The sequence below is a fragment of the Salmo salar genome, chromosome ssa13, assembly GCF_905237065.1.
Source record: "Salmo salar chromosome ssa13, Ssal_v3.1, whole genome shotgun sequence".
Lineage (NCBI taxonomy): Eukaryota > Metazoa > Chordata > Actinopteri > Salmoniformes > Salmonidae > Salmo > Salmo salar.
The window spans coordinates 94,299,970-94,444,148 of NC_059454.1; the positions used below are offsets into that span (position 1 = coordinate 94,299,970).

The 144,179-nt window shown below is 43.1% G+C and overlaps 2 protein-coding genes across 3 annotated transcripts; one reads left to right on the forward strand and one right to left on the reverse strand.

Annotated features, from left to right (window-relative positions):
- Positions 1 to 7,687: 7,687 nt before the first annotated feature.
- On the reverse strand, positions 7,688 to 9,017 carry LOC106568242 (relaxin-3 receptor 1-like). The gene has a single exon (XM_014138415.2). The coding sequence runs from the start codon at positions 9,015 to 9,017 to the stop codon at positions 7,746 to 7,748; it is 1,272 nt and encodes a 423-aa protein (XP_013993890.2). The 3' UTR covers positions 7,688 to 7,745.
- Positions 9,018 to 35,874: 26,857 nt separating this feature from the next.
- LOC106568157 (ankycorbin) lies at positions 35,875 to 113,747 on the forward strand. Of its 2 annotated transcripts, XM_014138236.2 has the most exons (18): positions 35,875 to 36,134; positions 36,687 to 36,766; positions 76,084 to 76,214; positions 81,302 to 81,390; positions 84,886 to 84,950; positions 86,163 to 86,220; positions 87,195 to 87,265; positions 104,114 to 104,220; positions 104,469 to 104,656; positions 105,056 to 105,084; positions 105,562 to 105,648; positions 106,154 to 106,243; positions 106,568 to 106,723; positions 107,062 to 107,163; positions 107,372 to 108,904; positions 109,568 to 109,729; positions 110,358 to 110,423; positions 110,523 to 113,747. In XM_014138236.2, the coding sequence occupies exons 2-18, from the start codon at positions 36,731 to 36,733 to the stop codon at positions 110,607 to 110,609; spliced, it is 3,057 nt and encodes a 1,018-aa protein (XP_013993711.2). In that variant the 5' UTR covers positions 35,875 to 36,134; positions 36,687 to 36,730; the 3' UTR covers positions 110,610 to 113,747. The 2 variants fall into 2 exon arrangements, with proteins under 2 accessions (XP_013993711.2, XP_013993710.2); XM_014138235.2 differs by lacking the exons at positions 35,875 to 36,134; positions 36,687 to 36,766 and adding an exon at positions 75,871 to 75,964.
- Positions 113,748 to 144,179: the final 30,432 nt, after the last annotated feature.

The window sequence follows — 144,179 nt, forward strand, 5'->3', positions numbered from 1 at the left end:
TTGCTGATGTCAAAGTTTTGAACAGAGTGCCCAATGGTGGTGGTGGTGGGGCTATGGTATGGGCAGGTATAAGCTACGGACAATGAACACAATTGCATTTTATCGATGGCAATTTGAATGCACAGAGATACCGTGACTAGATCCTGAGGCCCATTATCGTGCCATTCATCCACCACCATCACCTCATGTTCCAGCATGATAATGCATGGCCCCATGTTGCAAGGATCTGTACTCAATTCCTGGAAGCTAAAATGTCCCATTTCTTCCATGGCCTGCATACTCATTACACGTCACCCATTGAGTATGTTTGGATGCTCTGGATTGACGTGTACGGCAGCGTATTCCAGTGCCCCCCAATATCCAGAAACTTCACACAGCAATTGAAAAGGAGTGGGACAACATTCCACAGGACACAATCAACAGCCTGATCAACTATGCTGTGTGAAGTGTGTGTCGCGCTGCATGTGACAAATGGTGGTCATAGCAGATACTGACTGATTTGGGCCTAATGAATTTTGACGATTTCCTTATATGAACTCAGTCAAATCTTTTAAATGATTACATGTTGCGTTTATATTTTTGTTCAGTGTATATATACTTGTTGTTGGGGTGGGATTGGCATGCAGGGTCCGTGGATGGCTTTTCACCATTTCTTTAGATGCAATGTCTTACTCATTGTCAGAAAAAAGTTTGGCCCAATTCGGATGATAGGTACTATATTTATTGAATGTTATATGAATCCTATTAAAATGGCCAATTATATTTTATATTATATTTCAATAAAATAACATTGCAGAAATGCTAATCTTATCTGTTTCTAACTACAGAAACGATTTCAGAACAATCGGAAGTGGTGGGTGCCATGATTTTCTGAAATGACATGGAACTACCCAGATGTGAAACAGGCCTCGCTAAGACATAATGCTTTTCTATTAGTGTTTTGGTTTAGAAGTGAACACAGCCTTTCAGGATGTAAATAGGGAAAGGTTTGGCTTTGGATGGAAAAAGTGATTAATGAGATTAACTTTAGCCAATCTGCACTTTACTTTATGGTCAACCCTTCCTGTCACCTTCAGTAAGGACATCTCTGGACAGCACTTTTCACTGGTTAGTGAAAATATCTATAAACTTAGGACAGTTTTGATCCAAATCTGAATTTGATCTAAATCATTTAGATTGATTATGGTAATATATCTCAATAAAAAATCATACTTTCCATTTTCTTTTAAATTCAATTAGCATAATCTAAATTATTTGGATCAAATTCAAATTTGGAACAAAACTCTCCTGAGTTTAAAGATGTCTACTATTTTACCCATACTATCTCAAATTATCTGTATTATCCACCTGAGAACATAATGCACCGCAATAAAGTCCCAAATGACTAACTGTAGTCCAGTCTGCCGATGCACGAGGCTGATTAATTTCAGTAGAGATAATCCCTAAAGCACTGCTTTAACTATAAATTGGGGAAATACTAATACTGCATAATAAAACAGATGGAACGATTAAAAAAAAAGTCCATAAGTGACAAAGCAAAAGATTTTCCCACCCTTGTACAAAAGTTTTCCCACCCTTGCTCCCTGGTGGTCAGTGGTTTAAGGCACTGCAGCTCAGTGCAAGAGGCGTCGCTACAGTCCCTGGTTCAAATCCAGGCTGTATCACATCCGTCCGTGCTTGGGAGTCCCATAGTGCAGCGCACAATTGGCCCAGCGTTGTCCTGGTTTGGCCGGGGTAGGCCGTCATTGTAAATAAGAATTTGTTCTTAACTGACTTGCCTAGTTAAATAAAGGTTAAATAAATAAACACAAATCCTCAATTTCACTACCATAGAGCACACATTTGTTAATGTGCCTGTTTTCCACTCTCCCCTCTGATAGATTAGTCAATTACACTGATTTATTTCAAGCTAAACATCTCATCGTGTTTCAGCTCCATTGCCTAGTAATCTATTCTGTTATCAATCTATTTACTCCCTATTGTAATGATGGGGCGGTGAGTCGGAAGCAGGTGAAACATTTTAATAAAACAACAAAACCAAGAACACAACACTAACATAAGGCAGGACATCGATACACAAGAACAATACAAACTGGTAAGTGAAATGGGGACTGACATATAAAGAGGAGGAAATTATGAAGGTAATGGAGTCCAGGTGTGAATCATAATGATAATGATTCCCAGGTACACGTAATGATGAGTGCCAGGTGTGCGTAATGATGAATCCCAGGACCGGTGGTTAATATTCTGGCGACGCCGTACGCCGGAGGGGAGGAACAGGAGCAGATGTGACACCTACAGTATAGAGCAGGACATGAAGGGGATTTGTGTTAACTAGTTTATTGATTTGGAGATGAGGCATTGCTTCTAATTCTGCTTACCAGTCATATTCACAAGACTCTTCCCCAGCCACTCTTATTCAAGTATTGTGTCACCACATCTCCCATTCCCTTCAGTTTTACCACATGCTTTTCACTACATGTTTTATAGTGTGAACTGTGAATACGTTTGTCATGAATACATTTTGTTGAGTGTGCATGTGTGTGTGTGTGTGCATGCTCGCTCATGTGTGCATATGTGTGTGTGCATGTGCGTGTGTGCATATTTGTGTGCACACTTGAGTGTGAGAGTGTTTCTTATGGAATTTCTGAAATGAATTCTTTCCTCTTGTGACATTATACGTATACAAATGGCACGTCTTCCATCCTCCCACCAGGTGCAGAGGAACCTGGGGAAAGGTAATCCTGCTGGACAGGATCGAGGCACCGGCGTGGATTGTGCAGCTGGCTCAGACATCGTAGGGGCGGGACTGGGCTGTTGGTCAACATGGCAAGAAGTGTAATTGTGGTGGTCCTCTTCACATCAACAATGTCTCTACTTGGTTGTCTGTTCATCGCCCTCTTCATCAGATATGTAGAATAATCTCTTTTAATAAAGATATTTACGAAGACCCTTAAACCTGGTCTCCCTCTATTCTTTAAAGCCTTTGAAGGGTTTTGTGAATGGCTTCAAAAGCTGCATTATACAGTTGAAGTCGGAAGTTTATGTACACCTTAGCCAAATACATACATGAGTTTGAAGGTAGGCCTTGAAATACATTCACAGATACACCTCCAATTGACTCAAATGATGTCAATTAGCCTATCAGAAGCTTCTAAAGCCATGACATAATTTTCTGCAATTTTCCAAGCTGTCTAAAGGCACAGTCAACTTAGTGTATGTAAACTTCTGACCCACTGGAATTGTGATACAGTGAAATATAAGTGAAATAATCTGTCTGTAAACAAATGTTGAAAAAATTACTTGTGTCGTGAACAAAGTAGATGTCCTAACCGACTTGTCATAACTATAGTTTGTTAACAAGACATTTGTGGAGTGGTTGAAAAACGAGTTTTAATGACACCAGGGGCGAAAATCTGATATCAACTTTGGAGGGGACAATTACATGAAATTTTCTCAAGAGCAATTCCTGAGGGGGACACCAAAAGTAGTGCTGTAACACATAGCCTACATTGTAATATGGTAAATGTATATTGAGGAACCAAAGAAATAAGGTGTTTGCCGTACTCCTAACTACCGGTACCCAAAACTACCCAACTAATCACAACAGCAATACCATTGCCTTTAACAAATCTTAGTTCAGTCACCAGTTTAAGTTGAGAGTGGGGATATCCATGGCATTTTCCAATTATGTTCCTGTTTTACAAGTTAAAAAAATTGAGAACCTTTCATAATGTTGCCAAACAAAGACTCAACAAACTTACCTGAGACTCCCTGTCTCTGCCAGTCTGTCCCTGCATATCTGTCCCCAACTCTGCTGTCTGTGTGCCATCTGTTGCCTGCTCTGCCTAATGACATCATTGTGAAACATTTCCATTAGAATTTCATTTCGTTCTTATGAACATTTTATCAACTAGTCTTTGACATATTAGGCTACTAGGGTTCTTACTTTGCGTTTTGGTGTACTGAAAAATACTCTGATGTCCGTCTTTTATTTTTTCTGCCATTTTTCTACCTGGCTGGCTGGCTACACACACACACAGTGTGTAGGTTATTTACAGTAGGAGATGGGCTTCTATCATCTTATCTTTTATCATTCTATTTGGGCTTCGATCTAAAAGGTAGCTAGCAAATGTGAAACGGATTAAAATGACAAGAGTTGACAGCTGTATGAGTTCACCATTTACACAACATATGCTGCAACCTTTTGTAATTTTAATAGTTTGTTTCATATTGGCTGGCTTCCAACAATAGCTGAATTTGCAAAGCTAGCGAGCACCAATTCAGTTTCAGTGGTGTTTGCTATAATCTTTGCTACCCGGGTTAAATAAAGGTGAAATAAAATAAATAAATAAAAGTTCCCTTGCGACAATTTAGCTTTTGCAACGAGACCATTAAATATATTTAAGACAATGGTAGAAGAGAGTGTAGTTCTGTTCAGTTTGGATTTCAGTTTATCGCTAACCTTATCACAGGGACTTTGAAGCACTAACTTACATCATCTGCATGCTGATCTTGGAATAAATTGACGATAGCAAAGATTCCATCTTTGACGACGCTACATAAATGGAATAGGTACTAGCTAGCTTAATAGTTAATATTTGCGCGCTAGCTCTGCATATTCAGCTAGTGTGTGTGCGCGATTGACTGGATTAACCTCATGTCAGTTATGTGCATTGAGTACCTTTCAGACAGTAGATACGACCTCTCTGCTACCTAGCAAGCTAAGGAACTAGCAGTGGATCAAACCATTGTGAGGCAAAGAGTGGGGGGGTCGCAATCTTTTGAAACTTAAAAACGCGCTATTAAGTGTCTATAATCAGCACAATTGCTTTCATTGCGTATTATTAATATTATTTAAATTACATAGTTATGTTTCAGTGATATATTGGGGGGGACAAATCATATTTTTCCCAGGATGGGGGGGTCGTGTCCCCCCCGTCCCCCCCGGGATTTCCGCCCCTGAATGACACCATCCTAAGTGTATGCAGACATCCGACTTCAACTGTATATGTTACTGAGCAAGGCAGAACTAGCTGTGTGCAGATCAATGATTTCCATTCCACCTCCCTCTCTTCCGGTGTCGATGTTCTCAAAAAGGTCTTGATGAAAACATATGAGACATTCTAATGTTGTGCCCTCAGGCGAGGCTTTTAACCTGACTACTCTCCAACATCAATCCATCTATTAAAGACTAATCCGTGAACCAAGTGGCTCCAGATGAATTCTGCCAAGCACATAAATCGAAATGTAATTAATAAAAATTAAGAAGTTTAACACCTCTGAAAGAGATTTACACAGAAGCATGTATTGTGCAGTTTATTGCATGGTATGCATGCACAGAGATGCAGTATGTCATGCGGTCTGCCCTGAGGGTTATTGTCAATGATGTGCCCCTTGCAGTGCTCTTTATAGTTGGTGCAGAGTGAGTAGGTGTCTGTCAACCCCCCACCTTTTAGGGCTAGGGGGCAGCATTGACACGGCTGGATAAAAAACATACCCGATTTAATCTGGTTACCACTCCTACCCAGTAACTAGAATATGCATATACTTATTACATATGGATAGAAAACACCCTAAATTTTCTAAAACTGTTTGAATGGTGTCTGTGAGTATAACAGAACTCAAATGGCAGGTCAAAACCTGAGAGATTCCTTTACAGGAAGTGGCCTGTCTGACCATTTGTTGAACTTCTTTTCCATCTCTATCATTTACTAAGGATCTCTGCTCTAACGTGACACTTCCCACGTCGTCCATAGGCGCTCAGAGCCCGGGAAAAAACAGAATGTCGTCATTCCAGCCCCAGGCTGAAACACATTATCGCCTTTCTCAAGTGGCCGATCAAGGGACACTGGCTTATGCGCGTGACCCCGACCGCCCCCGCCTTTGGGATTTTTTTCCTCTGTTTGCCGAAAAGGAGATTCCCTGTCGGAATATTATCGCTTTTCTACGAGAAAAATTTCGTAAAAATTGATTTTACACAGCGGTTGACATGCTTCGAAGTACGGTAATGGAATACTTACAATTTTATTGTCACGAATTGCGCCATGCGCGTGACACTTCTTTACTATTTCGGATAGTGTCTGGAACGCACGAACAAAACGCCGCTATTCGGATATAACGATGGATTATTTTGGACCAAACCAACATTTGTTATTGAAGTAGCAGTCCTGGGTGTGTATTCTGAAGAAGACAACAAAAGGTAATGAAACTTTTATAATAGTAAATATGATTATGGTGAGTGCTAAACTTGCCGGGTGTCTAAATAGCGAGCCCGTGATGCCTGGGCTATGTACTTAGAATATTGCAAAATGTGCTTTCACCAAAAAGCTATTTTAAAATCGGACATATCGAGTGCATAGAGGAGGTCTGTATCTATAATTCTTAAAATAATTGTTATTCTTTTTGTGAACGTTTATCGTGAGTAATTTAGTAAAATGTTAGCGAATTCCCCGGAAGTTTGCGGGGGGTATGCTAGTTCTGAACGTCACATGCTAATGTAAAAAGCTGGTTTTTGATATAAATATGAACTTGATTGAACAAAACATGCATGTATTGTATAACATAATGTCCTAGGGTTGTCATCTGATGAAGATCATCAAAGGTGAGTGCTGCATTTAGCTGTCTTCTGGGTTTTGGTGACATTATATGCTGGCTTGAAAAATGGGTGTCTGATTATTTCTGGCTTGGTACTCTGCTGACATAATCTAATGTTTTGCTTTCGTTGTAAAGCCTTTTTGAAATCGGACAGTGTGGTTAGATTAACGAGAGTCTTGTCTTTAAATGGCTGTAAAATAGTCATATGTTTGAGAAATTGAAGTAATAGGATTTTTAAGGTTTTGAAAATCGCGCCACAGGATAGCAGTGGCTGTTACGTAGGTGGGACGAATTCGTCCCGCCTAGCCTAGAGAGGATAAGCAATTTTACAGGTCACTGCACACCTCTGGCATGCCAATTTTCCTAGAAACAATTAGCTCAGAATAAAGGACTAACTGCTGGTGTATGCTCTTATAATAGTGCTGATTACAAGTGATGTGAAATAACTATCTCACACACTGCACCTCTAAATTGAACTCTGAAAGACATTGAAGGACAGGACATTCAAATAAATGTGGGGGGAGAGAAAAGGCTAAGATAGCCCACTGTTTGTTTCCAGTTCAATTACTGACTTATAACATCTTTGCACAACTTAAATAGATTCTGCACAACTGAATACATTCCCTACCGGTTAGATATATCACAGTAATTGTAAAAAGGCAGTGCAAGTAATGTAAAACCAAGGAGCATGTGTAAGATTTATTTACCACATCACAGTTGTAATCTATCAAGCTGTGTATGTCAAGATGATCCAGGTCTTTATTTTGATGTGCCACACATATACATTAAAGCCCACAATTTACATAAAATTAACCGACTGATTGGTTTTACACATGAATGATGTGCATCTATGAAATACATTTCGAAGAGGGAAATGCCCTTTATTCAGTTGTAACACGATTGAGTGGCATTGGAAAAGGTCTCTACAACACATTTCTGAATCTGTCTAGGCAAGTTTTGGCTTCAATCAGTCCAGGGCATGTCACTTCTCACTGATGCGTAAAATTGACAAAAATAGTGTTGATAGAAATAAATAAATACATGTTTACATATTTAATTAATTAATAAATCGATCAACACATTAATACATGCAAACACGTCGACTTGGCACCGTTGACAGCTTGGTAGGCTACATGTATTAAGACAGGCTACGTACTGTTCGGGAGCATATTGTTTCTCACATTGTAAATGACAACACCAGGTGGATAGAAAACCAAAGCTGGCTCTGCCGGACTTAACGGTACCAACGGTACCAACGCGTGTCCATGCTCGTCTTGCTCTGGCTTGGTCGTCGCCGTAAATGGTCTCATGTTGGTCACGGATGGATAAGTTATTTGCCAAAAAAGTTTTTTCAAAGCCTTTCTGAACTCTCTTCTCATTAGACAATACAATATGGGGTTTAGACAGCTGTTAGAGTGCGCCAAACAGACAGACACTGGGAATACATATGCCTGCGTGGTGTAATATGCCCAACTGAAATGCACAACGTTGAGTTTTATGAGAATCCCCCACGCCGTTAGTGCCTGGTTCGGCAACCAACAGAGGAAGAATGACAGAACCACTATAGTCACAGATCTTGTCACTTTGGAGCGTCTCTTTGCGCTGGAGGTGTTCACATTCCTGGATGTGATGAAGCGCAAAAGCAGCAGGTAGCAGACGGAGATGATCCCCAGCGGGATTAGAAACCCGATCAGTACTTTTTGGCTATGGTAAAGTCCAAGCCAGAATTGTGCGTCAACAGTGTCTGGAAATTTAACAAGGCACAGTTCCTCGTTGGAGACAGTCGCCGTTGTGGAGAACACCGCATGGGGCAAAGCTGCGGAAATAGCAGCAACCCATATGACAATGCTCATAAAGCGCGCGGAGCAGCAGCGGTGACGGCGCCGCCTGCTCTTGAGAGCCGATGCAACCGACCAGTACCGTGCCACACTCATAGAAGTCAGGAAAAACACACTTGCGTACATATTCATCGCTGTCACGTAAGACACTATCTTGCACATGGCTTTTCCAAAAAGCCAGGTGAAGTCCAAAGCGTTCTCCACTGCCCAAAAAGGAAGAGTTAATACAAACTGGAAATCAGTCAACGCTAAACTCGTCACGAAAAGGTCAATGGACGATTTCTTCCATACTTGTTTAGACTTCATGAGGTATAAGACAAGGATGTTTCCTATCAACCCCAAGGTACAAACCACAGAGTAAATCACAGAGATGATTATTCTCAGGACGGCGGATCCATCCCCGAATAAATCACTTTTCTCCAAATCAGACAAGTGAGCGTACTCTCCAAAGGACTGGTTCGTTTCGTTAAGCATGAAAGAGAAGTTCAAGTCAGAAACAGGATATAATCCTGAACCTTCCTCGGTTTGTTCCCCATGCATCTCCGACCTCAGCCCCGCACTGCTGCCGCTCAGAAAATCCATCTCATGTCCTGACAGTTGCTTCGGATGTTATGGGTATCCCAAGTGTAGAGACGCACCTGCTGCAGCTTGGTCTCTCTCACAATGTTATGGGTAGTGTTCTTGTTGCGTCTTGCTGAAACACACACAACAACCTACGAGATGCCAAATCCGCTTTGAAATGGTCGAATCGCGATCCCAGATGGCAACTAACAAAAGTAAACATGTTTTCATACGTGTATCCATTATCAAGTTTTGAATAAAAAAACTAAATTATTCATGTTTTATCAACGAAACATAATGCGTAAAAGCATTAATATTGTGTGAACGGTTATATCATCATGAGGAAATGAAGGGACCCTTCCTCTGTGTGTTAAGTGGGGTATGACTTGAAAGGATCTACCTTGGACGTGTCTTATTTAAACATCTCCGCAGGGATTGGACAATCTGCCTTTTTACGCATGTGCACTTATGGCGCTGTCCGCAGTGCTGGTTTTAGGTAGTTTGCTTACATGAGCGACAATGGATCTATCCAAATCAAATGGATCTATCCAAATCTCTTCTCCCCGCTGCAGTACATCTTTAATGGAACGAAAATGGAGTCATAAACCATTTGAGTTCATGCATTATATCATAGACCCATAATTGTATTACTCTGTCGTTAATCCTGGAGAGCTCCATATCACCTGCAAAACGTTTGAGGTAAACTTAAGTTTGTGGCTTCAATTCCACTGCCACGTGATCTGCAGTTGTGTGAGAGCCATGCCTTCCAGTTAGGCTTTCCAGTACATTACATACATTTATTTTGATTATAAATAAAAATGTTATCTCAATCATCAACTGTAAACCACTTTTTGACAAATGTTGATGCAAAAGGGATTACTACATATAATGTAGTTGATTGATTTGATGAAGTGAGATAATAAAACAATAATTATCTTTATCCTCCTCATGTTTTACCAGGCACGTCGCCCTCCTCTACGTCTCCAACACGTGTCTCGGGACTCGTCTGAAGTCGGTAAAGCTGATATGGCAACTTCTGTCTGTAGCGTATGAACCGTTTGAGCTACAAACTAATATGACCCCACTATGGAAAGGGGAGATTCTCACGAACACGATGGTACAATCCTTCTGAAGGTAATCCATACAAACGAATGGAAATATGGAGGTAGTTTTGTGCCAACAAAATAAAGGGTTAAATATGTGTCCAAGAAAACCCAAACATTTCCTAGATATTGGACAGACACTTCAAAACCTATTTATTTATTTTTTGACTGTCTTTTTAGCCATTTATGAATGTGGTATTCAGGCGAAATTCAATATTTAATTTAATAATTTGTTTTAAAAACTGTTGATACCTGAAGGCTAAATTATCTATGGCATGTATTGAATTTCAGACATTTTGCGGTGGCGTATTCATTTTGACAATAGATATTGTGCCGGTTAAAGCAACTGTGATATTATTCCATCTACTGAGGTCCGATTGAATTGATTTGACTGTTCTGTTAATGTTTCTGGCGGTTTTATCTAAGGAAATCCCGTCCATCTGCGTCTTGAGAAGCAGTAGGGCTTACTTGTTAAGATTCCTTTTATAACTTTTCTTGAGATGAAGCAGCATTTATCTATGCTCTTTAAAGCGTTTGGGAGCGGTTAATATACATTGCCTAGATAGAGTAAAATATCGTCTGCATATAATGAGATAAAGTGATCAGTAGATTTTAAGAAAACTGGATGGCAAGGTTTTGAAAGGATTTAGAAATTTGATAGTAGTCGTACAGCCTTGAAAAGGGAAGATATCAAACGCTGACAACTATAAAATACCATCAAAGGACGTTTTAATCTTCTTTAAGATATTCCATGTTAAATGATTCAACGCTTTATAAAAATGTATCCATTATTTTTATATTGGTGGTTTCATAGCAGCAGGAAGTAGTTTAGAGTTGGGGGTGCTGCGATGCAGAAAACAAATATTTGCCCACGCTGAAGAAGTCTATTGGTCCACCAATATAGACTAGTAAAGGCCCAGTGCACTACTTTTGTGATTTAAAAAAATAAGACATCTATTTGAGTGTTTACCAGCATTTGTAACTTGAGTCTGATAATTATCTGTACAAAACAGTTAATCTGATAATATTTGTGGAATATAAAAATATTTGCTTGATATAGGTTTTCCAGTTTCTTGAAATACTATGCAAATGCAGCTTATTGAAAAATGAAGTGGTCTATTCATTCCTTTTACTAAATACTACTTACAGTAGTGAATGCATATATTTTCATCTTTTTTTGTACTGGCCCCCTGTGGGAATTATACCCACAACCTTAGCGTTGCAAGCACCATGCTCTACCAACTGAGCCACATCATCACATCACATCATCACAAACCACTTGATGTCTCATTGTAGCCCTACTCAATTACTGTATTGTGCATGTTTTTCTTTATGGTGATGGAAAGTCTACAGGTACCAAACCTAGATGACCAGCCAATGTACAATACAGTAATATACATTTACATTAAGTGGTTTGTAATGATGGTAAATTAATACTGCAGAAAAGGTGGTTGTTTTCAATGTTATTTGATCAAGAAAAATATTTAATTTGATGTGGATGTTTTGTGTCTTTGCCCATAACTTTGCACCTTTTGTTGTAAATGTTTGAGGAGAGAGTTTTGTTCATTATGGATTCCATTAGAATGACAATCGCAGAGAAAGTGACAAGACAATAACTCTTGCAATTCAAACTATTGCATCCTGCAAGATATTATTCTTAATTACACAACTACCGTTTTTGCCAAAGTAGAGATGCTGCACATTTTTGGGGGGCCTGCTACAAAGGTATAGCCATTAATACAAGTAAAGGCCCAGTGCACTACTTTTGTGAAAAAATATTTATAAAAAAAATAATTATATATATACACTGCATTCGGAAAGTATTCAGACCACTTGACTTTTTCACATTTTGTCACGTTACAGCTTTATTCTAAAATGGGCAAAAAAAACAAGTTAAAATCCTCAATCTAAACACAATACCCCATAAAGACAAAGCAAAAACAGGTTTTTAGACATTTTTGCAAATGTATGAAATATCACATTTACATAAGTATTCAGACTCTTTACTCAGTACTTTGTTGAAGTATCTTTGGCAGCGAATACAGCCTTGAGTCTTCTTGGGTATGACGTTACAAGCTTGGCACAACTGTATTTGGGGAGTTTCTCCCATTCTTCTCTGCAGATCCTCTCAAGCTCTGTCAGGTTGGATGGGAAATGTCACTGCACAGCTATTTTCAGGTCTCTCCAGAGATGTCCGATCGGGTTAAAGTCCAGGCTCTGGCTGGGCAACTCAACGACATTCAGAGACTTGTCCCGAAGCCACTCCTACATTGTCTTGGCTGTGTGCTTAGGGTCATTGTCCTGCTGGAAGATGAACCTTCGCCCCAGTCTGAGGTCCTGAGTGCTCTGGAGCAGGTTTTCATCAAGGATCTCTCTGTACTTTGCTCCATTCATCTTTCCCTCGATCCTGACCAGTCTCGCAGTCTCTGCTGCTGATAAAACACACCCACAGCATGATACTGCCACCACCACCACCTGGTCTAAGAGTCCTTTAGGTATCGTTTGGCAAACTCCAAGCGGGCTGTCGTGTGCCTTTTACTGAGGAGTGGCTTCCGTCTGGCCACTACCATAAAGGCCTGATTGGTGGAGTGCTGCAGAGATGGTTGTCCTTCTGGAATGTTCTCCCATCTCCACAGAGGAACTCTGGAACCTTCGGGTTCTTGGTCACCTCCTTGACCAAGGCCCTTCTCCACTGATTTCTCAGTTTGGCTGGGCAGCCAGCTCTAGGAAGAGTCTTGGTGGTTCCAAACTTCTTCCATTTAAGAATGATAGAGAGCACTGTGTTCTTGGGTACCTTCAATGCTGCAGAAATTTGTTGGTACCCTTCCCCAGATCTTTGCTTCGACACAACCCCAGTCTCTGAGCTCTACGGACAATTCCTTCAACCTCATGGCTTGGTTTTTGTGGGGCTCAGTTGGTAGAGCATGTGTGTTTGCAATGCCAGGGTTGTGGGTTCAATTCCCACGGGGGACCAGTACGGGGAAAAAAATGTATGAAATGTATGCATTCACTACTGTAAGTCGCTCTGGATAAGAGCGTCTGCTAAATTCTCTGTCTCTAACCCTATTACAGGGGCTGAGTCACTGGCTTACTGGTGTTCTTCCATGCCGTCCCTAGGAGGGGTGCGTCACTTGAGTGGGTTGAGTAACTGACGTGGTCTTCCTGTCTGGGTTGGCGCCACCCCTTTGGTTGTGCCGTGGCCGAGATCTTTGTGGGCTATACTCGGCCTTGTCTCAGGATGGTAAGTTGGTGGTTGAAGATATCCCTCTAGTGGTGTGGGGGCTGTGCTTTGGCAAAGTGGGTGGGGTTATATCCTGCCTGTTTGGCCCTGTCCGAGGGTATCATCGGATGGGGCCACAGTGTCTCCTGACCCCTCCTGTCTCAGCTTCCAGTATTTATGCTGCAGTAGTTTGTGTCGGGGGCTAGGGTCAGTCTGTTATATCTGGAGTATTTCTCCTGTCTTATCCGGTGTCCTGTGTGAATTTAAGTATGCTCTCTCTAATTCTCTCTTTCTTTCTTTCTCTCTCTCGGAGGACCTGAGCCCTAGGACCATGCCTCAGGACTACCTGGCATGATGACTCCTTGCTGTCCCCAGTCCACCTGGCCGTGCTGCTGGTCCAGTTTCAACTGTTCTGACTGCGGCTATGGAACCCTGACCTGTTCACCGGACTTGCTACTGTCCCAGACCTGCTGTTTTCAACTCTCTAGAGACAGCAGGAGCGGTAGAGATACTCTCAAAGATCGGCTATGAAAAGCCAACTGACATTTACTCTTGAGGTGCTGACTTGTTGCACCCTCGACAACTACTGTGATTATTATTATTTGACCATGCTGGTCATTTATGAACATTTGAACATCTTGGCCATGTTCTGTTATAATGTCCACCCGGCACAGCTATAAGAGGACTGGCCACCCCTCATAGCCTGGTTCCTCTCTAGGTTTCTTCCTAGGTTTTGGCCTTTCTAGGGAGTTTTTCCTAGCCACCGTGCTTCTACACCTGCATTACTTGCTGTTTGGGGTTTTAGGCTGGGCTTCTGTACAGCACTTTGAGATATCAGCTGATGTAGGAAGGGCTATATAAATACATTTGATTTGATTTGATCAATAGAAACAGGATGCACCTGAGATCAATTTCGAGTCTCATAGCAAAGGGTCTGAATACTTATGTAAATAAGGTATTTCTGTTTTAGTTTTTTATACATTTGTACATTTTCAAAAAAACTGTTTTCACTTTGTCATGGGGTATTGTGTGTAGACTGCTTAGACATTTTTTTTAAATTAATACAAAAAAAAGATTTAATACATTTTAGAATAAGGCTATAATGTAGCAAAATGTGCAAAAATGTAATGGGTCTGAATACTTCCTGAATGCACTGTAAATAGAGTCATTGAACACTGGTCACTTTAATAATGTTTACATACTGTTTTACCCACTGTTTATGAATATACTGTCGTCTGTCATGGCTCATCCTATATAACTACAGCTGTACACACCTTATCTATTCATATCTGTCCATATTGTCTATACAAACCATTAGGAACACCTTCCTAATATTGACAAGGTGTCAAAGAGTTCTACAGGGATGCTGGCCCATGTTGACTCCAATACTTTCCACAGTTGTGTCAAGTTGGCTAGATGTCCTTTGGGTGGTGGACCATTCTTGATACTCACTGGAAACAGTTGATTCATACCCCGTTCAAAAGCACATAAGTATTTTGTCTTGCTCATTTACCCTCATTATTAATTTAATACATTTTCTAATAAGACTGTGATCTAACAAACTGTAGAACACGCTCCGAATGCACTGTATATATATTTTATATCACGATTTTTCAGGGGTGCTGCAGCACCCTCAGCACCCCTACTTCCCATGGCTATGGGTGGTTTGTCCTTTCTGTTGTACTTTGAGCAGTGATGAAAAGTAAGAGTTGAAGAAGAAGAAAGCAGTTGTTTTTCAAATAAAAGAAAGCGAAAGGTTAACTTATGGGTTAACAGAGAACTGTGCTTTGCTGGTAAAACCTTTGAGCGGCACAGTGTGGTTATATTCACCTCTGAATAAAAAGCTTTGATTTAGCCCCGGGGACAAAAACATGCATGAGACCTGCTCCTCGATGGTATGTCCACATGTCCAAAGTCCATATCAAGACCCCCACATCTCTTTTGCTTTCTCACACACACACACACACACACACACACACACACACACACACACACACACACACACACACACACACACACACACACACACACAAACACTTTGTGTATTGTGTAGGTGTGAGTGTCTCACTTGAAGGCATGTTTGTTATCGTTTACCATCTCCTCTTCAGAATGGGCTCTAACAATAGTTCACATCCAGCAATCCTCTTTTCTGTCACTGTCACCTGCCAACCTCTGTCACATACTCTTGAGGCATTGCAACTTAAAATAAGTCACTTTCCTTCAATTGTACTAGCTTGCTTTGAATACACATACTCAGTCGAATCAATTTGTATTCTGCTTAGTAGGAAATCATTTTTATTTTCTTATTTTTACCACAATACTTATTGAGGGTCTCACATCATTAGACCCAGAATAAGGGCTTTGGCGCTCTTACTTGCATAAAGCCCCTTGTCACCTGTGGAGACATAAGGCCTTTACTGTGACACAAACTGTAAGTGTACACAGGGTTGGGTAGGTTACTTTGTAGATGTAATCTGTTACAGTTACCTGTCCAAAATTGTAATCAGTAACGTAACTTTTGGATTACCCAAACTCAGTAACGTAATTACATTACTTTCCCCTTAAGAGGCATTAGAAGAAGACAAACATGTATGTTACCAATTGAATGTCATCTATTGCAGGATACATCAATGTTAAAGTTTACATAGCTGGCCATATATGGATGTCACATTTTACTTTATGGGTTGGTTATGTACAGTAGGCTTCTTCTAACCCATCGCTTTCTACTACATATAATAATACGATTAAATAATACGATTAATCTTTACATTAAAATACAAAGTCTATCAGTATTCCAGTCCTTCCAATAAATGTTATACCCCTTGATCTTCAAGAATAGGACTTGGAAATATGTAAGTATAGATTAGCCAAGTTGTTTTACATGAGCATGACCCCAAAATTAAGGACTTATTAGCCAGCCCTACTCTGTTGTTTGTGATTTTGTTGTTATGGAGGACTGATTGGGCTCATTGATTCAAGTTGAAAAATAAATGCTGCGCTCATGGAATGGCATGCTTTGAGCACTACTGAAAAGTGCTATTTACATGTGAAAAAAGAATGCCAAATGCTGCATTTGCTAGAGGCCTATTGTTTACCTTTTTGTTGGTGACACTTTGATATCTTGATAATATGCAGCTGTTTAGAGGGCAAATCCACAAATGAAACAATAACAAAACGATTGTACCGCCTCTGTTTTGGTAAAAAGCTGAGAGATGGGCCTGGAGAAAAGTAACCACTTTCAGATTAATAGGACTGACCATCCATGATATAAAAAGTATTGTTTTAACCATGTTATGAGGCTATACAGTGCTTGTTTACATTTATAATGTTTACAAACATTGGAATAAAACAAGCTTATATTTTGGGTCCTCATGGAGTGTGACAGTTGATCTAAGCTCAAGAGGGATTTGTAAGTTATATTCTTCAAGAATAAATGTATATATATATATATATATATATATAATTTTTTTTTTTTTAGACTTATATATTATATATATGTATATATATGTGTATATGTATGTATATATGTATATATATATATAAGTATATATATATATGTACATATATACATACATACATATACATACATATATATACATATATATATATACATACATATATATACATACATATATATACACTGCTCAAAAAAATAAAGGGAACACTTAAACAACACAATGTAACTCCAAGTCAATCACACTTCTGTGAAATCAAACTGTCCACTTAGGAAGCAACACTGATTGACAATAAATTTCACATGCTGTTGTGCAAATGGAATAGACAACAGGTGGAAATTATAGGCAATAAGCAAGACACCCCCAATAAAGGAGTGGTTCTGCAGGTGGTGACCACAGACCCCTTCTCAGTTCCTATGCTTCCTGGCTGATGTTTTGGTCACTTTTGAATGCTGGCGGTGCTTTCACTCTAGTGGTAGCATGAGACGGAGTCTACAACCCACACAAGTGGCTCAGGTAGTGCAGCTCATCCAGGATGGCACATCAATGCGAGCTGTGGCAAGAAGGTTTGCTGTGTCTGTCAGCGTAGTGTCCAGAGCATGGAGGCGCTACCAGGAGACAGGCCAGTACATTAGGAGACGTGGAGGAGGCCGTAGGAGGGCAACAACCCAGCAGCAGGACCGCTACCTCCGCCTTTGTGCAAGGAGGAGCAGGAGGAGCACTGCCAGAGCCCTGCAAAATGACCTCCAGCAGGCCACAAATGTCCATGTGTCTGCTCAAACGGTCAGAAACAGACTCCATGAGGGTGGTATGAGGGCCCGACATCCACAGGTGGGGGTTGTGCTTACAGCCCAACACCGTGCAGAACGTTTGGCATTTGCCAGAGAACACCAAGATTGGCAAATTCGCCACTGGCGCCCTGTGCTCTTCACAGATGAAAGCAGGTTCACACTGAGCACGTGACAGACGTGACAGAGTCTGGAGACGCCGTGGAGAACGTTCTGCTGGCTGCAACATCCTCCAGCATGACCGGTTTGGAGGTGAGTCAGTCATGGTGTGGGGTGGCATTTCTTTGGGGGGCCGCACAGCCCTCCATGTGCTCGCCAGAGGTAGCCTGACTGCCATTAGGTACCGAGATTAGATCCTCAGACCCCTTGTGAGACCATATGCTGGTGCGGTTGGCCCTGGGTTCCTCCTAATGCAAGACAATGCTAGACCTCATGTGGCTGGAGTGTGTCAGCAGTTCCTGCAAGAGGAAGGCATTGATGCTATGGACTGGCCTGCCCGTTCCCCAGACCTGAATCCAATTGAGCACATCTGGGACATCATGTCTCGCTCCATCCACCAACGCCACATTGTACCACAGACTGTCCAGGAGTTGGCGGATGCTTTAGTCCAGGTCTGGGAGGAGATCCCTCAGGAGACCATCCGCCACCTCATCAGGAGCATGCCAAGGCATTGTAGGGAGGTCATACAGGCACGTGGAGGCCACACACACTACTGAGCCTCATTTTGACTTGTTTTAAGGACATTACATCAAAGTTGGATCAGCTTGTAGTGTGGTTTTCCACTTTAATTTTGAGTGTGACTCCAAATCCAGACCTCCATGGGTTGATAAATTGGATTTCCATTGATTATTTTTGTGTGATTTTGTTGTCAGCACATTCAACTATGTAAAGAAAAAAGTATTTAATAAGATTATTTCTTTCATTCAGATCTAGGATGTGTTGTTTAAGTGTTCCCTTTATTTTTTTGAGCAGTATATATATATATATATATATATATATATATATAATATATATAAGTCTAAAAATGTATGTAGCAATTATGGATTGCTCTTTTAAGTCTATCAAAAGTGTGCAAGTTTGAGCATGAGTCCATTATTATTTCGATCAGCATGAATTAGATAGAGCATGAAAAGCCCCATTTTTATTCCATAGGCTTGGAACCGCACTATGCAGCTGTTGCAAGAGCGCGTTTTTTCACTGGCTGTCCACTGGTGTCAAAAACAATGATTGACAGGCAGCTTAAACTTCTTTAATTCAACAATTATTGTGTTCAAAAACACATTTTGATTTGTGAACAGCCATCCACAACAACCACAATCAGTAATGTGCAAATAGTTAAATGAGAGAGCAGCAGTGTGATTCACATCAGTGCACTACTGTATGTAGTCAGCGGCGGTTCTAGCTTGTATGGCTCCCTGGGCGAACCCCCCCCCCCCAAAAAACACCATTCTGTACTAACTGTCATTTTTATTCAGACATTTGGAACAACACAAATAATTTAAAACTATACAAATATCAAAAAATATATATACACTAAAAAATATCAAAAAGAAGTAACAAAGACAAATAGGAACAAATATGTGTTGATTAGGCACTCGAGCATCAATACATTACCCATCCCCCAACACTGTCAACCAAGAGTCAAGACTAAAGTAATTCACCTTGGTGGTGTGCAGACTGGTTTTATATTATTCTTCACGATTTCGCACAAACCAGAAAAAAAATGCAGCAATATGTCTGTGAAACTATATATTCACGGTATTATGAATGAATTGTGGTTTATTTGGTATAATTTCGTACTGTGACTGATTTGACTAATTGCATTAGTACTGTACAAAGTTAGAGGTGCGCTATTTGATAGATTCCCCCGCCTACCCTACCTCGGGCTTCCAGTGGGGAGACCTGAGGTCAACCTACCCCCACCCCCCTCCCCATCTCGTACTTCGGAGTGGGAGACCTTCCCAGTCAGTAGCCTGCCTAGCTCACAAACTAGAATCAGGGCGCCTGCTCCGACAGGGTTAATTGACCCACAGTCCCACATGGTGACATGATATCATTGACGTGACATGCAAATGAGCGATAGAAACCGATTGGGCAAATGTCACCATTCCAATTTTTTTTGTGCGGGCACCACGTGCCGCCCCCGGCAAGATGCCACCCCGGGTGGCTGCCCATGTCGCCTATACCTAAATCCGCCACTGGATATCAATAATAAGTGATATCCGTATTGCCGTAGACTAAACCACTGCTTTCATTCATATCTCCAAGCATTTACTCAAGTTGGATAATCTTTGGATGCTGACAGCAGTCGTACCATTGGAAGACATAGCTTGGACTGTAGCCTACAAAAGCCTTTTCCTGTTCTTTTCCCGCGATCCATCAAACACATTTTGTGTGTCATCGTAGTGGTCTTTGACTTGTGGTCAGACTCGCTCAGGTGGAACAAACTTAAAATTGCCCTTTTTTTCAATGCTGATTTGAATGTCATTGAGAAATCAGAGAAGTGTCAAAGATTTTTTTCCGCAGACATCCTTTCTCAATTTAAAAGTAATCTAGTTTTTCAAAACTATCTGTAATCTGATTACAATATTTTTGCTGGTAATGTAATGGATTACAGTTACCGGTTTTTTGTAATCCCTTGTTACGTTCGTCGATGGAAGGATCGGACCAAGGTGCAGCGTGGTAGGCGTAGATTGCCCACCCTAGTCACACCCTGACCTAACCAAATAGAGAATAAAAGGGATCTAAGGTCAGGGCGTGACAGTACCCGCCCCCGAAGGTGCGGACTCCGGCCGCAAAACCTGACTCTATAGGGGAGGGTCCGGGGGGGCATCTAGCCTCGGTGGCAGCTCCGGTGCGGGACGTAGACCCTGCTCCGCTCGCGGATCCGCCATCTTCGTGGCGACTCTGGTGCGGGGATCGTCGCCGGAAGCTCCGGACCGTGGATCATCGCCGGAGGAACCAGACCGTGGATCGTCGCCGGAGACTCCAGACCATAGATCGTCGCAGAAGGTTCCGGACTGGGAACCCCCGCTGGAGGCTCTGGACCGCCGACTGCTGCTGGAGGCTCTGGACCGCCACTGGAGGCTCTGGACCAACGCTGGATGCTCTGGACCAACGCTGGAGGCTTTGGACCACCGCTGGAGGCTCTGGACCACTGACCGTCGCTGTAGGCTCTGGACCGCCGCTGGAGACTCCGGACCTTAGATCGTCGCAGAAGGTTCCGGACTGGGAACCCCCGCTGGAGGCTCTGGACCACCGCTGGAGGCTCTGGACCGCCGCTGGAGGCGCTGGACCGCCGCTGGAGGCGCTGGACCACCGCTGGAGGCTCTGGACCGCCGACCATCGCTGGAGGCTCTGGACCGCCGACCGTCGCTGGAGGCTCTGGACCACCGACCGTCGCTGGAGGCTCTGGACCGCCGACCGTCGCTGGAGGCTCTGGACCGCCGACCGCCGCTGGAGGCTCTGGACCGCAGACCGTCGCTGGAGGCTCTGGACCGCAGACCGTCACTGGAGGCTCTGGACCGCAGACCGTCGCTGGAGGCTCTGGACGCAGACCGTCGCTGGAGGCTCCGGGCCATGGATCTTCAATGGAGGCGCCGGGCCACGGATCATCACTGGAGGCTTTGTGCCATGGATCATCACTGGAGGCTTCGGGCCATGGATGATCACTGGAGGCTTCGGGCCATGGATCATCCCTGGAGGCTTCGTGCGTGGAGCCGGCACAGGATATACTGGGCCGTGAAGGCGCACTGGAGGTCTGGAGTGTAGAGCTGGCACAACCCGTCCTGGCTGGATGCTCACTTTAGCCCGGCAAGTGCGGGGCGCTGGCACAGGACGCAGTGGGCTGTGAAGGCGCACTGGCGACACAGTGCGTAGAGCCGGCGCAGGATATCCTGGGCCGTGGAGGCGCACTGGAGGTCTGGAGCGTAGAGCTGGCACAACCCGTCCTGGCTGGATGCTCACTTTAGCCCGGCAAGTGCGGGGCGCTGGCACAGGACGCACTGGGCTGTGAAGGCTCACTGGCGACAGAGTGCGTAGGGCCGGCGCAGGATATCCTGGACCGAGGAGGCGTACTTGAGACCAGGAGCGCTGAGCCGGCACAACCCGTCCTGGCTGGATGCTCATTTTCACACTGCAAGTGCGAGGAGCTGGCACCGAGCGCACCGTGCTGTGAATGCGCACTGGAGACAGTGCGTATCACCGCATAACATGGTGCCTGAACGGTCACACGCTCCTTAAAGCGGGGATTTGGCTCTGGTCTGAATCCTGGCTCCACCAACTACCCCGTGTGCCCCTCCCCCCACAAAAAAATTGTGGCTGCGTCTCGGGCTTTCGTCGTGGTCATGAACTTCGGAGTCGCTGTTGATCCTCCCTCGCTGCCTCCGTCTGCTCCCATGGAAGGCGATCCATTCCTGCCCGGATCTCTTCCCACGTCCAGGATCCCTTTCCGTCCAAGATATCCTCTCATGTCCAGGATGTCTGCTCCTCCTGGCCACGCTGCTTGTTCCGTTTGTGGTGGGATCTTCTGTTACGTTCGTCGATGGAAGGATCGGACCAAGGTGCAGCGTGATAGGCGTATATCTTACTTTTATTGATGACACCGAAAAAACAACAAATACAAAAAACACAACAGTTCTGTAGGGCTGGAAAGCAACAGTACAAAAACAAGATCCCACAAACTAAAGGTGGAATAAGGCTGCCTAAGTATGATCCCCAATCAGAGACAACGATAGACAGCTGCCTCTGATTGAGAACCATACCCGGCCAACAAAGAAATAGAAAACATAGATTGCCCACCCTAGTCACACCCTGACCTAACCAAATAGAGAATAAAAGGGATCTCTAAGGTCAGGGCGTGACATCCCTTAAATGTAACAGATTACATGTAATCTGTTACTCCCCAACCCCAAACATTTACAAAAATGCCTCTTAGGTGAAAGATTATAAAGTTCATTTACACTTAAATTGAGTTCTGTCCTAATGCCAACCAAAGGTTATCATGAATATGATTTAGAACATTACACTATGCATTACATTTATAACAATTTGATCCTAGTCTCTGTTATATCACCTCATGTTCCTCTGTGCTGCACTCTCTTTAACACTTACATTTTCAGGTGACATCATACCTTCGTTTTTAAATCAAATCAATGTTTATTGGTCGCGTTCATAGTTTAGCAGATGTTATAGCAGGTGCAGCGAAATGCTTGTTACTAGCGCCTAATGCAGTAAAAATGTCAAACAAGTTTTTTTTTCTCCTTCAGACTGCATTATTTATTCAAGAGTATGTCATGACAGCGTGAGAATAGTCAGTGAATTCTGCTACAGCACTGAACACAGGGACGTCTAAGAGCATGTTGTGGAGAGACACCCAGCTGACATGTAAAATTGAAGATTTGTCAGTGTGCTTTTGCTCTACTCGCTATGCAAAATCAACCACAAGTTAATGGGTGTCATGGCTGTTTAAAGGATCGGACCAAGGCGCAGCGTGTTTGTAGTTCCACATCTTTATTAATCCGTGAAACGTAATGCAATACACCAAATACTTGAAATAACAAAACAAACCGTGACGCAGAGAGAAAACACACTACTCAAAATAACAACCCACAAAACCAAATGGCAAAACCCCTTTCATAAATATGATCTCCAATTAGAGACAACGAGAACCGGCTGCCTCTAATTGGAGATCATCCCAACAACCCCAACATAGAAATAGAAACCTAGAAAAACAACATAGAAACAGAAAACAAGAAAACCACCCAAAAACACCCCGTCACGCCCTGACCACTCTACTATAGAAAATGACATCTTACAAGGGTCAGGACGTGACAATGGGTCTGGATATGAGCCCTGGGAAGATGACATTTGGACACCACCATGTTTTGAAAATACTTTCAGTGAGAGAGTTGGAAGAAGAGAAAAAGCAATATAACTTTTTCATTTGAATAGAATGCTTTCTCTGCTGTTTTTATTCAGGTGAGTACAGAAAACTACATTAATAATTTACATGATATGAATTACCTAGAGGCAAATACAGTGTGTGAGGTTTGATTTACTATTTCACATCTTAACTATAATATTTCCATGGCAAAATTGTACCCTAGAGGTAGTTAGCTTGATCTTTTCATATTATTTTTGTTCACTTTTCTCAATTTGTAATATTTCGTTAGCAATTAAGTAACATTTACACATTTTAGTCATTTAGCAGACACTCTTATCCAGAGCAACTTACAGAAGTGAATGCATACATTTCATTTTTATTTGTACTGGCCCCCCATGGGAATCAAACCCACAACCCTGGCGTTGCACACACCATGCTCTACCAACTGAGCCACAGGGAAGACTAACACATTTGGCAGTAGTGAAGAGAAAGTCTAAATGAATTTCAGGTGATACAACACAGGTTACAATAATTGCTTTTTTATTATTATTATTATTATTCACCACACACACACACACACACACACACACACACACACACACACACACACACACACACACACACACACACACACACACACACACACACACACACACACACACACACACACCTATGTCACATACTCTTGAGGCATTGCAACTTAAAATATGTCACCTTGCTTCAATTGTTCCAGCTTGCTTTGAAAACAGCAGCTTGCTTTGAAAACAGATATTCAGCTGAAACATCTTCAGCTGCCAATTTGTATTCTGCTTAGTAGTTTTTATACTGGACCAATTAAAATAATTGGTATTCTCAACAAAAAAAGGAAAAAAGAATACCCCATCCCCCCGACAGCCTGGACAATTCATTCAGACTATTCTATATATTTTTTTACTTAAAGGCTAACGGATGGCCATGGTAATAGGGTCGGTCAGAGAAGGAGCTGTGTCCCATGGGTATTCAAATGTGTCTCTTATCTTCTTCTTCCAAACGTTGGACTGTTATCCTTCCTGTTCTCTCCTTAGGAATAAATGCATATACTACCGCCCCACACTATTTTTTATTTTTTTATTTAACCTGGCAAGTCAGTTAAGAACAAATTCTTATTTACAATGACAGCCTAGGAACAGTGGGTTAACTGCCTTGTTCAGGGGCAGCACAACAGCACAACCTTGTCAGCTCAGGGATTCAATCTAGCAACCTTTCACTTACTGACCCAATGCTCTAACCACCAGGCTACCTGCCTATTTGTGTATTGCTATCAGTTTCTTATGAGGTATAATGCCAGCTAGCCTCCCCGTGAGATTTTAGTTGTACTGTTATTGTCATCAGATAAAACAGTGAGAGAAAGATACTGTGAATGTTTTGTACACTCTTAGTTTCTATGTGTCTGTCATCTTCAACTCAGAAGTTGGGAAGAGGGTTGATGACCACAAGTTTCTCATACACCCCACATAGTCCCTATACCTTGTTTGAACAGTTAACCTCACACTCTATACTGGTGGCAGGTAGCCTCGAGGTTAGATCGTTGGGCCAGTAACTGAAAGGTCGCTGGTTGAAATGCTGGAGCTGACAATTTGAAAAATGTGTTGCTGTGCCCTTGAGCAAGGCACTTAACCCTAATTGCTCCAGAGGTGCTGTACAATGGAGCCCCTGGGAGTTTAAATATGCAAAGAAAATGTTTTCATTACACTCTTGTGTGTAACAGGACAAATATAAGCACCACCCCAGTTATTATTATCTTTCTGAGTACCAGGTCATCTGACATGTTTTTGTGTCTAACAGCAATTAACATTTGTCCCCTTCAATCGTTCATAAGCAGTTGCAACAGTTATAGAAGTTGCAATTGACTTTCTTCATCTTTTATAAAGGTTGTCTGCAGTACACTTCCTCTAGTGATGTTTCTTCGCCAACCATTGTTCATACACCCGGAGCATCTATAGTTAAAGTAGAACAAAGACATACTGAACTGTAGTTGCTTAGTCATTTCCTCGTCAATGAAGTGTGTGTGTGTGTGTGTGTGTGTGTGTGTGTGTGTGTGTGTGTGTGTGTGTGTGTGTGTGTGTGTGTGTGTGTGTGTGTGTGTGTGTGTGTGTGTGTGTGTGTGTGTGTGTGTGTGTGTGTCTGTGTGTCTGTGTGTCTGTGTGTCCGTGTGTCCGTGTGTCCGTGGCTACATAGGACAGACATTATATTTCTAATTGCACAAAAACAAAACAGTCCATATCTGTGTCTACAACTGGAAACATTTTCAAGGACAGTTGAGTTGACAATGTCTTAGATGTCAACTTTGAGTGCCCAAGGAACCGGATTGGATGGTGTGCTGTACATCTCTGACACAGCATAAAGAACAATCTGGCCATTAATTGTCTGTTTGCTTGTCTATGATAGAACTAATGGGAAACAAAAATACAAGTGTCTTGAAGTTTAAAAGATCACCACAGAAAGTATAAAGATGAATATGTGTATAATCTGCAGGTATGAGGTAGGCCTAAAACAGAGACAAAGTTAATTAACAATGGATTAAGCAAGACACTTTTATCTGAGGCAGTGCAGCTGATAAGAGATTTGTATACTACCTTCGGGCTACTCTTCTTCAAAGAATTCGGAAATATGATGAAAGGTGATCTACTGTTGCACAAGACCCTTGTCTCTGAACTGATAGAAAGGTAACAACTCAGCCCTAGGTCTAAGTTTGATTGTCAGTGTCAAAAACTTTTAAAAGTGCCACATTTTACAGTGTAAGAGTTGTGTCTTTAAATGTTTGATATCTTGACACAGCGCTAACATTTCAACAATGACAGTGGATTAATTAAGGAAGACAATATATTTAACATGACACATTTGAGATTTAGAAAAACCACTGAGACAGAATCAAATCTTCAAACTCATACTGCATTGCCTTGAAAATAGTACATTACTGTCTGTTTATAAAAATAAAAATAAACATTGTGAGTGAACAGTGTTGACAGGAAGTATCTCTGCTCTGCTGTGTCTGACTGAGAAGCAAGCACTGGGTTGAGTCCACTAGCTTCCATAGCCAAAAAGTCAGATTGCACAGCCAAAAAGTCAACATGTGCTTTTTGGTCTTAATATAAGTTTAGGGTTAGGCATAAGGTTAGCAGTGTGGTTAAGGTTAGAGTTAGGTTTAAAATAATATTTTAAGAACATAAATTGTGGAAAAGGGTGGGGTTTATTCCTTTGTGCACCGGGGAGAAAGCCCTTTTCTCAAAATGCTTTTAACACCTCTTAGATGTAAAGTCCCCTGTTTAGGCGACCTGCGTGATTCTGGTACCGGTTCAGACTGGCATTTTTGCTTTTTAACCAATAAACTGATAAGCTTATAAACTGTGGACACCTTAGATCGAAATGGCTTGCATTGAGCGAAAGCCCTGGTTCCCATTTTTTGCACATGTCTGATGTAGGATGTGAAATCTGAAACCACTTGATGCTGGGATGTCCCTCCTACCATTTCATTTTCTCTTCTGACTGTCCATCAACTCCTGACTGACCCAACTCAACCCTCCCCTAACTCTGACAAAGCTGAGCCAATTGCGGGCTGTCAGGGAAATTCTAAGGAGTAAAACGTACATCATTTTCTTTAGGAATGTAGTGGAGTAAAACTAAAAGTTGTCAAAAAATATAATGGTAAAGTTAAGTACAGATACCCAAAAAAACTACTTAAGTATTTTTACTTAAGTACTTTACAGCACTGCGTAGATTACATTTTAGATGACATGTAGTTACATTTATTAAAACAACAGTGTTAAACCTTAAGTAACAGCCTTAGACAAGTGTTGTTTCAGAAGATCCACCTTAAATCAAACTTTTATCAACTTATCATGTACACTATTTCAATTTGAGTCTGGTCTGAATGAGACAGTGCATTCGGAAAGTATTCAGACCCCTTGACTTTCCTCACATTTTGTTACGTTACAGCCTTATTCTAAAATTAATTAAATGGTTTTATACACACAATACCCCATAATGACAAAGCAAAAACGGGGTTTTAGAATGTTTTACAAATGTATTAAAAATAAAAACTGAAATATCACATTTACATAAGTATTCAGACCTTTTACTTTGTTGAAGCACCTATGGCAGCAATTACAGCCTCGAGTCTTCTGGGGTATGAAGCTACAAAATTGGCACACCAGTATTTGGGGAGTTTCTCCCATTCTTCTTGCAGATCCTCTCAAGCTCTGTCAAGTTGGATGGGGAGCGTCACTGTACAGCTATTTTCAGGTATCTCCAGTCCGGGGCCACTCAAGGACATTCAGAGACTTGTCCCGAAGCCACTCCTGCGTTGTCTTGGCTGTGTGCTTATGGTCGTTGTCGTGTTGGAAGGTGAACCTTCACCCCAGTCTGAGGTCCTGAGTGCTCTGGAGCAGGTTTTCAGCGAGCATCTCTCTGTACTTTGTTCCGCTCATCTTTCCCTCGATCTAGTCTCCCAGTCCCTGACACTGAAAAAAATCCCCACAGCATGATGCTGCCACCACCATGCTTCACCGTAGGGATGGTGCCAGGCTTCCTCCAGATGTGACGCAGGGCATTCAGGCCAAAGAGTTCAATTTTGGTTTCATCAGTCCAGAGAATCGTGTTTCTCATGGTCTCAGAGTCTTTAGGTGCCTTTTGGCAAACTCCAAGCGGGCTGTCAGGTGCCTTTTATTGAGGAGTGGCTTCCATCTGGCCACTCTACCATAAAGGCCTGATTGGTGAAGTGCTACAGAGCTGGTTGTACTTCTGGAAGATTCTCCCATCTCCACAGAAGAACTCTGAAGCTCTGTCAGAGTGATCATTGGGTTCTTGGTCACCTCCTTGACCAAGGCCCTTCTCCACAGATTGCTCAGTTTGGCCGGGCGGCCACCTCTAGGAAGAGTTTAGGTGGTTCCAAACTTCTTCTATACTTCTATACTTCTAAACTTCTTACAAACTTCAATACTATACTGCATTTACGAAAGCTTAGCTTCTCCCTTTGTTCCTCAGTCTTCACGCTCTTTCATTCAAGCCCAACCCCCTCTCTTTGTGTAACCAGCCGTCATACAGGTTCTGTCCCCCAGGGCCGTTTTCTGTATGACATCTTTTGCATTCTGTGTATATATATTTCTGTGTGATTAGTTAGGTATTTAGTAAATAAATAATTAAACCCAATTTTGTATTGCTGATTCAACTTTTTAGCCAGGGTTCGTGAAGATAACCAAGAATTTACAACTTTCAGATGAGACTGAAATAAGGTGATGATTAATATTGACTGCTACTGATGTAAAATATTACTAGGTCTTTAAGAGTTTATTCGGAAGATAACAGCTCTATAAACACTCTTTCGTGGTGCCCCGACTTTCTAGTTAATTACATTTACATGATTAGCTTAATCAGGTAATATTAATTACAGAGAAAGGATTTTATAGAATAGCATGTCATATCACTTAATCCGGCATAGCCAAAGACACGACAGTCACATAGACATATTTAGCAGATGTTATTGCGGGTGTAGCGAAATGATTGTGTTCCTAGCTTCAACATAGCAGTAGTATCTAACAATTCACAACAATACACACAAATCTAAAAGTAAAAGAATGGAATTAATTAATTTATAAATATGAGGATGAGCTATGTCGGAGTGGCATTGACAAAAATACAGTAAAATACAGTAGAAAAATACAGTAGAATAAACATTATTGAAGTGGCTAGTGTTCCATTATTAAAGTGACCAGTGATTCCATGTCTATGTATGTAGGGCAGCAGCCTCTAAGGTGCAGGGTTGAGTAAACGGGTGGTAGCCGGCTAGTGATGGCTATATAATAGTCTGATGGCCTTGAGATAGAAGCTGTTTTTCAGTCTTTCGGTCCCAGCTTTGATGCACCTGTACTGACCTCGCCTTCTGGCTGGTAGCGGGGTGAACAGGCTGTGGCTCGGAAGGTTGATGTCCTTGATGATATTTTTGGCCTTCCTGTGACATCGGGTGCTGTAGGTGTCCTGGAAAGGCAGGCAGTGTGCCCCCGGTGATGCGTTGTGCAGACCGCACCACCCTCTGGAGAGCCCTGCAGTTGCGGACGTTCTAGTTGCCGTACCAGGCGGTGATACTGTAAGGGGTAGGTTAATTGACTGATAGCCTGTATTAACACCATGGTAATACAGTATCGTATTTACAGAGTTCAGGCAAGGACACCATACATACACCGTACTGTAAAAATAATAGTTTTTTTGCTTTCATTTATATTGTGTGTGATTATATACTGCTCAAAAAAATAAAGGGAACACTTAAACAACACATCCTAGATCTGAATGAAAGAAATAATCTTATTAAATACTTTTTTCTTTACATAGTTGAATGTGCTGACAACAAAATCACACATAAATAATCAATGGAAATCCAATTTATCAACCCATGGAGGTCTGGATTTGGAGTCACACTCAAAATTAAAGTGGAAAACCACACTACAGGCTGATCCAACGTTGATGTAATGTCCTTAAAACAAGTCAGAATGAGGCTCAGTAGTGTGTGTGGCCTCCACGTGCCTGTATGACCTCCCTACAACTCCTGGGCATGCTCCTGATGAGGTGGCGGATGGTTTCCTGAGGGATCTCCTCCCAGACCTGGACTAAAGCATCCGCCAACTCCTGGACAGTCTGTGGTGCAACGTGGCGTTGGTGGATGGAGCGAGACATGATGTCCCAGATGTGCTCAATTGGATTCAGGTCTGGGGAACGGGCGGGCCAGTCCATAGCATCAATGCCTTCCTCTTGCAGGAACTGCTGACACACTCCAGCCACATGAGGTCTAGCATTGTCTTGCATTAGGAGGAACCCAGGGCCAACTGCACCAGCATATGGTCTCACAAGGGGTCTGAGGATCTCATCTCGCTACCTAATGGCAGTCAGGCTACTTCTGGCGAGCACATGGAGGGCTGTGCGGCCCCCCAAAGAAATGCCACCCCACACCATGACTGACCCACCGCCAAACCGGTCATGCTGGAGGATGTTGCAGGCAGCAGAACGTTCTCCACGGCATCTCCAGACTCTGTCACGTCTGTCACGTGCTCAGTGTGAACCTGCTTTCATCTGTGAAGAGCACAGGGCGCCAGTGGCGAATTTGCCAATCTTGGTGTTCTCTGGCAAATGCCAAATGCCCTGCACGGTGTTGGGCTGTAAGCACAACCCCCACATGTGGACATCGGGCCCTCATACCACCCTCATGGAGTCTGATTCTGACCGTTTGAGCAGACACATGCACATTTGTGGCCTGCTGGAGGTCATTTTGCAGGGCTCTGGCAGTGCTTCTCCTGCTCCTCCTTGCACAAAGGCGGAGGTAGCGGGCCTGCTGCTGGGTTGTTGCCCTCCTACGGCCTCCTCCACGTCTCCTGATGTACTGGCCTGTCTCCTGGTAGCGCCTCAATGCTCTGGACACTACGCTGACAGACACAGCAAACCTTCTTGCCACAGCTCGCATTGATGTGCTATCCTGGATGAGCTGCACTGCCTGAGCCACTTGTGTGGGTTGTAGACTCCGTCTCATGCTACCACTAGAGTGAAAGCACCGCCAGCAGTCAAAAGTGACCAAAACATCAGCCAGGAAGCATAGGAACTGAGAAGTGGTCTGTGGTCCCCACCTGCAGAACCACTCCTTTATTGGGGGTGTCTTGCTAATTGCCTATAATTTCCACCTATTGTCTATTCCATTTGCACAACAGCATGTGAAATTTATTGTCAATCAGTGTTGCTTCCTAAGTGGACAGTTCGATTTCACAGAAGTGTGATTGACTTGGAGTTACATTGTGTTGTTTAAGTGTTCCCTTTATTTTTTTGAGCAGTGTAGTATTTAGAAATGGCCAGTTCAGAGGAAAGTATACTGCATAATGTGAACAAGAAAAACTATGTCTTGAATTGCAGTTTCTTTGAGGAGTCTAAGAAATCAGCCCTCCATGAAGCTCACTCTCTGACGAGCAGCAAAGACACACAGTGGGTGGACATAGAGGAGTACTATATGCCGGGCACCTACAGTGACAAAACATAGGCAGAAAACATCATGTTGATCAAGCTGAATTAATCACAGCAACTGCAGACACATTAGGGCCTCATTAGTAGAACATGCGGCGTCAATAGTTCTATTCAGGTGGATGTCTGGATGTATTTGTTTATTGAAGATGCCATGAGGACACTTGCATCATGTAGCGCAAGATACACCAATATCCATTTCAGACATAGGATGTGATATAGTATATTACCTTGAAAAAGTCTGGATGTCATCATCACAAGATAATTACCTGATGCTAAACAGTAGGGGGGTATTTTTGTTCTTAAAGCTGAAGACTTAAGTCAAGACAAACAGCAAGACAGTGAAAGTGAAAGAGTTTTCAAAGTCTGGCACAACAGAGTCAAGACAACAAAGGCCAGGTATGGTGTGTGGGGGAACTGATAGATCTAACTCTATTGATTACCACTTTGTTGCAACATACTGTGTGGGCATTTTTCCATGGTTAATTACCTTTTGAACCAGTCAGATGCCATGAGGTCTAGCTACTTTGCATGAAAGGTCAAATGTGCAACTACAATGGTGCCAACTTTTTCCTGACAGTTTTCTTTTTCTTTCTAGAGGATGCAGTTTCAATGAAAAATAGAGAGGCTTTTCAGTGGGCTTTTCAATGCATTCTCAAGCTGACTTGAAAATTAGGCAGGCTACATTAGGTAGGCTACATGGATGAGGTGAGGTAAACATTAAGCATTGGGCTGGGCAGTACATGCTAGTCGCTGCCTTCGTTCACACAGATTTTGGATGCCCATAGCACATATTGACATTATGCAAAGATGTGAAGATTCACAGGGCAAGAATGAACTGCAAAGACCACAGCACAGCAAAGACCACAGCAAGGACAAGCACAATAATAACTTTTAACTTTTGTTTGGTATGCAAAATATATTTCATTATGCAGTAAAACCGATCCTGTCACTTAATAATTTACAAAATCCATAAAACAAGAAAAGCAGCTAGTTTGAAGAATTTATTTTCTCCAACAATAACACTATTCTCGGTCTACCATTATTTATAAAACGAATATAATGGTATTCTTGATTTTCCAAATATTACAACACCAACATCAGACTAAGGATGGATGAAAAGGACTAAAATATTAATGAGAGGAGAGACTCATGGGAGCAGAATTCTCGTTGCTGGAGGACTGCAGCAGGACTTTCAGTACCAATCTTATTCCCAAAAGACCTGTGGAAATTGGGGGAAAATATCAAGATAAACATACAAAATGTTGAAATATGACTGCTGTGATGTCATGAGATCCTTTTCTGTGGATGTGTCATGTCAAAGTAATGCTCCCCGAAAAGGCTTCAATCAATGTAAGAGCAAGAATCACATGAAAGAGCTGACAGTTTATTAAATCCAAGAGTAGAAGCCTAAAGGTGGGTTCAGGCACTATGACAGAAAAGGCTATACGGACACTCCTGACCTGCAAACCAACATTTTATTACCGAATTGGTTCAAATTAAATTAAAGTTAGGATTAGGGTTAGGTTTAGGGTTAAGGTTAGGTTTAGCAATCTCATCTCTAGGCCAAGAGAGGCCATAGAGTGGCCATCTAATAGCCAGATAGACAGGCATCGAGGCATTCAGTTGCTGTATGATGGGACGTTAAAATGAGCAAAACGGGTGACCGAAGTGACTTTGAGCGTGATATGATCGTCAGTGCCAGGCGCGCCGGTTTCAGTATCTCAGAAATGGACGGCCTCCTAGGCTTTTCACACACAAGGGTGTCTAGGGTTTACCGAGAATAGTGCGACAAACCAAAAAACATCCAGTCAGAGGCTGTCCTGTTGATGAGAGAAGTCAAAGGAGAATGGCAAGTATCGTGTAAGCTAACAGGTGAGACACAAACAGCCAAATAACAGCGCAGTACAACAGTGGTGTGCAGACTGGCATCTCGGAACACACAACTCGTTGGTCTTTGTCATGGATGGGTTATTGCAGCAGACGACCACACTGGGTTCCAGTCCTATCAGCTTAAAACAAGAAGTGGCTCCAGTGGGCACGCGATCACCAACACTGGACAATTGAGAAGTGGAAAAACAATGCCTGGTCCAACAAATCCCAGTTCCTGTTGCATCAGGATTTGGCATAAGCAGCATGAGTCCATGGCCCCATTCTGCCTGGTATCAACGGTACAGGCTGGTGGCGGTGGTGTAATGGTGTGGGGAATGTTTTCCTGGCACACGTTAGGTCCCTTGATACCAATTGAGCAACATTTGAACGCCACAGCGTATCTGTAGCTGTTCTGGAGGCAAAAGGGGGTCTGACCCGGTAGTAGATGGGTGCTCCTAATAAACTGTCCACTGAGTGTATATATCTCTAGAGCAGAGCATCTTGCACTTTACAGCCCACACGCCCCTACACGATCTCAGCACCATAGTGAGGATGAATGAGTAGAGAGGAAATTACAGAGCATTACCACCATCTACTGGACAGATTTATAGAAAGCACTTCCCATAGTGTAACAGCACCAACAGTGTAATCCCTGCAGAGCGTGCAACATTGATGCAATCTCACTCTAGGTATTATGCAGTCCTGACAACAAAGCCCACATCGAAGGAGGGTTTTGGTGCAGTAATTGCCCATCTCTGTTAACAGTTAAACAGAATTGGAAAAAAAGGAGTAGACCGATACTATTCAATCCCTTTTTGCTCATGCCCTTCATCAATTGCTAAAGTCTTGCCATAAAACCCTCAGTGGATGATATTTCACTGCTATTACATCATGAATGAGACTGGAGCTATGATGCTCCTTTAATCTCCAGGGTAGAGTTAGCTCAATATGCAACATGCTGAGGCAAAGTTGAGGTCAGACTGGGAGAGGCTGTTCTTCAGTACTGGTCGTTGCGTTGAGACCTATAGGGTGTGCATGTTTTTGTTCCAGCCCAGTATTGTAGGCAGGCCCGGCCCGGCCCTAGCCTTTTCGGGCCCTGAGCGGGATCTACCTTGCAGGCAAAACATTTTAGTGTCCCTCCTGTTGATGACAGAGAGAAAAAAAATGTTTTAAAGAAAATGTCCTTCAATTTTACAATTTTACACCTTTTGCCATGGGACGTAGAGAAAGTGTTGCAGTTTTAAAACAAGCTTTCTGCAGTTCTACACAATTTGCCACGGGGCAGAGAGATTATTTTGCAATTTTATAACACATTTCATGCAATTCTACTCATTTTGCCATGGGGAAGTGAGAAAAAAATGTCAATTTTACAGCTAATTTCTTGCAATTCTACACATTTTGCCAGGACTTATGCCATATTGATGATATCTGAGTGAGAGTGACAAAAATCAATCGGAGCCAACTGGAAGTCCCCTGTGCACGTGCCTTCCGTGCCCAGTTGGTATTTATCCATTATTACTACAAGTTTAGATAGCTGGTTTGACTAATTTACCAATCTAAAATTGTTAGCTGACATACTGTAGCTTATTGAGTGACTGTCAGTGACTGACATAACAAGAGAAAAACTGATGATGAACAACCAAATTCCAACCTTGCACTATTCTAACTATCAACAGTAAGTTGAGAGCCAACTGAGTTCCTAAATATGTATATATATATTATTAAATATATTTATTTTCAAATTGGTCTGGGGCCTCCTAGTGGCCAGGGGCTCGAATAAGTGACCGCTTAAGTCGCTTATGTCTGGGGGCCTTGACTGTAGGACAAAAATCGAACCAGGCTGGTGAAAGCCTTTATGGCAATGTGGATTAGAAGACAGATGTAGGCTACCACTGTCAGAGGCAGCTTTTGTTGTTTCATTAATCCAGCCAAATGTCTTTGTAACATGGCTTCATGCATGATTCAAATGCTGTACGTCAACCATGAAATAGCCTATATATCTGGTGAGGCTAGATTGCACTGATGTATGGTTTCTAAATGTTTGTATAGTATAGTAAACCATTCTGCTGAGCTGAGAGAGCAAGAGCCTGATGATATCACAGATGTTCACGTGGGATAGACAGAGCATTAAAGCAGACAGAAACCATCTCAGAAGTAAAACAATTAATGTTAACAGCGATAGAATAGATTTGCATTGAAGAAAATATGAAAAATAGACAGAAGGGCAGTACACGGTCTATTTGTAGCTTATGCAGTAGTGTTGCTATTTTTGCGCATACCTATGGGGTGCAGCCTTTAGGAGAAATTGAATTCGCAGAAGTGTAGTGTGCTTTTGCGTATATGCTATTGCTGTCTACCTATTAGAGAAGTGTGATCAGTCACGTTGGTGTTGTAAACAGTGTTTACCTGTTGTAATTGTTGTCAAATATTACAATAAACACAAGACTATAATTCAATTGCACATTTAGCCTACAAAATGTTTATTCATGATTGGGAATATGCAGAAATATTTGGTCACGGGGGAGGAATGACGTCACCATTTCAACTCGAGTAACACTCAGAGTGAGCTAGCTTCCGAGCAAAGCGATAGGCACTTGAATAGTCCAACTTTTAATGTATTCAGCCTGAACCTAGCCAGCATAGCCTATCTAGGCGGGCTATTTGTTCACACTAGCTATTCCTTTTCTGTTTGTCGATTCTATTTTAATATATTTCTACCGACTGACAATTTAGTCAACTCTGTAGGCTGTCGAACAGAATATTACTGAGTCCCAACTTTTAAAGGGTAAGTGTGCAGTGTGTTCATACATTATTTACAAAGTTGATGCTAGACTGAATTGTTAGCTTGCTAGCTGTTCCTATCTTTCGCTAACGAGCAAGCGTGGTTGAATGATACAAATGTATCGGAGTAAAAATAAAATATGTTGGCGTTGGACGTTGTGCACTAGTTGTAGCAATTATATACAGAAATCTATTGCTACAGGCTAACGTTACTGTAACCACCTCAAAATAACTTCAAACCTTGCCATGGGACTCGCGATGGATACTTTGTATCAGCCTATACGTTCTGTCCCATAGTTTGTTTTTATTCATTAGTGCTGGGTAGGCTATTGCGCGGATGAGTGCAAGACACGTTTATATTGCAAATGGTTAATATTACACAGTTACACATGCATAATAATAAGGGCCAACTCTCAAATAAGTTACCATGAAATCAGAGAAAAGTGTTACATTTGCACATGTTACCTCTCCCTGTTGCACTTTAGAGACTAACTTAATTTTCATCAGTTAGACTTATTAAAAGTATAAGATGTGTAACTCATTTTTTTTGTTTCAGAGGCTCACCTGGACAAGTGGGAAACTGTATGGACCAGGCCTAAGATGAAGAGCTTTAAAGCAAAGTTTAGGAAGAGCGATGTAAGAACATGCATTACTTTTCAATGGGGTTTTGCGGTGGTGGTGGTATGTTCTTGCCTGACAGAATGCATTAATTCATTCATCGATCCATATGGCTCTGTGACTGTCATAGCAATGAAGCCCTCTGCCATAAAGTTATTTCAGTAATAGCCTCCATGGGTAGTTTCTCCATAGTTGTGACTGAATCATTTGGGAGTGACTTTTCCAGGCTGCGTTTCCTAAATATCCTACAGGGAGTGACTAACTTCCACTGAGTGTGACTCATCAGTAGTCACAGTTAAATAGTTGCCTACTTAAATAAAGTTTAAATAAAAAATTAAAACAGTGACCATAATCAGACGGCATCAGTGCCAGAGAGGAAGTGTGGCTATGAAGGGGGCGATTTAAACACTTTAAATTGGGTACATCTGTCATCTTGGATGATTATGTACCTAATGTGGAAGCTGGGGATAAACCAAAAGTCAGGCAACTAGAGTTTGTTTTCTTTGAACACATTACATTTCATAAATCAATGTACATTTCAGAACTGTTACAATGTTATTGACAGACAGATTTTTGAGGCAGAATACCTTCACTGAAATATGTAGGAGTTGAAGATTCCTTCTGAGTCACTGGAATACTTAGAGTTTTCAAGAGGCCCAAGGCAGTTTCGGGGTGTGATTGTCTATAGGAAAAGTACTCTGTTTAGTACTATTAATGTGCCCATATGACATACGGAAGATAAGACATACATAGATTAGAAACCTTTATTAGCTTGAAATTATAAAAGTGAGAGACTATATGCAAATATTATTTCCACAAATAACAGGGTATTGTATCTGATGCTGTTGTTGTAAAACATAACCATTGCTTATGGCTGACTAATGTATTTTAACAGTGGGAGTTGCAACCTGTGGGTGTTTTTCACATTTAGGTTGCTTAGGAACAGTCCGTCCGTATGTCTGTAACCATCTACTTTGATAGTTCACACCCACATAACCACTTCTCACACTTGCTTTGCTATTAAGAAAAAAAACATATTCTGTCCACAAGATTGGCTACGGTTTACTGTTTCCACTGGTGGCCTTAGTGTTAGTAGATAGAAAATGACCTAAACTGTGATCCGATAGTCTACTCTCATTCTCCCCGGGCGAAATATGTTATTGCCGGTTGTGGAAGAGTCTAGGACTGGATACATTAAAACACATTTTCCAAAATGTTCACTCATGAAAAAACCCCATCTGAACCAGTTGAAGACCTGCCTTTTTAATACGGATTTATTATGTTTTGGTTGAATTCTGGTTTTGCATAGAATTCACCCCATCATATGAATTTACTAGTTTTGAAAAGTGGCTCATGAGAGGTTTTCAAGTTGAGCTATTAGCCCATACATATTCTATGTGGCCTATAGATGGACAGCCTTAGTCAATACCATACCCATGTGTCATTATGTCTATTGACTGAGAAAACCCTCCTCATATACTGTATTAGTGGGATTACTGTGGATCACCTAGCGCCACAGACCACGTTCATTTTGCTTTCAGCAATACCACATACTGTGCTTTTTATAAAGAGCTCATCAAGAGCAATAGAAAGAAAATATCCTGATTCTATTTTAGGGCTATGTGTCAGCCTGACCTTGCAGTGGAATTCATTCCAGAGCCAGACATTCATTCTTTTCACAAAACAAGGAGATCTGGAATGCCAGTATAAATAGTTTTATGAAGTCAGCCATTTGCCAAATAGCCCTTATAATATAATAGTTATTTTATCCAAGGACTACCACAATGTTAGTGTCAAATCAATGCTAAATGTCTTTCAGGATCCCTTTAATCTACAACGATGTACCTGCAATAGGGATTCAAGTTAATGAGCAACTCAGCTGAGAATTTTAATTTAATATATATATATTTTTATTTCACCTTTATTTAACCAGGTAGGCTAGTTGAGAACATGTTCTCATTTACAACTGTGACCTGGCCATGATAAAGCAAAGCAGTGCGACACAAAACAACACAGAGTTACACATGGAGTAAACAAACATACTTGATCAAGAATGATCAGGAATTAAGTGGAGTTGTGTCTACAGTAATTAAAAAGTCTTGCTCAGCGCTTCCAGCTGTGTCTTTATAGTTCATTCAGTACATCCTGGTGCCAGCTACCCTTCCCTCTGCACCTCCTCCCCGCCCCCCTGTTTCTCACGGCCCAAGTGCATCTTTTTATGTTTTGAAATAGGAGACAGACCAGACAGTAATCCCCTAAAGGCATGTCCTCACCTGACACCTCCAGTCTGTTACAGGTTAGCCTATGCTCCTGCAACTTTATCTTACTGGTTAGGCTAGAATGTGTTGCAACTGTTTCATACAGGTTAGACAGTGTTGCATTGACCTGAGGCTGTTACGAAATGCAAGCGCCTTCAAAACCCAAATTGGAACTGGATCATTTATTGTAGACATGTATTGACAGGGCCAGGTGGTGTAAATGTACTCTCCCAGTTTAGTATTAAACACATTTAATGTTGCATGAAGGAAACTGTTATATCAGGAAGCAAGCCATGTCTAAAAAGAAGTTTCACTGGTAAAGAAAAAACAACAAAAAACAGAAGCAGGTGTCTTACAGTTTCTAGCTATACAAGGTCATACTAAAGGAGAAAAGCTCCTGCATTTTTTGTGTGTCTGTGAATACATTGTTAGCATTTTAGTCTAAGCCTATTTGGCGATAGCAACAAAAGTGAGAGCCCTGTTTTTCTGTCTCAGTAAGTCCGTCTGTGGTTAATGGCCAAGCACATTCCCAGAAACCAGGTTATATCCAGTCTGCTCCATCCTAGGCACCAATCAGAAATCCACAGCTGCATCTTGACCACAGAGCCAATCAGGAGAGAACTTGAGACCTGGCCAAACTGCAGGTGACCAGTCATAGAATCTGTTAGTGGTTCAGCAAAAGGAATGAGACTGGCTGGGTGCATCAATGGGACAGGGAGGAGTTCAAGCCTTTTGAAGTACTATGATATTAGAGTCCTTGTAGAGCCCTATTCCCGAGGTCTCTTTGATTTACAGCAGCTAGCTCCCTTCTGGTCTGGCTAAGTTATCATGCACCACACACCTACACATTTCACAATATTCCTTATTTGAAATATTAGTGAAATATAAATCTTGGGAGTGTAGTCAAGGTCGTTCCATTAATTAATATGAGTATCGTGCTTTTCCATCTAGACTTACCCCCACACCAGGGTCGCCAGTGTTTTATGTTAATCTGAGCTCTAGTGTTATTGTGTTTCCTAAAGACTTGTGGTGAGCAGTATCAACAACCTCTGCATCATTCAAGACTGTTGCTTTGTGAGGAGGTGTTAAAGTTCATAGTTAGCCATTGTTATGTAAATGACAGCTGAAAAGTACCCAGGGCCTTGCCTTGGCTCCAAGTCAGAGCAGGTCGTCATCTTGGCCAGTGAGACACGGGTGCTGGTCCACGTAGATGGAAACAGAAATGTCACTTAAAAACACTTTGGTAAATCCTCAGTGGAAATGTCCCATAGAGTGTTCTTACATTACCCTTCTCCTTCCCAGACAGACTCTTTAGCTTACTACCATACTCCTACAGTACAGTTTATACGTTACACTGCTCCCAGCTGCCCTGCATTGGCTGCTCAGAGGGATTAAGTAAGGCTTGTCCCAACACACCGCCCCCTCCAACCCTCTCCAGCCTCCAGACTGTGCCTAATTCATGTGTGTGGTGGATTATGCATCCTCGACTCACCAAACACAGCTGTCTGAATGGCTTAGAATGATCTCAGAGCAGACTGTCTCTTATCGCTGTCATCTCACTGAAAGGCCTCTTAATGGGGGACAATGACAGTAAACCAGTGTAGTAGGGCATTAATCTGGGCTGCCTGGAGGGGTGTGGGGGGATGGATCCTGGAGGGTTGTTTTAGGGGGGTCCCAGAGACAGACCAAACACTGCCATTGAGTCTATTAAAAATAGGACCATGCGATTTCTTTATCTGTTGTTTACAGAAGCAGAGAGACAGTAGGGGAACTTCTGGTCAACAACAGATGGCTTGACTCAGTAATTGTAGGTTGAGCTGACTCTGACCTTGAGCATGGTATATAATGTGGATGTTGGAGATGTTTAGGGTGGCACTAATTATGTCTCTGAACACAATAATGAAAAAAATGTGGTAATAAATCAAATGTTCCTTGCCTCCCTGGGCTCAGGCTGGTGTCGGTTACTTTATCGGCAGGAACGAGGTAATGGTACATGCCAATTATCACAGGTACTAGAGCAGAGGAAGAGAGACGTGTAAGCAGTGGGGAGCAGAGAAGTCAAGGAAGGCCTCACTTTAACGTTAACTTGGAGCATATTGTGTTACTGGATCCATGGCAAGTGAACTGAAAGAGTTCAGGTGAAAAGCTTGGCATGAGATCAATGACAAGGTCATACTGCTATCTGTAAAGATTGGCCAACCTTGTGTTCATTTGTTGTTCTCATAACATTCCTCAGTCATCTGATTTAGCTGGTATTTTCTCAGTTGCTCCTCCTACTGCATAGATTCAGGGTAAGAAGAAGATATTCACATGCCTTACAATAACCATGTTACATGTATGAATGTGTGTCTGTGAGGGAGAGGTGTTTTTTCCACAACCCTAATTTCTGAACAGGCATTCAGTCTTTTCATTTACATTTTAGTCATTTAGCAGACGCTCTTGTCCAGAGCGACTTACAGTAGTGAATGCATACATTTCATACATTTAAAAATGTTTCTTCCCCCCCGTACTGGTCCCCCATGGGAATCGAACCCACAACCCTGGCGTTGCAAACACCATGCTCTACCAACTGAGCCACACGGGACCTTTTCAGAAATGTTTATTTATAGAACAGGCTATTTTTGTTAAAGGAAGTGTAGTACTCTGGCTATTTTTTATATATGCTTCAAAAGTGACAATTAGGCCTCTGCTCTGGGACGTAAATGTAAGGAAACTCCTGCAGAATGAACCTCACTCCACCAACTGCAATGGTTCAGAAAACCAACATCTTCACCAAGATCACATATGAGGGAAAACATGATGTTGTTCTTACTCTTCAACCCATAGCATATACATAGATACATATTCCACGTTATGTCTCTGACTTTGTGTTGTTTGGCTCTCTGCTCTCTCTCTGACTCAGTGCTCCGTCCAACAACAGTCCCTTGTCTGTACTCTGCCTTGGCCTACTCAGCACCTTCACAATAAGTGAAGGCCATCTAGCCAAGCTCAGAGTCAGCTCTGTGGTGATGGGAGGGAACAACTGGGGGACTTGAGGCAAAAGAAAATGTTGAAATTATAATATATAGCAGTTGTTTATATAGCAGCTGTTGATGCCATAGCAATACTGTATACAGTAGAGTGTGTTTGCATGATTTTAATACTCCACATGTTTATATGCTGCAATTGCTAGTCTAAATAGGCTCTAAAGTTAGTTTGACTAAATATGTGGGTGTGCATTCAAACACATTTTAGATGTTTAATACCACGAGGTGATACATGGGAAAATGTATAATTTTGTATGAAAAAAGAACACTGTTGTGCTGTAGTATCTGAGAGTGGAAGTCTGTCTGAAACTTACCATATGGTCTTTGTTTAGCCATGATTTCTCTGTGGTTTCCAGTCCCTTATGTTGGTTAGAGTTTCAGTCATGTAAACGGCTCAAGTCTATTTGAGACTGCTTAAGCAGTTTCAGCTGTTATTTAGTAGAACGGAGGCATTGTTTGGGGACATTGTGAATATGCTTTGTATTAGGAAGTGCTTGAAATGAACATTTCATTCTTTATCGTAAGGCTGTAGATACTATACTTGCCACACTTTCTACACAAACATGCATCGTTGTGGTGGTAGACAGACAATACCCATAGGGACACATTGGAATTGGTGTCAGAACTCGGGTCATCAGCTGTTCCTCTGATCATTGTTTTGTACAGTTTTCTTTGCTGAGACTGAGAGACATACAATATTGCCTGTAGCAAGTTGTTGCTCCAGTATAAAACTTTACTCACATTTCAATTATGAAACGCATACTAGTCTACATACAATAAGGCATACACTAGATCATGGCTCTGGGGTTTCGGTTGTCTTTGGGGGTCCAGAGCAGAGAAAGAGAGAGTGACTTTTACAGTTGCTCTCTGTCTGCACTTACTGGTATCAGTATAAATCTAGGCTGATGATTTCACCAGCAGGCCGTAGTTGAAGTCGTTCAGACCAGACCCCAGACCTGGATGCTACTGTAGTATAGTGAGGGTACCAGAAGCAGCAGCTATGTCTTACAGTATGTTGCTCTTATTGTGTGGAGAAGTTATCATTGAAGAATTGGCACGGTCCAGTATAGTGAGAATACCAGAAGCCGGCTCAGTTACACAACCGTGAGCATTGGATTGAGAACAAGTCTACATATTGGAAAAGTTGGGTGGAATGGCAATCCAGAACAGAACACCCCATATACTTTAGTATTGTGTAGAAAGTATATGCCTTGTTTCACAGTATTTACAGGAATACTGATGTTGAAGGAACACACTTTCCATGGACTGCTTGATGTTGAGTTTGTCCCCCACACAAGCTCCATGATCCCTCTCTCCCAGGTCACTGCCTTCTCCCTCTGTTATGGATTTCATCAATATGTAGAGCAGAAGAAAATCTATTGGGCTGCAGATTATGGCTTTAGTGTACATTTGCCCTCAGGAAATTGCATCCGGGATAGAGCTTTGCAAGATGTCCTCATCTTTGTTGAGTGGAAAACAACAACAGTGCAATTGAAGCAGTTTCCAGAAATGCTGCATCTGCATTTCTCATAGTTAATCTCTGCTATCCAGGGAAAGCTGTGCTGCTTAACTGGTGTGACCCAGTGAGCATCATTTACAGTGTGTTTATGATGTTGGCCCAGTTGTCTGCTGTACTGTAATGTAAGTGGTACGTTATGTTTATTACGTACTTGGTACAGCTAGCAGACCCAGGTGCTTGCATGACCTGTGCCTAAATAACTTCTGCATTATAGTTTTTTTAGACAGACGGCACTCAGTCTTTTGATGCGTTATTGTTATTATGTAATTAGCAACATTGGTACGTTTTTTTTGTTTTAGCCTCATACTCAGGTTACTGCTTGAGAGGATGTGGAAGTCTTCTGATGTAGACATTTCCTTTTTGATCTCCCTCTTCCTAATTTATTAAGTGGGTAAAACTAAACAAATACGTTGAGTGTAGCTGAAGGAATTACAACTTTGCGGACCGGGTTTGTTTTTTCTTTTGGAGACAGGAAATGGACTCTAGGACAGATTTGGAATAACATTTGATGTGAACATTTACGTTCCCCTAATTAATGTCTATTTTCTTTTAATTCTCCAGGCTTCTTAGCAAAATGCTTATGATGATTTGTGATGCATTTGTATATATGTGTTGCATTCAAAACTTATTTTGATATTTGCTATGAGGATAAGCATTTAAAGTGATACAATCTGTCACCTAAATGTCTCCCAGAGACTAAATTGATAACCTGTTGGGGTTTTGACAGACACGTCCAGTGAGGTTTACAGTTCTCACATAAAGTAGTCCCTCTGGACACCATACTGTAACCGGACTCACTAGGGATAGAGCTGTTCGTGGAAAACATGCTCGGATACATTACAATAATACAATTTCAAAAATACTGTCAGGCTAATTTATGGCAAATTTAGTAGGGATGCATGATATATCGGTGAACATATCGGAATCGGACGATATTAACTAAAATGCCAACATCTGTATTGGCCAATGTCTAGTATAACGCCGATGTGCTAAACCGATGTCAAAGCGGACGTGCATACCTATATAACTTAGGTACATGCCGTAATGACGCCACATAAAATGTTGCGCTATACGTGCAACACAGCATTCATAACCTAGCCCACAATGTCTGCTGTGTGGATCGAGCAGTCAACAAGTCGAGCAGTCATTTTAAAGAGTAAGAACATTTCAGCGAGACAACTCAAAAAGCGAAATCCATTAAAGCCAAGATAATGGAATTCATTGCCATTAAAAATCCATTAAAGCCAAGATAATGGAATTCATTGCCACACCAGCCACGAAGGATGTGTTTACAATACCGTGTTGGTATTAAAGCATCATTTGTTCGACCGCAACTTCTGGGGTAGCTAGCTTTAGCTTGGTACCTAGCTAGCACCAATACAACCAGCCTGAAAACAATGACCAGTGGAAACTGCAGTAATTTTCATTATTCTTGGCAATGATTTAGGAATCCTTGTGTGTAAGTATTAGCTAGGTTACCACTTGCTGTTCGCCTGTTGAAATTGAACTTCAGTTCATGAAAATAAATAGCTAGCCAGCTAGCCTGTTGCCCAAAGCTAACATTATAAGAAGCCAGCTAGCTTCATCTGGCAAGTGAGGCTCGACTGGACTTGGCACAATAGTGGAATTTGTGGTTTGCCTTCCAAATAAAAGTATGTAATTGATAGTGATGCAAATGAATACAAATAGTAGAATTATGCCATACTTTTATTTTGAAGGCTAACTGCAAAGTCCACTATTGTGGATAATCCTTATTGTGGCTAGCTTCACATAGATGGGTCCGACCACCATTAATCAAATAAAAACTGTCTTATAAAATTTAGATGATGACACCTAGCTATATAGTTAGCTAGCTAACTAGTTAGCTACTGAAACAGATTATGTCATTTTGCTATGTTTTTAGGGAAGAACATTGTTTGCATCCATGAGCTAGCTAGCTTTTTTATGACCAGTTGTCACGGTTGTCGTCGGTGAAGGAGGACCAATACGCAGCAGGTACGTGTATGCTCATCTTGAGAATTTATTAACTTCAAAAAATGAACGTACAAAATCACAAAACAAAAGGAACGAACGAACAACTACAAACAGTCTGGCTAGCATAGGCTCAACACAGAACAATCACCCACAAATCACAAACACAAACACACCCTAATATATGGGACTCTCAATCAAAGGCAGATAGACAACACCTGCCTTCAACTGAGAGTCCCAACCCCAATTAACCAAACATAGACATACACTCACTAGACTCCACATAGAACTACCTAGACATAAACCAAAACCCGGAAATACTAAACCAAACACCCTTTTAACAAACACACCACCCCGAACCACATAAAACAAATACCCTCTGCCACGCCCTGACCAAACTACAAAACAATTAACTTTATATACTGGCCTGGACGTGACAGTACCCCCCCCTTAAAGGTGCTACCCCGGAAGCACCTTAACACAAAAAAATAACCCCAAACAATACCCCAAAGAAAAATTCCCCCTTACTAAAGGGAGGGAAGGGAGGGTGGCTGCCGTCAACGACGGCACTGTGCTACACCCCCCCTCCCCAACCCACCTATTTTTTGGAGGTGGCTCCGGCTCAGGCCGTTCCAGGCTGTCTGGGCAGTCTGGCAGCTCGGGACAGTCTGGGCAGTCTGGCAGCTCGGGACAGTCTGGCAGCTCGCCTCGGGACAGTCTGGGCAGTCTGGCAGCTCGGGACAGTCTGGGCAGTCTGGCAGCTCGGGACAGTCTGGGCAGTCTGGCAGCTCGGGACAGTCTGGGCAGTCTGGCAGCTCGGGACAGTCTGGGCAGTCTGGCAGCTCGGGACAGTCTGGGCAGTCTGGCAGCTCGGGACAGTCTGGGCAGTCTGGCAACTCGGGACAGTCTGGCAACTCGGGACCGTCTGGGCAGTCTGGCCACTCCGGCAGTTCAGGGCAGTCTGGCCACTCCGGCAGTTCAGGGCAGTCTGGCCACTCCGGCAGTTCAGGGCAGTCTGGCCACTCCGGCAGTTCAGGGCAGTCTGGCCACTCCGGCAGTTCAGGGCAGTCTGGCCACTCCGGCAGTTCAGCGCAGTCTGGCCACTCCGGCAGTTCAGCGCAGTCTTGCCACTCCGGCAGTTCAGCGCAGTCTGGCCACTCCGGCAGTTCAGCGCAGTCTGGCCACTCCGGCAGTTCAGCGCAGTCTGACCACTCCGGCGACTGTTGACTGACGGGCAGCTCCGACGACTGTTGACTGACAGCAGCTCCGACGACTGTTGACTGACGGGCAGCTCCGACGACTGTTGACTGACGGGCAGCTCCGACGACTGTTGACTGACGGGCAGCTCCGACGACTGTTGACTGACGGGCAGCTCCGACGACTGTTGACTGACGGGCAGCTCCGACGACTGTTGACTGGCGGGCAGCTCCGACGACTGTTGACTGGCGGGCAGCGCCGACGACTGTTGACTGGCGGGCAGCTCCGACGACTGTTGACTGGCGGGCAGCTCCGACGACTGTTGACTGGCGGGCAGCTCCGACGACTGTTGACTGGCGGGCAGCTCTGATGATGACTGTTGACTGGCGGGCAGCTCTGATGATGACTGTTGACTGGCGAGGCTGGGTTTACGCACTTGCAGTTTAGTGCGGGGAGCGGGAACAAGACGAGTCGGACTGGGTGGACGCACTTCCGGGTCCGCACGAGAGACAGGAGCTGGAAACCCAGGGCTATGGAGGCGCACAGCCGGTCTAGATCTTACCTCCTGCACAACCCGCCTTGGCTGGATGGAACTAGTAGCCCTGTACGAGCGGGGTGCTCGTACAGGGCAGACTGGGCTGTGCAGGGGCCTGATGGTAGCCATGCGTAGAGCGGGAGTTGGGTAGCCTGATCCTCGGAGGCGTACCGGCGACCAGATGCGCTGCGCAGGCATCCTCCTACCAGGCTGGATGCCCGCCCTAGCACGGCACCTGCGAGGGGCTGGAATAACTCGCACCGGACTGTGCATGCGTATGGGTGAGATAGTGCGCTTCTCAGCAAAACATAGCGCTCTCCACCCCATACGCTCCTCCATATAACCACGGGTAGCTGGCTTCCGGCTCTTCTTACGCCTAGCCAAACTACCCGTGTGCCCCCCCAAAAATTTTCTTGGGGGTGCCTCTCGTGCTTCTCCATCAGCGCGTCCACTCTGGCCTCGTACCACCGCCTCTCTGCCTTGGCTGCCTCAATTTCCCACTGCGGGCGGCGATAATCCCCAGCCTGATGCCAGGGTCCGGCCCCGTCCAGAACTTCCTCCCAAGTCCACTTCTCCCGCCAGTCCAACTCGAACTCCGTCTGCTCCTTCCTCTGCTGCTTGGTCCTTTGGTGGTGGGTGATTCTGTCACGGTTGTCGTCGGTGAAGGAGGACCAATACGCAGCAGGTACGTGTATGCTCATCTTGAGAATTTATTAACTTCAAAAAATGAACGTACAAAATCACAAAACAAAAGGAACGAACGAACAACTACAAACAGTCTGGCTAGCATAGGCTCAACACAGAACAATCACCCACAAATCACAAACACAAACACACCCTAATATATGGGACTCTCAATCAAAGGCAGATAGACAACACCTGCCTTCAACTGAGAGTCCCAACCCCAATTAACCAAACATAGACATACACTCACTAGACTCCACATAGAACTACCTAGACATAAACCAAAACCCGGAAATACTAAACCAAACACCCTTTTAACAAACACACCACCCCGAACCACATAAAACAAATACCCTCTGCCACGCCCTGACCAAACTACAAAACAATTAACTTTATATACTGGCCAGGACGTGACACCAGTACTGTAGGTGCGCGAGGCAACTTTACTAGCGTCATAGCATACGTATTGATGAATCGTTGTGACATGAAATACAAGTGATAGTGTAATCAATGTGTAATAACTCCATAAAAATGTATGAACGTGTTAAATTATTATGTGACAGAGCAGTCATATTCAGGTCCTGATTGGTCAACAAGCTTTTTTGACATGTGAAATAGTGTTATCTACTGGTCATTGTTTTATTTTTTGACACGCAAAGACCCAAATGGTGTTCCATAGCAAAGACCCAAACGGTGTTCCATAGCAAAGACCCAAACGGTGTTCCATAGCAAAGACCCAAACGGTGTTCCATAGCAAAGACCCAAACGGTGTTCCATAGCAAAGACCCAAACGGTGTTCCATAGCAAAGACCCAAATGACCTTCCATAGCAAAAACCCAAACAGGGTTCCATAGCAAAGACCCAATCGGCGTTCCATAGAAATCCTGGTTGAGAATGAAACGACTGAACAAATGAACAACGAAACAGCGCAGCAAGTAAGTTTTATTTTTATTTAAAAAATAAAAACAAATTCACCTTTATTTAACCAGGTAGGCTAGTTGAGAACAAGTTCTCATTTGCAACTGCGACCTGGCCAAGATAAAGCGTAGCAATTCGACACATACAACAACACAGAGTTACACATGGAATAAACAAAACATACAGTAGAACAAAAGAAAACAAAAATTGTATATACAGTGAGTGCAAATGAGGTAAGTTAACTTCTATGGGCTACGTGGGACGCTAGCGTCCCACCTGCGGGACACAGCCAGTGAAATATCAGGGCGGCAAATTCAAAAACAACAAAATGTCATAATTAAACTTTCTCAAACATACAACTATTTTACACCATTTTAAAGATACACTTCTCCTTGATGTAACCACATTGTCCGATTTCAAAAGGGCTTTACAGCGAAAGCAAAACATTAGATTATGTTAGGAGAGTACATAGACAAAAATAATCACACAGCCATTTTCCAAGCAAGGACATGTGTCAATAAAACCCAAAACACAGCTAAATGAAGCACTAACCTTTGACGATCTTCATCAGATGACAGTCCTAGGACATTATGTTACACAATACATGTATGTTTTGTTCGATAAAGTTCATATTTATATCCAAAAACAGCATTTTCCATTGGCGCGTGATGTTCAGAAAATGTATTCCCACCAAAACCTCCGGTGAATGTCCACATCAATTTACAAAAATACTCATCATAAACGTTGACAAAATATATAACAATTATTTAAAGAATTATAGATAGATTACTCCTGGATGCAACCGCTGTGTCAGATTTTAAAATAGGTTTACGGAGAAAGCACATTTTTCAATATTCTGAGTACATAGCTCAGCCATCACAGCGAGCTATTCAGACACCCGCCAAGTTCGGGCAACCTAAACTCAGAATTAGTATTTGAAATATTGTCTTACCTTTGCTGATCTTCGTCAGAATGCACTCCCAGGACTGCTACTTCCACAACAAATTTTGTTTTTGTTCGAAATACTCCATATTTATTTCCAAATACCTCCGTTTTGTTTGTGCGTACAGATCACTTATCCAAAGGCATAACGCACGAGCGCGGAACCAGAGATGAAAAGTAAAAATGTTCCATTTCCGTACTTAGAAGCATGTCAAACACTGTTTAAAATCAATCTTTATGGTATTTTTTACGTAAAATTGCAATAAGATTCCAACCGGACAATAGCATATTCATTCAAGAAGAAACAGAAGGAACGGCGCGCTCGCATGACCGCGCATATCTCTTTGTTGCCAGGCAGGCCACTCAGTAACTGAGCTCCTATTATCTGCCCAGTGACAGGAGAATGCTCAAACCACTTTCTGAAGGCTGTTGACAGCCAATGGAAGCCTTAGGAAGTGTAACGTCACCCCACAGACACTGTAGTTTCGATAGAGAATCAAAAGAAGAACTACAATTCTCAGACTTTCCACTTCCTGCTTGGAATTCTCTCAGGTTTTTGCCTGCCATATGAGTTCTGTTTTACTCACAGACACCATTCAAACAGTTTTAGAAACTTCAGAGTGTTTTCTATCCAAATCTACTAATAATATGCATATTCTAGTTTCTGGGCCAGAGTAGTAACCTGTTTAACTTCTATGGGCTAGGTGGGACATTTGCGTCCCACCCTAGTCAACAGCCAGTGGAATCGCGTGGCACGAAATACAAATACCTAAAAAATGCTACAACTTTAATTTCTCAAACATATGACTATTTTACACCATTTTAAAGACAAGACTCTCGTTAATCTAACCACATTGTCAGATTTCAAAAAGGCTTTACAGCGAAAGCAAAACATTAGATTATGTCAGGAGAGTACCCTGCCAAAAATAATCACACAGCCATTTTCAAAGCAAGCATATATGTCACAAAAACCAAAACCACAGCTAAATGCAGCACTAACCTTTGATGATCTTCATCAGATGACACTCATAGGACATTATGTTATACAATACATGCATGTTTTGTTCAATCAAGTTCATATTTATATCAAAAACCAGCTTTTTACATTAGCATGTGATGTTCAGAACTAGCATACCCACCGAAAACTTCCGGTGAATTTACTAAATTACTCATGATAAACGTTGACAAAAAACATAACAATTATTTTAAGAATTATAGATACAGAACTCCTTTATGCAATCGCGGTGTCACATTTTAAAATAGCTTTTCGGCGAAAGCACATTTTGCAATATTCTGAGTACATAGCTCGGCCATCACGGCTAGCTATTTTGACACCCACCAAGTTTGGGGCTCACTAAACTCAGAATTACTATTACAAAAATTGGATTACCTTTGCTGTTCTTCGTCAGAATGCACTCCCAGGACTTCTACTTCAACAACAAATGTTGTTTTGGTTCCAAATAATCCATAGTTATATTCAAATAGCTCCGTTTTGTTCGTGTGTTCAGGTCACTATCCGAAGGGCGCATTTCGTGACCAAAAAATTTAAAATATTCCATTTCCGTACTTGGAACGATGTCAAACGCTGTTTAAATTGGGTACGTTTTTCATCCGACCGTGAAAGTACTGCCCCCTAGCCCAGACAGGTTAAGGCAATAAACAGGCCATGGTGGCGAAGTAATTACAATATAGCAATTAAACACTGGAATGGTAGATGTGCAGAAGATGAATGTGCAAGTAGAGATACTGGGGTGCAAAGGAGCAAGATAAATAAATACAGTATGGGGATGAGGTAGGTAGACAGATGGGCTATGTACAGGTGCAGTGATCTGTGAGCTGCTCTGACAGCTGGTGCTTAAAGCTAGTGAGGAAGATATGAGTCTCCAGCTTCAGAAATTTTTGCAGTTCGTTCCAGTCATTGGCAGGAGAGAACTGTAAGGAAAGGCGGCCAAATGAGGAATTGGCTTTGGGGGTGACCAGTGAGATATACCTGCTGGAGCGCATGCTACGAGTGGGTGCTGCTATGGTGACCAGTGAGCTGAGATAAGGCAGGACCTTACCTAGCAGAGACTTGTAGATAACCTGTAGCCAGTGGGTTTGGCGACGAGTATGAAGCGAGGGCCAACCAACGAGAGCGTACAGGTCACAATGGTGGGTAGTGTATGGGGCTTTGGTGACAAAACGGATGGCACTGTGATAGACTGCATCCAGTTTGTTGAGTAGAGTGTTGGAGGCTATTTTATAGATGACATCACCGAAGTCGAGGATCGGTAGGATGGTCAGTTTTACGAGGGTGTGTTTGGCAGCATGAGTGAAGGATGCTTTGTTGTGATATAGGAAGCCGATTCTAGATTTTATTTTGGATTGGAGATGCTTAATGTATTTGTAGTTGTCCACGTATTCTAAGTCAGAGCCGTCCAGAGTAGTGATGCTGGACGGGCGAACAGGTTTGGGCAGTGATCGATTGAATAGCATGCATTTAGTTTTACTTGCGTTTAAGAGCAGTTAGAGGCCACGGAAGGAGAGTTGTATGGCATTGAAGCTCGTCTGGAGGTTAGTTAATACAGTGTCCAAAGAGGGGCCAGAAGTATACAGAATGGTGTTGTCTGCGTAGAGGTGGATCAGAGAATCACCAGCAGCAAGAGCAACATCATTGATGTATACAGAGAAGAGAGTGGCCCGAGAATTGAACCCTGTGGCACACCCATAGAGACTTCCAGAGGTCCGGACAACAGGCCCTCCGGTTTGTCACACTGAACTCTATCAGAGAAGTAGTTGGTAAACCAGGCGAGGCAATCATTTGAGAAACCAAGGCTGTCGAGTTTGCCAATAAGAATGTGGTGATTGACAGAGTCGAAAGCCTTGGCCAAGTCGATGAATACGGCTGCACAGTAATGTCTCTTATCGATGGCGGTTATGATGTCATTTAGGACCTTGAGCATGGCTGAGGTGCACCCATGACCAGCTCTGAAACCAGATTGCATGGCGGAGAAGGTACGGTGGGATTTGAAATGGTCGGTAATCTGTTTGTTAACTTGGCTTTTGAAGACCTTAGAAAGACAGGGTAGGATAGATATAGGTCTGTAACAGTTTGGGTCTAGAGTGTCTCCCCCTTTGAAGAGGGGGATGACCGCGGCAGCCTTCCAATCTTTGGGAATCTCAGACGATACGAAAGAGAGGTTGAACAGGCTAGTAATAGGGGTTGCAACAGTTTAATAATTTTAGAAAGAGAGGGTCCAGATTGTCTAGCCCGGCTGATTTGTGTGGGTCCAGATTTTGCAGCTCTTTCAGAACATCAGCTATCTGGATTTGGGTGAAGGAGAAATGGTGGGGGCTTTGGCGGGTTGCTGTGGAGGGTGCCGGGCAGTTGACCGGGGTAGGGGTAGCCAGGTGGAAAGCATGGCCAGCCGTAGAGAAATGCTTATTGAAATTCTCAATTATAGTGGATTTATCGGTGGTAACAGTGTTTCCTAGCCTCAGAGCAGTGGGCAGCTGGGAGGAGGTGCTCTTATTCTCCATGGACTTTTCAGTGTCCCAGAACTTTTTTGAGTTAGTACTACAGGATGCAAATTTCTGTTTGAAAAAGCTAGCCTTAGCTTTTCTAACTACCTGTGTATATTTGTTCCTAACTTCCCTGAAAAGTTGCATATCACGGGGGCTATTCGATGCTAATGCAGAACACCACAGGATGTTTTTGTGCTGGTCAAGGGCAGACAGGTCTGGAGTGAACCAAGGACTATATCTATTCCTAGTTCTACATTTTTTTGTGTGGGGCATGCTTATTTAAGATGGTGAGGAAGGCACCTTTAAAGAATAGCCAGGCATCATCAACTGACAGGCTGAGGTCAATGTCATTCCAGGATACCCCGGCCAGGTCGATTAGAAAGGCCTGCTCGCAGAAGTGTTTTAGGGAGCGTTTGACAGTGATGAGGGGTGGTCGTTTGGTCGCAGACCCATTACGGATGCAGGCAATGAGGCAGTGATCGCTGAGATCTTAGTTGAAAACAGCAGAGGTGTATTTGGAGGGCGAGTTAGTTAGGATGACATCTATGAGGGTGCCCGTGTTTACGGATTTGGGGTTGTACCTGGTAGGTTCATTGATAATTTGTGTAAGATTGAGGGCATCAAGCTTAGATTGTAGGATGTCCGGGGTGTTAAGCATGTCCCAGTTTAGGTCACCTAGTAGCACGAGCTCAGAAGATAGATGGGGGCCAATCAATTCACATATGGTATCGAGGGCACAGCTGGGGGCAGAGGGAGGTCTATAGCAAGCGGCAACAGTGAGAGACTTGTTTCTGGAAAGGTGAATTTTTAGAAGTAGAAGCTCAAATTGTTTGGGTACACACTTGGATAGTAATACAGAACTCTGCAGACTATCTGCAGTAGATTGCAACACCGCCCCCTTTGGCAGTTCTATCTTGGCGGAAAATGTTATAGTTAGCGATGGAGATTTCAAGGTTTTCGGTGGTTTTCCTAAGCCAGGATTCAGACACGGCTAAGACATCCGGGTTGGCAGAGTGTGCTAAAGCAGTGAGTAAAACAAACTTAGGGAGTTGTCTTCTAATGTTAACATACATGAAACCAAGGCTTTTACGGTTATAGAAGTCAACAAATGAGAGCACCTGGGGAGTGGGAGTGGAGCTAGGCACTGCAGGACCTGGATTAACCTCCACATCACCAGAGGAACAGAGGAGAAGTAGGATAAGGGTACGGCTAAAGGCTATATGAACTGGCCGTCTAGCACGTTTGGGACAGAGAGTAAAAGGAGCAGGTTTCTGGGCACGATAGCATAGATTCAAGGCATAGTGTACAGACAAAGGTAAGGTAGGATGTGAGTACATTGGAGGTAAACCTAGGCATTGAGTAATGATGAGAGAGATATAGTCTCTAGAGACGTTTAAACCAGGTGTTGTCATCGCATATGTAGGAGGTGGAACAACATGGTTGGTTAAGGCATATTGAGCAGGGCTAGAGGCTCTACGGTGAAATAAGACAGTAATCACTAACCAGGACAGTAATGGACGAGGCATATTGATATTAGAGAGAGGCATGCGTAGCCAAGTGAACGCGGCAAGAATGTCATACCCTTTTTGACCAGACAGAATTGGATAGATGGCCTGCCTACACGCTCACTTGGATGCTTTCTCTGGTGAGATACAGTTGAAGTCGGAAGTTTACATACACTTAGATTGGAGTCATTAAAACTTGTTTTTCAACCACTCCACAAATTTCTTGCTAACAAACTACAGTTTTGGCAAGTCGGTTAGGACATCTACTTTGTGCATGACACAAGTAATGTTTACAACAATTGTTTACAGACAGATTATTTCACTCATAATTCACTGTATCACAATTCCAGTTAGTCAGAAGTTTACATACACTAATTTAACTGTGCCTTTAAACAGCTTGGAAAATTCCAGAAAATTATGTCATGGCTTTAGAAGCTTCTGATATGCTAATTGACATAATTTGAGTCAATTGGAGGTATACCTGTGAATGTATTTCAAGGCCTACCTTCAAACTTAGTGCCTCTTTGCTTGACATCATGGGAAAAACAAAATAAATGGTAAAATCAAAAAACATTGTAGACCTCCACAAGTCTGGTTCATCCTTGGGAGCAATTTCCAAATGCCTGAAGGTACCACGTTTGTCTGTACAAACAATAGTACGCAAGTATAAACACCATGGGACCACGCAGCCATCATACCGCTCAGGAAGGAGACGCGTTCTGTCTCCTAGAGATGAACGTACTTTGGTGCGAAAAGTGCAAGTCAATCCCAGAACAACAGCAAAGGACCTTGTGAAGATTCTGGAGGAAACAGCTACAAAAGTATCTATATCCACAGTAAAACGAGTCCTATATCGACATAACCTGAAAGGCCGCTCAGCAAGGAAGAAGCCACTGCTCCAAAACCGCCATAAAAAAGCCAGACTACGGTTTGCAACTGCACATGGGGACAAAGATCATACTTTTTGGAGAAATGTCCTCTGGTCTGATGAAACAGAAATAGAACTGTTTGGCCATAATGACCATCGTTTTGTTTAGAAGAAAAAGGGAGAGGCTTGCAAGCCGAAGAACACCATCCCAACCATGAAGCACAGGGGTGGCAGCATCATGTTGTGGGGTTGCTTTGCTGCAGGAGGGACTGGTGCACTTCACCAAATAGATGGCATCATGAGGGATGAAAATTATGTGGATATATTGAAGCAACATCTCAAGACATCAGTCAGGAAGTTAAAGCTTGGTCACAAATGGGTTTTCCAAATGGACAATGACCCAAGCATATTTCCAAAGTTGTGGCAAAATGGCTCAAGGACAACAAAGTCAAGGTATTGGAGTGGCCATCACAAAGCCCTGACCTCAATCCTATAGAAAAATTGTGGGCAGAACTGAAAAAGTGTGCGAGCAAGGAGGCCTACAAACCTGACTCATTTACACCAGCTCTGTCAGGAGGAATGGGCCACAATTCACCCAACTTATTGTGGGAAACTTGTGGAAGGCTACCCAAAATGTTTGACCCAAGTTAAACAATCTAAAGGCAATGCTACCAAATACTAATTGACTATGTAAACTTCTGACCCACTGGGAATGTGATGAAAGGAAGAAAAGCTTAAATAAATCATTCTCTCTACTATTATTCTGACATTTCACATTCTTAAAATAAAGTGGTGATCTGAACTGACCTAAGACAGGGAATTTTTACTAGGATTAAATGTCAATAATTGTGATAAACTGAGTTTAAATTTTTTTAAATGGCTAAGGTGTATGTACACTTCCAACTTACAATTCTTGCGAATTTAAGGAAAATGATGAAACACAGATGTCTGACTCGGATCAGGCTCTAAATTGTTTTACTTCTTTGCTAAACTGTATTGCAGACAAGCATGTACCGTTCAAGAAACTAAGGTTAAAGGATAGAGCTAATTCCTGGTTCACACATTAACTATCAGAGAAACTTCAGGAGAGAAATTCAGCTTGGGGTGACTGATTCTACGTCTGACTGGCAGTCCTTCAGACGCTTGAGAAATAGATGTCTATCCCTGATTAGAAAAGCTGAATGAAAATACTTCTTGAAATATCTGAGAATGGTGTGAATCCAGCTGCCTTCTGGAAGATAGTCAAATCATTGAAACAATACTCCACCCCCTCATTGCCCCAGCAGGTTTTGACGGCCTCTGGTCCAATAACAGATAAGATGGACATTTTGTGGTGCTTTTAATAAACACTTTGCCTAAGCAGGCCACTTATTTAAAAAAAATTGCTTCTGAAAACTCTGATTCCAGTAGAGGGAGTCCTTAGCTCACCCCAGGTTGCAGAGAACAATAGAGTTAGACTTTGGAGAGAGGGGAGCTGGCCAGGCAGAGACAGCAAGGGTGGTTCATCATGGATACGCAGACCATTCTATAAAAATTGAGCTCTATTGGAGAAAGCCCTGCCTCCAGCTGTTTGCTTAGAAATTCTAGGAACAATAACGAGGCCTGCATCCTGTGACTGTAGCATACGTGTAGGTATGTATGGCAGGACCAAATTGAAGAGATATGTAGGAGAAAGTCCATGTAATGCTTTGTAGGTTAGCAGTACAATCTTGAAATCAGCCCTAGTCATAACAGGGCTAGCTTTGGAGTAATATGGCATTTTTGGGGGGTTCTAGTCAAGATAGCAGCTGAACTTTAGCACTAGCTGAAGTTGATTTAGTTCCTTATCCAGGTAGCCGGAGAGTAGAGCATTTAAATAGTCTATAGTCTTGAAGTGACAAAAGCATGGATTAGCTTTTCTGTCAAGGCTGTGGGTAACTGGTGAAAGGAGTCAGGCACAGGAGAGCTGAGATGCGTGGACAAGGTATTTAATACAAGATAACACCAGTATAAACACAATACTATGGTGCAGGAAAAATACCGGTACCACGAAATAAACAGGCGTAAATAACAAAACCCGGCAACAAATAACCAGCCATCAGTAACAGCCTGAACAATAGAACAAACACGCACACAAACATGGGGGAAACCAGAGGGTTAAATAATGAACATCTAATGGGGTAATTGAAACCAGGTGTGTATAAAACAAAGACAAAACAAATGGAAAATGAAAAGTGGATCGACGATGGCTAGAAGGCCGGTGACGCCGAACGCCGCTCGAACAAGGAGAGGGACCGACTCCGGTGGAAGTCGTGACAGTACCCCCCCCTGACGCGCAGTTTCGCAGTGCGCTGACACCGGCCTCGGGGATGACCCGGATGGCGAGGCGCAGGGCGATCCGGATGGAGACGGTGGAACTCCCGCAGCATCGCAGGGTCCAATACGTCCTCCACTGGCACCCAGCATCTCTCCTCCGGACCGTACCCCTCCCACTCCACGAGGTACTGAAGGCCCCTCGCCCGATGTCTCGATTCCAGTATGGATCGGACTGCATACGCCGGGGCCCCCTCGATGTCCAGAGGGGGCAGAGGAACCTCCCGCACTTCAGACTCCTGGAGTGGACCAGCCACCACCGGCCTGAGGAGAGACACATGGAACGAGGAGTTAATACGGTCATCTGGGGGAAGCTGTAAACTGTAACAAACCTCGTTCACTCGCCTCAGGACTTTGATTGGCCCCACAAACCGCGGGCCCAGCTTCCGGCAGGGCAGGCGGAGGGGCAGGTTTCAGGTCGAGAGCCAGACCCGGTCCCCCGGTGCAAACACCGGGGCCTCACTGCGGTGGCGGTCTGCGCTGGCTTTCCGACGCCTCACGGCCCGCTGAAGGTGCACATGAGCGGCGTCCCATGTCTCCTCCGAGCGCCTAAACCAGTCGTCCACCACAGGAGCCTCGATCTGGCTCTGATGCCACGGCGCCAGAACAAGTTGGTACCCCAGTACGCACTGGAAGGGGGAGAGGTTGGTAGAGGAGTGGCGGAGTGAGTTCTGGGCCGCCGAACGCCGCTCGAACAAGGAGAGGAACCGACTCCGGCGGAAGTCGTGACATTTTCTGCATAATATTTTGACAAAAAGTTTTGGATTGTTGCAATGTTACGAAGATGGAAAAAAAAGCAGCTATGGATTTAAAATATATATACACTACCGTTCAAAAGTTTGGGGTCACTTAGAAATGTCCTTGTTTTTGAAAGAAAAGCAACTTTTTTGTCCATTAAAATAACATCAAATTGATCAGAAATACAGTGTAGACATTGTTAATGTTGTAAATGACTATTGTAGCTGGAAACGGCAGATTTTGTATAAAATATCTACATATGCACACAGAGGCCCATTATTAGCAACCGTCACTTCTGTTAATCATTTTAAAAGGCTAACTGATCATTAGAAAACTGTTTTGCAATTATGTTAGCACAGCTGAAAACTGTTGTGCTCATTTAAGAAGCAATAAAACAGGCCTTTAGACTAGTTAAGTATCTGGAACATCAGCATTTGATAACAGGCTAAAAATGGCCAGAAACAATGGACTTTCTTCTGAAATTCGTCAGTCTATTCTTGTTCTGAGAAATTAAGGCTATTCCATGCGAGGAATTGCCAAGAAACTGAAGATCTGGTACAACGCTGTGTATTACTCCCTTCACAGAACAGAGCAAACTGTCTCTAACCAGAATAGAAAAGGAGTTGGAGGCCCCGGTGCACAACTGAGCAAGAGGACAAGTACATTAGAGTGTCTAGTTTGAGAAACAGACGCCCCACAAGTCCTCAACTGGCAGCTTCATTAAATGGTATCCGTAAAACACCAGTCTCAATGTCAACAGTGAAGAGGCAACTTCGGGATGCTGGCCTTCTAGGCAGAGTTCCTCTGTCCAGTGTCTGTGTTCTTTTGCCCATCTTAATCTTTTCTTTTTATTGGCCAGTCTGAGATATGGCTTTTTCTTTGCAACTCTGCCTAGAAGGCCAGCATCCCGGAGTCACCACTTCACTGTTGACTTTGAGACTGGTGTATTCTTGATAGACAAGATCTAAACCAGGCAGGAACTTGTCCGCGTAGATCAATTAGGGTTTTCAATCTCTTCAAAATAATGTGGTGAACGATGGGGTCAAAAGTGGCACTAGGCACGAGGACAGACGCAGAGCCTTGGTCTGACGCCAGAGCCTTGGTCTGACGCCAGAGCCTTGGTCTGTGTCTTGATCTGGCTCACTCCCTCACTGAACTGACTGTTAGGACTGGCACAATAATCGTATAATAGAAAATTATGTGCAATAATCGCGAACAAAAAATGTATACATAGATTGGGGGTAAGGACCTGCGTTAGACTAGCGTCCTGGCCAGTGGGTGTACTTGTACATCAAGCTGCCACACGCTAGAGAAACAGGAGATAGGTTCCTGCCCTATGAGCCGTCCCAGCTCACACAAGCCAACGCTCGTGCAAGGCTACTTACTTAATACATTTTAGGAGGGGTGGGATTCAACTTTATTTTCAAGTAGATATAGTTTAGAATAGCAGTTTTTTTATTAATGTAAAATGAGTTATAATTTTATGAACAGAACAGCGTGGTCAGGAGAATCTTAATTTCCAAAAGTTCCAAGTTGTCAAAACCATTTTATTTTTGAGATGTCACCAAAGTATTCATTATGTATGTCGTAGATACTTTTCAAAGATGCATTATGATTCATTACAAGCTCAAAGATGTTTTCAACAAAAATGACAATTAGCTATGACAATAACCGTGGTAATTTGCATGACAATTAATCGTTACCCCAAAACAATAATCTTCACAGCCCTACTGAATGTCTGTCTGTCTGTCTTACTCTACCCTCTCTGTCTATCCTGTAACACTCACCGTATCAGAGATTTAATTACCAGGAAATTGCGTGTGATGAGCTGCTGGATTTTACGGCTTGACTTTCCCCTACCCTCAACTAGCTGGCTGTAGTTAGCCTAGCCGACTCGAATATCGCTGGCTATTTCCAAAGCTCTTGCAGAGCTGTGTCTCATTACGCTGCATACCAAAAATAGTGACAGAGACTATAACAGCCAGCAGACACCCAGCCCCTCTACAGTATCTATCAAGAGCTGACCTCGCTGCTCTACTTGCCCCTGGCCCCTGCTGTGACCCTGCTGTGTACAAACTGCAGGTCACAAGGTCCTTCACCAGCACGGCTCAGATAGTGCTACAACAGCAAGGGATACATTAATTTATAAACCAAGCACTGTCAGCAGTAAGCAGTGAACACCACTGTTCAATCACACCACATGGACAAATCCATGCGGTATAAAAGCATTTTTGTGAGTACATACAGTGTCTTCAGAAAGTATTCACACCCCTTGACTTTTTCTAAATGTTTTTTTTACAGCCTGCATTTAAAATGGAGCCTACACACAATACCCCATAATGTCAAAGTGTAATTTTGTTAGTTTGACATTTTTACAAATTAATCAAAAATGAAAAGCGTAAATGTCTTGAGTCAATAAGTATTTATAACCTCTTTGTTATGGCAAGATTCGTTTTGAATGACTACCTCGCCTCTGTACCGCACACATACAATTATCTCTAAGGTCCCTCAGTCGAGCAGTGAATTTCAAACACAGATTCAACCACAAAGACCAGGGATGGTTTCAAAAAATCGAATCAAACTTTATTTGTAACATGCGCCGAATACAACAAGTGTATACCTTACCGTGAAATGCATACATACAAGCCCTTAAGCAACAGTGCCGTTCAAGAAGAGTTAAGAAAATATTTACCAAATAAACTAAAGTAAAAAATAATAAAAAGTAACACAATAACATTACAATAACAAGGCTATATACTGGGGTACCGGTACCGAGTCAGTGTGCGGGGGTACAGGTTAGAGGTAATTTGTACATGTAGGTAGGGGTGAAGTGACTATGCATAGATAATAAACAGAGAGTATCAGCAGTGTATAAAACAAATGGAGGGGGGCGGGGCACGTCAATGTAATAGTCCGGTGGCCATTTGATTAATTGTTCAGCAGTCTTATGGCTTGGGGGTAGAATCTGTTAAGGAGCCTTTTGTTCCTAGACTTGGCGCTCCGGTACTGCTTGCTGTGCGGTAGCAGAGAAAACAGTCCTCTGACACTGCCTATTATATAGGTCCTGGATTGCAGGAAGCTTGGCCCCAGTGATGTACTGGGCCATATGCACTACCCTCTGTAGCACCTTCAGATGCCGAGCAGCTGTAATACGAGTCGGTGATGCAACCGGTCAGGTTGCTCTCGATGGTGCAGCTGTAGAACCTTTTGAGGATCTGGGGACCCATGTGTTTTGTCATGCCCTCTTCACGACTGTCTTGGTGTGTTTGGACCATGATAGATCATTGGTGATGTGGACACCAAGGACCAAGGAAACTCTCGACCCACTCCACTACAGCCCCATTGATGTTAATGGGGGCCTGTTCATCCTGCCTTTTCCTGTAGTCCATGATTGTCTTGCTCACATTGAGGGAGAGGTTGTTGTCCTGGCACCACACTGCAAGTTTTCTAACCTCCTCCTATAGGCTGTCTCATCGTTGTCGGTAATCAGGCCTACCACTGTTGTGTCCTCAGCAAACTTAATGATGATGTTGGAGTCGTGTTTGGCCACACAGTCATGGGTGAACAGGGAGTACAGGAGGGGACTAATTACACACCCCTGAGGGGCCCCAGTGTTGAGGATCAGCGTGGCAGACGTGTTGTTGCCTACTCTTACCACCTGGGGCGGCCCGGCAGGAAGTCCAGGATCCAGTTGCAGAGGGAGGTGTTTAGTCCTAGGGTCCTTAGCTTAGTGATGAGCATCATGGGCACTATGGTGTTGAATGCTGAGCTGTAGTCAATGAACAGCATTCTCACATAGGTGTTCCTTTTGTCCGGGTGGGAAAGGGCAGTGTGGAGTGCGATTACAATTGCGTCATCTGTAGATCTGTTAGGGCGGTATGCAAATTGGAGTGGATCTAGGGTATCCGGGAGGATGCTGTTGATGTGAGCCATGACCAGCCTTTCAAGGCACTTCATGGCTACTGACGTGAGTGCTACGGGGTGGTAATCATTTAGGCAGGTTTTAGGCTGGCCCCGCGGGTTTGTGAATGTTGACCTGTTTAAAGGTCTTGCTCACATCGGCTACCGAGAGCGTTATCACACAGTCATCCAGAACAGCTTGTGCTCTTGTGCATGCTTCAGTGTTACATAAAAGCCATTTAGCTCGCGTCACTGAGCAGCTCGCGTCTGGGTTTCCCTTTGTAATCCGTAATAGTTTTCAAGCCTTGCCACATCCGAAGAGCGTCGGAGCCGGTGTAGTAGGATTAAATCTTAATCCTGTATTGATGCTGTGCTTGTTTGATGGACCGTCAGAGGGTATAGCGGGATTCCTTTTAGGTGTCTGGATTAGTGTCCCGCTCCTTGAAAGCGGCAGCTCTAGCCTTTAGCTCGATGCAGATGTTGCCTGTAGTCCATGGCTTCTGGTTGGGATATGTACGTACGGTCACTGTGGGGACGACGTCGTCAATGCACTTCTTGATCAAACCGATGACTGAGGTGGTATACTCCTCAATGCCATTGGATGAATCCCAGAACATATTCCAGTCTGTGCTAGCAAAACAGTCTTTTAGCGTAGCATCCGCGTCATCTGACCGCTTACGTATTGAGCGAGTCACTGGTACTTCCAGCTTTAGTTTTTGCTTGTAAGCGGGAATCAGGAGGATAAAAAAATTGTCATATTTGCCAAATGGAGGACGAGGGAGAGCTTTGTATGCATATCTGTGTGTGGAGTAAAGGTGGCCCTCTGGTTGCACATGTGAAAACCTGGTAAACCTGAAAACCTGGTAAACCTGAAAACCTGGCCACTAGGAGTGCCGTTTCTGGGTGAGCATTTACTTGTTTGCTTATGGCCTTATAGAGTTGGTTGAGTGCGGTCTTAGTGCCAGCATTGGTCTGTGGTGGTAAATAGACGGCTACGAATAATATAGATGAGAACTCCTTTATTAGATAGTGTGGTCTACAGCTTATCATAAGGTACTCTACCTCAGGCGAGCAATACCTCAAGACTTCTTTAATATTAGACGTCGCGCACCAGCTGTTATTGACAAAAAGACATCCCCACCAGACATAGCTTCTCTGTTCTGCCGGTGCATTGAAAATCCCTCCAGCTCTATATTGTCTTTGTCGTCGTTCAGCCACGACTCGGTGAAACATAAGATATTACAGTTCTTAATGTCCTGTTGGTAGTGGTAGGTTCTTATTTTTCAGAGTAAATACCCACGGACACTAGAGAAGCTTTAACCAAGTTTAATTCTTTCCAAAGGTTCTGTACAGCTGTAATCAGACAGCAAAACATTTCTCTCCATTGGTTATATACATCCTACTTAAGACACTCCCTCTCTCCAATCCTTAGTTTATGCCCAAGAGAAAGAAGGTAACCAGATACTAACCCTGATTACTCCCTTAAGGGGAACTGACCTCACACCTCACCTCCTGACCTCAACCCCTCCTTCACCTAATCCACAGATATCCATCTGTCTTCCCTATATCAATACATCGCTCTCCTCTCCTCCATCAAACACATTCCAAAGCCTTCTGGCTTTCTACAGAGAACCCTTAACTTCTGACATAAAACCCAGTCTCTTCCACTCTTTCTATTCAAGGATTCTTCTCTATAATTTATTTAATATCTCAATGTTCAAAGTTTAGCCGATTCCAACAGTAGGATAATCGTAATCGTACGTCATCAATCTTATTTTCCAATGATTGCATGTTATCAAGTAGAATTGATGGAAGTGGGAGTTTACTCGCTCGCCTACGGATTCTCAAAAGGCAACCGATCTGCGTCCTCTTGGCCTCCGTCTTTTCTTCACGCAAATGACGGGGATCTGGGCCTGTTCCCGGGAGAACAGTATATTTTTCTCATTGGACTCGTTAAAGGAAAAATCTTCTTCCAGTTCATTTTGAATAATCCCACTTCTGATGTTCAAAGTTATTTTCGGTCATAAGAGACATTATGTACAAAATAAGTAAAACAAATAAGTTACAAACCACGCAAAAAAATATATTTAAAAAATAGCACAATTGGTTATGGGCATTTAAAACGTCAGCCATCCTCTTCGGCGCCATCTTAATAGATCCTGTGTGTTTTCCAATGCCTCGCAAAGGGCACCTATTGAATATTCCTTTGAGCATGGTGAAGTTAATTACACTTTGGATGGTGTATTAATATACCCATTCGCTATTTATTTGATTTATTTATTTGAACCTTTATTTAACTAGGCAAGCCAGTTAAGAACAAATTCTTATTGACAATGACGGCCTACCAAAAGGCAAAAGGCCTCTTGCGGGGACGGGGGCTCAGATTAAAAATAAAAATATAGGACAAAACACACATCACGACAAGAGAGACACCACAACACTACATAAAGAGAGACATAAGACAGCAACAGAGCATGGCAGCAACACATAACAACACAGCATGGTAGCAACACTAAAAACAGGTGTCCTTCCTAACTCAGTTTCCAGAGTGGAAGGAAACTGCTCAGGGATTTCACCATGATGCCAATGGTGACTTTAAAACAGTTAGAGTGTAATGGCTGTGATAGGAGAAAACTGAGGATGGATCAATAATATTGTTGGTACTCCACAATACTAACCTAAATGACAGAGTGAAAAGAAGGAAGCCTGTACAGAATTCACCTTACAGCAGATCAATTACTAAAACAAAAGGCCAAATACTGGAGTTGCTTACCAAGATGACATTGAATGTTCCTGAGTGGCCTGGTTACAGTTTTTACTTAAATCTGCTTAAAAATCTGTGGCAAGACTTGAAAATGGTAGTCAACTTGACAGAGCTCAAAGAATTTGAAAAATAATAATGTGCAAATATTGTACAATCCAGGTGTGCAAAGCTCTTAGAGTTTTCACTTTATCATTATGAGGTATTGTGTGTAGATGGGTGATAATAAATATATATATATATATATATATATATATATATATATATATATATATATATATATATATATATATATATATATATATACTGCTCAAAAAAATAAAGGGAACACTTAAACAACACATCCTAGATCTGAATGAAAGAAATAATCTTATTAAATACTTTTTTCTTTACATAGTTGAATGTGCTGACAACAAAATCACACAAAAATAATCAATGGAAATCCAATTGATCAACCCATGGAGGTCTGGATTTGGAGTCACACTCAAAATTAAAGTGGAAAACCACACTACAGGCTGATCCAACTTTGATGTAATGTCCTTAAAACAAGTCAAAATGAGGCTCAGTAGTGTGTGTGGCCTCCACGTGCCTGTATGACCTCCCTACAACGCCTGGGCATGCTCCTGATGAGGTGGCGGATGGTCTCCTGAGGGATCTCCTCCCAGACATGGACTAAAGCATCCGCCAACTCCTGGACAGTCTGTGGTGCAACGTGGCGTTGGTGGATGGAGCGAGACATGATGTCCCAGATGTGCTCAATTGGATTCAGGTCTGGGGAACGGGCGGGCCAGTCCATAGCATCAATGCCTTCCTCTTGCAGGAACTGCTGACACACTCCAGCCACATGAGGTCTAGCATTGTCTTGCATTAGGAGGAACCCAGGGCCAACCGCACCAGCATATGGTCTCACAAGGGGTCTGAGGATCTCATCTCGGTACCTAATGGCAGTCAGGCTACCTCTGGTGAGCACATGGAGGGCTGTGCGGCCCCCCAAAGAAATGCCACCCCACACCATGACTGACCCACCGCCAAACCGGTCTGTGAAGAGCACAGGGCGCCAGTGGCGAATTTGCCAATCTTGGTGTTCTCTGGCAAATGCCAAACGTCCTGCACGGTGTTGGGCTGTAAGCACAACCCCCACCTGTGGACGTCGGGCCCTCATACCACCCTCATGGAGTCTGTTTCTGACCGTTTGAGCAGACACATGCACATTTGTGGCCTGCTGGAGGTCATTTTGCAGGGCTCTGGCAGTGCTTCTCCTGCTCCTCCTTGCACAAAGGCGGAGGTAGCGGTCCTGCTGCTGGGTTGTTGCCCTCCTACGGCCTCCTCCACGTCTCCTGATGTACTGGCCTGTCTCCTGGTAGCGCCTCCATGCTCTGGACACTACACTGACAGACACAGCAAACCTTCTTGCTACAGCTCGTATTGATGTGCCATCCTGGATAAGCTGCACTACCTGAGCCACTTGTGTGGGTTGTAGACTCCGTCTCATGCTACCACTAGAGTGAAAGCACCGCCAGCAGTCAAAAGTGACCAAAACATCAGCCAGGAAGCATAGGAACTGAGAAGTGGTCTGTGGTCCCCACCTGCAGAACCACTCCTTTATTGGGGGTGTCTTGCTAATTGCCTATAATTTCCACCTGTTGTCTATTCCATTTGCACAACAGCATGTGAAATGTATTGTCAATCAGTGTTGCTTCCTAAGTGGACAGTTTGATTTCACAGAAGTGTGATTGACTTGGAGTTACATTGTGTTGTTTAAGTGTTCCCTTTATTTTTTTGAGCAGTGTATATGTGGAATAAGTCAATGGGTTTGAATCCTTCCTGAAGGCACTGTACATGCTAGAAATGTTGTATTGATATTTGATTTAACAATTCACTTTTTATGTTCCTGCAGTGCACAATATGTCATATTGTACATCTATAGGCGCTTTAAAAGGGCCTTTCTCCAGACTATATACATATCAGGTTATCTACAGATCACAGCTTTCAGGTGAGATGACTAGTCTGCTGTTACATTACTTGAGCTTGATGTTTATAAGAGGATTCATCTCTACATATAACAACAAAGTCAGATCATCCTGACAGTATATCTCCTTCACCACTTAAGCACTACTAAGAGCAGGAGTTCTACAGGGCAGAAACATGCGTTCACAAATTGGTACCTCTAGACTTGTCTCATCTAATGCTGTAACAGAGACTTGTCTGAGTTTATCAAAGAAAACCTGTTTTCTAAATCCAGATGCCCTTCTATTGCCATGTATGGGAAGTTGGAAACCAGTCAGCTGTAGAGAGGTTTCAGATTTCTTTACATATTTGTCCACTTAGGTATGTTAGTTTTTAGATACCCTGCTGTGTTTACCAGGTCAAATAGTGCCTTTTGCCGGTGTGGAGTTGGGTAAGGTTTGTTATTCCCGGACTGTCTGTGAGTTGGCTTCTGTTACAACATTCCCAAAATTGAATGTTGTAACATAATTTTATATTTTTATTAGTCATATGTACAGGATACACACGGTATACACCATCCAACGAAATGCATACTTGCAGCTTCTTTCTTCGACAATGCAACAACAATAAGAAATAATAAAAGATTAGAATACGAATTTAAAGTAAATTGCTCAGTGGAATAGGATAATCATTTTTGCAGAAGTATAGTGCAGGAAGGCACAATTTATAGTAAAATATTTATACATGTATCAGGGAATGGGGTATTGGGGGGCAAGTGTTTAAAGGTAAAAGGGGTGATAGACTTCAAAGGGGTGTGAGATCATGATCGTCTTGGAATTTTAGGTTATGTTAATTGGCCAGGCCAATGTACATGGTCACCAACTGAACCGTTGGGGGGGATCGGCACATATCAGACTCAAAAGAAACACTTGGTTTTTCTCTGCAACTTCGCTATTAACATTACACTTCGTTATTATCAGTAGCGTTTCATTATTATTATTATTATTATTATTATTATTCAAGTTATTACCTCTAAATATTAGTCTAGTATACAAATTAAGGAATGTCAGATAGGAGAGGAATTCCGAAAAAATACAGATCCCGATATTGACGCACTAAACCGTTCACACCAAGTTCTATGCGTTTTTCCCTCCCCTTTTCTGAACAATTTGCATAAGGTCACCAACATTTCTACGGTCATTCTCTGTGGCAATTCGTTGTTCAAAGTGGCTAGAGAGGATGGATGCAGTAATGAGAGAAAAATCATATACTGCTGGAAAAATAATATGCTGCTGAAAAGACTAGAATATGGGCTATGCATCCTATAGGATGAATCATGAAAGGAGTTTGGCTACGTTTCAGTCTGTTGCACCCCATTTAATAAGAGAAGAAATGCAAAACTGGCTCCTGTCATCATTCCTAGCACATATGCTGACAAGACACAGCTTTTTTTCTATCTGATATAAAGAGAAGTCCAGACAGTCTAGGCCTATTTCAGGGAAACTTTCTGAATGGATATAGAGAATTAGTGAACTCATACATGCTCACCCACCCACCTAAAATTACCCATCAATCAAAGCCACCTGCAGCACATCTCACTCAGACACGTAAGCAAATAAAATTTGTCCTTTCCGAAAAATGTATTAAAAACTTAGCTTCAAATCCTTTCTGTAGGATAGGAAAAACATTCTCTACATTATAGGATGATGCTACATCAATGTAGCCTATCATATAAATTGCAGAGAAAAGTTTTTAGGGTGATATTCACCGAGTGTACAAAAGATTAGGAACACCTTCCTAATATTGAGTTGCACCCCCTTTTGCCCCAGAACAGCCTCAATTCATCGGGGCATGGACTCTACAAGGTGTTGAAAGCGTTCCGCATGGATGCTGGCCCATGTCGACTCCAATGCTTCCCACACTTGTGTCAAGTTGGCAGGATGTCCTTAAAGTGGTGGACCATTCTTGACGCACCATCCCCCATTCAAAGGCACTTCAATATTTTGTCTTGCCCATTGGCTTGCCAATTCAGTCTCTGAATTGCACACAATCCACGTCTCAGTTGTCTCAGAGCTTAAAAATCCTTCTTTAACCTGTCTCTTCCCCATTATCTACACTGAGTGAAGTGGATTAAACAGTTGACGTCAATAAGGGATCATAGCTTTCACCTGAATTCACCTGGTCAGTCTATGCCATGGAAAGAGCAGGTGTTCCTAATGTTTTGTACACTAAGTGTATAGAGGCAACTGTGATAGGCATGAAGATGAAATTGACAACCATTCCAAAATAGAAACGCATGGATGCAACCTGATGATCAGCCTGTCCATAGCTTAATGATCAGCCTGTCCATAGGTTAATGATCAGCCTATCCATAGCTTAATGATCAGCTTGTCCATAGCCTAATGTTCAGACAGTCCATAGCCTAATGATCCGCCTGTCCATAGCCTAATGATCAACCTGTCCATAGCTTAATGATCAGCCTGTCCATAGCTTAATGATCAGCCTGTCCATAGCTTAATGATCAGCTTGTCCATAGCCTAATGTTCAGACAGTCCATAGCCTAATGATCAGCCTGTCCATAGCCTAATGATCCGCCTGTCCATAGCCTAATGAGCAACCTGTCCATAGCCTAATGACCAGCCTGTCTATAGCCTAATGATCAACCTGTCCATAGCCTAATGATCAACCTGTCTATAGCCTAATGATCAACCTGTCAATAGCCTAATGATCAGCCTGTCCATAGTCTAATGATCAACCTGTCCATAGCCTAATGACCAGCCTGTCTATAGCCTAATGATCAGCCTGTCCATAGTCTAATGATCAACCTGTCCATAGTCTAATGATCAACCTGTCAATAGCCTAATGATCAGCCTGTCAATAGCCTAATGATCAACCTGTCAATAGCCTAATGATCAGCCTGTCAATAGCCTAATGATCAGCCTGTCAATAGCCTAATGATCAACCTGTCAATAGCCTAATGATCAGCCTGTCCATAGTCTAATGATCAACCTGTCAATAGCCTAATGATCAACCTGTCCATAGCCTAATGATCAACCTGTCAATAGCCTAATGACCAGCCTGTCTATAGCCTAATGACCAGCCTGTCTATAGCCTAATGATCAACCTGTCCATAGCCTAATGAGCAACCTGTCCATAGCCTAATGACCAGCCTGTCTATAGCCTAATGATCAGCCTGTCCATAGTCTAATGATCAACCTGTCCATAGCCTAATGATTAGCCTGTCCATAGCCTAATGATCAACCTGTCAATAGCCTAATGATCAACCTGTCAATAGCCTAATGATCAGCCTGTCCATAGTCTAATGATCAACCTGTCCATAGCCTAATGACCAGCCTGTCTATAGCCTAATGATCAGCCTGTCCATAGTCTAATGATCAACCTGTCCATAGTCTAATGATCAACCTGTCAATAGCCTAATGATCAGCCTGTCAATAGCCTAATGATCAACCTGTCAATAGCCTAATGATCAGCCTGTCAATAGCCTAATGATCAGCCTGTCAATAGCCTAATGATCAACCTGTCAATAGCCTAATGACCAGCCTGTCCATAGTCTAATGATCAACCTGTCCATAGCCTAATGATCAGCCTGTCCATAGCCTAATGATCAGCCTGTCAATAGCCTAATGATCAGCCTGTCCATAGTCTAATGATCAACCTGTCCATAGCCTAATGACCAGCCTGTCTATAGCCTAATGATCAACCTGTCCATAGCCTAATGATCAACCTGTCAATAACCTAATGATCAACCTGTCCATAGTCTAATGATCAACCTGTCCATAGCCTAATGATCAACCTGTCAATAGCCTAATGATCAGCCTGTCCATAGCCTAATGACCAGCCTTTCCATAGCCTAATGATCAACCTGTCCATAGCCTAATGATCAACCTGTCAATAACCTAATGATCAACCTGTCCATAGTCTAATGATCAACCTGTCCATAGTCTAATGATCAACCTGTCAATAGCCTAATGATCAGCCTGTCCATAGCCTAATGACCAACCTTTTCATAGTCTAATGATCAACCTGTCAATAGCCTAATGATCAGCCTGTCCATAGTCTAATGATCAACCTGTCAATAGCCTAATGATTAGCCTGTCCATAGCCTAATGACCAACCTTTTCATAGTCTAATGATCAACCTGTCAATAGCCTAATGATCAGCCTGTCCATAGTCTAATGATCAGCCTGTCCATAGCCTAATGACCAACCTTTTCATAGCCTAATTATCAACCTGTCCATAGCCTAATGATCAACCTGTCCATTGATCAACTGGATCAGTTTTAATAAAGCAATGGCTGGTTATGTTGACACTACATTTTGAGTGAGTACTTTATCTAAATCTGTGCAACCACTTATTGATAAGGGTAAACTCCAGCTGATATTTATTTTATTCTGTCTTTTAGAGTTGCCTATAGCACAGGTGGTCTAGGCCTAGATTCAATTTAGCAGGCCTATAATATATAGCCTATTATAAACTAGGTGGTTTGAGTCCTGAATGCTGATTGTCTGACAGCTGTGGTATATTTAAGCAATAAGGCCCAAGGAGGTGTGGTATATGGCCAATATACCACGGGTAAAGGCTGTTCTTATGCACGACGTAACGCAGAGTTCCTGGACACAGCCCTTAGCTGTGATATATTGGCCATATACCACAAACCCCCGAGGTGGCTTATTGCTATTATTAACTGGTTACCAACGTAATTAGAGCAGTAAAAATCTATGTTTTTTTCATACCCATGGTATACGTCTGATATACCATTTCTGTCAGCCAATCAGCATTGAGGGGTCGAACCACCCAGTTTATAACAGACTGTATACCAGACAGTATACTAATGGATTAGCTGCTGGTGCATCAAACACATGTTGGAAAGAGGAGGAGATGTAGACAGATTAAGTTAGCAAATCAATTGCTTATAATCATTAGTAAACACTCCCGCTATTAGGTCAAGTTTATCTACATGTTAATACATTTTATTTTTTTATGTAGGCCTATTTAAACGGTTTTGACTGTTATTTTATTTTCATGGCGGTCTTTATCCGTAACCGTCAGTTACACGGTTATTCAATACCCATCACAGCCCGACCCCTCTGCTCTTTCTGCAGCTCATCTATGCATACCTGAGTTTATAGGCCCCTTCCTCTGCTCACGTGGCAGTGTAGAGATGGTAGAACCCATAAGAACTAACAACATAGCTTAACTTTGAAATAGCTTAGGAAAGGAACACCATGGAATAGCACCTCCTACCATTCATATACTTCAAAACCTCTTGGCCTTGTGAAATGTCTGTCTCTTATAGAAATCTTGACTTATGATGACACTTCTATTGAAGGATCATGGCCCTAAAAAAACTGAATTGATGCGAGCTACCAGGCCAGACAGTTTATTTCAAAGCAGCACATACAGGTGCGCTATCTTAATTTGACCCTGCTTCTCACAGCAGGAAAAGAATCCTGCAGCAACAGGAAATGTAAATTATTATGTGGATTATTACATTTTTGTAGGGGTTGGGGCAAATCAAGTCATTAGGGCAAATTTTTAAGTGGAAATTACAAACTTTAGAATTTGCATTTCCTACTGTGCAGGAAAATTCTATGTGACAAAAGTAGAGGTCGACCGATTAATCAGAATGGCCGATTAATTGGGGCCGATTTCAAGTTTTCATAACAATCGGAAATCGGTATTTTTGAATTTAAAAAATATATATATTAAAATGTACACCTTTATTTAACTAGGCAAGTCAGTTAAGAACACATTCTTATTTTCAATGACAGCCTAGGGACGGTGGGTTAACTGCCTTGTTCAGGGGCAGAACGACAGATTTTTACCTTATCAGCTCGGGGATTCAATCTTCAACCTTACGGTTAACTAGTCCAACGCTCTAACCACCTGCTTTACATTGCACTCCACGAGGAGCCTGCCTGTTACGCGAATGCAGTAAGAAGCCAAGGTAAGTTACTAGCTAGCATTAAACTGATCTTATAAAAAACAATCAATCAATCATAATCACTAGTTAACTACACATGGTTGATGATATTACTAGTTTATCTAGCCTGTCCTGCGTTGCATATAATCGCTTAGGTACACGTTGCTCCAATGTGTACCTAACCATAAACATCAATGCCTTTCTTAAAATCAATACACAAGTATATATTTTTAAACCTGCATATTTAGTTAATATTGCTTGCTAACATTAATTTCTTTTAACTAGGGAAAATGTGTCACTTCTCTTGCAACAGAGTCAGGGTATATGCAGCAGTTTGGGCCGCCTGGCTCATTGAGAACTGTGAAGACTATTTCTTCCTAAAAAAGACAGCCGACTTTGCCAAACGGGGGATGATTTAACAAAAGCGCATATGCGAACAAAGCACAATCGTTGCACGAATGTACCTAACCATAAACATCAATGCCTTTCTTAAAATCAATACACAGAAGTATATATTTTTAAACCTGCATATTTAGCTAAAAGAAATCCAGGTTAGCAGGCAATATTAACCAGGTGAAATTGTGTCACTTCTCTTGCGTTCATTGCACGCAGAGTCAGGGTATATGCAACAGTTTGGGCCGCCTGGCTCGTTGCGAACTAATTTGCCAGAATGTTACGTAATTATGACATAACATTGAAGGTTGTGCAATGTAACAGGAATTTTTAGACTTATGGATGCCACCCGTTAGATAAAATACGGAACGGTTCCGTATTTCACTGAAAGAATAAACGTGATAGTTTCCGGATTCTACCATATTAATGACCTAAGGCTCGTATTTCTGTGTGTTATTATGTTATAATTAAGTCTATGATTTGATAGAGCAGTCTGACTGAGCGATGGTAGGCACCAGCAGGCTCGTAAGCATTCATTCAAACAGCACTTTTGTGCGTTTTGCCAGCAGCTCTTTGCAATGCTTTCAAGCATTGCACTGTTTATGACTTCAAGCCTATCAACTCCCGAGATTAGGCTGGTGTAACCCATGTGAAATGGCTAGCTAGTTAGCGGGGTGTGCGCTAATAGCGTTTCAAACGTCACTTGCTCTGCATGGGTATCGCTGCTTCGAGGGTGGCTGTTGTCGATGTGTTCCTGGTTCGAGCCCAGGTAGGAGCGAGGAGAGGGACGGAAGCTATACTGTTACACTGGCAATACTAAAGTGTCTATAAGAACATCCAATAGTCAAAGGTATATGAAATACAAATTGTATAGAGAGAAATAGACCTATAATAACTACAACCTAAAACTTCTTACCTGGGAATATTGAAGACTCATGTTAAAAGGAACCACCAGCTTTCATGTGTTCTCATGTTCTGAGCAAGGAACTTAAACGTTAGCTTTCTTACATGGCACATATTGCACTTTTACTTTCTTCTCCAACACTTTATTTTTGCATTATTTAAACCAAATTGAACATGTTTCATTATTTATTTGAGGCTAAATTGATTTTATTGATGTATTATATTAAGTTAAAATAAGTGTTCATTCAGTATTGTTGTAATTGTCATTATTCCAAATAAATAAAAAAAAATCGGCCGATTAATCGGCATCGGCTTTCACCCCCTGGCCTCCAATAATCGGTATCGGTGTTGAAAAATCATAATCGGTCGACCTCTAGACAAAAGAGTGATCAAATGAAGATGTCAGAGCTGTAAAGCTCAGTACATGCACCTTACTTTCCCTCCTCCTTTCTCACTCTCTGTGTTGTGTGTGTGTGTGTGTGTGTGTGCGTGCGCGTGGGCGCACACGGAGAGAATAGATACTCTTTGCCCCCGGTTCATAACTCTTCTCTTTCAGACTGAGCCTCCCATCATCCTACGAATAGATGGAAGTGAATGGGTGCATGGCTGCTATAATCAAGCCTGTGTGTATGAGCATGCCAGGCAGGGTAGGACAGAGTCAGTGAGGCCAGCCAGTAACCTCCAGAAGGAACTCACAGCCCCCACTATGAGGTCAGGCTGGAGCCCTATATGTCTTGATTACAATGAGGGAATGAGGGAAATTAGGGAAATTCGTTGTGAAAATGGACTGCAACTGAGTTTAGGACATTAGTCATTTTCGGTGCATTTCAACCATTCATGGGCTCTGGTGAAATTCATGCCCATGTAAATCTCTGCAGAGAAGCTTTCATTTGAGGAATTGATTTCATGGTTTAGGTGCAGGGGGATGCTGGCTTCCTTAGGCATTGTGTTATCACAGAAATATGATCCAATGGTTTCAGGTGAGAAAGCAAAGGACAGGCATAAGCGTTTCGAACTGAATGACTGTCATGTCATGACTGGCCATGGTCTTCAAGGTTGAAAATATGTTGAAAGTGAAACAATCTTCTGTTGATGGTGTTGAAACAGAGCCCTGGTGCAGCATGCCTAATGCCTATATGCCATAGTGAAACGTGTGTTCCTCAGGTTATGTAATGGGAAGCTCCCTACTTAAGGATTAAGCCTAAATGGGATTATCACCCTCTAGACTAGAGGTTACCAGAGAGGCATGGCTGGCCGCGTTCACAGGCTGAATTGCGTTAGGTTCACGGTGGAGTAAAACCAACAAACAGCTATGACGTCTTTCATCTTTTATGCTAATTGTCTACAACGGGTAAGGGGCTGTGGTTTTCGCCACACAGGATTTGAACAGTAATGATTCAGTAATAGATATATTAAACTGTGAATGAGAAGCATTAACCTCTGTAATGTTTTATATCTCTCTCTTCTCAGGCCCATGAATGGAGCAAAAATGATGAGCGACTCATGGCAGCTGTGGAACATGGGGAGGTAGAGAAGGTGGCCTCCCTCCTCACCAAGAAAGGAGCCAGCGCGTTCAAACTGGACAGTGAGGGCAAGTCAGCGTGAGTATCAAGGGTTGAGGGACAGGGTTTGGTCAGACACAGATTAGAAACAGGGAATTGGGACCACTTAGGATGTGTGTTGTGCAAACTGAATTAAGGGACAATGTGGAATATCAGTATAGTAATGTTTATTGTTAAAATCAATCACATTTCTGCTCATCTTCCCTGAAACATCTAAAATTCCAATATTGATACCATTTCAGTGCAGCAGTGAAGTTACAGTACTTAGATATTCCCTCAAAGTTCTATGATGACACATCTACAATAGTTGATAGTGAGAATTGCCCCCAGGCAACTGTTCAGATCGATAAGCCATAGTCCCTGTCACTATTGGAGATGCTACTGTACTGAACTGAACTGCCCTAGATACAGTACCTTGAAATTACTTCTGTTGAAGGAGGAATCAGTCATGTGGAGTTAGATTAGTTTGAGATTTTATCATGGTTAGAGAAAGTAAACATATATATATTTTTAAAGTTAGGCAAATCACTGGTTCTTATTAACTGCACCTTGACCGACAATGAGTTGCTAAGTATAGCACAATATAAATATAATGATATGCTATTTAACTACTTGAGTCACGTCATCAGTCATCTCCTTTATTCCTTCTCCATTTGTCCATCTTTAATCTGATGATGTGGGTTTTTGCTTTGCCCTTCCTCTTATTCCATAATGAATATGTGCTAAAAGCTAAATTGCATTATATTGTAACACTTTTGATTGTCAACAGGAATTCCTGTTCTATTTTAGTGTCTTACTCCATGTGCACAGACCTGTGATGGTCAATGGCCTTTCATTGATAGCCTATAAAAAATATATACAAGTCCCATAATGTACATGGTCTCCTTTGTGTGTTTAAGAAGCTCCCAATTATCACACAGCGTGATTGTGTCATGATATTTTCCTGATTTCTATAGGCTCTGAATGGATGTGACCGCCATGCTTCCTAACTGGACCTGATAATGTTCATGTTTGACCTCTTTCTGACTGCTACAGATAGAGCAGCACTGCCAGAGACTAGTGAAAGTCAACACCACTGACCTAGATATATTTAGTGATTTACTTTGAGGGGGAATCGCTCACAATGGCCAGCCACACAATGTGTCTTTTAAGTCACCCGTATGAAGAGACCATTGTTTACATCCCTGACCTTCCCAGGTTTCCCAGAAGGACACACACTGACTGGCATGGCAGGGTAGCCTAGTGGTTAGAGCATTGGGCTAGTAACTGCAAGGTTGCAAGTTCAAATCCCTGAGCTGACAAGGTACAAATCTGTCATTCTGCCCCTGAACAAGGCAGTTGTTCCTAGGCTGTCATTGAAAATAAGAATTTGTTCTTAACTGACTTGCCTAGTTAAATAAAGGTAAAATCAAATGGCATTCCCAAATGCAGGTTGCCTTTTATTGGGATGATTCTTGTCCGAGAGGCAGCACTGAGCGACTTCCTCTAGATGGGTCAAAATTGGCTATATATTCTTAAAAATCATGAAAACAAAAATTAGGAATTAAGTTAGCAGTGTGGTTAAGGTTAAACTCAGATTGTACGACTCAGAGGCTGTGCCAGCTAGTGACTACCCTGCAGAGCTGCCTCCAATGCATGAGTCATCCCAATAAATGCCAATCTGCTTCGCAAACAGCCAGTGTCACCATGGAGAATTGGTGGATAATGATTGGAATGTATGGAAACTGCTGGTTTCTAAAAGCACAATACATTTCATGATTATTATTACAAAACACACATGCACACACACAGACAATTAGACAAAAACACAGTAATCATGCACGTCACCAATGTAGTCTGAATCATTAGGAAAATGTGCCTAATTCCATTCATTGCATGATGTGTTATTGCAAGAACAAAGACATCATCTTAAATTAATGCTGATTTATTGTCTTCTAGGAGTTAAATTGCGTCTTTCCACTAGTGCTTGTTATTATAAATTAATCATAGTTTCAAATCAAATTGTATTAGTCACATGCGCCGAATACAACAGGTGTAGACCTTACTGTGAAAAGCTTACTTACAAGCCCCTAACCAACAATGTGGTTTAAAAAAATACGAATAAGAAATAAAAGTAACAAGTAGTTAAAGAGCAGCAGTAAAATAACAATAGCGAGGCTATATACAGGCCGTACCGGTACAGAGTCAATTAGCGCGGGCACCGGTTAGTCGAGGTAATTGAGGTAATATATACATGTAGGTAGAGTTATTAAAGTGACTATGCATAGATAATAACAGAGAGTAGCAGCGGCATAGGGGGGCGGGGGGGCAATGCAAATAGTCTGTGTAGTCATTTGATTAGATGTTCAGGAGTCTTATGGCTTGGGGCTAGAAGCTGTTTAGAAGCCTCTTGGACCTAGACTTGGCACTCCGGTACCGCTTGCCGTGTGGTAGCAGAGAGAACAGTCTATGACTAGGGTGGCTGGAGTCTTTGACAATTTTTAGGGCCTTCCTCTGACACCACCTGGTATAGAGGTCCTGGATGGCAGGAAGCTTGGCCCCAGTGATGTACTAGGCCGTACGCACTACCCTCTATAGTGCCTTGCGGTCGGAGGCCGAGCAGTTTCCATACGATGGTGCAGCTGTAGAACCTTTTGAGGATCTGAGGACCCATGCCAAACTTTTCAGTCTCCTGAGGGGGAATAGGTTTTGTCGTGCCCTCTTCACGACTGTCTTGGTGTGCTTGGACCATGTTAGTTTGTTGGTGATGTGTACACCAATGAACTTGAAGCTCTCAACCTACTCCACTGCCGCCCTGTCGATGAGAATGGGGGCGTGCTCGGTCCTCTTTTTCCTGTCGTCCACAATCATCTCCTTTGTCTTGATCACGTTGAGGGAGAGGTTGTTGTCCTGGCACCACACGGCAAGGGGTCTGCCCTCTTCCCTGTAGGCTGTCTCATCATTGTCGATGATCAGGCCTACCACTGTTGTGTCGTCAGCAAACTTAATGATGGTGTTGGAGTCGTGCCTGACTGTGCAGTCATGAGTGAACAGGGAGCTTTGAGGGCACTATGGTGTTGAATGCTGAGCTGTAGTCAATGAGCAGCATTATCACATAGGTGTTCCTTTTGCCCAGGTGGGAAAGGGCAGTGTGGAGTGCAATAGAGATGGCATCATCTGTGGATCTGTTAGGGCGGTATGCAAATTGGGCTGGGTCTAGGGTTTCCGGGATAATGGTGTTGATGTGAGCCATGACCATCCTTTCAAAGCAATTCATGGCTACAGACGTAAGTGCTATGGGTCGGTAGTCATTTAGGCAGGTTACCTTAGTGTTCTTGGGCACAGGGACTATGGTGGTGTGCTTAAAACATTTTGGTATTACACACTTGGACAGGGAGAGTTTGAAAATGAAGACAAAATGAAGACAATGTCAGTGAAGACATTTGCCATTTAGTTGCGCATGCTCGCAGTACACGTTCTGGTAATCAGTCTTGTGAATGTTGACCTGTTTAAAGGTCTTACTCACATCGGCTGTGGAGGGCGTGATCACACAGTCATCCAGAACAGCTGGTGCTCTCATGCATGTTTCAGTGTTATTTCCCTCGAAGCGAGCATATAAGTAGTTTTGCTCATCTAGTAGACTCGTGTCACTGGGCAGCTCTCGGGTGTGCTTCCCTTTGTAGTCTGTAATGGTTTGCAAGCCCTGCCACATCCGATGAGCTTCGGAGCCGGTGTAGTACGATTCGATCTTAGTCCTGTATTGACACTTTGCCTGTTTGATGGTTCGTCAGAGGGCATTGCAGGATTTCTTATAAGCTTCCAGGTTAAAGTCCCGCTCCTTGAAAGTGGCAGCTCTAGCCTTTAGCTCAGTGCGGATGTTGCCTGTAATACATTGCTTCTGGTTGGGGTATATACGTACGGTCACTGTGGGGAGGACGTCGACGATGCACTTATTGATGAAACCAATGACTGATGTGGTGTGCTCCTCAATGCCATAGGAAGAATCCCAGAACATATTCCAGTCTGTGCTAGCAAAACAGTCCTGTAGCTTAGCATCTGCTTCATCTGACCACTTTTTTATTGACCGAGTCACTGGTGCTTCCTACTTACATTTTGCTTGTATGCAGGAATCAGGAGGATATAATTATGGTCAGATTTGCCAAATGGAGGGCGAGGGAGAGCTTTGTACGCATCTCTGTGCGTGGAGTAAAGGTGGTCTAGAGTTTTTTTCCCTCTGGTTGCACATTTAACATGCTGATAGAAATTTGGTAAAGCAGATTACAATTTCCCTGCATGGACCTTGCAATTGATGTACTTGAGGAAGTGTAATTGGTGTTGAAATGTGGGCTATCTGAGGAATCTGTTGTAGAATACTGAATTACCCCTGAAAGTTATCGGTCTGTGCCAGGCATATCAAACATGTTCGTCAGGCAAGTGTGTTTTAAATTGCTTTCCATTCTGAGGGGAATACATTTCATGAGAAAGGTCAATGAAATAGTCTAAACACTTGCTTATCTCAGTATTCCTATATTAGATAATCCCTGTTCATTAAATAAGTGACAACAACTATTTGGAAGAAATAGTTTTGTTTTCTCTTCCAAATCTGCTATGTTGTTTCCTGTTTCAATGTCTGTTCAGTGTAGTGAAGACATCCTCTATAGCAGTGGTAATTGCTCTGTTTTCGTGTTCTTCAGTGGAGTGGTCCTATGGATCACCCGGCTGCCTGTGTTAGCTCTGTGTGTGTGTTAGCTCTGTGAGTCTACGTGATGGCCTAGAGAGCAATGCTCATTGATCGACAGCAGTGCACTAACCCTGTTCTAACAACACATACGAAAGGCAAAGCTCAGAACATAATCAATACATTGGCGGATGCTGAATAAACTCATTCTCTAGCACAGAATTCAATAGTCCCCACACTACTTAACCTTTTCTTGATGTTTCCACTTTAAAGATGCAGATCTAGCCAGTGAAAATTATATTGACTGATGTCAATGACCTTTATTTACTTTTTGTAGAAGGAATTGTAGGGATTTCTTTTTACAGAATTGATTACTGTACTTTCTGTTTATTCATCCAATGACCTGTTGAATCTCCCCTGTGTTAGACTGATCATGTTGTTGCTCTGTGCTGTCTCTCTCCCCATATAGTCTCCATGTGGCTGCCACCCGTGGTCAAACTGAATGTCTGGCAGTCATGCTGGCCCATGGAGCGGACACATCTGTCATAGACGCCTCAGGTTAGTGGACTACAAACCTTGTACTGTGCCTGCCCAACAATGAATCAAATGGCCACCCGGACTATTTGCGTTTACACCCCCCCATTTGATTTTAAACTGCTGCTATTCGCTGTTTATTATCTATGCATAGTCACTTTACCCCTAACTGCATGTACAAATTACCTCGACTAACCTGTACGCCCGCACATTTACTTTGTACTCTGTATATAGCCTCGTTATTGTTATTTTATTGTGTTACTTTTTATAATTTTTTACTTTAGTTTTTTTGTAAATATTTTCTTAGCTCTTTCTTGAACTGCATTGTTGGTTAAGGGCTTGTAAGTAAGCATTTCATGGTAAGGTCGACACCTGTTTTATTCGGCGCATGTAACAAATAAAGTTTGATTTGATTTGAGATCCAGATGAATATTTGAAGGCAGAGCTACTTACATAACGTGAATATATCCTGAGCATACTGTAGGTGAACATTCCCTGTAGAACTAATCTGCTCAAAAAATGTTCTCAAGTATGATTTTACTACTAGTTGTTACATATATTACTGCTAGTGGTTACAGATATGACTGCTAGTTGTTACATATATTACTGCTAGTGGTTACAGATATGACTGCTAGTTGTTACATATATTACTGCTAGTGGTTACAGATATGACTGCTAGTTGTTACATATATTACTGCTAGTGGTTACAGATATGACTGCTAGTTGTTACATATATTACTGCTAGTGGTTACAGATATGACTGCTAGTGGTTAGAGGCTAGTGGTTACAGATATGACTGCTAGGGGTTATAGATATGACTGCTAGTTGTTACATATATGACTGCTAGTGGTTATAGATATGACTGCTAGTGGTTAGAGGCTAGTGGTTACAGATATGACTGCTATGGGTTATAGATATGACTGATAGTGGTTACAGATATGACTGCTAGTGGTTACAGATATGACTTCTAGTGGTTATAGATATGACTGCTAGTGGCTACAGACATGACTGCTAGTGGTTACAGACATGACTGCCCAGGGGTTATAGATATGACTGCTAGTGGTTATAGATATGACTGCTAGTGGTTATAGATATGACTGATAGTGGTTACAGATATGACTGCTAGTGGTTACAGACATGACTGCTAGTGGTTATAGATATGACTGCTAGTGGTTACAGATATGACTGATAGTGGTTATAGATATGACTGATAGTGGTTATAGATATGACTGCTAGTGGTTATAGATATGATTGCTAGTGGTTATAGATATGACTGATAGTGGTTATAGATATGACTGATAGTGGTTATAGATATGACTGCTAGTGGTTATAGATATGACTGCTAGTGGTTACAGACATGACTGCTAGTGGTTATAGATATGACTGATAGTGGTTATAGATATGACTGCTAGTGGTTACAGATATGACTTCTAGTGGTTATAGATATGACTGCTAGTTGTTACAGACATGACTGCTAGTGGTTATAGATATGACTGCTAGTGGTTACAGATATGACTGCTAGTTGTTACAGACATGACTGCTAGTGGTTATAGATATGACTGCTAGTTGTTACAGATATGACTGCTAGTGGTTATAGATATGACTGATAGTGGTTATAGATATGACTGCTAGTGGTTACAGATATGACTGCTAGTGGTTACAGATATGACTGCTAGTGGTTACAGATATGACTGATAGTGGTTATAGATATGACTGCTAGGGGTTATAGATATGACTGATAGTGGTTACAGACATGACTGCTAGTGGTTACAGACATGACTGCTAGTGGTTATAGACATGACTGCTAGTGGTTATAGACATGACTGCTAGTGGTTACAGACATGACTGCTAGTGGTTATAGACATGACTGCTAGTGGTTGCAGATATGACTGATAGTGGTTACAGACATGACTGATAGTGGTTACAGATATGTAATCGCACTCCACACTGCCCTTTCTCACCTGGATATAACCTGCCTCAATGACTACCGACCCATAGCACTCACATCTGTAGCCATGAATTGCTTTGAAAGGATTGTCAGGGCTCACATCAACACCGTTATCCCAGAAACCCTAGACCCACCCCAATTTGCATACCGCCCTAACAGATCTACAGATAATGCAATCTCTATGGCGCTCCACACTGCCCTTTCTCACCTGGACAAAAGGAACACCTATGTGAGAATGCTGTTCATTGACTACAGCTCAGCGTTCAACACCATGGTGCCCACGAAGCTCATCACTAAGCTAAGGACTCCCTCTGCAACAGGATCCTGGACTTCCTGACAGGCCACCCCCAGACTCCCTCTGCAACTGGATCCTGGACTTCCTGACAGGCCACCCCCAGGTGGTAAGAGTAGGCAACAACACGCCTGCCACTCTGATCCTCAACACTGGGGCCCCTCAGGGGTGTGTACTTAGTCCCCTCCTGTATTCCCTGTTCACCCACGCCTGCGTGGCCGAACACAACTCCAACACCATCATTAAGTTTGCTGACGACACAGCAATGGTAGGCCTGATCTCCGACAACGATGAGACGGCCTATAGGGAGGAGGTCAGAGAACTGTCAGTGTGGTGCCAGGACAAAAACCTCTCCCTCAATGTGAGCAAGACAAAGGAGCTGATCGTGGACTACAGGAAAAGGCTAGCCGAACAGGCCCCCATTAACATTGACGGGGCTGTAGTGGAGCGGGTTGAGAGTTTCCTTGGTCCTTGGTGTCCACATCACCAACGAACTATCATGGTCCAAACATACCAAGACAGTCGTGAAGAGGGCACGACAAAAGATTTTCCCCCTCAGGAGACTGAAAAGATTTTGCATGGGCCCCCAGATCCTCAAAAGTTTCTACAGCTGCACCATCGAGAGCATCCTGACCAGTTGCATCACTGCCTGGTATTGCAACTGCTCGGCATCTGGCCGTAAGGCGCTACAGAAAATAGTGCGAACGGCCCAGTACATCACTGGGGCCAAGCTTCCTGCCATCTAGGACCTATATAATAGGAAGTGTTAGAGGAAAGCCCATAAAATTGTCAGAGACTCCAGTCACCCAAGTTATAGACTGTTTTTTCTGCTACCGCATGGCTAGCAGAACTGGAGCACCAAGTCTAGGACCAAAAGGATCCGCAACAGCTTCTACCCCCAAGCCATTTACACAATTTACATTGACCCCCCTTGTACACTTCTGCTACTCGCTGTTTGTTTGTTACCTATGCATGGGCACTTTGCCCCATCTATATGTACAGATTACCTCAACTAGCCTGTACCCCTGCACACTGACTCGGTACCGGTGCCGGTGCCCCTCGTTATTGTTATTCTTATTGTGTTACTTTTTGTCATTGCTTTTTATTTTAGCCTACTTAGTACATTTTTTCTTCCTCTTGAACTACACTGTTGGCATTTCACGGTAAAGTCTACACTTGTTGTATTCGGTGCATGTGGCAAATACAGTTTGATTTGATTTGTACTTGGGAGTTGAATTCAACGAAAATATGTCTTACCTGGATGTCTTTTTCTCCTCAGGTTTTAGTGCTTTACACCTAGCTACCAAAAACAACCATCAGGAGTGTGCCAAAAAGCTTATACAGGTAAGATGGAGCTACTGAATGAATGAAACTGCAAACATAAATGGTGACCGATAACTCACTCACTGGCTGTATCGGATGAAGTCATTGATTTGTTCTTGGGTAGTTCATTATCACCCTTATTAATGGATCATTTCTATGCCGGAGAGCTAAAACAGTTGTGCTTGTTGTTGAATCACAATTTAAAAATGCACACTTACCATTGTGAAGATGGGTTCACTGACTGACTGTAACACAGTCTTGTGATGGGAGGCATGTGATATCTGTCTGCGTTCTGTCTGGTGATCCTCCTGTCTGTCCTGGTGTATCTGCTGATCTAACACATGACCTCCTCTCTATCCTCCACACAACCCTGATATGACCTCAGTTTAGCCATACATAAGATCACACTATAAAAGGCTTCTGCAGGAGCAATATTGATAGCTTGTGGAAAACAGTACAGTACAGTACAGTACAGTACAGTACAGTACAGTACAGTGGACAGCTGGTTCAAGTCCTATTGTAGTTCAGTCATTTTTGTGTAGTTCAGATATTAAGAATACATTATCTGTGCATGAACTGTTGTTAGTTAGTATTATTCAGCATGTCATAACTGTGTGGATAAAATGATTTATGAAGCTGTCAGACTCAAGGCTGCACCACACTCACTGTGCATACAAGATTATACTTAGCCATCAATCAGAATGGCTGTCTCTTAATATGATCTGAGTGAATGGTTTCATCTGCTCAATGCTAATATCAGTCATCCTTATACCTTGTTTAGAGAATGGATCGAACTTTTTGAGCGGCTCTGTGGTACATGAAATTCAACTTTGGCGTAGCAATTATGTACTAAAGCTATTTTTGTGATTGATATGTAGCCTATTTTCAGTGGGTTAATTTTATGTCTATCTATGCTGAGATTGAGACCATTTTCTGAACAGTTGGGAAGCTGAAGTCAGATGTAATACATATCCTTCCCTCTCTGGTAATACCTGTCAAATTAATGGCCAGCTAAGCCATTGCCCATACAGATTGACTTGACACACAGTCGGAAATCTGATGAAAGGGCACTCTCATTAACTCCAAATTAAAATGCATCTCAAAAACATCTGACATACTCTTAGCAAACACAGTTCATTAAGGCTCAGTCACATTTTTCAGATCAACCATCACAGTGATAAAAAAATAATATGGTCATATAGATGTTGACCTAAACCTGTGTATTCCCACCAGAGTAAATGTGTGTTGGATGCTCTGGACTGCTCAGGGAAGACAGCCCTTCACTACGCAGGTAAGACTTGGTTAGAAATAACTTAATGAGTGTTTTACCTATAATTAAGGGCTCTATAATGCCTACATAAAAGTATGAAAGTTATGGCTGGGAAATTGTAATGTAGCCATTAATTAAAGATTCAACCTGAAATTAGATTAATTTGTATTACTTAAGTTGACACCCATCAAACTAGGAGGATAACACGTCTCAATGATTCTTCTTCTTAGGCGCAAAGCAGCAGATAGCATATCTACTAAGCACCTGATCCCCATTCCCCTCTTTCAGTCGCGGTCCTCCAGCTGCAACTATGACAGTACCAATCTATCTCACCATCCATCCATTGCACCCTGCTGTACCTCAGCTAAAAGGCCTGCTGATGATTACAGAAGATTAGCTACAGCTCTAACACCAGACTACCCATTATGTGTCTCTGTACAGTAGATGACAGGAATGTTTCTAAGCCTGGAGTGAACCATACATGTACTGTACTCTTGAATGGCTCAAAGAAGAGCATCTTTCGCTGTACACTCAGTGTGACACTAGTCAATGAATAGGCCACTTAGTTAGACAGAGTTTAGATACAGGAGTGCTGTTCCAGTTGTTAGTGTTTGTGAAATTGGAGGCGTACTGGAGAGTTTCCTACCATTTTAGACAGCTTTCAGCCGGCAGGGGATGCTTTTATCTTTGGATGAAAGACCTGGATCAAAGAGAACTGTATAAAGGACCATATCAATTACACAGGAGACTCTCTACTGCCAGGTTCTGCCTAATTATCTCCAGCGTTCCAACTTCCAGCTATGAACGACTGTAGGATAATTCTACCATGTTGGACACAGTGGAGTTCTATTCAGGCAATGAACGGCTATAAAAGTAGTCATGCCTGGCTCCTGTGGGAGATCTTTGTCATGTCGTTTTGTATTAGTGCCATATATAACTCCATGGTAGACAAGGCATTTTAGGTGTTCAAATGATTCTCTTATTTTCTCCCTCAGCTGCCAGTGGAAACATTGTGATTGTCCAAACCTTATGTGAGCGCAAGTGTCCGGTGAACGTCAGAGACATGGTATGTATGCCTTTCAATCAGATACAGTCCAGTTCCCTCATTCAGTTCAAGTTATTGTTTGTATAGGGCTTCTTTGAAGGTCTTCAACTCAAACTAAAGAAATAGGGAAAATACTTTGACATAAATGCAGCATGCAGCAGTCCTATTGTACTGGTTCTGCTGTGCCTTAAACGTGACAACCAAACTAGCATCCTCTGACTGACTGACTGTGTGGGGGTGTGCATGTGAGTGTGTGTTTCTTGGGTTGATGTCATGTTATTGTGGTGTTAACTGTGTGTGATGTGGGTTTGCTGTGTGTGAGAGGCATGCATTGCGTATTTGTGTTGTGGTAGCTGGGCTGCGTCCCCGACTAAAAAAAATCTTGTTTACATTTACGTCATTTAGCAGACGCTCTTATCCAGAGCGACTTACAAATTGGTGCATTCACCTTATGATATCCAGTGGAACAACCACTTTACAATAGTGCATCTAGTCAATCATCACCTTCCGGAGACACCTGAAACCCCACCTCTTTAAGGAATACCTGGGATAGGATAAAGTAATCCTTCTAACCCCCCCCCAAAAAAAGATATAGATGTACTATTGTAAAGTGGTTGTTCCACTTTACAATACTTTATCCTATCCCAGGTATTCCTTAAAGAGGTGGGGTTTCAGGTGTCTCCGGAAGGTGGTGATTGACTCCGCTGTCCTGGCGTCGTGAGGGAGCTTGTTCCACCATTGGGGTGCCAGAGCAGCGAACAGTTTTGACTGGTTGATCAAGATCCTGTCTCTCGACCAATCGATTGGGTGAAATGTTTAAACTTATTTGTCCATATATAGACAGACACACCCTATGTGTTTGAATAGAATTGCCTACATATGCTTGTATGATGCTTTAAGCACACTGTTTGATTAAATAATTAAGACAAACAAATGACTCAAGAAAGAGCCCAATGGTCACACTGTGTTAAAAAAATGACAGCGAATGACTGTGTGACTGGCGCACGTTGTCTCGCTCTCCTCCCTACTGCAGCGAAAAGGCATCACAGCACAGCAAGTGTATTGCGCTGTCCATGCTGAAGCTGCAACATCATTTCAGCCATTTAGTTTCTTATTTGTTTCTGACTGAAAAGTTCTGTTTCCGAAATCCCTAATTTGTTTAGGAAAAACATTCCCTATTCCCTCAACCCTTGCTCTCTTTACGTGAAACATGTAAACCATCGTGTGCATGTGACCAATAGGGCCTGACATCAGTAAATTGATTATTACAAACCATCAAACACAGTAACACGTGACAGCAAAATGGATGCGGAGCATGTGAAAAAGAAACTTGAAATGGGCAAATGTTTACTGGTTGCTCAGGAGGGAAAGTGGAAGTCAGATCTGTGGAAGACATTTGACTTAGTTGTGGAAACTACTGGAAATCAAGAAAAAGGAGGCTATAGGAGCAAGCCTTGCATGAGAATTATGTGTGCCAAACCCTGCTGGAGAGCCTTCTGCATGTACTCCTCCATGGCCTCTGTCTCAGCCACCGACAGAGGGTAGACGCGGCTGCGCAGCGTCGCAGAGCCTTTTAGAAAGTTAATGGCACAGTCCCAGGGGCAATGAGGAGGGAGACAGGTGGCTTGAGTCTTGGAGAACACCTCCTGAAGATCCTGGTAAACCCCTGGGATGTCGGGCTGGAGGGCAACCACATGACTCTCAACCGACGTTGAACCGCAGGACAAGGGAAAGCGGGTCTTCTGCCATCCGGGTGACCAGTTGGTCACCATTTCCATCCTCAACCAGGAGATGGTGGGATCATGACGAAGGAGCCAGGTGAGGCCGAACAGGACTTTGTGCATTGGTGCGGTGATGATGAGGAAGGGAAGGCTCTCCAGGTGCATAGATCCAATGGTGAAGGTGAGTGGTGCTGTGACGTGGGTGATAATGCCGGATCCCACTGGTTGATTATCCAGAGCGAGGACCGGAAGAGGAGAGGAGAGCGGGTACAAGGAGAGTTTCATGAAGGAGACGAGGGCCTGGTCGATGAAGTTCCCTGCGGCACCGGAATCCACTAGAGCGGTAGAAACAACACATGTGGGACACCCAACAAGTGAAATGGGAACCAGGAGCGGTTTTGCGGAAAATTATGATTATGGAGTACTTACGCCTTTCCTTTCCTTCACACACTACGCCGTGAAGGACTGAAATCCTGCAGCGCCCGCAAGGTCCCCCTGCTCAAGAAAGCACATATACATGCCCATCTGAAGTTTGCCAATGAACATCTGAATGATTCAGAGGACAACTGGGTGAAAGTGTTGTGGTCAGATGAGACCAAAATGGAACTCTTTGGCATCAACTCAACTCGCCGTGTTTGGAGGAGGAGGAATGCTGCCTATGACCCCAAGAACAGCATCCCCACCGTCAAACATGGAGGTGGAAACATTATGCTTTGGGGGTGTTTTTCTGCTAAGGGGACAGGACAACTTCACCGCATCAAAGGGACGATGGACGGGGCCATGTACAGTCATATCTTGGGTGAGAACCTCCTTCCCTCAGCCAGGGCATTGAAAATGGGTCGTGGATGGGTATTCCAGCATGACAATGACCCAAAACACACGGCTAAGGCAACAAAGGAGTGGCTCAAGAAGAAGCACTTTAAGGTCCTGGAGTGGCCTAGCCAGTCTCCAGACCTTAATCCCATAGAAAATCTGTGGAGGGAGCTGAAGGTTCGAGTTGCCAAACGTCAGCCTCGAAACCTTAATGACTTGGAGAAGATCTGCAAAGAGGAGTGGGACAAAATCCCTCCTGAGATGTGTGCAAACCTGGTGGCCAACTACAAGAAACGTCTGACCTCTGTGATTGCCAACAAGGGTTTTGCCACCAAGTACTAACCCATGTTTTGCAGAGGGGTCAAATACTTATTTCCCTCATTAAAATGCAAATCATTTTATGACATTTATGACATGCGTTTTTCTGGATTTTTTTGTTGTTATTCTGTCTCTCACTGTTCAAATAAACCTACCATTAAAATTATAGACTGATCATTTCTTTGTCAGTGGGCAAACGTACAAAATCAGCAGGGGATCAAATACTTTTTTCCCTCACTGTACAGCACAGTCAGAACCTCTGATTCAACTCTGCAATAGAGAATCATACTCTTCCTTTAGTGAGGGTTCGTGTTTCATAAAATCCTCCATACTTGATTGTTTTAAACGTTTCTCAAATCCTGCATTACCAAGTTTATAACGCCTGAGAGAAAATTATACACACAACAAGATAGGAATCAGAAAACTATTTTGTTAACAAATGAATCCATTTGGCGCAATCGAAGATGTTAGCTTTTGTTGCAGAAGTAAAAGAATAAGCACTTGTGTGCTGTAGTGTAGATGAAAAAACCCTCTCCAATCAATCTGTGGGTTCTTATCGATCCTCCCTGGTCCTAAAATAGCAATGAACACTTATTCTCCAATGAACTAACTGGGCTCTGTGGAGGGTCCTTAAAGGGAGTCACACACCAGTCAGAGCATTTAAGTCCATTGTTTCCTTGCCCCACTCAAAGCCTGGCATGTCTTCATTACTGTGAGCTTGTTATCATGTCTGAATCCTCTAGATGGTAAACACACAAACAGACTGTGTTGTGTCTCTGTCAGAGAGCTATTGCTGCAATCAAAATTGTCTCTCTCAGAAACAATCAAGTGTAATGGTGAAGTGCTCCACAGTGTGATCTATCCATCAGATATAATTGGGCTTTGATGCCATCTGAACAGAGGTACTTTATCTGTGTGGGCAGAGCCTGCTGTTCAGACAGAGAAACAGTCGGGCGGGAGATAGGGAGCAGTAGGTATCCTTGTTGAGAAGTTTTGTAACTTTACAGAGTATGACCACACTAGAAGGTGATGGAGACGGTCGTCAGCAAGGTCAGGTCAAAGAATGTAATTTGGCTGCATTTCACATTCAGTGGGATGAGCTGTAGCTTATGTACTGTGGACATGCACACACACACACACACACACACACACACACACACACACACACACACACACACACACACACACACACACACACACACACACACACACACACACACACACACACACACACACACATACATTTGTTTTACTATCCTTGTGGGGACCAAACAATTGATTCCCATTCAAAATCCTATTTTCCCTAAACCCTAACCTTAATAACGGGTTACTTTGGGATTTTGACAATTAAGCCCTTTATCTACTTCCCCATAGTCTGATGAACTATTGGATACCATTTATAAGTCTCTGCGTCCAGTATGAAGGAAGTTAGAGGTAGTTTCGCGAGCCAAAGCAAACTAGCGTTAGTGCAATGACTGGCAGTTTATGGTATCTACTAGCATGCTAGAAGTTACCATAGACTTCCAGTCATTGTGCTAATGCTAGTTAGAAACTTCCTTCAAACTGCACGCAGAGACATACAAATGGTATCCACTGGGTAAGTAGATAAAGGGCTTAATTGAACTAATTATCTCTTTAACCTGAACATTAACCCCTAAACCTAACCATAACTCCTAACCATAGTTCTAACCTTAATTATAACCCAAACTCTAAACTCTGAGCCTAAAATAGTCTTTTTCCATGTGGGAACCTGCAAAATGTCCCCACAAAATGTCCTTGTTACACACATAGAGTTTTTAAACATTCACGGTCATGGAGGAGTGGATGTTTATAGTGTGGTTGTCTGTAAACCATGTTCATGTCAACGTACCGATACAACACACAGAGACAGAAGTATCTCAGTATTATACAGGATGGTGATGAGGTGTAGTCACTCATACCTTGCCTTTCACTTGCAAGAATGAACAGAGTACAATAAAGGGGATCTATAGACAGTGGGACACATACAGTGCATTCGGAAAGTATTCAGACCCCTTGACTTTTTCCACATTTTGTTACGTTACAGCCTTATTCTAAAATTGATTAAATAGTTTTTTCCCCCCTCAATCTACACACAATACCCCATAACAAACACAGGTTTTTAGAAATGTTTGATCAGTTATTATAATAGAAAAACGGAAATATCACATTTACATAAGTATTCAGACCCTTTACTCAGTACTTTGTTGAAGCACCTTGAGCACCTTGAACCTTGAGCACCTACAGCCTTGAGTCTTCTTCAGTATGACGCTACAAGCTTAGCACACCTGTATTTGGGGAGTTTCTCCCATTCTTCTCTGCAGATCCTCTCAAGCTCTGTCAGGTTGGATGGGGAGTGTTGCTGCACATCTATTTTCAGGTCTCTTCAGAGATGTTAAATCGGGTTAATGTCCGGGCTCTGGCTGGGCCACTCACAGACATTCAGAGACTTGTCCCGAAGCCACTCCTGTGTTGTCTTGGCTGTGTGCTAAGGGTCGTTGTCCTGTTGAAAAGTGAACCTTCTCCACAGTCTGAGGTCCTGAGTGCTCTGGAGCAGGTTTTCATCAAGGATCTCTCTGTACTGTGCTCCATTAATCTTTCACTCGATCCTGACTAGTCTCCCAGTCCCTGCCGCTGAAAAACATCCTCACAGCATGATGCTGCCACCAACATTCTTTACCGTAGGGATGGTGCCAGGTTTCCTCCAGATCTGGCGCTTGGCATTCAGGCCAAATAGTTCAATCTTTTTTTCATCAGACCAGAGAATCTTGTTTCTCATGGTCTGAGTGTCTTTAGGTGCCTTTTGGCAAACTCCAAGCGGGCTGTCACATGCCTTTTATTGAGGAGTTGCTTCCGTCTGACCACTCTACCATAAAGGCCTGATAGGTGTGCTGCAGAAATGGTTGTCCTTCTGGAAGGTTTTCCCATCTCCACAGAGGAACTCTGGAGCTTTGTCAGGGTGACCTTCGGGTTCTTGCACACCTCCCAGACCAAAGCCTTTCTCTCCCAACTGCTCAGTTTGGTGGCCAGCTCTAGGAAGAGTCTTGGTGGTTCCAGACTTCTTCCATTTAAGAATGATGGAGGCCAGTGTATTCTTGGGGACCTTTAATTCTGCAGAAATGTTTTGGTACCCTTCCCTAGATCTGTGCCTCAAAACAGTTTTTGCTTTGTCATTATGGGGGGGGGGGTATTGTGTGTAAATTGCTGAGGATTATATCTTTTTTTAATCCATTTAAGAATAAGGCTGTAACGTAACAAAATGTGGAAAAAGTAAATGGGTCTGAATACTTTCCAAAGGCACTGTAATTGATGTAACATTGTGGCTTTGCTAGGACCCTGTATCCACTCCTTCATTATTAACCCTCTCCATCTCTCTGTGTCAGGCCAGACAGCCTTAGTCACAGCTCTCTGTGTCAGGCCAGACAGCCTTAGCTACATCTCTCTGTGTCAGGCCAGACAGCCTTAGCCACATCTCTCTGAGTCAGGCCAGACAGCCTTAGCCACATCTCTCTGTGTCAGGCCAGACAGCCTTAGCCACAGCTCTCTGTGTCAGGCCAGACAGCCTTTGCCACATCTCTCTGAGTCAGGCCAGACAGCCTTAGCCACAGCTCTCTGTGTCAGGCCAGACAGCCTTAGCTACATCTCTCTGTGTCAGGCCAGACAGCCTTAGCCACAGCTCTCTGTGTCAGGCCAGACAGCCTTAGCTACATCTCTCTGAGTCAGGCCAGACAGCCTTAGCCATAGCTCTCTGTGTCAGGCCAGACAGCCTAGCCACAGCTCTCTGTGTCAGGCCAGACAGCCTTAGCCACAGCTCTCTGTGTCAGGCCAGACAGCCTTAGCCACAGCTCTCTGTGCCAGGCCAGACAGCCTTTGCCACAGCTCTCTGTGGTGCACTGTGCTGAGTGCTGAGATTACACATGGCTTAAATGTCAGATTGTTACATAAGCTTCCTGGGCCCTGGCAGACAGCCTCTGCTCTGTTGGCCTCAATCACAGATGCCATCCTGTGGCTTTATTTAGGCATGAGGATCAGACCACGTATTTTTCATCCCCCCAGGCTGCGAGAGTATGAAAACATTCACGCTCTGCGGCTGCCAGAGCTTTGTTTTTTTGTCGTATAAATCCTTTGAAACCTGCATAATAGCTGTGCCCTTTGTGGTATATGTTAGTAGTGTACCATTAAGCAAGTCTGACACATTTCCAGTGGACTCTGACATATCTCCTATCCCCATTTAGATTCCCCAAGAGTGTCAAATGTCATATTTGTCACACCTGCACACAATGGCTACTAATGTTTTCCTCTTTCCTACCAAGGTTGATTTTGTCCTCTCTCACCTATAGACATACAAACACTTATTAAAACTGTACAGTGTGGTCTGAAAAGATTCCCATGTTATTTACCAAAGGTCATTCCAGTGAATAAGAATAAGGTATGAGGTGGAAACTGTGTGGTCTGAACGTAGTAAGCAACTTCTCCTTTTGATGACGACTTATGTGGCGTCGATATGAGTCAGAAAATGTTATTCTAGTGTTGAAATTGACTACAAAGTGTACGTAAGATAATTTTGGTCATAAATTCAGTATCGATTTGCGAGAGAATTAGTTAAAAAAAATGTATGTCAGAATGAATGGTACCGTAACAGTTTTCCTTGGGTTGGTTTTATTTAAATTCTGCCCAAATTCCCACAGATTGCAACACCCAACTAATCATCAATTTGGAGCACAGCTGCACGCAACCCGATCACAATGCCGATATCCCTATGGGGATAGTTAGGGACCATCAGTAAATTACACAATGTACATGGGACAACATTTTAAACTATCAATAGCTCCAAATTTCAATGACATAACAACTATAAATTGTAGGAATTCATATACAAATAAGACAACAAAAAGGTGTGCAATATGAAATAATTGTCCAATTTATATTGTATAATTTATTGACATTCTCTAACTGACCCTACAGACAGGCTATCCAAAGTCAAACCAATTTTTGCCACGGTCGCACACCGGCCGGCTGAACCTAATTGGCGAAAGAATTTGGCTAGCTTGCTAGCTAGTCTAGGCTACTTCCAGACAAGACCTGGTTAGACTGTTTCAAGTTATCTAGAAGGGTGAGTGACTGTAACTGTACTGTTTTGGCGGAGTGAAAGTACAAACGCTTCTCACTTTCAAACAAACACACGAGATACCCACATCAAAGCACGCCTCCAAAACCGAAATCTCGTTCTCAGTCGCATTTCCTAATGAGGAGAATTGAAACCGATGCTAAATCAGGAAGTTCAGCCCTCCTTTAAGCAGCTCTGAAGGTTCCATTTTATACACCAAGAATCATCGGAGGTCATTCTTGGTGTTTAAGAGCTGTCAGTGTTCTCACACCTGGCTGTCAGAAGCCTCACCAAGTGGACAGGGCTGGTAGTCAGCATCTTGACAAGTTGTTATCTATGTATTTGTGCGTCTGCATCTTTCTCACTCATCATTATTCATAGTTCATTCAGGACTTTCCCTAGTCATGGCAGCATCCACATTCATGTAGAAGTGTTTAGAAACATATTCTATTCTTATTTACAATAAAAGTGAATCCAAAATGACACAATACATTATTTACCATTCATTTCTATTGGACACAAAATAATCTGAAAAACAACCAAAACAAACAGCAAATGCATCCAACAAGTTTGTAGAGTCCCAAGCTTGATGTTATCATTGTGTGCTGGGAATATGGGACCAAATACTAAACTTTTGACTACTTCAATAGACATATAAGAGAATTTGTCCCAATACTTTTGGTCCCCTAAAAGCTATGTACAAAAGTGCTGTAATTTCTAAACGGTTCAACTGATATGGATGCAAATACCCTCAAATGAAAGCAGACCATCTGCACTTTAACTTCATAGTTCTTTTATCATTTCAAATCCAAAGTGCTGGAGTATAGAGCCAAAACAAAACAAAATGTGTCACTGTCTCTACTTTTGGAGCTCACTGTATCACCAGAGAAATCACTCAACCTACGGGGTGTGATGTGTCTCTGGGGAAGTACGTTGGTGAAATTATATTTCAACTGGCTCCTGGTTTTAATCTATGCTAGAAGTTTGAAGTTATGAAGTTAATTTAAAGTTGAGTATGAAGTCAAGCGTCAGCCATTTGTATTTCAGGTTTTATGGTTGTCCTTGTAAGTGTTTTCAGAGAGCTTTCAGGGATATTATGTGATTTTGAAACATTTTCCATCTACTAGTGAGACAGTAGATCCATATGATCCTGTTAAGTAACGAGTCAACGCCCAGTGCAGTGTGTAATGTTCCGTGAAGCAAAGACTGGGCCTGTAGATATTGCCTGACTCTGCTTTTGATGAGGTGTCAGTTTCCTGAACCTTGTTAATAAGGCAAGCCAAACCCTGGGAAAGAAAGGTAGAAATGAAAGGATAGACAGAAAGGAATATTTAAAAAAAAGAAACACATGGGTGGCTGGCTGTGTTGTGTGCATTAGTTGATAGTGAGGACTGTCTGTGCATCAGAGGAGAAGGGGTGGATGTTTGTGGAGGGGTGTAAGGAGGGGTTTGTGTATGTGGGTGTGTGTGGCTGCCTGGTAGAGAGAGAGGGGTAGTGTAAAGTTTTTATTTCTCTCTTTCTCTCTTTTTCCCTTTCTCTGAGCTGTGGGGGAGAATGGCTAACTCAGTGTGCCAAAAGGATACAATAAAAGGACTTGGCTGCTTTGCTTTCATGTGTTTCAGTGGAGGTTGGAGCTATAAAGTCATGCTTCTACTTTAGCAGGATGCTGAAGGATGTAGCCCAGCCTGTTACCGCTCATAGTGTTGTCTTTGGAATTGCATTGTGGTCATGGACTACATGACCAAAACAGCTTGTTTCTAGTATGGTATGCTTTCATTGCAGCAGACCAAACAATGTACTATCTTCTAGTGTACACCAGCTGAATGTACTGTAAAGCTTACATTCCAACCACTTCTTCCTCTTCTTCCTTTCACTTCCCGAGAAACAAGGTCACGGAGTCTTTTACAGTACATTATCTGAACTTCAGTATGTCAGTACAGTATGCAAACTTCTGTTCCGTGTTCAAATCAAATCAAATTTATTTTTATATAGCCCTTCGTACATCAGCTGATATTCTCAAAGTGCTGTACAGAAACCCAGCCTAAAACCCCAAACAGCAAGCAAAGCATGTGAAAGAAGCACGGTGGCTAGGAAAAACTCCCTAGGAAAAACTCCCTAGAAAGGCCAAAAACCTAGGAAGAAACCTAGAGAGGAACCAGGCTATGAGGGGTGGCCAGTCCTCTTCTGGCTGTGCAGGGTGGATATTATAACAGAACATAGTCAAGATGTTAAAATGTTAAAATGTTCATAAATGACCAGCATGGTCAAATAATAATAATCATAGTAGTTGTCGAGGGTGCAACAAGCACGTCCGGTGAACAGGTCAGGGTTCCATAGCCGCAGGCAGAACAGTTGAAACTGGAGCAGCAGCACGGCCAGGTGGACTGGGGACAGCAAGGAGTCATCATACCAGGTAGTCCTGAGGCATGGTCCTAGGGCTCAGGTCCTCCGAGAGAAAGACAGAAAGAGAGAATTAGAGAGAGCATATTTAAATACACACAGGACACCGGATAAGACAAGAGAAATACTCCAGATGTAACAGACTGACCCTAGCCCCCCGACACAAACTACTGCAGCATAAATACTGGAGGCTGAGACAGGAGGGATCAGAAGACACTGTGGCCCCATCCGATGATACCCCCGGACAGGGCCAAACAGGCAGGATATAACCCCACCCACTTTGCCAAAGCACAGCCCCCACACCACTAGAGGGATGTCTCCAACCACCAACTTACCGTCCTAAGACAATGCCGAGTATAGCCCACAACGATCTCCGCCATGGCACAACCCAAGCCCCCCAGACAGGAAGACAACGTCAGTGACTCAACCCACTCAAGTGACGCACCCCTCCCATGGACGGCATGGAAGAACACCAGTAGGCCAGTGACTCAGCCCCTGTAAAAGGGTTAGAGGCAGAGAATCCCAGTGGAAAGAGGGGAACCGGCAAGGCAGAGACAGCAAGGGCGGTTCGTTGCTCCAGCCTTTCCGTTCACCTTCACACTCCTGGGCCAGACTATACTTAATCATAGGACCTACTGAATAGATAAGTCTTCAGTAAAGACTTAAAGGTTGAGACTGAGTCTGCGTCTCTCACATTGGTAGGCAGACCATTCCATAAAAATGGAGCTCTATAGGAGAAAGCCCTACCTCCAGCCGTTTGCTTAGAAATTCTAGGGACAATTAGGAGGCCTGCGTCTTGTGACCGTAGCGTACGTGTAGCTATGTACGGCAGGACCAAATCGGAAAGATAGGTAGGAGCAAGCCCATGTAATGCTTTGTAGGTTAGCAGTAAAACCTTGAAATCAGCCCTTGCCTTAACAGGAAGCCAGTGTAGGGAGGCTAGCACTGGAGTAATATGATCAAATTTTTTGGTTCTAGTCAGGATTCTAGCAGCCGTATTTAGCACTAACTGAAGTTTATTTAGTGCTTTATCCGGGTAGCCGGAAAGTAGAGCATTGCAGTAATCCAGCCTAGAAGTAACAAAAGCATGGATTAATTTTTCTGCGTCATTTTTGGACAGAAAATTTCTGATTTTTGCAATGTTACGTAGATGGAAAAAAGCTGTCCTTGAAACAGTCTTGATATGTTCTTCAAAAGAGAGATCAGGGTCCAGAGTAACGCCGAGGTCCTTCACAGTTTTATTTGAGACGACTGTACAACCATCCAGATTAATTGTCAGATTCAACAGAAGATCTCTTTGTTTCTTAGGACCTAGAACAAGCATCTCTGTTTTGTCCGAGTTTAAAAGTAGAAAGTTTGCAGCCATCCACTTCTTTATGTCTGAAACACAGGCTTCTAGCCAGGGCAATTTTGGGGCTTCACCATGTTTCATTGAAATGTACAGCTGTGTGTCGTCCGCATAGCAGTGAAATTTAACATTATGTTTTCGAATGACATCCCCAGAGGTAAAATATATAGTGAAAACAATAGTGGTCCTAAAACGGAACCTTGAGGAACACCGAAATTTACAATTGATTTGTCAGAAGACAAACCATTCACAGAGACAAACTGATATCTTTCCGACAGATAAGATCTAAACCAGGCCAGAACTTGTCCATGTAGACCAATTTGGGTTTCCAATCTCTCCAAAAGAATGTGGTGATCGATGGTATCAAAAGCGGCACTAAGATCTAGGAGCACGAGGACAGATGCAGAGCCTCGGTCTGACGTCATCAAAAGGTCATTTACCACCTTCACAAGTGCAGTCTCAGTGCTATGATGGGGTCTAAAACCAGACTGAAGCGTTTCGTATACATTGTTTGTCTTCAGGAAGGCAGTGAGTTGCTGTGCAACAGCTTTTTCTAAAAAATTTTAGAGGAATGGAAGATTCGATATAGGCCGATAGTTTTTTATAATTTCTGGATCAAGATTCGGCTTTTTCAAGAGAGGCTTTATTACTGCCACTTTTAGTGAGCTTGGTACACATCCGGTGGATAGAGAGCCGTTTATTATGTTCAACATAGGAGGGCCAAGCACAGGAAGCAGCTCTTTCAGTAGTTTAGTTGGAATAGGGTCCAGTATGCAGCTTGAGGGTTTGGAGGCCATGATTATTTTCATCATTGCGTCAAGAGATATAGTACTAAAACACTTTAGTATCTCCCTTGATCCTAGGTCCTGGCAGAGTTGTGTAGACTCAGGACAATGGAGCTTTGGAGTAATACCCAGATTTACATTTACATTTAAGTCATTTAGCAGACGCTCTTATCCAGAGCGACTTACAAAATGGTGCATTCACCTTCACAAATCTTTTAAGGGGGGGGGTTAGAAGGATTACTTTATCGTATCCTAGGTATTCCTTAAAGAGGTGGGGTTTCAGGTGTCTCCGGAAGGTGGTGATTGACTCCGCTGTCCTGGCGTCGTGAGGGAGCTTGTTCCACCATTGGGGTGCCAGAGCAGCGAACAGTTTTGACTGGGCTGAGCGGGAACTGTGCTTCCTCAGAGGTATCGGGGCCAGCAGGCCAGTGGTGGATGAACGCAGTGCCCTTGTTTGGGTGTAGGGCCTGATCAGAGCCTGAAGGTATGGAGGTGCCGTTCCCTTCACAGCTCCGTAGGCAATCACCATGGTCTTGTAGCGGATGCTTCCAGTTGAAAGCCAGTGGAGAGAGCGGAGGAGCGGGGTGACGTGAGAGAACTTGGGAAGGTTGAACACCAGACGGGCTGCGGCGTTCTGGATGAGTTGTAGGGGTTTAATGGCACAGGCAGGGAGCCCAGCCAACAGCGAGTTGCAGTAATCCAGACGGGAGATGACAAGTGCCTGGATTAGGACCTGCGCCGCTTCCTGTGTGAGGCAGGGTCGTACTCTGCGAATGTTGTAGAGCATGAACCTACAGAATCGGGTCACCGCCTTGATGTTAGTGGAGAACGACAGGGTGTTGTCCAGGATCACGCCAAGGTTCTTAGCACTCTGAGAGGAGGACACAAGGGAGTTGTCAACCGTGATGGCGAGATCATGGAACGGGCAGTCCTTCCCCGGGAGGAAGAGCAGCTCCGTCTTGCCGAGGTTCAGCTTGAGCTGGTGATCCGTCATCCACACTGATATGTCTGACAGACATGCAGAGATGCGATTCGCCGCCTGGTTATCAGAAGGGGGAAAGGAGAAGATTAATTGTGTGTCGTCTGCATAGCAATGATAGGAGAGACCATGTGAGGATATGACAGAGCCAAGTGACTTGGTGTATAGCGAGAATAGGAGAGGGCCTAGAACAGAGCCCTGGGGGACACCAGTGGTGAGAGCGCATGGTGCGGAGACAGATTCTCGCCACGCCACCTGGTAGGAGCGACCTGTCAGGTAGGACGCAATCCAAGCGTGGGCCGCGCCGGAGATGCCCAACTCGGAGAGGGTGGAGAGGAGGATCTGATGGTTCACAGTATCAAAGGCAGCAGATAGGTCTAGAAGGATGAGTGCAGAGGAGAGAGAGTTAGCTTTAGCAGTGCGGAGAGCCTCCGTGACACAGAGAAGAGCAGTCTCAGTTGAATGCCCAGTCTTGAAACCTGACTGATTAGGATCAAGAAGGTCATTCTGAGAGAGATAGCAGGAGAGCTGGCCAAGGACGGCACGTTCAAGAGTTTTGGAGAGAAAAGAAAGAAGGGATACTGGTCTGTAGTTGTTGACATCGGAAGGATGTGTAGGTTTTTTCAGAAGGGGTGCAACTCTCGCTCTCTTGAAGACGGAAGGGACGTAGCCAGCGGTCAAGGATGAGTTTATGATTTAAAGAGGAGTCTGTAATTTGCTTTCTAATGATCATGATCTTTTCCTCAAAGAAGTTCATAAATGTATTACTGCTGAAGTGAAAGCCATCCTCCATTTGCGAAGGCTGCTTTTTAGTTAGCTTTGCGACAGTATCAAAAATACATTTCGGATTGTTCTTATTTTCCTCAATTAAGTTGGAAAAATAGGATGATCGAGCAGCAGTAAGGGCTCTTCGATACTGCACGGTACTGTCTTTCCAAGCTAGTCGGAAGACTTCCAGTTTGGTGTGGCGCCATTTCCGTTCCAATTTTCTGGAAGCTTGCTTCAGAGCTCGTGTATTTTCTGTATACCAGGGAGCTAGTTTCTTATGACAGATGTTTTTTTAGGGGTGCAACTGCATCTAGGGTATTGTGCAAGGTTAAATTGAGTTCCTCGGTTAGGTGGTTAACTGATTTTTTGTCCTCTGACGTCCTTGGGTAGGCAGAGGCAGTCTGGAAGGGCATCAAGGAATCTTTGGGTTGTCTGAGAATTTATAGCACGACTTTTAATGCTCCTTGGTTGGGGTCTGAGCAGATTATTTGTTGCAATTGCAAACGTAATAAAATGGTGGTCCGATAGTCCAGGATTATGAGGAAAAACATTTAGATCCACAACATTTATTCCATGGGACAAAACTAGGTCCAGAGTATGACTGTGGCAGTGAGTAGGTCCAGAGACATGTTGGACGAAACCCACTGAGTCGATGATGGCTCCGAAAGCCTTTTGGAGTGGGTCTATGGACTTTTCCATGTGAATGTTAAAGTTACCAAAAATTAGAATATTATCTGCTATGACTACAAGATCCGATAAGAATTCAGGGAACTCAGTGAGGAACACTGCATATGGCCCAGGAGGCCTGTAAACAGTAGCTATAAAAAGTGAGTGAGTAGGCTGCATAGATTTCATGACTAGAAGCTCAAAAGACGAAAACGTCATTGTTTTTTTTTGTAAATTGAAATTTGCTATCGTAAATGTTAGCAACACCTCCGCCTTTGCCGGATGCACGGGGGGTATGGTCACTAGTGTAACCAGGGGGTGAGGCCTCATTTAACACAGTAAATTCATCAGGCTTAAGCCATGTTTCAGTCAGGCCAATCACATCAAGATTATTATCAGTGATTAGTTCATTGACTATAACTGCCTTGGAAGTGAGGGATCTAACATTAAGTAACCCAATTTTGAGATGTGAGGTATCACAATCTCTTTCAATAATGGCAGGAATGGAGGAGGTCTTTATACTAGTGAGATTGCTAAAGCGAACACCGCCATTTTTAATTTTGCCCAACCTAGATCGAGGCACAGACACGGTCTCAATGGGGAAAGCTGAGCTGACTACGCTGACTGTGCTAGTGGCAGACTCCACTAAGCTGGCAGGCTGGCTAACAGCCTGCTGCCTGGCCTGCACCCTATTTCATTGTGGAGCTAGAGGAGTTAGAGCCCTGTCTATGTTCGTAGATAAGATGAGAGCACCCCTCCAGCTAGGATGGAGTCCGTCACTCCTCAACAGGCCAGGCTTGGTCCTGTTTGTGGGTGAGTCCCAGAAAGAGGGCCAATTATCTACAAATTCTATCTTTTGGGAGGGGCAGAAAACAGTTTTAAACCAGCGATTGAGTTGTGAGACTCTGCTGTAGAGCTCATCACTCCACCTAACTGGGAGGGGGCCAGAGACAATTAATCGATGCCGACACATCTTTCTAGCTGATTTACACGCTGAAGCTATGTTGCGCTTGGTGACCTCTGACTGTTTCATCCTAACATCGTTGGTGCCGACGTGGATAACAATATCTCTATACTCTCTACACTCGCCAGTTTTAGCTTTAGCCAGCACCGTCTTTAGATTAGCCTTAACGTCGGTAGCCCTGCCCCCTGGTAAACAGTGTATGATCGCTGGATGATTAGTTTTAAGTCTAATACTGCGGGTAATGGAGTCGCCAATGACTAGGGTTTTCAATTTGTCAGAGCTAATGGTGGGAGCCGTCGGCGTCTCAGACCCCACAAGACCCCAGAAGTCTCGGCCTCCGACTCCGACTCGCTTAATGGGGAGAACCGGTTGAAAGTTTCTGTCGGCTGAATAAGCGACACCGGTTGAGCATTCCTACAGCGTTTCCCTCCAGAAGCCATGAGAAAGTTGTCCGGCTGCGGGGACCGTGCGAGGGGGTTTATACTAACGTTACTATCTGTACTTACTGGTGGCACAGACGCTGTTTCATCCTTTCCTACACTGAAATTACCCTTGCCTAACGATCGCGTCTGAAGCTGGGCTTGCAGCACAGCTATCCTTGCCGTAAGGCGATCGTTCTCCTGTATATTATAGGTACAACGACTGCAATTAGAAGGCATCATGTTAATGTTACTTAGCTTCGGCTGTTTGAAGTCCTGACGAACCATGTCCAGATAAAACCTCCGGGGTGAAAAAGTTGAATGAAAAAAGTTGAGTGAGGGAAAAAGTAAAAATATACGGTAATGAAAAAGTAAAAAACCGTCAGGTAGCAAAGTAAGATCGGCAACAAAACGCACAGCAGCGTAAACAAGTCTGCAAGTTGTAACCGGAAACAGGAAACAGGATGTATGGCTCTCAGTGTTACTATGATCAAGGCGTCTGAACACACTGTATGCAATATACTGTTAGTGAACTATGATGTGTGTGTGTGTGTGTCCTGCAGGATGGCCTCAGCCCCCTGCTGCTGTCCGCCAGACACGCCCACGCTGATGTTTGTAGCAGCCTCCTGGACTGGGGAGCTGACGTCAACGCGTGTGATAAGAACGGCAGGTAGGGAAGGAGTCATCTGTCAGATCACGCGTGCATTCTACTTCATAACTTCATTTAATCATTACAGGGTTGTCTTCAAGCACATGACATTATAATACCCTGATGGTGATGTTGTGGTTGATGGTAATGATGGTGATGATGATAGGGATAATGATGGTGGTGATGAGGATGATGATGAAGAAGAAGATGTTAACGATGAGTATTGTGGTGATGATGATGATTATACTATTTCTGACTGTTTGATACAGGACAGCAGTGATGCTGGCCAGTGAGAGCAGCAGTATGTCTGTAGTGGAGGTTCTGGTCCAGAGAGGAGCTGCTCTTCAGGCTGTGGACTCTTTGGGTCATGACGTTCTGCACTACGCCAAGCTGTCTGGCAGCAGTGAGATCAGGGCCGTCCTCACTGCCGAGTTGCACAGTGCACACTCAGACAGCGGTGAGATAGGAACTGTCTTTAGTACTGATCGAGCCTACTATGAGGCAATTAACCAGACATTCTAGCAGACTCCTTCAGGCATAATTTCCCTTCAAATCCATTTGAGGTAACTGAAAGTTATGAAATTCAAGCTTTCGGATGCATGTAAATGATTGTAACATGAAGCATTGTTCTATTGTTCACTGTAAAGTTATAAAAAGAGAGATGCTTTGACTAGAAGAACTTCAGGCTTTTCTTTCCTTCCCTCCATAATCGACCCAGATACGTCATTGACCTCCTTGTGGTCAAGCTTTGAAATGCAACTTTTCAGTTGGCCTGTCATGCAGAATTTATCCAACACTGCCATCTTCAGGATGTGTCTTAAATGTTGTTCTTCCCCTCTCTCCTCCCTATACACAGACACCCCAAAGTCCCCCAAAACTCCTCAGGTAAGTTAGGTCAGCTTGTGCAATCTTTCTATCTTCTTCCAAGCTTCACAACTGCAACCATTTTTTCCTAATCATTGAACCTACACACATTTAACTTGATATCAATGTGATAAATTACACCTATTAGTCTAATCAGAAGGAATAGTACACATTCGACAGTCAAACCAACCTCTTTCCACTGTAGTGCCGTCATTGACAACCTTATCTTGAATGTTTTGTTTAAACCTTATGTTTCTTTTACGTAATGACTCGTTTTGAAATGCACCTCAAGCAGCATGTATGAGCACAAATATAACACCTTAGCTAAACAGATACATCTTCAGGGCATTGTTACTCCTCGATAAATACCTTCTCTTTGATCACAAATTCTCCAAATGTTTGATGATTCTTCTCTTTCACTAACCTAACTAAAAACTGCTGGATCGTTCTTCTGTTTTTGTTCTTCTCTTTATTCCCACTCCTTCACTCACACCTCAGCATGATCAAGTGGCTAGGTTAGGTGGCGATCGAAGCACAACTCCCAAAAAAAGAAAAGCACCTCCACCTCCCATTAGCCCTGTGCAGGTAAAGGCATGTCTCTGTCTGTCTGTCTGTCTGTCTGTCTGTCTGTCTGTCTGTCTGTCTGTCTGTCTGTCTGTCTGTCTGTCTGTCTGTCTGTCTGTCTGTCTGTCATCATCATGTTGGTCGGTCAGTCTGTCTGTTGGTCTGCCTGTCTGTTTTTGGTCTGTCCGTCTCCCTTCTGTCTGTTGTCTTCCTTTTTGGGTCCCTTTTGAATGGTCCTCAGCCCTGCTTGTGTCAGGTACCATTTTACTCTTAATGAAGTTCTTAAACATTATAATATGTGTTTACATGGTCATGTTCTGTTTGAATTCCCGTGTTCTTTTTTTTTTGAGCCTCACCCTACTGTCTGCTGCTTTTATTCAAGGACTCTTGAATTCAGTGCTGCATTAGTGTTGTTTTTCTGTCTGTGGGAGTGTATTTATATGTATAGATAGTAATTACTGTGTCTATGGTGCAGAACGCAGGAGTAAACAATAAGACATTTTATTCATGTTTCCAAACTTTCTAGATGTCTAGTCCCAACTCTCCCGCGTACATGACCCCAAATGAAACTCCAGTCTCCAGTAAAAGTTGTGGATTTAAAATATTTAATTATAAGGTACATGCACTTACAATCAAGAACATTTCTTATCAGTCATTAGGCCTCTCATTTGGTTGTTTTCCATCATGTTTTATTTTCTGTGTCACCAACTTTCGTTTATGTTGGTTTTGCTTACTGCTCTCTCTCTCCCTCCCTCCCTGCATAACTTTCTTTCTCGCTCTCTATCTCCCTCACTGCATAACTCTTCCTCTCTCGCTCGCGCTCTCTCTCTCCCTAGCATAACTTTCTCTCTCTCTCCCTCCCTGCATGACTCTCTCTCTCTCTCTCTCTCTCTCCCTTCCTCTTCCCTTCCTCTTTCCCTCTCCTATCTCTTTCTGTCAGGAAGAGGAGTTGCACGGCGTGTCTCAGAGGGAGGAGGTGGAGAAGCTACACGAGGAGAAGTGCATGCTGCTGGAGACCATTGAGAATCTGAAGCAGATTGTGGACCAGACTGTGACTATAAGCCAGACTGAGACGGAGCTGGGGCCGGAGCCCAAGGCGAGTTACATCTACAGCGTAGGCCTTTAATATCACTTGCCTGCGCTGCTTTGATCCCAGTCCACTAGCTTTTTCGGTACCATTTCTCTCTCTCTGGAATCCATTTACACAGCACAGCACATTTACACTGTAATCTAGTCAGTTACAGTACAAGTTAACCACCCGCTGCACTACTTTACATAACACAGTCTGAACTGTTGACTAATATTACTACATGTACCTCAGATATTACTAATGGAAGTGTGATGTAAGTTTCATGAGATGTCCCAAACTCCTAACATAATATTCCCTGGTGGTCCAAACCATTGTATGTTAACTGTATAATTGTGTTGATACAGGCAGAGGACTGTGGGAAGGCAGACTCAGCTCTGGTAGTGGCCCTACACGCCAAGATTACAGCTCTGTCTCTGGAGAACCAGCAGTTAGCCCAAATACTCAAGGTAAGCCAGATACTCAATATAACTTGTCATTCCAGGGACGTAGATATCCCAATATGGTGAAATATGGTGATATCCCAGTGTGGTGTTTACTGTAATTAGGCCTTCTACCTAAGAAAGATCCACTTAATAAGATCCTAAATAATCAACTAAATCTTGTTTACTTATCTTTCCCCATCTCATCTTTCCTTCTATCTACATCTCTTTGTAGAAGCGTCCGTCTCCCCAGGGAGGTGAGGTTGGCCAAGAGGACTCGTCCTGCCCCAACAGTATGAACTCTAATGCCTCCTACCACATCACCCACAAGTCCCCCAGCGAGCCCCAACTCCAGCCCCAGGGGACAGAGGAGGAGGACATGTCTGAGGGGTCTGCCCTGGAGCTCAGCAGCTCCTCCCTGAGACAAGAGGAGGAAGAGGGTGGGGAGCGGGGGAAGGAGGGAGGCGAGGAGGAGATCCGACTGCTGAGGGAGACCCTAGGGAGAGTCCACTCCAAACTGCAGGAGACGCGGAAGGAGAACCGCACGCTCCATGCCAGGCTCAAACCTGAGCAGGGGGACGTGACAGGGAGGGAAGGGGAGGTGCTGCTGGAGAGTCTAGCAGAGCTCCAGGCCAAGCTGACGGAGACACAGGAGAAACACCAGCAGGCCAGAGAGGAGGTGCTGGCCCTCATGGCACATATTGAAAGAGGAGGTGGTGGAGGAAGTGAAACAACAGAGCAGGAGCTCCAGAGACTGAGAAGCTCTCTGGAGCAGGAAGTGAAAGAGCTGAGGTCCCAGCTGGCCCAGTCAGAGCAGCAGAGGGAGAGAGATGTAGGCCGGATCAAGGAGCAGGAGGCCAGGCTGAAGGCAGCAGACGACAGCGGTGATCGGGAGAAGAGCCTGCTGGTGGACCGGTACAAGGAGGCGCAGGAGGAGATCAGGATGCTGCAGGAGGCTCTGAGGGGGACGGTCCCCGTGGAGGCTGCAGCTAAAGACTTTGAGGAGATGAAAGGCGAGCTGGGGAGCGTGATCGATGGGCTGCAGCGCCGCCTGCTGGAACTATCCAAGTCCTACAGTGAGGCCAAGAGTGAACTGAGCTCCACCAGGAACCAGCTGGAGGAGATCCGGGCTGTCAATTCTAAGCCTGGCAGCCCTGTAGCCTCCCCAGACAAGGAGAAGGCCATGCTGAGAAGCAGAGTAGAGGAGCTGCAGGCATCGCTAGCCGACACACAGAGCAAGTACTCGGCCTCTCTGGGGGAGATTGCCCTCCTGAAGCAGGAGGCTGAGGCTCAGGAGACAGTGGCGTTATCTGACCACACCCAGATGGTGTCCTCTCTGGGCAGCGCCATCAAAGACTTGGAGGCCCAGGCAGATGCTCTAAGACAACAGCTGTCCCAGAGGACCCTGCAGGTGGACACCCTACAGAACAGACTGACTATGGAGAAGGACCACACACCGGACGACTCTATATCACGGCTGGAGCACGAGCAGATGAGAGAGGGCCTGGAGAAGGAGGAGGGCAACCTGACGCAGCTTCTCCAGGGGGCCCTGAGGAAGCAGGATGAGATGGCTCTGGAGGCGGCTGCAGCGTGGCAGGAACTGAGGGAGGGGAGGAGTGAGAGGGAGGCCCTGCAGGAGCTGGCCATCAGCAGGGAGAAGGAGAACCACACTCTGAGCACCAAGCTCAGAGAAGCCCAGGATGCAATCGTTCAGCTGAAGAAACTGGTGGAGGAACATGTCAGCTCAGAGAGAGAGAAGAATAAGAAGGTTTGTTATTTACTGCTTTCTGTTGGTAGAGTGCTTTATACAATGTTCAATGGTAATGAATAGCTAGAAAATCCCCTGGTTTGGCAAAGGAAACACTTAAAGGCCCAGTGCAGTCAAACACGTGAATTTCCCTGTGTTGTATATATATTTCCACACTATGATTGGAATAATACTGTGAAATTGTGAAAATGATAATAATGTCCTTTTAGTGTAAGAGCTGTTTGAAAAGACCGCCTGAAATTTCAGTCTGTGTTGGTGGGATGGAGTTTTGGCCTGCCTGGTGACATCACCAGGTGTTAAATTAGTTAATAGACCAATAAGAGAGTTCCAAACCCCTATGCCAATGATAGACCGTTTTCAGTTTTCCCCTCCCCACTCAGACCATTCTTGCTTGAGAAATTGCTCTTTGCAAATAAATTAATATGTGTTTCTTTTTGAGCATTTTAATTGAAAGCAATCAGGTACTTTAACAGTAAGGTACTTAATTGCTACCCAGAAATTATTTCATATTGAGATAAAAAAAAACTCTGCATCGGACCTTTAAAGAGTTTAGAGAGGTATCCCTCTATTTTGCTTTCTTATGACATGTTGTTTTGTCTTTGGTCATGATAGAAAAGCAGTTTTGTCTAAGCACTTTTATTGATCTCCATGTTTGTGTCTCAGATTGATGACCTGTCGAGAGAGGTGGGGAAATTAAAGGATGCCTTAAACAGCCTATCCCAGCTGTCTTACAGTGCAGGCTCAGCCAAGAGACAGCAGACCCTGCAGCAGCAGCAGCTGGACAACCTACAGCAGCAAGTCAAGCAGCTGCAGTACCAGCTAGGGGTAAGCCATACACGTTCAAACTATATATAATATGGCTTATTCAACCAACAATCAGTGTACTGCATTCAACCTCACTCAGATAGCATCAGAGCCTGTAGACAGGATATACCATTTCACACAAATTCCTAAGACTAAATACTTTCCTGGAACATCTGTCAGACAGTTGGAAGCTAACAGTTGGGTGAGTTACTGTGAATCTCTGTACTGTCATGATTAGCCAATACCTTTAGTTTTTTAGAGCCAAGACATCTAATGTCCTGATACAGGGCAGCCTCCTCTGGTCCAAGACATAATGAGTCACAGGCATGTGTGGACTGGGCAGCCAAACTGGATCATACTCCCACTGAGCAAAAACTGGTTGAATCAACGTTGTTTCCACGTCATTTCAACAAAAACATTATATGTCATGACATTGAATCAACATGGAAAACTGATTGGATTTGCAAAAAGTCGAAAAAAAATTGAAAGGTTGCTCGTTCGAATCCCCGAGTCGACTAGGTGAAAAATGTGCCAATGTGCCCTTGAGCAAGGCACCTAACCCTAATCACTCCTGAAGGCACTCTGGATAAGAGTGTCTGCTATGTGTAAAAATAACAAACTAGCCTGTTTCTGCATCTCTTTACTATAGGAGTCAAAGAGGCAGCACCATGAGATAGTGTCCGTCTACAGGATGCATCTCCTATACGCCGTCCAGGTATGTCCTTATGCATACGGTGTACTCTGTATATGATCTCATATTAAACGTTGCAGGTGTGGTTTTAATGTTATGTCACCATTACTTTATTCCTTACAGGGTCAGATGGATGAGGATGTTCAGAAAGCCTTGAAGCAGATTCTGATGATGTGCAAGATGCCAACAGAAGCCAAATTAAGCATCTGAAATGGAACAGCCTATCTGTTTACTGACCATGCTGGAGAGGAGACGCAAGGAAACTATATCCTTGGTCTCCTAACCTATCTGATCTATCACACTACAGTGCACGTGTGCCCATCAAAAGCAAAGATATTGATAAAAATTAAAATAAAATACATTCTTCATTTGTCTACAAATGATGTCAGAGGGGAGCTTTGAAGACTTGTTGTCAATAGATTCGACTGCCATCCTACCTTTGAACTAGCAGTGTTCGTTTTGTAATGTTTTTTAATGTTTTTTAGTTTTCTAGTCTGGCTAACACCTAACTCGAAGTCCTCCTGATTTCACAGTCTGAAAAGGCTATTTTGATGTTGTCGGCACGACCACTCACAGCCCCTGAGCGCCGTCCCTTCCAGTACAACTGTTGGATTTTCAAATCCAAACAACGTGAGGTCTCAACCCCCCCAGGAAAGAAGCCATTTTTGAGAGAACCAATCAAAGCTCAACCCATTTCTGAGCAAATACTGCATTTACAACGGACTCCTCTCCGGACCATTGTGTCACAGCTCTCTTTCGGCTGTGTACCATGTGAGTCGGGTCAGCCAGGCTACCGGTTTTCATGATATAATAAAAATGATTTTTTTTTTACGTTTGCATGCAACTTCCAAAATCAACCAAAGAAGAACATTGCTAAACGCTTTAGCGACATTTCAAATTATAAAAGTAATATTTTCAAATATATGCAAGCTTTTTCAAGATACATTTATAAATTAAAACAAAGTTTGGCAGTTGTATTTTTTAACAACCCTATTTAGTGGTTTTTGTATGAATTCAATATTGTGTGTGATAACCTGGGCCCTTTTTAGTGTCTGCAATCTGTGAATGCCAAATTTACCCAATTGTGGGTTTTTGTCCTCATTTACACCATATTCCCTTGGAGTCTTTTTAACTCAATATGACTTTATGAACCGAATTTATTTTTAAAATAATGAAACCCACCTTTCGTTGCTTCAACAATTATACTTATTGAGCAATAATCCAGTACTTGAAGGGTGATGTGGTATCAGAGCTCTGGGTAGTCTCTCTGAGGACAGCACATACCCATGTGACAAATGCACTTTCCTCATGCTGTCCTCCCGTTCAAACTCTATAGTCTGCAAGAATATATGGCCTCTGCAGATTACCTGTTACACCTTTATTTTGTGCCAGCTCTTTCTGTGTTGAAGCCTGACAGATTTGTCTTGATTCTTGAAGGGTTTAAAAGTTATATTGCAGTGTTCTTCTTCCGTCCTTTTGTAATATCATTATAGTGTAAGCTGTAGCAGGTAGTCATATTGTTTCTTGATTTTTGGGGGATGAAACATCCAACCATTTCAGTGTTGGTATGGCAGCATGTGAGGCTCTTGGGCTGTTGAGCAAGTTGCTCAGCCTCATTCAATCCACTACGCATAAGTAAGAAAACTCTAATCTCTCGATGACAGATGCTCGTAACATACAGTAAATGGTAGTAGCATCTATCCACAGACTGTGGGATCTGACGACTAATGAGAAACTTTGTACCGGTATGCAGATTTTTTATCACTGATCATTTGGACAAATCACGATTTCGCAGGTGCCCACATCTTTCAAATTTCGGAAGGGGAGGGAATATTTGACCCCTAGACTTGCTCGAAACTGGCTGAGAGTTTACGTATAGAGGGGCGAAGACTTCGCTAGCCTCATTAGTACCTTTTCTAACACATCTCCCCCCAAAATTTAAACAACCATCTGACACAATCACTCAAGATTTTAGTTCAGTGTGTCCTAGATAAGTATGGCTCCAATGTGTCTGTGGTGCTGTTTGTTGTACTGTATTAAGTTTAAATCAAGTGCTGTGTGATCTCATTGTAGCCTGGTAAGTGTAACAACTGCACTATTTCAGCCCTTCACTTCTACTGTTGTCCTCTACAAATCATGTCTTTTCAACAGCCTAGGAAATCTGAACTCTTTTCAGTACAAGCAACTTTATGGTTGTACAACTGCAATGTTACAAGGAACAATGATGCATCCAATGATAAATAGCTGAGTATGTTAGTGGGTTGAACACACAGGATTGTCACAATTACATGGAATGTGACATATCTTACACATAGTGTACTCCCATAGAATGATCACTGTGATTGATGTACAATTACATCAGAGCTGTGATATGCAGGATAGCTCCAGATATGGATGACATACTGTACATAACCCAAACCCACCAAAGTGCTGTACTTGATGTTCGTATCATACATTTCTGCTCTTAAGGCTCCTCTGATGCTGCACTGTGAACAATATAATTTTTTTTTAAACCCTGGCAGCCAGTTACCTGTAAGTTCCTGTAAAAAAAGGTACAATATGTTACCGTAAATTCCAAATAAACTTTGGTTTAACAGTACATACTGTACTTTTTTTAAGTTTTACAATAACGTACAGGTAACTAGCTGCCAGTAAGTTACTGTAAAAACAACAGGATTTTTTTTTACAGCTTGTGTTTACTCATGCAGCCCAATTCTGCTCTTTTCTCCAATGGAGAAAAAAAGAAAGACCAATTAGTGGCAAAATATCAGTATTGAGTTGCCTGTGTAAACGCAGCCTAAATGGTTTAGGATTATGCACTACATCTTCATACTACTCATTGGAATACATTTCGAAAAGATTACCTTTACAATATCTATGAGTACTTGATCTTTCAGACTAAGTACACGGTAAAGACAGGAGTGAAGTTGTCCTTTTATCGCAGGTCACTAAGGCTGTGTTTAGACAGGCAGCCCAATTCTGATATTTTTTCCACTAATTGGTCTTTGGACCAATGACATCAGATCTTTTCACATCAAATTATTTTCAGAGCTGATCTGATTGGTCCGTAGACCAATTAGTGAAAACAATATCAGAATTGGGATGCCTATGTAAACGCAGCCTAAGAGTTTCTCAAATAACTCTTGTTAATAAGGTAAAAAGAAGACTCCTCTCTCAATGACAGAGAGGTTAATAAGCGTTGGCTGAATGTTTTAAATTTAGAAAGGGATAAGGAAGGATACATGTCCTTTGTGTTTCCTGTTTTCCAACTTGTTTTTGTAATTCAAACAGATTTTTGTGTTTGTTTGCCAATTGCTTTTCACCCACTTAAATAAATTGTGAATGCATCGCCTGTTCCCTTATCCATAAATATGGCATTGAATGGCTGTGATGATGATTACTTTTTATTTCAACCCCGCCAGAGAGCGCAAGGGCCCTTGATCAATAATCAATTAGGATGACAGAGGGGCTTCTGCCAAACAATAAAAAATGGCTAGGCTCTGATTTCAACACGCACACACACACACCACTTTTGGTGATGTAAAGCAGGTGGAAATAATTTGTTCTCTGCAAAACTAGCTTGTTATTTATAGAAGTTATAGGGTATTAGATGGATGTTGATATAGCTGCTTAGGTTACCCCAGGCATGGATAGTTGTGTTAGATTATGGCTATGAGATAAGGATTTATCTCTACTAGCCTGACAGTAGACTGCATTTACAGCCCTGATGACATCCTCCTTTTGTATAAAAGTCTGGACCGTCACTATGCCCCATCTCAGGTCATTATTCACGTCTGTTCCTCTCAGGCCTAGATTCAGTCAGTACCGCGGAAGATCTGCACTATAGCGCAATTTTCATTTATAGGCATTGTTCCCGCATTCGCTGAGACTGCATTCACAGTAAACTCTGCATATGTCGGCTCAATCAGAAATTACCTTACAATTGCGCTATAACACAGATCTTTCGTGCAACGGATTGAGTATAGCCCTCAGTGTCCAACACTCTTATTAGTATGTAAACCCACCATGGGTGTTCCGATCAAACCCTTCTGACAGTGGGAAAAGCTCAAAGTATTCTATCTAGTTGATACTTTTCTACATATTATGTTGCTTTAGCTATTTCTTTATTATTATTAAAAATCAAGCTTTATTTATACGGCACATTTCAGACATGGAATGCAAATAAAATCTGAAATATTTACTACACAACAAACATAAGAGGATAAAAAATGTAAGAATAACAATACAAACTGCACAACTAAAAAGCACCCTAAGGAAAAGCAAAGCTAAAAAGGTGTGTTTTAAGATATCTTTTAAATATACTGCTCAAAAAAATAAAGGGAACACTTAAACAACACAATGTAACTCCAAGTCAATCACACTTCTGTGAAATCAAACTGTCCACTTAGGAAGCAACACTGATTGACAATAAATTTCACATGCTGTTGTGCAAATGGAATAGACAACAGGTGGAAATTATAGGCAATAAGCAAGACACCCCCAATAAAGGAGTGGTTCTGCAGGTGGAGACCACAGACCACTTCTCAGTTCCTATGCTTCCTGGCTGATGTTTTGGTCACTTTTGAATGCTGGCGGTGCTTTCACTCTAGTGGTAGCATGAGACGGAGTCTACAACCCACACAAGTGGCTCAGGTAGTGCAGCTCATCCAGGATGGCACATCAATGCGAGCTGTGGCAAGAAGGTTTGCGGTGTCTGTCAGCGTAGTGTCCAGATCATGGAGGCGCTACCAGGAGACAGGCCAGTACATCAGGAGACGTGGAGGAGGCCGTAGGAGGGCAACAACCCAGCAGCAGGACCGCTACCTCCGCCTTTGTGCAAGGAGGAGCAGGAGGAGCACTGCCAGAGCCCTGCAAAATTACCTCCAGCAGGCCACAAATGTGCATGTGTCTGCTCAAACGGTCAGAAACAGACTCCATGAGGGTGGTATGAGGGCCCGACGTCCACAGGTGGGGGTTGTGCTTACAGCCCAACACCGTGCAGGACGTTTGGCATTTGCCAGAGAACACCAAGATTGGCAAATTCGCCACTGGCGCCCTGTGCTCTTCACAGATGAAAGCAGGTTCACACTGAGCACATGTGACAGACGTGACAGAGTCTAGAGACGCCGTGGAGAACATTCTGCTGCCTGCAACATCCTCCAGCATGACCGGTTTGGCGGTGGGTCAGTCATGGTGCGGGGTGGCATTTCTTTGGGGGGCCGCACAGCCCTCCATGTGCTCGCCAGAGGTAGCCTGACTGCCATTAGGTACCGAGATGAGATCCTCAGACCGCTTGTGAGACCATATGCTGGTGCGGTTAGCCCTGGGTTCCTCCTAATGCAAGACAATGCTAGACCTCATGTGGCTGGAGTGTGTCAGCAGTTCCTGCAAGAGGAAGGCATTGATGCTATGGACTGGCCCGCCCGTTCCCCAGACCTGAATCCAATTGAGCACATCTGGGACATCATGTCTCGCTCCATCCACCAACGCCACGTTGCACCACAGACTGTCCAGGAGTTGGCGGATGCTTTAGTCCAGGTCTGGGAGGAGATCCCTCAGGAGACCATCCGCCACCTCATCAAGAGCATGCCCAGGCGTTGTAGGGAGGTCATACAGGCACGTGGAGGCCACACACACTACTGAGCCTCATTTTGACTTGTTTTAAGGACATTACATCAAAGTTGGATCAGCCTGTAGTGTGGTTTTCCACTTTAATTTTGAGTGTGACTCCAAATCCAGACTTCCATGGGTTGATAAATTGGATTTCCATTGATTATTTTTGTGTGATTTTGTTGTCAGCACATTCAACTATGTAAAGAAAAAAGTATTTAATAAGATTATTTCTTTCATTCAGATCTAGGATGTGTTGTTTAAGTGTTCCCTTTATTTTTTTGAGCAGTGTATGTCCACATTTTCAGCCCCTCTCAGACCTTCTGGCAGGCTATTCCAGAGCCGTGGGGCATAGTAACTAAAGGCTGCCTCTCCATGCCTCTTGGTCCTTGGCTTTGGAATAGTTAAAAGGCCAGTGTCAGAGGACCTGAGGGACCTACTGGGTACATAACTTAAAAGCATGTCTGACATGTATTGGGGTGCACAATCGTGGATTGATTTAACCAATAGAATAATCAATTCTAAAACTCACAGGCAGCCAATGTAGAGACCTTAAAATCAAATCAAATTTTATTTGTCACATGCTCCGAATACAACCTTACAGTGATATGCTTACTTACAAGCCATTAAACCAACAATGCAGTTCAAGAAATAGTTTTGAAAATATTTACTAAATAAACTAAAGATAAAAAAATAAAATAAAAAGTAACACAATAAAATAACGAGGCTATATACAGGGGGTACCAGTACCGAGTCAATGTGCGGGGGTACAGGTTAGTCAAGGTAATGTGTACATGTAGGTAGAGGTAAATTGTCTATCAGTGTGTGAGAATTGGAGCTGTCCTTCACCCCCTTTTTAGATTGCTACAGAACCCCCCCTCTTATCCCCTCCAGGAGAAGGAAGGAGCATTTGGAGGACTCATGACTTACTGACTGCTGCTGTAGCCTCACTGACTGCTGCTGTTGCCTCACTGACTGCTGCTGTAGTCTCACTGACTGCTGCTGTAGTCTCACTGACTGCTGCTGTAGCCTCACTGACTGCTGCTGTAGTCTCACTGACTGCTGCTGTAGCCTCACTGACTGCTGCTGTAGCCTCACTGACTGCTGCTGTAGCCTCACTGACTGCTATTGTAGCCTCACTGACTGCTGCTGTAGCCTCACTGACTGCTGCTGTAGCCTCACTGACTGCTGCTGTAGCCTCACTGACTGCTGCTGTAGCCTCACTGACTGCTGCTGTAGCCTCACTGACTGCTGCTGTAGTCTCACTGACGGTAGTCCTTTAGTCTGTGGCACAGACAGGAAGCACAAATAAGATTTTTTTTTGTCTTTGCTTTGACTTCTTGGAAGTCATTCTCGATTGTTTCCTGTTATCAGTCACCCTCCAGCTAGCTGCTAGCGAGTCATCATGTGGCATAGGAAGATATTGAGGCTGAGATGAGAATCTGATTTATCCTGAAGACATTCTATTGATAATTGAAATTGATAATGTGCTTCAGAAAAGTGGAAATAAGGTTATTGTACCCTGCGGACATCTACTGTAACTTATGCACAGTCATGCTCCTGCTGACACACACTCATTTTATGTCCATATTATTGTGCCTTCAGACTAGCACAACTGGTGTCTGCGGTTCTTTATGATTGTAATCTACCCTGAAAGTGGTTTTCAAATAGCATTCTAATTTGTCCTGAAACTCATATTAACATCATTGCTATACCTCGGGACAGGAAAGCTGTTCTGTTAAAAGATTCAGGGAAGTTAGGAGATGGGCTGACAAGGGTGGAGGGCACTCTACTTCCCCACAGGCCTGTGCTGACCTCAGGACATTGACAGCTCCTTTTGGTATGCACCCGACACACTCACGTCAACAGATTTTCCTTGCTGTGCCGTGGTCTCAGATGTGCTGCCAGCTGAATTGTGGGTAATCTATCCGCTCCATTTTCTTCTTCCCAGTGGCACGACCTTTTAGAGTTTCCTCCCCTGGCCCACTATCATCCCCCTAGGGCTAGAACAGAGAGCCACCACTATAAACCTCTGCCATATACTGACTGAATTCTCCTAGCTCCAACAGACTAGTACACATCTCATGACTCATAACAATAGATCTTTATAACCTCTCAATCATTTTTGTTTTTCTGGTGGGCTAATGGCTGAATTGTTGCTAGGAGAGACAATGATAAAACCCGTAGAACTTCAAGGATTTAAGTCAACCACACTCCCATGTAGGATTGCAAAATTCTGGTAACTTTTCCAAAATTCCCAGCTTCCAAAACAGGTTTTCTGGAAAACCTTGGAAATGTGGGAAAGTGATTTTGCAATCCTACTGCCATATTTCCTCAAATCGGGCAGTTTCATGCAGGCACTAGGCCAGGGACCATCAGCTAGACTCAGCCGCGGGCCAATGTTTTTCTTGAGTGGATGGTCGGGGAGCCGGAACATAATTACAAATAATTTGTAGACTGCAAATTGACCGCAGGAAGCCCAAAGAGATGTTGTCATTGACCATATATCTTTACTTCACCAGTGAAGAAGTCTACTATTTACCATATACTGTATTAAACATCTCTTTGGAAATGTGGAAACATCTTCATAGCAATTCTCTCAGCCTCTGGTAGGTGGCAGTATGGACTTACCAACATTATGGTCACAAAATTATAGACAGAAGTTCAACTTTGTGTGAGTTATTACTTTGTGAAGTCATCAAACTCAAATGCAGTAAAAGTAAGTCATACTAATCAATACCCTGTCTCTAGGCTTTGCATCTGGACTTTATAGTGACATAGAGGACATAATATGAACGATGTGTTGATGAAGTTGGCAACAAAGTCAGGTAGTCTAGTGGTCAGAGCGTTGGACTAGTAACCGAATGGTTGCAGGATCGAATCCCAAGCTGACAAGGTAATAATCTGTCATTCTGCCCCTGAACAAGGCAGTTAATCCACTGTTCCTAGGCCATCATTTAAAATAAGAATTTGTTCTTAACTGACTTGCCTAGTTAAATAGAATTAAGGTGTACAAATAAAAACTATGCTTGTAGAAAGATGATCTCATGTCTCTGAAAAAGTTATATAAAGCTATCCATGAGAGAAATTAGCTGGGTTAAAGTTAATTATTTCTACTGTACAAAACTCCTATTGTATTGTTGTAATTCAGTCAGTGTTGCTACTGATGTGCTGTCAATATTTGATTTCCAAAACAATGGTGTTGTCTTTAGCCAAACAGGCATCTATGCAGCACAGGCCCATGATTTTCCCAAACCTCCAGGGATATCTGGGCAACCGCAATTGATTGTTGAGTAATGTACTGATGTCCGCAACATTTCCTGCCTCTGTTCATTATGCCTCAACCGTGCCATCAAAAGTTGTGCCTAATAAACTGGCCCAGAATCAGAACTGATTAATGTATTCACTGTACAAGACGCATGCTGCTAAATTGCTGCAAGATGGATAGCCAACTTCTTACCCATAGATCACACATAGTGTGGTGGTGCTCACTCATGAACCCAGGTCAGGGAGATTGAGTTCCACTGCCAATTTGCAATCAGAATTTGGGATCCAGAATTTGGGATCCTAGAGCCTGCTCTGGTACATTTACACACAGGTAGGTATGTGAGTTATAATGTGGGTTTGAAATTATCTATCCACAGGGAATGGCAAATCTAATCATATACGGGCAAATGGCTTTCTCTCTTTATCTCTTATTTCTGTGTGTAACGACTGTATTCATGTGTGAGTGTTCACTCATATAGCCTAACTTTATGTATTATTTAGGATATCCACAATACTCTGCGGACATGCCTTTTCCCTGGGACGCAGGCTTTGAGAGTACGCAGGGCAGAGACTCACTCATCACAGGTAGTGTCAGCACTCTGTGCTGCTGAACCAGGCAACCTACCATTGCCCTCTGGATCCTTAAATCCGCACACAGCATCCACATCAAGTTCTGATGAGCCTAAATCGAAACATGCCACAACTGGATTTCAAAACAAGTTATATTTTATTATTAATGACAAAGATAGCTTCAAGCTGGGGGGGACTTCTCAAAGGCTGGGCTTAAATAGCTCAACACACGGTTTCTACTAAGGAAGTTTCAGGGAGAACCGGAGAATGCCTCTGATTGTCTCAGCAGTAACTACTCGACACAGAGCTTACCCCGATCCCAAGCTGACCCCACACACATTCTGTTAGACACATGCTGTTAACAGAGGTGCTACCGCCTTGAACTAAAACCCTGGTCCCCTTTGACCTTAACCACCCGCCGAGGTGCCACTCTAACCCTAACCACACCAGTCCACTGTGCCTTGTTTGAACCCAGGGTGGCACATATAAAGCAATTAGCACACCCTGCTCCCTAAGAAATGGCTTCTTTAGCATCCAGTCACACCTGATTCACCAAAAAGGTGTGGAATCTGCATTTGCACCGAGTCAAAAAACAAGCAAACAGACACCTTGGGGGAAGAGGTTTAAATGTTTGCAACCAAGTGACAAATAATTTATGGCCACACTTAAGGTCTAAGAGTCTGACACCTTTGCCAAAGTGTCTATGAGTGGCTTACTAAAAAGGTGAGAAGTGAGTGTACTGTCTGGAGGGGGGAATAATTGTGCTCTTAAAAAAGCCAGCGGTGTCGGTGCAGTGTTAGCAAACATGTGAAGGGAACCCAGGGAGCAAGGGAGACACACCGCCTGGTTGGAGAGGGGAGGTGGCGGGAGACACACCGCCTGGTTGGAGAGGGGAGGTGGAGGGAGACACACTGCCTGGTTGGAGAGGGGAGGTGGCGGGAGACACACCGCCTGGTTGGAGAGGGGAGGTGGCGGGAGACACATTGCCTGGTTGGAGAGGGGAGGTGGAGGGAGACACACCGCCTGGTTGGAGAGGGGAGGTGGAGGGAGACACCACATGGTTGGAGAGGGAAGGTGAATGGAGACAATGCCTGGTTGGTGTGGGGAGGTGGAGGGAGATGCACCACTTGGTTGGAGGGGAGGTGGAGGGAGACACACCGCCTGGTTGTGGGGGGAGGTGGAGGGAGACACACCGCCTGGTTGGAGAGGGGAGGTGGAGGGAGACACACTGCCTGGTTGGAGAGGGGAGGTGGAGGGAGACACATTGCCTGGTTGGAGAGGGGTGGTGGAGGGAGACACACCGCCTGATTGGAGAGGGGAGGTGGAGGGAGACACACCGCCTGGTTGGAGGGGGATGGTGGAGGGAGACACACCGCCTGGTTGGAGAGGGGAGGTGGCGGGAGACACACCGCCTGGTTGGAGAGGGGAGGTGGAGGGAGACACACTGCCTGGCTGGAGAGGGGAGGTGGCGGGAGACACACCGCCTGGTTGGAGAGGGGAGGTGGCGGGAGACACATTGCCTGGTTGGAGAGGGGAGGTGGAGGGAGACACACCGCCTGGTTGGAGAGGGGAGGTGGAGGGAGACACCACATGGTTGAAGAGGGAAGGTGAATGGAGACAATGCCTGCTTGGTGTGGGGAGGTGGAGGGAGATGCACCACTTGGTTGGAGGGGAGGTGGAGGGAGACACACCGCCTGGTTGTGGGGGGAGGTGGAGGGAGACACACCGCCTGGTTGGAGAGGGGAGGTGGAGGGAGACACACTGCCTGGTTGGAGAGGGGGGGTGGATGGAGACACACCGCCTGGTTGTGGGGGGAGGTGGAGGGAGACACACCGCCTGGTTGGAGAGGGGAGGTGGAGGGAGACACACCGCCTGGTTGGAGAGGGGAGGTGGAGGGAGATACACCGCCTGGTTGGAGAGGGAAGGTGGAGAGAGGCACAAACATCTGTCCAGGTAGCCATGGCCGTAACTACATATGAGGACTACGAGGTCCGGAACTCTGTAATTGTTTCTAATTTATATATATATATATTACACACTGAGTGCACAAAACATTAAGGACACCTGCTCTTTCCATGACATAGACTAACCAGGTGAATCCAGGTGAAAGCTATGATCCTTTATTGATGTCACTTGTTAAATCCACTTCAAATCAGTGTAGATGAAAGGGAGGAGAGAGATTAAAGAATAACTCAATATAAGGAAGGTGTTCTTAATGTTTTGTGGACTCTGTATATTTTATACATAATAAAGAAAATGTATTATGGGTCAACATTTCCCAGCATCTCCCAGCATTGATTAATCCCCTAGAGTCAATGCCCCCCCCCCAGCGAAAATCTAATTAGCATAATAGAAACATCCCCATCAAAATCCAGCTATTTAAGCTGGAGATATGTCTTTTTTTGCAATCCACTGCATCCACTGATGTCGCCCCTCCACATCTACAGTGAAAGGTGGCAGAGCTAGAGCGATGTTTGTCAGACCATGATACATTACGAAAATCAGTATGTAGCGTCTGAACGGTTAGGCCTAGGAACTATGGAAAGATGAGATTCTCATGAAAACTATGGTGTTCTCCGTTTTGCTCTACGACCCCCACAAGCATCATGGGACTCGTCTGAAGTCGGTACAGCCGATTTCCCAACTTCTGTCTGTAGCCTTCTAACAGTTTGGACTGCACAATAATATGACCCATATATGGAAAGGTGAGTTTCTCACAACAACGCCATCCCATCTGGTTTGCGCAGGGGGACTATCATTTGTTTTTCAACAGGACAGCGACCCAACACACCTCCAGGCTGTGTAAGGGCTATTTGACCAAGAAGTAGAGTGGTGGAGTGCTGCATCAGATGACCTGGCCTCCACAATCACCCGACCTCAACCCAATCGAGATGGTTTATTGGACTGCAGAGTGAAGGAAAAGCAGCCAACAAGTGCTCAGCATATGTGGGAACTCGTTCAAGACTGTTGGAAAAGCATTCCAGGTGAAGGTGGTTGAGAGAATGCCAAGCGTGTGCAAAGCTGTCATCAAGGCAAAGGGTGGCTACTTTGAAGAATCTCAAATATAAAATAATATATAAAATATAACACATTTTGGATTACTATGTGATTCCATATGTGTAATTTCATAGTTTTGATATCTTCACTATTATTCTACAATGTAGAAAATCTTTTTTTTTATTATCAAACTTTTGACTGGTAGTATATAGTTTCCTTATCAAAATAAAATAGCTAAATGATCCTTGGTATGACCATCTTAAAACAATTCCATATGTAAGCTAGACTCTTAAGGATTAAAGCTCAGAACGTTTATATTCTTGATCTGACGGAATTCTAATCGCACCTACCTCTGCGAACGAGTGGAATCACAAAGTGGTTTGCTCGTTATGTTTGCCTGCGTCCCCCGGATTTACCTCCAGGATTTGCGTTTTTAGCAGCACATTCACCACTCTCTCAAACTGATAACTCCGCCCTCTTGCAGCACAGGTCGAGGGCCCGAGACGTGAAACAAACTACCCCAGCTCGGAGTCAGCTCAAGTAGGCAACTAGATATCCTGCTGACTGTGTGTTTGTGAGATGCTGGACAAACTGCCATTTTATAACTGTCCTGTGACTCCTGTGGTGTCTACAGACATCCCACAAACAAACAAAAACAGATTCTCAGGGAATAAGTGCACAACTGGTACAGATGTAGGATCTTAATTTGAACCATTTTACTACAGAAGGAAAATAATCCTGCAGCAACAGGAAATGTGAATTATTATGTGGATTTTAATCAATGAAAAAACATTGTAAGGGTTGATACATTTTTCATTAGGGCAAATCTGACATTTTAAGGTGGAAATTGCAAACTTTAAACGCCTTTTTAAACCTTGAATACAATTCAAGTTTACATTTCCTTCTGTTACGGAAAATTCTCAGCAACAAAAGAGTGATCAAATTAAAATCCTACAATTAGTCACTTATAGATACTGTACTGTACTGTATGTCAGTCAGTCAGGTGGCTAGCTGCCGGCAAAGACTTCTATTACAGTAACATTGAAGGGCTCTGGCTAGTATTACTTAGCCAGCTAGAAGAATGAAGTAGAAGCTAACATTAAACAGAGCCTACCTCAGCAGGACCAAAAAATAGGATACTATGTTCTCATAATAATTTTGCTTTACAAAGAGTAGGCGACTGAGACAGGCAGTGATGTGGCGCTCACTGGTAAGGCTGAGGTAGGCTGTAATGCATGCAGGAGGAAGCAGAGGAGACCGAGAGAGCGAGAGGAAGCAAGCAGAGAGAGTGGTTAGTACAGTGGTTTCCAAACTTTAGGTCGGTCCCCATGTGGGGTTCCCTGAGAAAAAGGAACTACTAATCTCTTCAAACAAGTTAGGAACATAAAAAATAAGATTTATTTCAATATGAACATCTCCACATGGCCCATCTTCCCTATAGGACGATATTAAAATGCAAACAATACAGTTCTAAAAATGTCATTTGTTTTTTGTTATATCGATAGTTGTTTGTCTTATCTCCATCGCCCACTGGATTTTATAGTTTACCCACCACCCACCTCCCACCTTTTTTTTTACCACTACACCCCTGATATTAATACAGAATTGTAGGTAATATTCAAATAATTAAAGTGAATGTGATTACACGATCATCTGTGTGCTCCATTGATGTCTGTTTGTGCAGATCTTGATTAGTAATGGCTTGGAATAGAACATTATTAGTACATATTACCTCAATTACCTCGACTAACCGGTGCTCGCGCACACTGACTCTGTACCGGTACCCCCTGAATATAGCCTCGCTATTGTTATTTTACTGCTGCTCTTTAATTATTTGTTACTTTCATTTCTAAATCTTATTTCTTTTGTAGGCATTTTTTTTAAAACTGTGTTGTTGGTTAGGGCTTGTAAGGAAGCATTTCACTGTTAGGTTTACACCTGTTGTATTCGGCACATGTGACAAATACATTTTTATTTTATTTGATCATGAATATGAATGCTATGTAATTTGAGAGAAAAAAAAAATATGTACAGAGTTGATGTTTTTATGCAATTCAATCATTGCAACTGACTGAACAGGCTGATGCTACGTGTTCTCATATTTCCTCCCTAATAGCTAATAGGCTGGGTGTTTGTAGATCAACTGAGATGAATGAATGTACAGCAGCCAAGATAGATATTGGCTGGGTCATTTTAGCTTGTTTTTGCTGTTCTCCAAATAGCATTTGAATCATATAGAAATGTATGAAATTAGCCTGAACCTTTTAAAACAATTGCTGGGATAAACCCCCAGACCTCACTAAAACTCAAACCCTGGTTAAAGCCCTGCTGGAATACTCTAACAGGGGCAATGGAGACAGGAACAAGCCTGACTGGGATAGAGTCTAACGGGACTGGAACAGGTTAGACAGGGAAGGTTAAGGTTGGGGTTAAGGTTCAACAGGGTAAATTAGGTTAAGGCAACTAAGACCGGGGTGACCTTGTACGTGGAGAGCTTTCACTGAGGGTGAGGTCTGGCAAGGACAATTATTGATCTTACAGCAGGTATTCTGTGTCCGACTGACATATCTAATCAATTTATGTCCTTCAATGGGCTTTGAAAGTCTTTATTCCAGACGGTCGTACCCTGTCATCTGCCAGCTTGCGGAGGTGATGAAATGGCTGTATTTTCTGCTGAGGTTGAGTTTATCCTCTGTGGCATAGGGCCTGCTCTGCTCCGCTTCCAGACTGGCACATCACCAGGGTTCTTCCTCTGCAATATTGAAACTTCGTTCAAGTGGGGATTAGTTGTTCTCTGTGAATTTATTCAGGGCTTTAGGAAGAGGGTTAGAATCAGAATCCGCATGGCTTTGAGTCTGACTCTGGAATACATTACAATTAGCTCCACAGATCTACTACCATTTCAGACTGAAACCTGATTAGACTGAGGTGTAGGAAGTAATGCAACGGAAGAGAGCTTTTACTGCACTAACAAAGCAGTTAAGGACATGATAATTCCTTGTATTACAATCATTGGGGAGAATTTTCCCACATCTGCCCAATTTTAGATCTCAACATAATTGTTGCTCAGCACCCCCAAATTGAAAGCCTGGTCTAAGGTTGAATGTTGTCCAGGGGCTGAGGGTATTGCATCCTGTTCAATACTGGTCATGTGACCAGGATAATTGTCCCTGTCCGGCTCGAAGGACCATGAATAAGACTGGTGAGGAGGCGGTTTAAGACATGCTGAATTACCCCGTGTCCCTGTGGGAGAGAGATGTTAATTGCCTAACATTGGCCAACCACACTTTTAGACAGTAGCACTGGAAGTGCAATAGGTGTGAACCAGAGATGAGTAAGCAAAAAATGCATATTAGTGAGTGAGAGATTTCTTGAAATGGTTGCTGTTTAACTTAAAGACAATGCTAAATCCTTTGATTCTCAAAGTATTTCCCTTACTCCTTTGGTTAGATGTTAATGTTGTATAGATGGTTAGACATTAACATTTTCCAATTAAGCAGGCGGCTGTGAAGCAGATGGTTGACCCGACTCAGACTAAACACACACTCTCAGAGGAGTCCGGGCAACCAGAGCCTTATTGTGAGCTCACCTTAACATCCCCATCAACAGCTCTGGAAGTATTCCATTCATCAGACATGCCCTTTTATGCACGCAACTGTAAGGGACCACACATCTTCACTCATAGTCCATTTATAGAAGGTAGTAGCCTTGGGCAAGCTGGAACAGCTCATAGGAGCAGGAGCCGTTCTCCTGTTTCTGTAGCATGACGCATCTTGATGTACAAGTACACCCCCTGGAGGACGCTAGTCTATTGCAGGGCCTTACCCGCAATCTATCGCCTTAATGCAGAGTGACAAGCAGAGACACATCATGTCCCATTTCTACAGTCTTTGTTATGACTTGGCCAGGGGTGGAACTCCCAACCTTCCAAACTCAGGGTGGACACTCTAACCACAAGGCCACTGAGTCAGTCCATTTATAGAGCTCAATATTTCATAGCACCACAACCAAGGGTACACCAACAATATGCATTATAATTTGCTTTATTCCACAGTATATTGAAGAATTGTTTGTGAATGTATAATCTGCATCTGTAATTAAGTTTTAGTTAGTGGGTATTAAAGTACAAGATATTATGTCAGTTAATTTTTACTTATACCTTTCCAGACTGAGTTGGTCAGATCCTGTGTCTCATACAGGCTTTGGCCTGGTCACAAGCCTAGGGGAAAGCCAGACCACAGAACAGATATGGGATCTTAATTTGATCACACTGTTGTTGCAGGAAGCCTGTTTTTCTGTGTACTCTGTCTCTCCTCTCTCTTCCCTCTCTGCAGCAGCGCTGTAAGCCTGTTTCTCTGTGTACTCTCTTCCCTCTGTGTGTACTTCTAGGCAGCAGAACTGGGCTGGGCTATTCCATGAACCTCAACTAGGATTACACACAGAAATGAGTGGTAACAGAAACTTTAGGAGGACTACCATGTTAGATTTACTGTTTGTTTTGTTCAATGAGAAGAATACGAAAATAAGTAAAGTAACAAAGTAACTCCATTATATGTTATATACAGTACCAGTCAGAAGTTTGGATACAACTACTCATGCCAGGGTTTTTCATTATTTTTTACTATTTTCTACACTATGAAATAACATGTATGGAATCATGTAGTAACCAAAAAAGTGTTAAACAAATACAAATATATTTTATATTTGAGATTCTTCAAAGCAGCCACCCTTTGCCTTGAAGACAGCTTTGCACAATCTTGGCATTCTCTCAACCAGCTTCATGAGGTAGTCACCTGGAATGCAGGTGTGCCTTGATAAAAGTTAATTTGTGGAGTTTCTTTCCTTCTTAATGCATTTGAACCAATCAGTTGTGTTGTGACAAGGTAGGGGTGGTATACAGAAGGTAGCCCCATTTGGTAAATGACCAAGTCCATATTATGACAAGAACAGCTCAAATAAGCAAAGAGAAACGACAGTCCATCATTACTTTAAGACATAAAGGTAAGTCAATCCAGAAAAATGAAAGAACTTCGCAGTCGCAAAAACCATAATGCGCTATGATGAAACTGGCTCTCATGAGGACTGCCACAAGAAAGGAAGACCCAGAGTTACCTCTGCTGCAGAGGATAAGATCATTAGAGTTACCAGCCTCAGAAATTGTCACCTTAGATTGCACCCCAAATAAAAGTTTCACTTAGTTAGTTCTAACCGCGTGTCTTTGTGAGACGCAGAGTAGGTGAACGGATGATCTCTCAATGTGTGGTTCCCACAGTGAAGCACAGAGAAGGAGGTGTGATGGTGTGGGGGTGCTTTGCTAGTGACACTGTCTGTGATTTATTTAGAATTCAAGGCACACTTAACCAGCATGGCTACCACAGCATTCTGCAGTGATACGCCATCACATCTGGTTTATGCAGGGGGACTATCATTTGTTTTGAAAAGGACAATGACCCAACACACCTCCAGGCTGTGTAAGGGCTATTTGACCAAGAAGTAGAGTGGTGGAGTGCTGCATCAGATGACCTAGCCTCCACAAACACCTGACCTCAACCCAATTGAGATGGTTTGGGATGAGTTGAACCGCAGAGTGAAGGAAAAGTAGCCAACAAGTGCTCAGCATATCTTGGAACTCCTTCAAGACTGTTGGGAAAGCATTCCAGGTGAAGCGGGTTGAGAGAATGCCAAGCGTGTTCCAAGCTGTCATCAAGGCAAAGGGTGGCTTCTTTGAAGAATCTCAAATATAACATATATTTTACTACATGATTCCATATGTGTTATTTCATAGTTTTGATGTCTTCACTATTATTCTACAATTTAGAAAAAAGTAAAAAAATAAATAAATAATGACCCTTGAATGAGTAGGTGTGTCCAAACTTTTGACTGCATTTACATTTACATTTACGTCATTTAGCAGACGCTCTTATCCAGAGCGACTTACAAATTGGTGCATTCACCTTATGATATCCAGTGGAATAATCACTTTACAATAGTACATCTATATCTTTTTGGGGGGGAGGGTAGGGGGGAGGGTTAGAAGGATTACTTAATCCTATCCCAGGTATTCCTTAAAGAGGTGGGGTTTCAGGTGTCTCCGGAAGGTGGTGATTGTCTCCGCTGTCCTGGCGTCGTGAGGGAGCTTTTTCCACCATTGGGGTGCCAGAGCAGTGAACAGTTTTGACTGGGCTGAGCGGGAACTGTGCTTCCACAGAGGTAGGGAGGCGAGCAGGCCAGAGGTGGATGAACACAGTGCCCTTCTTTGGGTGTAGGGACTGATCAGAGCCTGAAGGTACGGAGGTGCCGTTCCCCTCACAGCTCCGTAGGCAATCACCATGGTCTTGTAGCAGATGCGAGCTTCAACTGGCGTGAGAGAACTTGGGAAGGTTGAACACCAGACGGGCTGCGGCGTTCTGGATGAGTTGTAGCGGTTTAATGGCACAGGCAGGGAGCCCCGCCAACAGCGAGTTGCAGTAATCCAGACAGGAGATGACAAGTGCCTGGATTAGGACCTGCGCCACTTCCTGTGTGAGGCAGGGTCGTACTCTGCGAATGTTGTAGAGCATGAACCTACAGGATCGGGTCACCGCCTTGATGTTAGCGGAGAACGACAGGGTGTTGTCCAGGGTCATGCCAAGGCTCTTAGCACTCTGGGAGGAGGACACAATGGAGTTGTCAACCGTGATGGCGAGATCATGGAACGGGCAGTCCATCTTGCCGAGGTTCAGCTTGAGGTGGTGATCCGTCATCCACACTGATATGTCTGCCAGACATGCAGAGATGCGATTCGCCACCTGGTTATCAGAAGGGGGAAAGGAGAAGATTAATTTTGTGTCATCTGCGTAGCAATGATGGGACCATGTGAGGATATGACAGAGCCAAGTGACTTGGTGTATAGCGAGAATAGGAGAGGGCCTAGAACTGAGCCCTGGGGGACACCAGTGGTGAGAGCACGTGGTGCGGAGACGGATTCTCGCCAGGCCACCTGGTAGGAGAGACCTGTCAGGTAGGACGCAATCCAAGAGTGAGCCCCGCCGGAGATGCCCAACTCGGAGAGGGTGGAGAGGAGGATCTGATGGTTCACAGTATCAAAGTTGTTGACATCGGAGGGATCGAGTGTAGGTTTTTTGAGAAGGGGTGCAACTCTCGCTCTCTTGAAGACAGAAGGGACGTAGCCAGCGGTCAAGGATGAGTTGATGAGCGAGGTGAGGTAAGGGAGAAGGTCTCCGGAAATGGTCTGGAGAAGAGAGGAAGGGATAGGGTCAAGTGGGCAGGTTGTTGGGCGGCCGGCTGTCACAAGTCGCAAGATTTCATCTGGAGAGAGAGGGGAGAAAGAGGTCAAAGCATAGGGTAGGGCAATGTGAGCAGGACCAGCGGTGTTGTTTGACTTAACAAACGAGGATCGGATGTGGTCAACCTTCTTTTCAAAATGGTTGACGAAGTCATCCGCAGAGAGGGAGGAGGGGCGGGGGGGAGGAGGATTCAGGAGGGAGGAGATGGTGGCAAAGAGCTTCCTAGGGTTAGAGGCAGATGCTTGGAATTTAGAGTGGTAGAAAGTGGCTTTAGCAGCAGAAACAAAGGAAGAAAATGTGGAGAGGAGGGAGTGAAAAGATGCCAGGTCCGCAGGGAGGCTAGTTTTCCTCTATTTTCGCTCGGCTGCCCGGAGCCCTGTTCTGTGAGCTCGCAATGAGTCTTCAAGCCACGGAGCAGGAGGGGAGGACCGAGCAGGCCGGGAGAATAGGGTACATAGAGAGTCAAAGGATGCAGAAAGGGAGGAGAGGAGGGTTGAGGAGGCAGAATCAGGAGATTGGTTGGAGAAGGATTGAGCAGAGGGAAGAGATGATAGGATGGAAGAGGAGAGAGTAGCAGGAGAGAGAGCGCGAAGGTTGCGACAGCGCAGTACCATCTGAGTAGGGGCAGAGTGAGTAGTGTTGGAGGAGAGCGAGAGGGAAAAGGATACAAGGTAGTGGTCAGAGACTTGGAGGGGAGTTGCAGTGAGATTAGTAGAAGAACAGCATCTAGCAAAGATGAGGTCAAGCGTATTGCCTGCCTTATGAGTAGGGGGGGACGGTGAGAGGGTGAGGTCAAAAGAGGAGAGGAGTGGAAAGGAGGCAGAGAGAAATTAGTCAAAGGTAGATTTAGGGACGTTAAAGTCACTCAGAATTGTGAGGGGTGAGTCATTCTCAGGAAAGGAACTTATCAAGGCGTCAAGCTCATTGATGAACTCTCCAAGGGAACCTGGAGGGCGATAAATGACAAGGATGTTAAGCTTGAATGGGCTAGTGACTGTGACAGCATGAAATTCAAAGGAGGAGATCGACAGATGGGTCAGGGGAGAAAGAGAGAATATCCACTTGGGAGAGATGAGGATTCCAGTGCCACCACCCCGCCGACCAGATGCTCTCGGGGTATGCGAGAACACATGGTCAGACGAGGAGAGAGCAGTAGGAGTAGCAGTGTTTTCTGTGGTAATCCATGTTTCCGTCAGCGCCAAGAAGTCGAGGGACTGGAGGGTAGCATAGGCTGAGATGAACTCTGCCTTGTTGGCCGCAGACCGGCAGTTCCAGAGGCTGCCGGAGACCTGGAATTCCACGTGGGTCGTGCGAGCTGGGACCACCAGGTTAGAGTGGCAGCGGCCATGCGGTGTGAAGCGTTTGTGTGGCCTGTGCAGAGAGGAGAGAACAGGGATAGACAGACACATAGTTGACAGGCTACAGGAGAGGCTACGCTAATGCAAAGGAGATTGGAATGAAAATTAACTAAACAACTGGGGAAGCGAGAGAGCAGGGCCTCCCTCACTAACCATTCACTGAAACACTCAAATATAACTTTTCCAACTTCCACTTTAGAAATTATAATTGATGTAAACTACAGTGGTTCAATGTTTCCAGGAATAGGCACAAACCTAGTTTATTCAGCTAGGTAACTTGGTACAGTGTTCTTCCGTGAAACCCACCCAGTGCACCGTGTCCTATGATGCCGTAGCTAACTAGCATGCTAGCGTCCAATAACACACGGTTAGCACCAATACTTGGTTACAACAAACTACCAATGGCTCATTTGTGTCCGTGTCTAGTTCCTTTCATAACGCAGAAGTAATTAAACGTTGGCTAGCTAACACAAAGTCAGTCCTGCTAGCTACACAAGTGGACTACACAACTCGAAAGTTAAGCTTACGTTGCAAAAATCTTATTGACTAAAAATGATACAGTACTGCTAGCTGGTAGAGTTGGCTAGCTAGCAGTGGCTGCGTTAACCTTTATCTTTTATCTTTGATACAGAGACAACTATGTAGCTATGTAGCTAGCTAACATTACAGTAATCAAAACGTTCCGTTGTAATGTATTTAGTTTCTACAGTACTGCTAGTTGGTAAAGTTGGCTAGCTAGCAGTGGCTGTGGTGTTGTGGTGTTGACGCCGTTTGGAAAACGGCACGAACGAACGAACGAATACAGCTGGCTAGCTAACCTTTTTAGTTTCTCAAAGTTAGTTTTTCAAAGCTACACCTACACCTTTAGCTACACCTTTATCCTTGATGCAAAGACAACAATGTAGCTAGCTAGCTAACATTACACTAATCAATTCATTCCATTGTAATGTAATGTAATGAAATGTAATATTACCCGCAGAGCGAAGTACAGCACGATTACTCACTCCAGCATCCGGAAGATAGACTGGTACTGTACAGTTGAAGTCAGAAGTTTACATACACCTTAGCCAAATACATTTAAACTCAGTTTTTCACAATTCCTGACATTTAATCCGAGTAAACATTCCCTGTTTTAGGTCAGTTAGGATCACCACTTTATTTTAAGAATGTGAAATGTCAGAATAATAGTAGAGAGAATTATTTATTTAAGCTTTTATTTCTTTCATCACATTCCCAGTGGGTAAGAACTTTACATACACTCAACTAGTATTTGGTAGCATTGCCTTTAAATTGTTTAACTTGGGTCAAACGTTTCAGGTAGCCTTCCACAAGCTGGATTCACACCATTCCCAGATATTTCAAGAAGTATGTACATTTAGCTTTTCAAACCAAGTATAGACATCTATTTCTCAAGCGTCTGAAGGACTGCCAGTCAGACGTAGAATCAGTCGGCCCAAGCTAAATTTCTCTCCTGAAGTTTCTCTGATAGTTAATGTGTGAACCAGGAATTAGCTCTATCCTTTAACCTTAGTTTCTTGAACGGTGCATGCTTTAGCAAAAAAGTAAAACAATTTAGAGCCTGATCCCAGTCAGATATCTGTGTTTCATAATTTTCCTTCAATTCTTAAGAGGCTGAATGTACAGTTGAAGTCGGAAGTTTACATACACCTAAGCCAACTACATTTAAACTCAGTTTTTCACAATTCCTGACATTTAATCCGAGTAAACATTCCCTGTCTTAGGTCAGTTAGGATCACCACATTATTTTAAGAATGTGAAATGTCAGAATAATAGTAGAGAGATGTCACGATCGCTATCTTTGAACTCCCCGTCATAGATCAGCCAAGGCGCAGCGTGCCGTTAATTCCACATACTTTATTAGTGAAACCGAACAAAACAAGAAACAGGTGAAAACAGAAAGAAACGTGACGTTCTGGGGCTGCTCAAAGGCAGCTACACAAAAACAAGATCCCACAACTCAAGGAGGTGAAAAAGGGCTACCTAAGTATGGTTCCCAATCAGAGACAACGATGGACAGCTGCCTCTGATTGGAAACCACACTCAGCCAAAACAAAGAAATAGAAAAACTAGATTGCCCACCCCTCATCACACCCTGACCTAACCAAACTAGAGGAAAATAAACATCTCTAAGGTCAGGGCGTGACAAGAGAATGATTTATTTCAGCTTTTATTTCTTTCATCACATTCCCAGTGGGTCAGAAGTTTACATACACTCAATTAGTATTTGGTAGCATTGCCTTTAAATTGTTTAAATTGGGTCAAACATTTCGGGTAGCCTTCCACAAGCTTCCCACAATAAGTTGGGACAATTTTGGCCCATTCCTCCTGACAGAGCTGGTGTAACTGAGTCAGGTTCGTGAGCCTCCTTGCTCGCACATGGTTTTTCAATTCTGCCCACAGATTTTCTATAGGATTGAGGTCAGTGCTTTGTGATAGCCACTCCAATACCTTGACTTTGTTGTCCTTATGCCATTTTGCCACAACTTTGGAAGTATGCTTGGGGGTCATTATCCATTTGGAAGACCCATTTGCGACCAAGCTTTAACTTCCTGACTGATGTCTTGAGATGTTGCTTCAATATATCCACATCATTTTCATCCATCATGATGCCATCTATTTTGTGAAGGGCACCAGTCCCTCCTGCAGCAAAGCACCCCCACAACATGATGCTGCCAACCCTGTGCTTCACGGTTGGGATGGTGTTCTTCAGCTTGGAAGCTTCCCCCTTTTTCCTCCAAACATAACGATGGTCTTCATGGCCAATTAGTTCTATTTTTGTTTCATCAGACCATAGGACATTTCTCCAAAAGTACCATCGTTTGTCCCCATGTGCAGTTGCAAACCGTAGTCTGTCTTTTTTATGCCGGCTTTGAAGCAGTGGCTTCTTCCTTGCTAAGCGGCCTTTCAGGTTATGTCGATATAGGACTCGTTTTATGGTGGATATAGATACTTTCGTAGCTGTGTCCTCCAGTATCTTCACATTTCCTTTGCTGTTGTTCTGGGATTGATTTGCACTTTTCGCACCAAAGTACGTTCATCTCTTGGAGGCAGAACGCGTCTCCTTCCTGAGAGGTATGATGGTGTTTATACTTGCGTACTATTGTTTGTACAGATGAACGTGGTACCTTCAGGCGTTTGGAAATTGCTCCCAAGGATGAACCAGACTTGTGGAGGTCTACAATTTCTTTTCTGAGGTCTTGGCTGATTTCTTTTGATTTTCCCATGTTGCCAAGCAAAGAAGCACAGAGTTTGAAGGTAGGCCTTGAAATAGATTCATAGGTACACCTCCAATTGACTCAAATTATGTCAATTAGCCTATCAGAAGCTTCTAAAGCCATGACATCATTTGCTGGAATTTACCAAGCTGTTTAAAGGCACAGTCAACTTAGTGTATGTAACTTCTGACCCACTGGAATTGTGTAAACAATTGTTGGAAAAATGACTTGTGTCATGCACAAAGTAGATGTCCTGACCGACTTGTCAAAACTATAGTTTGTTAGCAAGAAATTTGTGGAGTGGTTGAAAAACGTGTTTTAGTGACTCCAACCTAAGTGTATGTAAACTTCCGACTTCAACTCTATATGTGCAATATATCTTATTTCTCTAAAGATTTAATATCATTAATAAGAAGTGAAAATGTATAGAATTGTAAAAAATGCGGGTGTCTATCCCATCTTAGTAAATAACTCTTACATTCTGTTTACAAACAAAGATACAAAATTGTCCCATAGGCTCTGTCGTGTGAGTGGAGGCCAAGGAGTGAAATACTGTCCCTAATAATCTCTGAAATGAAACCATGAGATACTTTTGAACTGTCCACACACTCCTGGCTAATGCCTGTGGATCCATTCCAATAGAAATGCTCAATTATCGCTTTGTCACATCTGAACCCTATTACTCTGCTGACTGTTTCCCTGCGACTCACTCACAGCCGTTATATTTATGTTTTATTATCAGTCTAATTCCTCAGCTGAGGGGCTTTCGCCTTTAATGTTATTCATGTTGGGCTTTGAGCCTTTGAAATGGCTTCCTCAAGAAAATCTGAAAATAATTAAAGAGTGATTAATTATGTTTTATGGGACATTACGTTTTTTCTCTCTCTGTCTGCCTCTGGAGAACTTGGCTTTAAGTAATATGCCTTAATTACAAACAAAAACAAACATATTAAGTACATGTGTTATGTTTGTACAGTACTGCAATGGTGGCAAGAAATCAACATGGGAAATTATTTTAGCATGACAAAGAAAAATGCTGATACAAATAGAGACATATTTCTACTCTCTTGCTATAATGATGTCATGTACTGTCCAAGCTACAGATGTAGGATCTTAATTCGAGCCAGTTTGCTACAGCAGGAAAAGAGTCCTGCAGCAACAGGAAATGTGAATTATTATGTGGATTGTAATTAATGGACATTTTTGTAGTGGTTGATACATTTTTCATAAGGGAAAAATCAAGTCTGAAATTTCTAAGTGGAAATTACAAACTTCAGAAGCCTTTTTAAACCTCAAATACACTACAAGTTAAAACATTTCTGCATTGCAGGGAAGTTCTCCGGCAACAGGTTGATCAACTTAAGATCCTACATCTGTACTAGTAATCATCATTTGATGTAGGTAAAGTAATACACGTTACCTGCTTTGATTAATTTTAGCTGTGGAGGCAATGCATCAACATGTAGTTACTTAGAAGGACGGTTCTAGGCTTTTACGGTCAACAGTGCAACTCCCTCCTAATGAATCATGCCATCTGCACCATATGTTTTTAATGATTTGGAAGAGTTATAGTCTATCTGCCAGGTCACAGTTGTAAATGAGAACTTGTTCTCAACTAGCCTACCTGGTTAAATAAAGGTGAAATAAATAAAAATACAAATATCTGGCCAACATACATGTCTCTCACAAAAACAAACCTTCAACTTGCTATTCCGCAACTTCATGTGCAGTGCTGTGTTACTGTCTCCCATTACTGAATCACTTTATCTCAGAACACCAGAGTGAATGTGTTTGATTACAAAACAAACATGTTGGTTAGAGAAAGGTAAATCTAATAAAGATTATAACATCATAGGACCACAGTACATATTTTAGTTGGTGTTTTCAGCACAGAGTTCTGTATCATTACTGTTTTAGTAAAGCAAAGGTAAGAGAATACATGCTGTGAATCCAGGTTGAGGAATGGGTAACACATGGTTTGAAATACTCACTCTCTGTTCTGGACAACTGTTTCTCTGCCTATTGGACACTTTTAAACACAAATCCAACCTTCCCTTAGTGGGACGTGACCCGGTTGAAAGTAGTTACACAGAAAAACAATGAGAGCAGTATAAAGATGAATGTCACCTCAAAGACTGGGTATTTCCATTATATGGGAATTACCCCCTGGGGGACCCCTGGGTTTGTTTTGATCATGTCTGAGGGATTTCTAGAGTCAGTGAGATGTGTTTCACACATAATTGGCCATGAAGAGGGCGAGACTGGGCTTCACGCGCTGAACGATACACCCAAAACGACTTGTGGTGTGCAAGATCTGATTTTTTTTTTTGTCCTGCTTTGTGGTATTTCACAAAGCCTCTAGATTATAACAATCGCAATGTATTTTTTTTGTCGGTAGATAATGTTGTCCTTGTTTGATAGATCCACTGGACATCTTTTATCAGTGTATTAATAACTAAATATACAAGGTAACATGTTTTTTTCCAGTCTCTGAAACACTACAACTTGTGTGGGCGGTGCTCCGTGCTCTGGCCCTGTCCCTCCACCAAGGCGGGCTTTTTTGAAAGGGAGGTGGACACTAAATTAAATCAAATCAAAAGTCATTGGTCATACACATATTTAGCAGATGTTATTGCAGGTGTAGCGAAATGATTGTGTTCCTAGCTCCAAAAGCGCAGTAGTATCTAACAATTCACAACAGTACACAGAAATCTAAAAGTAAAATTATTGGAATTAAGAAATATATAAATATTAGGACGACCAACGTCGGAGAGCCATTGACTAAAATACAGTGGAATAGAATACAGTATATACAGTTGAAGTCAGAAGTTTACATACACTTAGGTTGGACTCATTAAAACTCGCTTTTCAACCACTCCACAAATTTCTTGTTAACAAACTACAGTTTTGACAAGTCGGTTAGGACATCTACTTTGTGCATGACACAAGTCATTTTTCCAACAATTGTTTACAGACAGATTATTTCACTTATAATTCACTGTATCACAATTCCAGTGGGTCAGAAGTTTACATACACTAACTTGACTGTGCCTTTAAACAGCTTGGAAAATTCCAGCAAATGATGTCATGGCTTTAGAAGCTTCTGATAGGCTAATTGACATAATTTGAGTCAATTGGAGGTGTACCTGTGGATCTATTTCAAGGCCAACCTTCAAACTCAGTGCCTTTTTGCTTGACATCATGGGAAAATCAAAAGAAATCAGCCAAGACCTCAGAGAAAAAAATGTAGACCTCCACAAGTCTGGTTCATCCTTGGGAGCAATTTCCAAACGCCTGAAGGTACCACGTTCATCTGTACAAACAATAGTACGCAAGTATAAACACCATGGGACCACGCAGCCTTCATACCGCTCAGGAAGGAGAAGTGTTCTGTCTCCAAGAGATGAACGTACTTTGGTGCGAAAAGTGCAAATCAATCCCAGAACAACAGCAAAGGAGCTTGTGAAGATGCTGGAGGAAACAGGTACAAAGTATCTATATACACAGTAAACGAGTCCTATGTCGACATAACCTGAAAGGCCGCTCAGCAAGGAAGAAGCCACTGCTTCAAAACCTCCATAAAAAAGACCGACTACGGTTTGCAACTGCACATGGGGACAAAGATGGTACGTTTTGGAGAAATGTCCTCTGGTCTGATGGAACAAAAATAGAACTGTTTGGCCATAATGACCATCGTTATGTTTGGAGGAAAAAGGGGAAGCTTGCAAGCTGAAGGACACCATCCCAACCGTGAAGCATGGGGGTGGCAGCATCATGTTGTGGGGGTGCTTTGCTGCAGGAGGGACTGGTGCAACATCTCAAGACATCAGTCAGGAAGTTAAAGCTTGGTCGCAAATGGGTCTTCCAAATGGATAATGACCCCCAAGCATACTTCCAAAGTTGTGGCAAAATGGCATAAGGACAACAAAGTCAAGGTATTGGAGTGGCTATCACAAAGCACTGACCTCAATCCTACAGAAAATCTGTGGGCAGAATTGAAAAACCATGTGCGAGCAAGGAGGCTCACGAACCTGACTCAGTTACACCAGCTCTGTCAGGAGGAATGGGCCAAAATTGACCCAACTTATTGTGGGAAGCTTGTGGAAGGCTACCCAAAACGTTTGACCCAATTTAAACAATTTAAAGGCAATGCTACCAAATACTAATTGAGTGTATGTAAACTTCTGACCCACTGGGAATGTGATGAAAGAAATAAAAGCTGAAATAAATCATTCTCTCCACTACTATTCTGACATTTCACATTCTTAAAATAAAGTGCTGATCTTAACTGACCTAAGACAGGGAATTTTTACCTGGATGGCTGTGTTCGTGATGGCTGTTTAACAGTCTGATGGCCTTGAGATAGAAGCTGTTTTTCAGTCTCTCAGTCCCAGCTTTGATGCACCTGTACTGACCTCGCCTTCTGGATGGTAACGGGGTGAACAGGCAGTGGCTCGGGTTCTGGAATGGTTAAGCCTTCTTGAGTGCGTGACGTCACACTGAGTTTTTACTAAAACACAAAACATGGAGGACAATTTCTCCTCGGATCTGAAACCAGTAGTAACCATCAACTTCAATGACAGTTAACATAAAATAAAAATATGAATCTGACATTCCCGCGGCCCAAAAAACATTGTCGCAGAGGAGGGCGTATTAGCTAGCTACAGTGTTTGATTCATATCAGCTGTTTTCTTATAAAACAGTGCAGCTAGCTAGTGAAAGGCTAATTTGCTATGCTAGCTATCCAACGTTAGCAAGACTCGGGAGTTAATGGGGACATAGGCTTCAGGAGCCAGCAGGTTAGATTTGATTCCATATTAGGCAACAACAACTGACTACTAGTTTGTTTTTAGCCAAATATGTTAAACTCATAGCTAGTTTATCCACTGACCACCGCATTTAGGAGGATAGCTAATTACTGAAATGTAGCTAGCTAGATCACTGGCCAGGCCACTAACTAATCATGGACACATTACCTATTCTTTATTACATTTGTATTAACTTGCTTATAACAAGCAACACATAACAGACCATTTGTGGAAAGGAACAAATTAAAAATAGTGGGCTATTTCTTTTAAATGACTGGACAGTGAAATGTTTCATTTTTGTACCTTTATTTGTATTTGTATTTATTAGGGATCTCCATTACCTGCTGCCAAGGCAGCAACTACTCTTTCTGGGGTCCAAACACACCAAAGCACCCACATTACATATAAAACAACAGATATAACCGTGAACTATGTTTGTACAGAATGAGCTAAAGATAAAACAGTACATCATATAACATCCCTAGACCACCACATATCCGCAACACAAAATGTTCAATACCACCATTCAACAATATCACAATGTGTGAGTATGCATGTGGCTGTACATTTGTGTGTGTCTCTTCACAGTCCCCATTGTTCCATAAGGTGTATTTTTACCTGCTTTTTAAATCTGATTCTACTGCTTGCAACAGTTACCTGATGTGGAATAGAGTTCCATGTAGTCATGGCTCTATGTAGTACTGTGCGCCTCCCATAGTCTGTTCTGGACTGGGGGACTGTGAAGAGACCTCTGGTGGCATGTCTTGTGTGGTATGCATGGGTGTCCGAGCTGTGTGCTAGTATTTTAAAGACAGCTCTGTATATTCAGCTTGTCAACACCTCTTACAAAAACAAGCAATGATGAAGTCAATCTCTCTTCCACTTTGAGCCATGAGAGATTGACATGCATGTCATTAATGTTAGCTATCCGTGTACTTTTAAGGGCCAGCCGTGCTGTCCTGTTTGGAGCCAACTGAAATTTTCCCAAGTCCCTCTTTGTGGCACCTGACCACACTACTGAACAATAGTCTAGGTGCGACAAAACAAGGGCCTGTAGGACCTGCCTTGTTGATAGTGTTGTTAATAAGAAGGCAGACCAGCGCTTCATTATGGAGACTTCTCCCCATCTTAGCTACTGTTGTATCAATATGTTTGACAATGACAGATTACAATCCAGGGTTACTCCAAGCAGTTTAGTCACCTCAACTTGCTCAATTTCTACATTATTCATTACGAGATGTAGTTGAAGTTTATGGTTAAGTGAATGATTTGTCTCAAATATAATGCTTTTAGTTTTGGAACTATTTAGGACCAATTTAATCCTTGCTACCCATTCCGAAACTAACTGCAGCTCTTTGTTAAGTGTTGCAGTCATTTCAGTTGCTGAAATACATAGACACACTGGACTTACTCAAAGCAAGTGGCATGTCATTAGTAAAAATTGAAAAAAGCAAGGGGCCTAAACAGCTACCCTGGGGAATTCCTGATTCTACCTGTATTATGTTTGAGAGGCTTCCATTAAAGAACTCCCTCTGTGTTCTGTTAGACAAGTAACTCTTTATCCACATTATAGCAGGGTGTGTAAAGCCATAACACATATGTTTTTCCAGCAGCAGACTATGATCGACAATGTCAAAAGCTACACTGTTTAACAAGACAGCCCCCACAATCATTTTATCATCAATTTCTCTCAGCCAATTATCAGTCATTTGTTTAAGTGCTGTGCTTGTTGAGTGTCCTTCCCTATATGCCTGCTGAAAGTCTGTCGTCAATTTGTTTACTGTGAAATAGCATTGTATCTGGTGAAACACAATTTTTTTCCCATGGTTGGTAACAGGCTGATTGGTCGGCTATTTGAGCCAGTAAAGGGGGCTTTACTATTCTTGGGTAGCGGAATCACTTTTTACTTCCCTCCAGGCCTGAGGGCACACACTTTCTAGTAGGCTTAAATTGAAGATGTGGCAAATAGGAGTGGCACTATCGTCCACTATTATCCTCAGTAATTTTCCATCCAGATTGTCAGACCCTGGTGGCTGGTCATTGTTGATAAACAATATTTTCACCTCTTCCACACTGAGTTTACGTAATTCAAAAGTACAATTCTTGTCTTTCATAATTTGGTCAGAGATACTTGGATGTGTGGTGTCAGCGTTTGTTGTTGGCATGTCATGCCTTGGTTTGCTTATCTGGACAATGAAAAAGTTTTTTGTTGTTGTGATAATCAGGGAGTCACCATTGAGACCAGTGTCTATTTAATGAGGGAGCCCTGCATATACTGTACAATTTAATAAAATACATAAAAAATAGAATACAATATAAAACTAATAAAATACAGCACAAAACATAATGCACAGACAACCATAAAACACAGCTAACTAAAACAAACACATTCTTCATTACAAAAAACCTCTGTCCTCTGCCTGAACTGCCCTAGAGACACTAACGCATCTAATCAAAATGTATTGTGGAGATCATTCCAAACATGTAGAGCAAGAAAACTAAAGGCTGACTTGCCTAACTCTGTACACACCAAAGGAGTCTACAGAGTTAATCAACCCTGTGAAGAAGTTTAATGACTTGTCATTTTAAATCTAAACAGTGAAGTTAGGTAAGACAGAAGCTTGTGGAGCATGACTTTGTAAACAAAAAGAGCATAATGATGTGACCTATGTGACTTCAAAGGAGCCTAGCCAACCTTTTAGTAAAGAATACAGTGATCAGTAATAAAACTGTGTCCTGTGATAAAATGAAGTGCGCTATGAAAAACGGCTTCCAGGGTTTTAAGAGTAGAGGCAGCTGCACTTTGATAAATAGTATCACCATAATCAAGAACAGGTAGAAAGGTTGACTGTGCAATCTGCTTCCTGCTGACGAGAGAGAGACAAGAGCTGTTTGTGTAAAAAAAAGTCCACTTTAAATCTTAATTTCTTAACAAGCTCATTCATATGTTTTTTAAATGATAAATCATTGTCAATCCAAATAGCAAGGTATTTGTATGCAGGGACTCATTCGATTATTGAACAATCTGATAAGTGAAGATGTAATCCATCTGAGCCAATTATTATCTGGTGTAACAATCTGTAACTACAGTTCTCTGCACTTTACTATACCTGAAACACACTGTACTACACAATCCATACAGTATTATTTTGCATGTTACTTTTGTCATATACTATTCTTGTCGAATACCCAGTTCTCTTTTCGAGTTAGCATTAAAATAGTGTACACTCCCCTTTATTTTAACAAATAATACTGGGCGGATATATCTGAATGTATAACATCTATGTGATGCTACAGAGGCCTGTACAGATTATATACTGTAAATATCTTCTGTGAATCCATAAAAGCAGACATTTATTTGATGGTGGTTTTATACTGAGTGGACAAAACATTAAGAACAACTTCCTAATAGAGTTGCCCCCTCCATGCTGGCCCATGTTGACTCCAATATTTCCCACAGTTCTGTCCTTTGGCAGGATGTCCTTTAGGTGGTGGACCATTCTTAATACACACGGCAAACTGTTGAGGGTGAAAAACCCAGCAGCATTGCAGTTCTTCTTGACACAAACCGGTGCTGTCATGTCCTGACCATAGAAAGCTTTTATTTTTCTATGGTAGAGTAAGTCAGGGCATGACAGGGGGTTTTGTCTAGTTTATTTATGTCTATGTTGGTTCTAGTTTCTTTTTTTTATGTTGTGGGTTTTGTCTAGTTTATGTATTTCTATGTGGGGTTCTAGATTCTGTATTTCTATGTAGTTTTTTGGGGATGATCTCCAATTAGAGGCAGCTGGTCATCGTTGTCTCTAATTGGGGATCATATTTAAGTTGTTGTTTTTCCCACTAGCTTTTGTGGGAGATTATTTTGAGTTAGTGTATGTTGCACCTCTTCGTCACGGTTTGATGTTTTGTTTATTCGTTTATTTGTATGTCTTGCACAGTTAAAATAAAATGTGGAACGATACACACGCTGCGCCTTGGTCTCTAATTGGGGATCATATTTAAGTTGTTGTTTTTCCCACTAGGTTTTGTGGGAGATTATTTTGAGTTAGTGTATGTTGCACCTCTTCGTCACGGTTTGTTGTTTTGTTTATTCGTTTATTTGTATGTCTTTCACAGTTAAAATAAAATGTGGAACGATACACACGCTGCGCCTTGGTCCCCTTCATCATACGACAAGCATGACAGAATCTCCCACCACCAAAGGACCAAGCAGCGTGGTCAGGACAAATGGACATGGGAGGAAATCCTGGACGGGAAAGGACCCTGGAGGCAGGCCGGGGAGTATCGTCGTCCGAAGGAGGAGATTAAAGCAGCGAGAGCAGAGCAACGACGGAAACACAAGAGGCAGCCCCAATAATGTTTTTTGTGGGGGGGGCGCACGGGTTGGTTGGCTTGTTTGTCAAGTCAACCAGCGATTTTGTGTCTCAGCTCCTTTTCCCAGTCTCTCTTTTCTCGCCCTCCTGGTTTTGACCCTTGCCTGTCCTGACTCTGAGCCCGCCTGCCTGACCACTCTGCCTGCCCCTGACCTCGAGCCTGCCTATTGTCTTGTACCGTTTGGACTCTGACCTGGTTACTGAACCCCTGCCTATCCTGACCTCGAGCCTGCCTATCGCCTTGTACTGTTTGGACTCTGACCTGGTTTATGAAC

What these genes read in the sequence shown, in the direction of transcription:
- LOC106568242 (XM_014138415.2), bottom strand. Translation starts at nt 9,017, where the DNA reads ATGGATTTTCTGAGCGGCAGCAGTGCGGGGCTGAGGTCGGAGATGCAT.
- LOC106568157 (XM_014138235.2), top strand. Translation starts at nt 75,926, where the DNA reads ATGACGTCTTTCATCTTTTATGCTAATTGTCTACAACGG. An exon ending in GTGCCAAAAAGCTTATACAG is followed by an intron (nt 84,951 to 86,162) that starts GTAAGATGGAGC and finishes TATTCCCACCAG; the next exon opens with AGTAAATGTGTGTTGGATGC. An exon ending in GCGTGTGATAAGAACGGCAG is followed by an intron (nt 104,221 to 104,468) that starts GTAGGGAAGGAG and finishes TGTTTGATACAG; the next exon opens with GACAGCAGTGATGCTGGCCA.